General features: G+C 47.2%; 1 protein-coding gene across 1 annotated transcript; it reads left to right on the top strand.

The window, feature by feature from the left end:
• The first annotated feature begins 51,095 nt into the window (after positions 1–51,095).
• Positions 51,096–98,204, top strand: LOC123426165 (probable polyribonucleotide nucleotidyltransferase 1, chloroplastic). The gene is made up of 24 exons (XM_045109938.1): positions 51,096–51,506; positions 61,668–61,736; positions 62,405–62,511; positions 62,613–62,655; positions 62,735–62,818; positions 62,971–63,035; positions 63,139–63,295; positions 70,000–70,056; positions 70,670–70,783; positions 78,792–79,052; positions 79,244–79,318; positions 80,237–80,350; positions 80,937–81,029; positions 91,309–91,487; positions 91,828–92,011; positions 92,121–92,168; positions 92,277–92,349; positions 93,071–93,144; positions 93,235–93,342; positions 93,406–93,500; positions 93,655–93,718; positions 93,904–93,957; positions 94,040–94,081; positions 97,507–98,204. Exons 1-24 carry the CDS (start codon positions 51,210–51,212, stop codon positions 97,741–97,743), a joined length of 2,694 nt encoding a protein of 897 aa, XP_044965873.1. The 5' UTR covers positions 51,096–51,209; the 3' UTR covers positions 97,744–98,204.
• The last annotated feature ends 45,975 nt before the right edge of the window (positions 98,205–144,179 follow it).

Below are 144,179 nucleotides of genomic sequence, written 5' to 3'. Positions count from 1 at the left end.
TTCATACCCCATAACAAAACATCAGCCTCAGGGCTCAAGACGTAGGGTTGTTACAACTTCCAAGTGGGGTATGAACTCATACATCCGAGTGTATCCACTGTGCATAGTTAGACTTCGCCCCTTCGTTCGTACCCCTTGGTACTATTGTCAGGGTCATTCCCACGACAGTTGGTGCCCTCCTTGGGGATGCACGTCTAGCAAATCCAACGCAGTTGGAGATTGGTCACATTTTTTGTCAACATGATGACACTCGGTGGAGAGATCCTCTTCGGTTCTATTGGCTTCATCATTGACGACTCGGAGTGGCTGTCGGATGTGCCACTCGACAACGACGCCCTCCCTCGCACGAGGTACGTTACATTTCAGCACAGTCTCCAATGGAGTCCTGATCCCGGAGCCGTCGGTGCCGTAACACTCGACACCCCCGCGTTCCGCTGTTGTTCGCCACAAGCGCTCTGGGCGCTCGTGGATGCAGCGGTGGATCGAACACGCCTTGGCCAACCAGGCCATTTCTGAGAAGGTGGCCATGCTCAGTTCTGATGAGCCCACCGTCAGCCTATTCCCTTCATCAATAGAGGAGTCACTCGCCGACTCTGATTGTGAAAGCAGCAAGGGTACCGCGGAGATCCTGATGGTCGTCACCAACACGGGAGACAACATAGGTTAATCCACGGAGAATTCCCCCATACGTGACAGTGGAGAGCGTCGCCACAGCGACGACAACCACCACGTTCTGTAGCCGCTCACCGAGCAGCAGCGGGAGGAACTTCGGCAGAGGAGCGATCAAGTTCTTTGCACCACCATCACCGGGAACACTCCGGAGGAGATCACACTGGAGAACTTGCGTCTGGCCAAACTGGCCTAGCGCGAGTGCCTCGAGCGACTCCAACGATCGCTCAACGCTTGGGCCACAAGGGACCAACCGAGCTCCACCCGCAGTTGCAGGCAGTTGTTTCCAAACAACCGCCAGCGGCACATCGAGGTGACGCGGACACGTGTGCTAAACCTAGTCGCAGCCACTCGGATCGCTGATTCAATTTAGCTGAGTGACAGCGCGGCCGGAGAACACATTCGACACCGTTGAAGACTGCCATGCAGCAGAATTCCATAGTGTCGCAATCGTGGCACCACATTCACGACAATTCCGTCCAGGCAGACACCGTCTTGTCGGCTCATAGCCCACACGTGCACGGAAGGCAAAAAAAGGTCTCGTCCTCTTCCGAGAGGCTTACGTGGAGACTGGAGGCAAGATCATCGAGTCCAAAGCAGGTACCCCCTCCAGGGGAGTGGCTCACTCGATGGCCGTCCTCATTACCATAGGCGAAGCCCCAATCGGCGTCGAGGTAATGAGGGCGACGACTATCGGGCCTCCGAGTTCAACGCTCGGTCTATAATCACGCACCACGTGGTTGATCGATCACTAGCTGGCCAGGGAGTGTCCGGCCTTGAGTGCTTCAGCCGATATATCCGAGAGGCTGAAATCCCCTCCAACTACTAGCTGGCCACGGGGATCGGTAAGTTCAATGGCGAGTCAAAGCCAGAGACCTGGCTGGAACACTACTGAGTGGCCATCCAGATTGGCGGTAGCGATGACTATGTCGCCATGAAGCATCTCCCCCTCATGTTGGAGGCGTCTGCGAGGGCATGGCTCAATTAGTTGCCCTCTAGCAGCATCCATAGCTGGGGCGATCTCGCCAGAGTGTTCGTCAAGACCTTCGAGGGCACTTACAAGCACCCAGGCGGTCTGACGGAGCTGTAGCATTGTGTCCATAAAAGCAATGAGACTCTTAGGGAGTACATCCAGCAGCGGACCACACTTCACAATACCATTGAGAATGTCACTGAGCATCAGGTTGTGTACGCTTTCAAAGCGGGCACTTGGTATCGGGACCTCATTCTCAAGTTTGGCCGATTAGGGGACCTGTCCCTCAGTCGTGACATGGAGATCGCAACCGGTATGCGAATGGCAAAGAAGAAGACCGCCTCCGCAGCCGCAAAGGCCAAGCCATCGAAACCCCTCAGTCAGGCAACACTAGGAAGAAGCAGAAACGAAAAGATGACCAATCGGGCAAAGCCGAAGTAGCTGATGTCCCACGGGAGAGCCAAAATAAATCCAAGAAGAAAAAGGACTGGGCTGGCAAAAAGAAGGCTGAGTCCAAGAGGTGCCTTTTGGAACAACTGTGTCCAATTCATTCTCACAAGGATTAGGGGGGGAGACCATCCCCGCCAAGCACACATCTCGCGACTGCCACCTGCTCCATAAGGAGATGGGCAGAGAGCCCTCTAGGGACAAGGAAGATGAGGACGAACCAGCGGACACCTCGGGTACCCGAACATTCAGGCGACCCTCATGATCTTTGCGGACGTCGAGACAAAGAGCCGATTGTAAGTTATCAATCAGGAAATGAACATGGCAGCCCTGGATATCGCAAAGTACCTCAACTAGGCAAAGCCGCCCGTCACATTCGACCAGTCAGACCACCCCGCCAACATAGCCACCCTAGGGAGGTAGGCGCTGGTGGTTGATCCCGTAGTCAATGGGTTCCGACTGCGGAAAGTCCTCATGGATGGAGGTTGCGGCCTCAGCATCATCTACGTGGACACTCTCAAAGCCATGGACGTCCCGTTGTCACGACTAAGCAAGAGTAACATGCAATTCCACGGGGTCATCCCCGGTAAGATGTTGAATCACTCGGCCAGATCACTTTGAGTGTCGTATTCGGCAGCGAGAATTTTTTTCGCAAGGAGAGGTTGACCTTCAAAGTGGTTGACTTTTGCACCGCCTAGCACTCCATACTAGGTAAGCCCGCCTACGCACGTTTCATGGCCCGTCCATTTTACGTGTATCATAAGCTTAAGATGCCAGGGCTGAAAGGCGTGATCACGGTGATTGGCAATCGGAAGGTTGCCGAGGAGTGCCTCCAGCAAGGCTCTAGGATCGCCAACGAGAAATTCCTCACAATTGAGCTTGATGGGTACAAGAAGGCAGTGGAACCACACATATGCTCAAGTCGAAGCGGCCAGCTACTGAATCCGCCTTTCAGTCGGCTGGTGAGATGAAGCAGGTCCACGTCCACCCCACCGATCCAAGTGCTTCTGTGACCAACATCCCCAAATCACTCGGAGAGAAATAGGAAGCTGAGCTCATCCAGTTCCTGTGTGAGAACTGGGATATCTTCGCATGGAAGCCGTCTGACATGCGAGGGGTTCCTAGGGAGCTGGTTGTGCATCGCCTGTGAGTGGACCCAAAGGTCAAGCCCGTCAAGGAACACTTGCGCCGCTCCTCCTTGGAGAAGCGTAGGGAAATCGATGAAGATCGCTTGGCTCCTAGCTGCCGAGTTCATCAGCAAGGTCTACCACTACGAGTGGTTGGCGAACATGGTCATTGTGCCAAACAAGAACAATTCACTCCGGATGTGTATTGACTTGAAGCACCTCATTCGGGCCTGCCCGAAGGACAACTTCCATGTGCCTCGCATGGATCAAATCATAGATTCCACTTGTGGATCTGTACGGACCTGACGAAATAAAGACATCCTTCATCACCCCATTCGGGTGTTTTTGTTATACCTCGATGCCATTTGGTCTCTAATATGCTGGAGCTACATTCCAGCGTATGATTCAAAAATGTCTGCAGGAACAGATCAGTCGGAATGTCGAAGCGTACATTGACGGCATCATGGTCAAGTCGAGGAAATTATTTGACCTCCTGGCCGAACTCGCGAAAACCTTCGCAAACTTTCGACGCTTCGGGATTAAGCTCAATCCCGCCAAATGCACCTTCGGTGTACTGGCTGGCAAGCTACTCAGTTTCCTTGTTTCCAAACGATGTATCAATGCCAATCCCGACAAGATCGGAGCCATCGTCGAGATGAGAAGGCCGAAGCGTATCCACGATGTGCAGAGGCTTACGGGCTGCCTTCCATCCTCAGTAGCTTCATCTCAAGACTCGGTTAAAAGGGCCTATCGCTTTACCGAGTGATGAAGAAATCTGACAGATTTGAGTGGACTAATGAAGCGCAGGTTGCATTTGACCAACTCAAAGCTTTGCTTTCCACCCAGCCGGTGTTGGCTGCTCTGAGCAGTCAGGAGCCCTTACTCGTGTACATCGCTGCCACTAGCCAAATGGTTAGCACCGTACTCACTGTAGACAAAAAAGAAGCAGACAAAGCGTACAAGGTATAAAGGCCCATCTACTACATTTCCAAAGTGTTGACCCTTCAAAACAAAGCTTTCCACACTACCAGAAGCTGGTCTATGGGATATACGTGCCTATGAAGAAGGTGGTCCACTATTTCCAAGATCACTCGGTCACTGTCATCAGCGACGCTCCCCTAGCGGAACTTCTGCACAATCAGGATGCAACTGGCCGAGTGGGCAAATGGGCGATTGAGCTCCTACCACTTGAGATCAAGTTTGAAGCCAAGAAAGCAATCAAGTCCAGGCCTTGCCAAACTTTCTTGCCAAGTGGGTAGAGCAAGAGCAGTCGGTTCCAGTCGGCCGTGGGCATTGGACCATGATCTTTCATGAATCCAAGAGGCTCCATGGCTCAGGGGCTGGGGTGGTTCTCATTTCCCCCGGGGGAGACCGATTGAGCTACGTGCTCCAAATTCACTTCGATTCGTCTAACAATGAGGCCGAGTACGAGGCCCTCCTATATGGGCTCCGCATGACCATCTCACTCGGCATCTGTCGATTGATGGTTTATGGTGACTCAGATCTTGCTGTCAACCAACTCATGAAGCAATGGGACATCCAAAGCCCAGCAATGAAAGTCTACTGCAACGTGGTCAGAAAGCTGGAGAAAAACATCGAAGGGTTGGAGCTACACCATGTGCCACGTGCCAAGAACCAAGTGACCGATGACTTGGCAAAGATCGAGTCCACTCGGAAGATCGTTCCAAAGGGCATATTCCTCGAGAACCTACGCGACCCTCAGTCAAGGAGGACCCCTTCACTAAAGAGCCCTCACAAGCAATTGGTTCGCCTAATCCGACTGAGATCAACGTACCAGCCGTGGTTGACATTGTCCATGAGATGCTGGTCATCACTCCTGAGTGGACGCAACCTTATCTAGCTTACTTGCTTCGGCAAAAGATTCTCGAAGATGAAGAGGAAGCCCGTTCGATCATTCGGCGGTCTAAAGGTTTTGAAGTACTCGGAGACAAACTGTACAAGAAGAGCGTTACAGGAGTGAGCCCGAAGTGCATCTCTCTGGAGGAAGGACTACAAATCCTGCACGAGATCCACTCGGGAACCTCTAGACACCATGCGTCCTCTAGGACCTTCGTGGCCAAGGCCTACCGAGCATGTTTTTATTGGCCCCGAGCCAACCAGGCAGTAAGGGACTTGGTGGGCCTATATGTCGGGTGCCAGTTCTACAAGAATTAGTCGCACAAGCATGTATCCACACTAAAGACGATTCCGCTCACTTGGACATTCGTCGTATGTGGCCTTGACATGGTCGGACCTTTGCGCACCGGGTCGAGAGGATTCATCCACCTTCTAGTCGTGATGAATAAGTTCACCAAGTGGGTAGAATCTAAACCCATCAAAAACTTGGACGTGGCGACTGCCGTTAGCTTCATTCGGCAGATTATCTTCACATTCGGTGTCCCTCATGACATCATCACCGACAATGGAACCAACTTCAACTCAGATGAGTTCGTCAAGTTCTGCCACTCCTAGGGTACTTGGGTTAACTACGCCTCCGTGACACACCCATAGTTGAATGGGCAGGCGGAACGGGCGAATGGCATGACACTTCAAGGAATGAAGTCCCCGGCTGATGAGAGACCTCAAATATGTCGCAGGCGCTTGGGTCAAAGAATTACCATCCGTCCTTTGGGGTATGTGAATGGCTCTGAGTCGTTCAACCATGCGTACTCCAATCTTCATGGTGTATGGGTCGGAAGCCATTCTGCCGAGTGACTTACATCACAACTCCCCCCGAGTGGAGCAGTACAATGAAGTCGAAGCTGAAGTAGCACACCAAGATAATTTGGATCTTCTCGAGGAAGAGAGGGAGCTATCACTCATTCGATCCATGGCGTACCAGCAAGACCTTTGACTCTACCATGACAAACAAGTCAGGGGCCGAGTGTTTCAAGAGGGGGATCTAGTCCTCCGACTGGACCAACAAAAACTCAACAAGTTGGCACCCCCGTGGCAAGGTCCATTCACCATCTCCAAAGTCCTACACATTGCAGATTATCGATTTTTCAATATCGATAACAACGCAGAGGAATCCAGAACCTAGAATGTGTACCTGCTCCGCAAGTTCTAGACATAGAACTTTCCTTTTTTTCATTCTCGTAATGAATCCGAATGAATAGAAGAATAAAGTGCTTACTTTCTTCAACTATGTTCAAACACTTCACTCCGATGAAACACACCCCCAGTCGCTGGAAAATCCTTAACTGTGAACCTGTCTTCGCTTAAGCTAAAACATGCCTCGAGTGTGGACAATCTCCTCACTCAGGGGCTTAGCTGCGAACCAGTTTCCGCATAAGCCGTGTTCACAAGAAAAAAACCATCTTGGTAGCGAACCTGTTTTCTCCTAAGGAAGACCCTTCACCAAGTGAGGACAGCCTCCATGGTCGGGAGCTTAGCTGTGAACCATCTTTCGCCTAAGTTGAAGCGGCCCCGAATGGATGCAAGACTTCCATTCGGAAGCCAAGATGAACATGACAATCATTCCTTAGCAGTGAATCCATTTTTTCCTAGGATAAATCTTGGCCCAAGTAGAGATAACGTCCATGCTCGGGGGCTTAGCTGCAAACCAGCTTTCGCCTAAGTCAAAATTGTTCTGAATGAGGGCACAATCATCATTCAGATACCTTGATGGACATGACCATCAACAAGTTCGCAAGAACTATCATCTTGGTAGCGAACCTATTTCGCCTAAGGTAGACCCTTCCCCGAGTGATCATGGAAACCTCCACATTCGGGGGTTCAGCTGTGAACCAGCTTTCACCTAAGTTAAAGTGGTTCCGAATGAAGGAAAGATCTCCATTCGGGCGCCAAGATGAACAAATCAAACATCTCATGGTAGTGAACCTTTTTTGCCTAAGGTAGACACTTCCCCTAGTGATCGTGGAGACCTCCATACTAGGGGGCTTAGCTGCGAACCAGCTTTCACATAAGTTAAAGTGGTTCCGAATGAAGGCAAGATCTTCATTCGAACGCCAAGATGAACAAAACAAACATCTCTTGGTAGCAAAGCTGTTTCGCCTAAGGTCAACCCTTCCTCGAGTGAGGACAGCTTCCTCACTCGGGGGCTTAGCCGCGAACCAACCTTCGCCTAAGTTAAACTGGTCCCGAATGTAGGAAAGATCTTCATGCGGACGCCAAGATGAACAGGACAATCATCCCAAGCCACGATTCCTATTTTCCCTAGGGAGAAATGAACTAGAGTGAGGACAACCTCCACACTCGGTGGCTTAGCTGCGAACCAGCTTTCGCCTAAGTCACAAACGAACCTGAGTGAGGATAACCTTCACACTCGGGGCTTAGCTGTGAACCATCTTCCGCCTAAGTCACAAACAATCCTGAGTGAGGACAACCTCCACACTAGGGGGGCTTAGCCGCGAACCAGCTTTCGCCTAAGTCACAAACAATCCCGAGTGAGGACAACCGCCACACTCGGGGGCTTAACCGCAAACCAGCTTTCGCCTAAGTCACAAACGATCCCGAGTGAGGACAACTTCCACACTCGGGGATCGGACACGAACCAGCTTTTGGCCGAGTATAAACAACCCCAAACAAAGACGACCAAGCGAATAAGATCCAAAATCAGTTATACGTAAACAAGATCAAGTTTAACTAAAGGTACGCAAAAGAGAGGTCCCATAGCCCACATGAAGTTCGAGGTTACATAAAATCACTCGCCATCTCGAGGTAAATTAAACCTTAATGTTTTTCCTCCGAGTGCCGAAGATTCCACCGCTTCAACGAAGATGTGAAGATCGATTCCCTCTACGATCCACGTGGACGACACCATGAACATTTCCATGAAATCTTCAAACTTATCGCTTTTGCGGTTGACGACCAAAAGATTCTTCATCTTCTCTTCATCCACACCCTTGCAATGGATGTGGACGAGCGAAAGGGCAATGTCAGCTCTGGCCCTTGTTGATGACTTCTTCTACTCCATGAGTTCATTGGGAATGGCCTTCACACGTTCAAAACAGACTCAACATCCTTCACGGGTGCATCTTCAGGCACCTTCTCCTGATCAATCTCTCCAACGGCCGACTAAACCAACTTGAAGCAAGCCATTACATAATTGACGTGATCCTCCTCCAGCCTGATGAGAGTCAAGGCAGCGCTGTACTTCAGAAGCCCTCTCTTGGAATTAAGCTCCTTCTCTATTCGCGTCGTCTATTCTGCAACATCGGCAGCAAAGGCTACACTCAACAGAAAACGGAGGATGAGAAACATCAGTCAGAAGATAGTCCAAAGACCACTCGAATATCCAAAGCCAGGACTTCGAATGGATTGTAGGAAAAGCTCACGGGTTACCTTTCGATGAGCGACATCAACGTCAGCTCTACCTTTGTCAAAGGTCTTGGGATTCAGTAAAGGAGTCGAAGTGTGAGGGCTACAACAGAAAAAAGCTGGATTATCACTCGGAAGACATTATTCAAACCAGGATGAATCATTCGGTTTAAATACTTACGCCGAAGCCACAGGCACGTCGACCTTGATGCGCGGCAGAACAGCCTTACGAGGCTTGGAGCTCGAGATCTTGGGTTTCTTGGTGGCCTTCTCCTACAACGCCTCGGGCTCACTCCGACCCTGCTTGGAGCTGCGAGTTGGCATGGATGATACACTTGGCTTCACCGTCAACAAAGTCTTTGGAAGAGGTCTCAACCTGTTTCTCGACCTCGGCTTTGTCGGATGGAGAAGATTTCATCTCTTCTCCACACTCCTCCTCGATCTCCTCCGCCTCCTCATCTTCGCCTTCATCATCCTCGTCGTCCTCCGAGCCCTCCAGGAGCTCGGCGCCCTGATTTTTCGTGTCACTCTCCACGTCAATGGGAGAGTGGTCAATCGCCGGAGTGGAACTGACCAGCCCCATGGACGTCTGCTGAATGAAGGAAGCAACAATCAAAAGTGAGAGTTTAAACAATGAAGAAATTCACTCGGCACAGATGCTCTTTGAGTCACCTCATTCGGCTGATTGTCCGTCGCGAAGGGAAGCACCTGCCTAGAGCCGCTGGGGTTATCTCTCACTAGGGTAATGGCCTTGAGTTTATTCTCCTCCGCCTCTTCCCCAAGATCCTTAGGATGGAATCGAGTCGGATCATCGGGCCCTTCAAATATCCACATTGGGTGCACTCGGGCCTGAAGTGGCTGGATCCTATGCTGGAAGAAGACCTCTAGGAGATCCATCCTGTTCACGCCCTTCTGGATCAAGGAAACCACCTCTATCATCAAGATATGTGCGTCGGTCTTCTCCTCCTCGTACAAGGTCAAGGTAGGGGTCGGGTGGATCCAATAAACAGTATAGGGTGGGAGGGCTGAGTGACCCTCCCCGACTTGGATGTCTCGGCAATAAAACCAAGAGTCCTGCCAGTTCTTCACCGACTCCGGGAAACTCATATGGGGAAAGCTAGTCTTGCCCCTGAGCTGAATGTCTAAGCCACTACAAAGCTGCACTACATTGGTTCTTCCTCCTGAGGAGTAAGACTTCTTCACGGTCGTAACTCGACACGTGAACATGCACTTGAACAAACCCCAATGCGGGTAACACCCGAGGAAGTTCCCGCACAGAGACACGAATGCGGCTAGATACGAGACAACATTGGGGGTGATGGAGCTAGGCCCCAAAGAAAGGTCGAAACGCTCGGAAAAAGGGGTGCGGAGGTAGAGAAAAACCTATCTCGATGTGGGTGACTAAGACCACTCGCTGGTCGTTCTGGGGCGCCGGCTCTATCTCGCTGTCCCAGGGCAGTCACCAGCTCCCGTGTCCTTCAAGCCTTCACCCTCCTGCTCCAGTAGCCGCCTCTAAGAGACTCGGGACGGCATCCACTCACCCTGGATCCATCCTCGCGGGAGCACTCTTGCGCTCGAGGAAGATCCACGCGAACCTTTCTAGGCCCGCTCGGCCTTCGACGTCGCTTCTTTCACCATGGTGGGCAGCGGAGAGGTCGGTGTCGGGAATGTACGGAGGCAGCCAACGACTCTTCTTTTTGGTGGCAAGAGGAAGAAGCGGAGATGGAAAGAACCCGATTCTGGGGCACGGTCTTCTCCCTCTTCTGCCCCATTCCTTAAATACCCCATGACAAGATTCCCCATCGAGTACATCACCGGCCCAAGGTGCGCACTATAGCTTGACAGCGACATCGCACGCGCGGAAATCGGGGCGTCACCCCACAACTTCCAGTACGTGCGTCTCCGCCAAAACCATCGCCCGCGCGCACTCCCTTAATTCAAAAAGTTGCGAAAAAACTGTCCTGCCTCATATCCCGAATGGATTCCATATCTAGGTTGTTTGATGAGGTGAGCTGAATGTTCTTTTAGCTCGTCCCCCCCCCCCCCGCAGGACCCCGATCATTCGCGAAATCAGTGACGATGACATGATCGCCCTTGCTTCAATGCGAGTGGGGATCCATCCCTAATCGTTGATTCAACACAAAGTGTTCAGATCTCTCATTCACCCAACTCATGGAATCTATCTTCGTGAAAGATAGTCGAGCACTACTGACTGCGGACATACCCGTATGACAGGATAGTTGGAATTCAACACTCTTGAATACGTGGAGGTTTGTCTTGAGTACGAATGACGCAGCCCCGAGCTACAGCCCAAGAATCTCCAAACCACTTGAGACATACAAGGAAGTCATTCACTCGGTCTGCAAAACCTCACCTGATTCAGGAGGTACTGATGGGGTTGTACATTAGGGGTAGGCCTACGGACCTGCTTCCCTAGGCCCACCTAGGACCCCTTACATACATTAGTGTCCTTAAAGTGACCGTTGTAGCCTCGACCTCACTCGGTTCATCAACCATCACTTGGCCTAATTGGAGTCACTCGGATCACCTTGCGCTAGTCGGATGCATATTGGCACTCGGACTACACCAAGGAGAATGCACCGAAGAGGCTGCAACAGCTAAGGACTTAATCCATCACATGAAGTGCAGTGAAGGCCCGTGTTATCAGTAACACCGAGAGTTATAGCTGTCATTTCTAGTAACTTCCCTATTTATTAGCATTAATTACCTTGTAATGAAGGTTGACCGATCATGGCAGCAACTATATAAGCCACTCCCGGGCTCCAGCTCAAGGGTTCAGCACTTTGTAATCTTTCGTACCCCATAAGAAAAAAATTAGCCTCAAGGATCGAGACATAGGGTTGTTACCACTTTTGAGTGGGGCCTGAGCTCGTACATGTGAGTGTATCCACTGCGTCTAGTTAGACTTCGCCCCTTCATTCGTACCGCTAGATACTATTATCCGGGTCATTCCCACGACAGTTAGACCGAGTGATGTAGAAGCGTCTAGTTGAGCGACAGCACATGGCGCGTTCGAGCGATCAAGACGCGTCCGGTTGAGCGACGGCGCATGGGGAGGCCGAGTGATGAAGACGCGTCCGGTTGAGCGACGCCGTACGGGGCGACTGAGTGATGAAGACACATCCGGTTGAGTGACGGCGAACGGGGCGGCCAAGTGATGAAGACGCATCTGGTTGAGAGAGGGTGCACAGGGCGACCAAGTGATGAAGACGCGTACGATTGAGTGACGGCGCACGGAGCGGACGAATGATGAATACGCTTCCGATTGAGCGACGACGCACGAGGCGACCTAGTGATGAAGATGCATCTAGTTCAATGAAGGCACATGGGCGACCGAGTAATGAAGAAGCATCCGGTTGTATGGCGGTGCGCAGTGCCGCACAGTGCCTGCTCATTAGTCATCTGGATGGAAATGCCAGCAAAATAAATATGAACATTTTACTTGTCATGTGAATGTTTTTGTTGTCCGAGTGATGAGTCTTCAGCTGTCGGGATAATCTGGTTGCTAGCTAGCCGAGTGACCCTACAAGTTCGCAAGTATAGCCACCACTGTTTCTGTTGGACACAAAACGACCATACATTGATGCTAATTGGCCGAATTAAACGCTAGAGTATATGCATGCAAGCACAAAGTAATTGGCGTGAATACGGTGAAAACCAAAAGATAAGAAACTAATTTGTGGAAGGAAAGGAAGTAATTACTCCACACATTTGTCCTTAGGCTTCTCATAGTGGAGAGTAACATATAGTAGTATCATGCATATGTTACTATTGTATGATACTACCTTCATAGTGCATAGCAACATAAACTAGTATCATAGGTGATCTCATTTATTGACATGCATGACAAATAGTAGCATAGCATTTAACATGTTACGGTATCTACCTATGTTACTCTAATCCTCTCTCTCTTCTTTAATTACTTGCCACATCACCATGTTTGCTTGTCCCAAGACTATGTTACTAGCTATGATACCCCCACTATGGCCAGCCTTAGCATGACAAACGTGGGAGATTCCTCACAAATTAGCCAATTAATTAGGCGGCCAATCCACTCTTCATAGATTTATGAGTCCCACGTCCTTCCGTTACCTTTTTGCTGCGTTGTGCTCATGTGCGCTCAACGCACACGACGAGCGGCTGGCGAGGCTGGGCAGTTTCCACGCATAGGACGAGCGGCTGGCGAGGCCATTTCCATGGCCCCGAACAACGGCCGGATTTGGGGACAACGCTGGAGGAGGTGCCCTACGTGGAAGTTGCGGGCTGGCACAACCAAGGGCGAGACCGCCATGATAACCGGTAGCCGCATTTCTATTTGGGGAGCGGGAGCTCCGCATTGGTCGGAGTCGCGTCTCGTCGCCCACGAAGCTGGGCCGAGGAACCAGCTCGGGCGTTAGTGGCCGTACGTATGTGGGCGCTTGATGAGGGCGGCATAGATGAAGTCGAAGATGACGACGGACGTGCGGTGGTCCTTTTTCATCCAGGAGCTGAGCCACCAAACGTAACAAAAGGCGGCATCCTTTTTTACGAGATCGTGTGAATACAAAAGATGAACAAACCATCGTTAGCTCTTGGTCTGATTGTAAAGAAAACAAGATGATAATAACAACTTCCCGATCCTTAGTATTTTGTCCACCCATAGGTGGTGTGATGGTCGGGACTCTGATAGTCCAATATTTGGTGATGATTGTTTGATCTTTGGGAGATCACCCAAAATGGTTTGGGTTGCTGAAGATCGAAGAAAACCATTTGCATCATGGTTCGATAGACGCCAATACCCCACGGTGGGTGCCAACTGTCATGGTAACGATTGCGACAATAGAAATGGGGTAGGATAAAGGAGCATGATCTATTGAGATGCAAATGGGTGATACGGTGATTTTAGCGAGTTCGGGCCTCTCGCAGTGGAGATAACAAGCCTACGTCTCGTGCTCCGAAGAGGCTTTGCATATATGTCATGAACACAGAGTTACATGGTGTATTTGAGAAAGAGAGGGGAGAATGGATCTCCATGCCTGAGCTAAGTCCTGAGACTAATGGCCCGGAAGCCAAGGGGAAAGAATGCACCCGCCCCCAGCTATGTGGAGGGGTGGCTTATATAGAGTGCTCCGGCCCTCACCTCTTATGTTACGAGATGGGGCATTGATGCCATAATGTCAGTCCACTACAGAACCTTCTTTATGCTTTGAGTGCCTTGCCAACTGTTGGTCTTCGCATACCCGAGTGAGTCATATGGACGAGTGGTTGACTGTCATCCGAGTGGATGGAATGTACTTGTCCGAGTGGATAGTATGTATGTATTTGGATGGACCCACCTCATGTGTGGACCCCCATGCTATTATGGTATTTCGACCCCTCATGGGCCTACCGTTTTGTGTATCCTGAACATTACCCAAATTAGATACTTATGAATGAAGAACCTAGCATGGAAAAGAAGGATAGCCACTGGAGCGGGATCAAGCATGCAGAAGAAGGTCCGCTCGAGGGAAAGAAAAACAGAGTTTCTTTTGGCGATTTGCACACTTTGAAGCCACCATAAGGAGAGCATGAAGTCTTGGACGAAATATACAAGATGGCACTTCATAAATTTCGTCCATAGGCTATTATAGGTGAAAGCACAATTGCTACCTAGGGTGGTTTTAATAATTGATCACAACATATGCATCATTGGACTAATATGTTTTCCAAGTATATTTTAGAAAAAGTTCAAAAGATGCTATGGCTAAGGTTTATGTGGAGATGCCCCTCGATGCAAGAAAGGAGTTCAAGCTTCAAGCTAGAATACTCTTCATTTTATATTTGTGAGAAATCACTTTTGACTCCATAGGAAAGGCAATACTATTAAAAGGGGGTGAGGAAGTAAAATGAACTGATTGCTCAAATGCTCAAAGTTAGCCACCGAAACACCCAGTCATTTTCTGACATATCCACTCTTTCAAGATCCACATACACAAATTCGGTGTCACCAACATTTTCATATCGGACCAACCGAGTTTGACCTCCCACAGAAACCCTAGCCATTCCCACCAAATTGGTGCAACCAAAACCAAGTCGGTTCTACCCAGTTCAGTGTGAACAACATTCTGCTGCTAAGATACACAAAATAGGAATTTCTGAGTTTGAGTATCGGCGCTACCGAGTTTGGCCATCTGACCATTAGTCACCTTTTCGGTGTCACCGAGTTTTGTATATCGGTCTCACCAAGATTCAAGAGTTTACACCTTTGTGCCAATCGGTACCATCAAGTTTTCAACTTTGGTGTCACCGAGTTTGCCCTTTTGTGTGTAACGGTTGGATTTTGGCTGCTGCCTATATATACCCTTTCATCCATCTCTCATTCGTGGGAGAAGAACTCACAAGACACACACTTCATTGCCAGATCCATTTTCTGAGAGAGAACCACCTACTAATGTGTTGAGACCAAGATATTCCAATCCTATCATTTGAAACTTGATCTCTAGCCTCCCCAAACTTCTTTCCACCAAATCAACCTGTCCTACCCATGCATATTCTATGAGAGAGTGATTAGTGTTGGGGAGACTATCTTTAGAAGCACAAGAGCAAGGAGTTCATTGATCTACCACATCTATTACCTTTTGGAGGGTGGTGCCTCCTAGATTGGTTAGGTGTCTCTTGGGAGCCTCCTACTTCGTGTTGTGGAGTTGAACCAAGATGTTTGTAAGGGCAAGGAGATCGCCTACTTCGTGAAGATCTACCGTGAGTAAGGCTAGTCCTCCATGGACGTAAGCCGTGGTGGAATAGACAAGGACGCTTCTTTGTGGACGCTCCATGGCTTGAAGTCTCCACTAACATGGACGTATGATAGCGCGACCTATCGGAACCATGCCAAATATCACCGTGTCAACCTCATGCGTTTGATCTCCCTACCTTACTCCTCTCCTTTACACTTGCATGTTTTATTTTTCACTGCTATACTATTAGAATTGCATGCGTAGGGTGTACTTGACTTGTTATAACTGTCGTAGCTGCCTCTCAAGTAAAATTGGGAAAAGGAAAAAAAATTATCTTCTCAAGTCGTCCTATCACCCCCCTCTAGACATACTTTCAATCCTACAATAAGTGTTTGTCACCTTATATTTGGGACAGGCCCACGTAATTTCAAAATAGCATATTGTAGGCTCTTTTCACAGTCTGTATGTGTGGGGAAACTGAGTTTGGTCTGCTTTCGGACACCTCCTCCAAGGGGTCACAAAATTCCCCTCTATTACCCCATATATACAATCCTTAGGCAGCCGTTTAGACTTGGGTTTTGTTTAGATTACAAATTGACCATAGCTACAACTTCGCGTTCTTATTTTGTGTTCTACGATCAGACCAAGACGTCACAGAACCCCACGTTATCAATAAAGTTTTCCTCTTATATTCCCAATATCCATATTGCAATTTCATTCTCTTGCTTGTTCTTCATTTGCGTGGAGGAAATAGACCATATTGATTAGGTTTACCATGCTCTGGCATGGGAAATAACCTCTCGGAGTTGGTTCAGGGATTTTTAAGGCGCGACATTCTCGCAAGTTCGTAGTTGGATCGTCAATGTCTACTCCACCAAAACCAGGAGCCACCATCTCATCGAATGACAGGGACAACTTCGCCTCAATCAATTGGTATCATATTTAAAAATTGCTTCGCTTAGAATTTCCTATTTTAGATTGCACCTATTCTACGTCATAGCATCCGAGCCTTTGCAATTTTAAACCAATCCGAGCCTTTGCAATTTTATACCAATCCGAGCCTTTTCATATTTAAAAGCCAAAAATAATTAGGGTCAGGTCATCATATCTAAACCAATCCGAGCCTTTGCAATTTTATGTTTGTCCTAGCATCCAGTCTTTTAGAGTTTCGAGTTTTATTCACAAGTTTTTACGCCAGTGCCTCACTTGTAGGGGAACGTCGCAAGGGAAACAAAAAATTTCCTACGCACACGCAATTCCTACCATGGTGATGTTCATCTATGAGAGGAGATTCAGATCTACATACCCTTGTAGATCGGACAGCGGTAAGCGTTAAGAAACGCGGACGATGTAGTGGAACAGCTTGCGTGATTCAAATCACCGTAGTCCTACACTTCATCCCACGATCTCATCACGATCCGTCCCGTGAAATTCATCACGATCCTTCCCGCGATCTCATCATGATCCTTCCCGGTCTAGTGCCAAACGGACGGGACCTCCGCGTTCAGCACACGTACAGCGCGACGATGATCTCGGCCTTCTTGATCCAGCAAGAGATACGGAGAGGTAGATGAGTTCTATGGCAGCGTGACGGCGCTCCGGAGGTTGGTGATGATCTATTTCCGCAGGTCTCCGCCCGAGCTCCGCAGAAATACGATCTAGAGGAAAAACCGTGGAGTTATGTGGTCGGGCTGCCGTGGCAAAGTTGTCTCAAATCTGCCCTAAAACTCCACTATATATAGGAGGAAGGGGGAGGGACTTGCCTTGAGGCTCAAGGGAGCCCCAAGGGGTCAGCCGAACCAAGGTGGAGGAGTCCACCTCCAATCCTAGTCCAACTAGGATTGGAAAGTGGAATCCTTCTCCACCTTCCCACCTCCTTTTTTTTCTTTTTCTCTTTGGTTTTTCCTTGGTGGCGCCATGGGCCTCTCTTGGTTGTCCCACCAGCCCACTAAGGGCTGGTGTGTCACCCCTAAGGCCTTGGGCCACTCCCGGGTGGGTTCCCCCCTTCCCGGTAAATTCTCGGAACCCATTCGTCACTCCCCGTACGATGTCGGTAATGCCCGAAAACCTTCCGGTAACCAAATAAGACAAACCTATATATCAATCTTCGTTTCCGGACCATTCCGGAAACCCTCGTGACGTCTGTAATCCAATCCAGGACTCCGAACAACATTTGGTAACCAACCATATAACTCAAATACGCATAAAACATCACCGAACCTTAAGTGTGCACACCCTGCGGGTTCGAGAACTATGTAGACATGACCCGAGGGACTCCTCGCTCAATATCCAATAGCGGGACCTGGATGCCCATATTGGATCCTACATATTCCGAAGATCTTTATCGGTTGAACCTCAGTGCCAAGGATTCATATAATCTCGTATGTCATTCCCTTTGTCCTTCGGTATGTTACTTGCCCGAGATTCGATCGTCGGTATCCGCATACCTATTTCAATCTCGTTTACCGGCAAGTCTCTTTACTCGTTCTGAAATACAAGATCCCGTGACTTACACTAAGTCACATTGCTTGCAAGGCTTGTGTGTGATGTTGTATTACCGATTGGGCCCCGAGATACCTCTTCGTCACACGGAGTGACGCATCCCAGTCTTGATCCATACTAACTCAACAAACACCTTCGAACATACCTATAGAGCATCTTTATAGCCACCCAGTTACGTTGTGACGTTTGATAGACACAAGGCATTCCTCCGGTGCCAGTGAGTTACATGATCTCATGGTCATAGGAATAAATACTTCACACGCAGAAAACTGTAGCAATAAAATGACACGATCAACATGCTACGTTCATTAGTTTGGGTCTAGTCCATCACATGATTCTCCTAATGATGTGATCCCGTTATCAAGTAACAACACTTGCCTATGGTCAGGAAACCATGACCATCTTTAATCAACGAGCTAGTCAACTACAGGCTTACTAGGGACAGTGTTTTGTCTATGTATCCACACAACAATTGTGTTTCCAATCAATACAATTATAGCATGGATAATAAACGATTATCATGAACAAAGAAATATAATAATAAGTAATTTATTATTGCATCTAGGGCATATTTCCAATAGTCTCCCACTTGCACTAGAGTCAATAATCTAGTCCACATCACTATGTGATTCTAACGAATCCAACACCCTTACAGTTCTAGGGTTTGATCACGTCTTGCTTGTGAGAGAGGTTTTAGTCGACGGTTCTGAACCCTTTTAGATCCGAGTGAGCTTTACAAATCTTTATGTCATCTTATAGATGATGCTACTATGTGCTATTCAGAAATATTCCAAATATCTACTCTACCATATGAATTCGTTTCACTACTCATAGTTATTCAGATTAGTGTCAAAGCTTGCATCGACGTAACCCTTTACGACGAACTCTTTAATCACCTCCATAATCGAGAAAAATTCCTTAGTCCATTAGTTACTAAGGATAACTTTGACCGCTGATCAGTGATTCAATCCTGGATCACTCTGTGTACCTCTTAACAGACTTGTAGCAAGGCACACATCAGGTGCGGTACTCAGCATGGCATACTTTAGAGTCTACGGCTAAGGTATAGAAGACGACCTTCGCCTATTCTCTTTATTCTGCCGGGGTCGGGTTTTGAGTCTTAATCATATTCACACCTTACAACACAACCAAGAACTCCTTCTTTGCTGATCTATTTTGAACTCCTTCAAAAACTTGTCAAGGCATGCATCTTGTTGAAACTTCTATTAAGCGTTTCGATCTATCTCCATAGATCTTGATGCTCAACATTCAAGTAGTGCAATCCAGGTATTCCTTTAAAAAACTCCTTTCAAACAACCTTTTATGCTTTACAGAAATTCTACATTACTTCTGATCCACAATATGTCAACCACATATACTTATAAAAAATTATATAGTCCTCCCACTCACTTCTTTGGAAATACAAGTTTCTCACAAACCTTGTATAAACCCAAAAGCTTCGATCAACTCATCAAAGCATATATTCCAACACCGAGATGCTTGCACCAGTCCATAGAAGGATCGCTGGAGCTTGCATACTTGTTAGCATCCTTAGGATGACAAAACTTTCCGGTTGACATCCTATGTGCAATATTTCATAAATAATGCAACAACTACTAACATAATTCCAACAGACCTTTATCATCGCTATGAGTGAGAAAGTCTCATCATACTCAACTCTTTGAACTTGTCGGAAAACATCCTTGTGACAAGTCGAGATTTTCTTAATGGTGATGTTTCACCATCATCGTCTGTCTTCCTTATAAAGATCCATCTTTACTTAATAGTCCTACAACCATCAAGTAGTTCTTCCAAAGTCTACACTTCGTTCTCACACATGGATTCTCTCTCGGATTTCATGGGCTCCAGCCATTTGTCGGAATCCAGGCCCACCATTGCTTCTCCATAACTCGTAGGTTCATTGTTTTTCAACAACATGACCTCCAAGACAGGGTTACCGTACCACTCTGTAGTAGTATGCGACCTTGTCGACCTACGAGGTTTGTAGTAACTTGATCCAATGCTTAATGAGCACCATCATCAGCTTCCACTTCAATTGGTGTAGGCGCCATAGGAACAACTTCCTGCGCCCTGCTACACACTGGTTGAAGTGATGGTTCAATAACCTCATCAAGTTCTACCACCCTCCCATTCAATTCTTTCGAGAGAAACCTTTCCTCGAGAAAGGACCCGTTTCTAGAAACAAACACTTTGCTTCCGGATCTGAGATAGGAGATGCACCCAACTGTTTTGGATATCCTATGAAGATGCATTTATCCGCTTTGGGTTCGAGGTTATCAGACTGAAACTTTTTCACATAAGTGTCGCAGCCCCAAACTTTCAAAAACGACAGCTTAGATTTCTCTAAACCTGAGTGTGTACCGTGTCATCTCAATGGAATTACGTGGTGCCTTATTTAAAGTGAATGCGGTTGTCTCTAATGCATAACCCATAAATGATAGTGGTAATTCGATAAGAGACATCATAGTATGCACCATATCAAATAGGTCGCGGCTATGACACCATCACACGATGGTGTTCTTGGTGGCATGAATTGCAAAACAACTTCCACATTGTCTTAACTGTGTACCAAAACTCGCAACTCAGATATTCATCTCTATGATCATATCATAGACAGTTTATCCTATTGTTACGACGAACTTCACTCTGAAACAGATTTGAACTTTTTCAATATTTCAGACTTGTGATTCATTAAGTAAATACTCCTGTATCTACTCAAATCGTCATTGAAGTAAGAACATAATGATATCCACTGCGTGCCTCAGCACCCATTGGACTCCATACATCAAAATGTATTACTTCCAACAAGTTACTATCTTGTTTCATCTCAATGAAAACAAGACCTTGCTCATGTGGTATGATTTGCATGTCACAAGTGATTCAAAATCAAGTGAGTATAAAGATCCATCAGCATGGAGCCTCTTCATGCAATTCATACCAACATGACTCAAGACGCAATGCCACAAGTAAGTGGTACTATCATCATTACCTTGTACCTTTTGGCACCAATACCATGAACATGTGTAACACTACGATCGAGATTCAATAAAGCATTGAAGGTTATTATTCAAGCAAATAGAGTAACCATTATTCTTTTTAAATGAATAATCGTATTGGAATAAACACGATCCAATCATGTTCATGATTAACGCATGCACCAAATAACAATTATTTAGGTTTAACAACAATCCCGATGGTAGAGGGAGCGTGCGACGTTTGATCATATCAACCTTGGAAACACCTCCAACACGTATCGTCACCTCTCCTTTAGCTAGTCTCTGTTTATTCCGTAGCTTTAATTTCATGTTACTAATCACTTAGCAACCAAACCGGTATCCAATACCCTCGCGCTACTAGGAGTACTAGTAAAGTACACATCAACATCAAAATACACTTCTGTCGACTTTGGCAGCCTTCTTATCTACCAAGCATCTAGGGTAGCTCCGCCTCAGTGACCGTTCCCCTCATAACAGAAGCACTTTGTTTCGGGTTTCGGTTTAATCTTGGGTCTCTTCATTAGTGCAGCAACTGTTTTGCCGTTTCATGAAGTATCCCTTCTAGCCCTTGCCCTTCTTGAAACTAGTGGTTTTACTAACCATCAACAACTGATGCTCCTTCTTGATTTCTACTTTCGAAGTGTCAAACATAGCGAATCGCTCAAGGATCATTCTATCTATCCTTGATATATTATAGTTCATCACGAAGCTCTCACAGCTTGGTGGCAGTGAGTTTGGAGAACCATCACTATCTCATCTGGAAAATTAACTCCCACTTGATTCAAGCGATTGTCGTACTCAGACAATTGGAGCACACGCTCAACGATTGAGCTTTTCTCCTTTACTTCGTGGACAAAGAATCTTGTCAGAGGTCTCATACCAGTTAACAAGGGCACGAGCATGAAATCACAATTTCATCTCTTTAGAACATCGCTTATGTTCCGTGACGTTTCAAAACGTCTGCGGCGCCTTGCTTCTAAGCCATTAAGTATTTTGCACTGAACTATCGCGTAGTCATCAGAAACATGTATGTCGGATGTTCCCAACATCCACAGACGACGCTCGAGGTGCAGCACACCGAGTGGTGCATTCAGGACATAAGCCTTCTGTGCAGCAACGAGGACAATCCTCAGTTTTACAGACTCAGTCCGCAAAGTTGCTACTATCAACTTTCAACTAAATTTTCTCTAGGAACATATAAAAACTGTAGAGCTATAACGCAAGCCACATCATAATTCGTAAAGACCTTTTGACCATGTTCAAGATAATTAGAGTTTAACTAATCAAATTAATTTTAAACTCCCACTCAAAAAGTACATCTCTCTAGTCATTTGAGTGGTAGATGATCCAAATCCACTATCTCAAGTCCGATCATCACGTGGGTTGAGAGTAGCTTCAACGGTAAACATCTCTATGCTAATCATATCAACTATATGATTCATGCTCGACCTTTCAGTCTCATGTCTTCCGAGGCCATGTCTATACATGTTAGGCTCATCAAGTTTAACCCGAGTGTTCCGCGCGTGCAACTGTTTTGCACCCATTGTATGTGAACGTTGAGTCTATCACACCCGATCATCACGTGGTGTCTCGAAACGATGAACTGTCGCAACGGTGCACAGTCGGGGAGAGCACAATTTCATCTTGAAATTTTAGTGAGAGATCACCTCATAATGCTACAGTCGTTCTAAGAAAGATAAGGTGCATAAAGGATTAACATCACATGTAATTCATAAGTGACATGATATGGCCATCATCAAGTGCTCCTTGATCTCCATCACCAAAGCACCGGTATGATCTTCTTCTCACCGGCGCCACACCATGATCCTCATCATCATGATCTCCATCATCGTGCCGCCATCGAGGTTGTCGTGTATGCTATGCTATTACTACTAAAGCTACGTCCTAGCAATATAGTAAACACATCTGCAAACACAAACGTTAGTTTAAAGACAACCCTATGGCTCCTGCCGGTTGCCGTAGAATCGACATGCAAGTCGATATTAACTATTACAACATGATCATCTCATACATCCAATATATCACATCACGTCGTTGGCCATATCACATCACAAGCATACCCTGCAAAAACAAGTTAGACGTCCTCTAATTGTTGTTGCATGTTTTACGTGGTTGCCATCGGTATCTAGTAGGATCGCATCTTACTTACGCAAACACCACAACGCAGATGTATGAATTGCTATTTAACCTCTCTCCAAGGACCTCCTCGGTCAAATCCGATTCAACTAAAGTTGGAGAAACCGACACTCGCCAGTCATCTTTGAGCAACGGGGTTGCTCGTAGCGATGAAACCAGTCTCTCATAAGCGTACGAGTAATGTCGGTCCGAGCCACTTCGATCCAACAATACCACGGAATCAAGAAAATACTAAGGAGGGCAGCAAATCGCACATCACCACCCACAAAATTTTTTGTGTTCAACTTGAGATAACATCTACGCATGAACCTTGCTCATAATGCTACTTTAGGGGAACGTCGCAAGGGAAACAAAAAATTTCCTACGCACACGCAATTCCTACCATGGTGATGTTCATCTACGAGAGGAAATTCAGATCTACATACCCTTGTAGATTGCATAGCGGTAAGCGTTAAAAACACGGACGATGTAGTGGAACAGCTTGCATGATTCAAATCACCGTAGTCATACACTCCATCCCACGATCTCATCATGATCCGTCCTGCGAACTTCATCGCGATCCGTCCCGCGATCTCATCATGATCCTTCCCGATCTAGTGCCGAACGGACGGCACCTCCGCGTTCAGCACACGTACAGCGCGACGATGATCTCGGCCTTCCCGATCTAGTGCCGAACGGACGGCACCTCCGCGTTCAGCACACGTACAGCAAGAGAGACGGAGAGGTAGATGAGTTCTCCGACAGCGTGACGGCGCTCCGGAGGTTGGTGATGATCTATTACGGCAGGGATCCGCCCGAGTTCCGTAGAAATACGATCTAGAGGAAAAACCGTGGAGTTATGTGGTCGGGCTGCCGCGGTAAAGTTGTCACAAATCAGCCCTAAAACTCCACTATATATAGGAGGAAGGGGGAGGGACTTGCCTTGAGGCTCAAGGGAGCCCCAAGGGGTCGGCCGAACCAAGGTGGAGGAGTCCACCTCCAATCCTAGTCCAACTAGGATTGGAAAGTGGAATCCTTCTCCACCTTCCCACCTACTTTTTTTTTATTTTTCTCTTTGGTTTTTCCTTGGTGGCGCCATGGGCCTCTCTTGGTTGTCCCACCAGCCCACTAAGGGCTGGTGTGTCACCCCTAAGGCCTTGGGCCACTCCCGGGTGGGTTCCCCCCTTCCCGATAAATTCTCGGAACCCATTCGTCAATCCCGGTACGATGCCGGTAATGCCCGAAAACCTTTCGGTAACCAAATGAGACAAACCTATATATCAATCTTCATTTCCGGACCATTCCGGAAACCCTCGTGATGTCTGTGATCCCATCCGGGACTCCAAACAACCAACCATATAACTCAAATACGCATAAAACATCGCGGAACCATAAGTGTGCAGACCCTGCGGGTTTGAGAACTATGTAGACATGACCCGAGGGACTCCTCGGTCAATATCCAATAGCGGGACCTGGATGCCCATATTGGATCCTACATATTCCGAATATCTTTATCGGTTGAACCTCAGTGCCAAGGATTCATATAATCCCGTATGTCATTCCCTTTGTCCTTCGGTATGTTACTTGCCCGAGATTAGATCGTCGGTATCTGCATACCTATTTCAATCTCGTTTACCGGCAAGTCTCTTTACTCGTTCCATAATACAAGATCCCGTGACTTACACTAAGTCACATTGCTTGCAATGCTTGTGTGTGATGTTGTATTACCAAGTGGGCCACGAGATACCTCTCCGTCACACGGAGTTACAAATCCCAGTTTTGATCCATACTAACTCAACGGACACCTTCGGAGATACCCGTAGAGCATCTTTATAGTCACCAGTTACGTTGTGACGTTTGATACACACAAGGCATTCCTCCGGTGCCAGTGAGTTACATGATCTCATGGTCATAGGAATAAATACTCGACACGCACAAAACAGTAGCAATAAAATGACACGATCAACATGCTACGTTCATTAGTTTCGGTCTAGTCCATCACATGATTCTCCTAATGATGTGATCCCGTTATCAAGTAACAACACTTGCCTATGGTCAGGAAACCTTGACCATCTTTGATCAACAAGCTAGTCAACTAGAGGCTTACTAGGGACAGTGTTTTGTCTATGTATCCACACAACAATTGTGTTTCCAATCAATACAATTATAGCATGGATAATAAACAATTATCATGAACAAAGAAATATAATAATAACTAATTTATTATTGCCTCTAGGGCATATTTCCAACATCACTATCTTAATCACCGCTGCCAAATAGCACTACCATGCCACCATCATTACTGTTGTCGTATACCACCACCACGCCACCATCATTAGAGCTACATTATACCACCACCATGCCATCATCATTGCTGCTGCCATATACCACCACCAGACCATCGTCATCACCAATATGAGTCCACCTATCCCACCACATATATGGCACCAATCCGAGTCCATTACATATTAGGTTTGTTTTCGACTTCTATCTCTTTTTAGTTTTGCGTTTCCTTGCTTGAGTAGGTTTTAGAAAAAAAGTCTGGAGAGCACGGACAATTTTTAGGCCAAAATTTTGGTGGGTGAATTTTTTTACCTATCCTATTTTTATGCTTTGTAGAGCGTTTTGAGACACTCACCTACATAGTTATTTTTGTCACAATTTTTGGTCATCGCAGCCCCGAATCATTCCAGAAACAAATCATCATTTTTTTGTGTCATCTTCTGTTTATACGCATTAAGAAGAGGTTTGAGACACTCACCATTACAGTGCTTTTATGAAGAAAAAAAGAGGACAAAAAGAGGCACTAAAAAAATTCAGAGTGTGCTCTTCCCTTGGTTACCTATCGCGTTGTGATTTTGTTGGTGTTCTAGGCTCGCGTCCCTAGTATAGTCTATCCTAGGACCAGCACGATACCTTTGTTGTGGATTTCTTCAGCTTTGCATGTGTGATGTGATTTTTACTAACATTGTTTCAGCCATATTATAAGCCATCCTAGCTACACATATTACTACTTCGTGTCTTTGACACCACCTGTCAATCGCTTTATCTAAGCTTTGAGAGTTTTGACTACAATGGTTGCCTATCACCGTGTGCCGCTGGGTAAGAACTATTAAGAAGTTGAGATTTTCTTGATAGATTTGTGACACACCACCGCCACTATACCCTGGTAGTCTATAGGTTCATATTCTTCGTTGTTCCTATTCCTGCTCACCATGCCAGGATCAGAAGCATACAAGATCAACTAGGAGGGCATGACCAACAAGGAGCTTCATGATAAATTTCAGCAAATGATAGCTAACGAGGTACAAGACATCGTGACCAGGCTTGGAGAGGCCATGGATAAGCTACATGGTTTGTAGAATACATTCGACACCAAGATGGACACCAAATTCAATGAGGTACTTCCCGTCTGTCACCACCAACTGCAGCTATGTCCCTCTCCAACAACAACAATGCCCGAATTTTGTGGTACGCGCGGAGTCTGTGCTTGTCGACCAAGGCCAAAATTCAGGTGTCGTTCCTACTGCTGCGGCTTATGTGGTTGATGTCCCAACTTTGAGGGAGAGGTTGCTCCAAATCAGCACCACGGGTAACCACCACCACAAGCACCGGGTCTTACACGTGCATACAATCGTAATGATAGGGCTGCACCACCCCCTTAGGTACGGGATCATGACCATCTCCCCAAACTGAAATTGAATATTCCATTATTTGATGGTAGATATGTTCCTGATATATATCTTACTTGGGAATTAGAAATAGAACAATGTTGTACATGCTTACAATTTCCTGAGAATAGACGTGTTGCTATTGTTGTTTGTGCCTTCACTAATTTTGTTTGTGCTTGGTGGTGTGAACATTGTAGAATACATCATGCTAATATCCCAACTACTTGGGATTCTTCAAAAACTGCTATGTGTACTCCTTGGATTCGATCATATTATCTATGTGAATTACTTAAAAAATTTAAGTGTTTAAGACAAGTAAAAAATCCTATTGAAGAATATTATCACGAATTACAAACTGACATGATTAGATGTGGTATTGTTGAGAACAATGAAGCCATCCTTGCCCAATTTATGGGTGGATTAAATAGAGATATTTAGACTATTTTATAGTATAAGGAGTATAACACTATTTCTCATTTATTCCATCTTGCTTGCAAAACTGGACATGAAGTGTAGGATTGATAGGCATTGGCGAGAACTAATTTTTCTGCAGGTCGCACTTCATCATGGGCGCCACGTACATCATCTATGTCCACACTTACTGTTGTAGCACCACCTACTTCAATCACCAAATCCAACTGATATACCAGGAAATAGGCCCCTGCCTCACCCTCCACCTAGAGCACACCTTCTAGGCCTAGATAGAGCTCTTCTTCCCCCATGGCATCCACGTGGCAAACACATGAGGTTATATGTCATCGTTGCCAAGGTGGAGGTCACTATGCGAGAGACTGCCCATCCAAGCGTGTCATGTCCGTTACTCACGATGGCGGATATAACTCCGCTAGTGATTATGATGAGGATACTATGGCTCTTATTGCAAGTGAAGAATAGGGTGTACATGATACTTAACAAGAAACACAATACATGGCTGCTGACTACACCGACAAGTATGAAAGTTTAGTTGCCCAATGTGTTTTGAGTGTGCAGGTAACACAGGCTGAGCAAAATCAGAGGCACAATTTGTTCCATAGAAAGGGAGTTGTGAAGGAACATTCTGTTCACATCATCATCAACGGAGGGAGTTGCAACAACTTGGCTAGCATGCAGATGGTGGAAAAGTTGTCTCTCACCGCCAATACAATGGTTCCAAAAACAGTGGAAGGGTTAAGGTAACACAACCTTTTTGTGTACTTTTAGCATTGCTACATATTCTATTATGTTGATTGTGATGTGGTACCCATTACGAACATACTATGAAGGATGACATTGCTAGAGTAGTAAGGCAAAACATGAGCTAATTAAGAGTGAAAGTCAGATTGTGGCAAAGGAATTTGAGAAAACAATAATCCTAGTAAACCATCATCAACTATTGCATCTCAAACAAAATTGAAGAGTGGATGTGTACTTGCTACTAATTCCGTTATTATTGATCTTGATTTTTCTACATCTATTTGCTATGCATTTGTGTGCAAAGAGGTATTATTTTCATTCGAGGACGTGCCTCCCTATTTGCCTCCTGCCGTCACTTACTTTTTGCACGAGTTCGCTGACATGAGCTTAATGAACGAGGTTTTACGTGCTTCCATTGGATGATTTGTGGTAGTCTATTTTGATGATATAGAGATTTATAGTAGATCCTTGGAGGAACACTTGAAACATTTATGTGTTATTTTTACTGCTCTATGTGATGCACGTTTGTTTGGTACACCACAGGATTCAGCTTCTTTGTCGTCTGCCAAAGCAGACGCAAAGGGGTGTTCCACTGTCGGCCAAGGCCTTTGCCGTCAGCCTCCTGTTGGCAAAACTTCTACGACTACTGTCGTCGGTAAAGGCCCTTCTTTGTCGTCTGCCTTGACAAAGCAGACAACAAAGGAGTTTACCGTCAGCCAGAGGTGCAAGATGACGGCAAAGTCATTTAGATGGTAGCCGACAGGCAACTACTTCGTTAGGTGGCTAACGGAGTATTTGTTGTCTACTTCCTTTAAGTTCTTTGTCGTCTGCCTTCTTTAAGCTCTTTGTTGTTTGCTTTTTTTAAACCTGCATCGTCTGCCTTCTTTAAAACCTTTGTCGTCTTCCTTCTTTGAAACCTTTGTCATCTACCTTCTTTAAAACCTTTGTCGTCTACTTTCCGGGGCAGCAGACGATGAAGTACCCATATGGGAGAGCCGCCTGTTGCCCCAGTTTGCACAACTATCTCCCACGTGGCCCATTTGTCGTGTGCCAGCTGATGGCAAAGGCCTTTTCCATTAGCTGGCAGACGGCAAAGAGCCCATATTGTCACTGTTTTGTTTATTTTATGTTCTTTCACAACACTTATATATAGTTCACAACACATATATGATATATATTTTGCATCACATATATATAGTTCACAACACATATATGATATACATATAAAGTTCATCAATGCTATTGTTCATCAGTCACACCACATAGATCAAAAGAACCAACATAGAAACTTTTACACTGTTCATCCATATATACATACATATAGTTCCGCATTGTTCATCAACTCAAATGAAAACAAAAACTAAAGCACTCCATCAATGCAGCTTCCATGTAGTACATCTAATCTGCAAAATGGGAATAAGAAAGTTAGAAGAAGAAGAACAATATATGACATTTTTGAGCTTATCATGTCTTTTTGGACGAAAATAAGCAAAGTATATGACCTTTATGAGCTAACCAAGGTTATTATGTCATCTATTGACTTAACCCAGTCCCAGGAAGGAGTTGAAGAAGAGATTGACTACCGCCCCGGTATTGGCTTCCTGCCCCTACTGTCACTCGGAAACTCTTTGCTGATATCAGGAGTAGCCCAGTCCCAGGAAGGATAAGCGCTCGCAACCCGCAGTCGAATCAACGATTTGATCAATGCGGGGGAGCGGGAAGTGGTCTTTCGGACAGACCTTATTAAGGTGCTTGAAATCGATGCACATACGGAGAGACTTGTCCTTCTTGGGCACCATGACAACATTAGCGAGCCACTCGGAGTGGTGTGCCTCGCGAATGAAGTTGGCTGCCAAAAGTTTAGCCACCTCCCCTCCGATTGCTTTCCTCTTGTGCGGGGCGGACCGACGCATGCGTTCTCAGTCGGGCCGAGCAGCAGGATCCACATGCATTCGGTGCTCAGCCAACTCCCTGGGTACACCTAGCATGTCAGCAGGCTTCCATGCAAAAATGTCCCAGTTCTCACGGAGGAATTGGGTGAGCTCGGCTTCCTATTTTGGATCAAGGGTGGTGGAGATGTTTGTTGGGGCGGCAGTGGCATCCGTCGGGTGGATGCTTACTTTCTTCGTGTCTCCCGCCGACTAGAATGCGGACTCGGAAGCTGGCTTCTTCGAACGCATCAGGTCAGCGGGGTCGGCGGTCTTCTTGTAGATATAGATATAGTGATAGTTCATCCTCCATAGCCCGTTCTACCGGAAGTCATAACCCCACCATGTTCTACCGGAAGTCGTTGGTGCATACTCTATAACCTAGGCATTTATAATGGCTAACTTATGTGTCACTTAGTGATCCTGAACACCTACTTACGTCAGTCATAACCCCACCATGCACACCTACGACTTCCATCTTATGTGTCAAATAGTTATAAAAGAATAATCACTTAGTGATCCTCAACACCTACTTACGTCAATCATACGGATAGGTGCTTCACAGTTCTTCATATCGAGTTCTCATTGAGTTGTAAGTACATAAAAGTGTGATGATCATCATTATTAGAGCATTGTCCAAGTGAGGAAAGGATGATGGAGATTATGATTCCACCACAAGTTGGGACGAGACTTCGGATGAAAATAAAAATAAAAATTGGGGAGGGCAAATGAGCACACCTTAAAAAAATGAAAAAATGAATGGGAGGAAAGAGAGAAGTGACTGTGCTACTATCCTTTACCAAACTTGTGCCTGAAAGTGGCACCTTGTTCTTCATATAGATATTCTCATGATATATCATTTTCACATGCTAGTGGGAATACAATTTTCATTATTATAAATTTGACTTGTATATTCCGATGACGGGCTTCCGCAAATGCCCGAGGTCTTCATGAGCAAGCAAGTTGGATACACGTCCCAATCAGCTTGAGTTGAGCTTTTATACACTTATAGCTCTAGTGCATCATTTGCATGGCAATCCCTACTCCTTACATTCACATCTACCGATGGGCACCTCCATAGCCCGTTGGTACGCCTAGTTGATGTGAGAGTATCTACTCCACTTTTTACCCCTTTGATATCTACCACCATAAACTATTCTACCCTAATGATATGTCCATGGTTCACGCTCATGTATTGTGTGAAGAATAAAAAGTTGATTCACATTGAAAAATTACGCTCCAAGTTCCTGACTTCGACACTGTGGTGCTTGACATTTGTATTAATGTGGTGAAGACAGAGCCATGCCTTGCTAATATGATAAGATGAATGGGGGTAAACATTCTTTTAGGATCATATACTTTCAAAGATAGATGATTTTACTGCTTGTGCCTATAAATACTACTATGCTGATGTTCACTAATTCACCGTTTCTCAATGAGATAACATGCAAAAGTTTACGTATTGGGTAGCATGTTACACAAAAAATTCTATTTTTATCATTTACACTATATCTATATCTACAAGAAGACCGCCGACCCCGCCGACCCCCACCATGTTCTACCGGATGAACTATCACTATATCTATCACTAAGTGAGAGTATGTCACCATGTCACAGTATCACTATATCTATAATGACACATAAGATGGAAGTCGTAGGTGTGCATGATGTCGACGAAGAATTCAGAGAAGGGCGGGCAGAGCCCGCAATAGAAATAGTCGACAAAGAAAGGATACTTGTCTCGGACACCGCCGACCTCTCCCAGGGTCACGCGGGTGGACGGATGCGCCGTCGTCCTGGCCGCCCACATGAACTGGTAGCGCCGCTTCAGGGTGAGTGCATCAGGCCCCGGGGAGAAGTAGGCGAACTCCTTCCGCATCTTCACCAACTCCTTCTCCGCGGTAACAACCTTCCCCTTCTTGCCTTTGGTTCCCTTCGGCGCCATAGCGACGGCGGAAGCTACGGCTGCCCGAAGCGCAGCTTTGGAGCTGAGGGGGGAGGAAAGGGGGATGGAAACTCTAGCTGAAGGGAGGCGACGGCGATGGCTTCGAGATTGAAGGGAGCTGGGGGCAATGGGCTCGTGCGCCTGCGGTTCCCCCTCTTATGGGGGCGCGGGCCGACTCTTGCGTACACAACCAACAACTCTGTACACGTGTGGCCATCTCGGCCACTGTGTGCACGCCTCTCCACCTCGCGCGCTCGATGCGCGACGTGGGGAAAGACCACAACCAATGGCTCCAAACTGCAAGATGCCCTGTCACGGAAGCATGTGCACTACTTTGGGCCTGGACCAACGATGCCTCGCACTCGTGTGTGGCCCAGCCCCAAGGGCTCCTGTTGGTGCACTGAAGACTGGGGTCTCTTGTGCCCCAGACTTGTGCACGGGCGCCGACAACACCCTTCGCGACAGTGCACGAAGAGGGCTGGCGGGAAGATAAACCCAAGCTCACCAAGGCCACACCCCTCCAAGGGTGTGAAGAACAAGTCCAAGCTACAAGGCCCCGGGAAGTCCTCCTCGTCGGGAAGACACGCAAGGCCCCAACAAGCCCTCCTTGTCGGGAAGATAAACAAGGCCCCGGCAAGCCCTCCTTGCCGGGAAGATGTCCAAGACCTCGGCAAGCTCTCCTTGCCGGGAAGGCAGATTAGGCCACCAGAAAGGACACCAGGTCGGCAAGCCCCCTTCGCGCACCAGGTGTCCCTCCTGCCACAGTGCCACCGACTGCCACCACTCCAGTGCATCCCTCATGCGCCAGCACAACGCCCAGGTGCCAGAACACCTGGATACGTGTCGATACCACCTTGATGCAGGTCAGGGGGCGGACAAGGCATTTACTGCCCCTGACACTTCGGTAGATAGATAGCGGTGAACCCTGTTCACTATGCGACTCGTGAACCCACTAGAGAGCACTGTTGGTGACCCCTTTGCCTATAAAAGGAGGCCCAAAGCTCAGTTTTAGGGGTTGGACCTTTTGGGGGTTTAGACTCTTTGACCACAAGCCGAAAGGCAATCACTCTAGCAAGTAACCCTACAGTAAGCACCCAATACAACAAGCAAAGCAGGAGTAGGGTTTTACGCGCGAAGCAGCCCAAACCTGGGTAAAAAATGTTCCCGGTGCTGATCGCTAGCTCTTCTCTTGGCACCACCTCTCTCCCCGCTGAACGATCAAGGGATCCTTGGAGGTTCCCATAGGTGTCCTTTCCCCGACACTCATGTTCCTCACTTTGAGGATTTGGTAGGTGTAGGTTTGGGTTGAGCATCATGAGGAAATTCTTTTCATAGTTTTACCTTGACCCTCTTTAATCGTACGATGTTCCTATGACTCAAGAATGAAGAAAATGAAACAGAAAGATTAAATCTTCAAGCTTCATAGTCTTCAGGGTATTTTCTCCGGGACACACCGAATTACTCATCTTCAATATCTTCATGAGGAATATCATTTTCTTCGCGATTTCTTCGCGATCAAAGTCTTCAAGGAATGACCAAAGTCTTCACCTGAAGACATATATTTTTAGGGGTCGATATTCATCGAATAACTCAAACTCCTCAGCACTTATAGAGCATGTGTACACTTACAAACTTATCAGTCTCTTAACCTATAAGTCTTCAATCCACCAAAATCACTAAGGGGCACTAGATGCACTTACAGGATTTCACCGCCGATCTAGATCAGCGTTTCAAGGAGCACGGTGAGAACCTTCTCCAAGTAGTTGACAAGCTCATCCAAGCCAACAACACCACCCTCGACGGGCTGCTGACGGCTCGTGTCAACGGTGTGCGGGAGGAGCTTACGCTCGAGCTCAAGGGCGTCTACGCCGACTGGCCGAAGGAACCGCCTAGGCGCGACGAAGCTTGAGGTACTCGACTTGTTGGGGGTGGCTGCAACTCTGCCGCTCACTCCCTTGGTTTTGATGAGGATCACTGGGGGAAGGCACATGCTCCGTATGTCCCTCCTCCGGTTAGAGGTGCGCGAGATTCCATTTTCCCTGTTCTCCCTTCCTCTACTATGCGTGATTCGCCTTACCCAGATGTTGCTGATGCGGTATCGTTTGGTGTTTGAGCGGATCTCCTGCGTTTTGATGGTGCGAATCCCCGGCTATGGCAAACTAGGTGTGAGGATCAGTTTCGTCTCTCGTGTACTCGTCAGCATCGATGGGTTTCGTTAGCAACAACTCAATTTGAAGGTGCAACTTCTTGATGGCTTGAATCGGTGCAACGTCGATGTCCTCAAGCTTCCTGATCTGAATTCTCTTCCAGTTTGGAGAGCCTATTTGATCATAATCACCATCAGACTCTGCTCCGTCAACTGTTCCACATTTCACAAACCATTACTATTGTTGGTTATGTGGATAGATTTGCTGATTTATATGATCAATTATTTCCTTATGAGGAAGCTCCTAACCATCTCCATTACACTACTCGATTCTTAGACGGCCTGAAGCCTGGTGTCCGTGTGGCTATTGCTCTGTAGAAACGGCATACGATCTGGCACTGTTACATGAGGAGCTTGGTGGTGGTTTTACATCTCTGCACACTTCTACAGGCCAAAGATCAGGTGCTCTTCCACTTCCTCTTCCACCCAAAGCAAGTTTTGCTGATAGCAAACGATCAACTGAAACTGTGAAAACTGGTCCATATGATGATAAGTGGTATGCATTACGTGCTTACCGTAAGTCAAAGGGGCTCTGCTTTTTGTGTGGTGAAAGATGGTCTAAGGATCATATGTGCAAATCGTCAGTTCGGTTACGTCTGGTTCAGGAGTTGATTGATCATATTCAGGCAGAAGAAGTAACAAATACATCATCTACAACTGATCAAGAGGACATGTCTCTTTGTAGTATGAATCTGTTTGTTGTTGTGGGAAAATAGTCTAATGCACCAACTTTGCAGTTATTAATTGAGATGCAAGGCATGGAATTGATTTTTCTGGTTGATTCTGGTAGTACACATTCATTTATAGACAGTGCCCTGCAACATAGATTGACCAAGGTTCAATAGGCTTCTCCTTTGTCAGTATTTGTAGCTGGTGGAGGCCAATTGCAATGTGATGCAATGTTATCCAAGAGCTTATGAAAATGTGGATCGGTTCAGTTCACAAGTGACTTCAGACTGCTTCCATTAGCAACCTAAGATGGTATTATTGGGTTGGATTGGCTTGCTCAACATAGTCCAATGCAGGTTGATTGGGTCCACAAATGGTTGTCTTTTCCTTATGAAGGTGAAGTGGTTACTTTGTAAGGCTTGTTACCTGAAGATGTGGTTGTCACAATGTTTTCTATTTCATTGATAAGACCTATTGAGAAGCAAGTTCAACATCCAAAATTGCAAGTGTTGTTGGAGAAACATGCAGTGGTGTTTGAAATCCCAACTACTTTACCTCCTAGAAGACTCAAAGACCATACAATTCCTTTAATTCCAGGTGCAAGGCTAGTCTCTATTAGACCCTATAGAATTGCTCCTCATTTGAAGGATGAGTTGGAAAAGCAGATCAAGGAAATGCTAGCCTCAGGGATGATCAGGAATAATAGTAGTGCCTTCTCTTCTCATGTTTTGTTGGTCAAGAAGAAAGAGGAAGGGACTTGGAGAATGGTCATTGACTATAGGCAACTCAATGCTATCACAGTAAAAATCAAATACCCAGTACCCATTGTAGATGAACTTCTAGATGAGTTAGCAGGAGCCTGTTGGTTTTCCAAATTGGATCACAAAGCTGGCTATCATCAAATTAGGCTGGCATCTTGGGATGAATACAAAACAACATTCCAAACCCATAATGGACATTATGAATTCAATGTGATGGGCATGGGTTTGACAGGAGCACCAGGTACATTCCAAGGGACTATGAATTATGATCTTGCTCCTGTTCTGAGAAGATGTCTAGTAGTTTTTTTATGATATCTTGGTCTTCAGTAAAACGCTGGAAGAACATTGGGATGATCTGGATGAAGTTCTGTCTATTTTAAACAAGCAGCAATGGAAACTGAAGATGTCCAAATGTGACTTTGCTCAAACTCAAATTGCTTATCTAGGGCATGTTATCTCTACTCAACGGGTTTCCACTGATCCTGACAAATATTAGTTGTCCAGCATTGGCATGTTCCAAAGAATGTTAAGGAAGTCAGGGGATTCCTCGGATTGAGTGGATATTACAGAAAATTTATCCAGCATTATGGCATTATTGCTAGACCTTTAACTAAATTGCTTAAGAAGGGGATTCCATTTGTTTGGACCAGTATCACACACGAGGCATTTGTGACACTTAAACAAGCCTTATTATCAGCTCATGTTCTGGCTTTGCCTGATTTCACTAAGCCCTTTATGATAGAGACTGATGCTTGTGAGTATGGTATTGGTGCAATTTTCATGCAGCAGGGACATCCATTAGCTTTTGTCAGCAAGACACTGGGTCCCAAAAACAGAGGTTTGTGAGTCTATGTGTCGGTGCGCTAAAGGATGGGCCTTTAGCGCCCATGACTTGTGCACGGACGGTAGTAGCCATACCCGCAGCAAGCCCTGGTGGGGACGATGGGAAGCAAAGGTGAAGCCCTCACAAAGCTACCTAGACCAACAGGCAGAAAGAACACAAGGAAAGAGCCTCGACAAGATCGGGGCAGGGGCACGCAAAGCCCCGACAAGACCTGCAACGCCCGCCCCGGCAAGAGCAACCTTGCCGGAGAACGCGGGAGACTACCACGAAGGCACCCAAAGACATGAGCCAGAAGACTAAAGACGTAACCCCCGGCAAGCCCCTTCGCCGAGGGAAGCCAGCAAAGCCCCGACAAGGCCCTTGCGAGAGAGTCAGAAACACTCGAGTGTGGTTCGCCCCCGGCAGGATCTCGACGCGCCCATGTGCCAGCACAGCGGCCAACTACCCCTCGCCACTCGATACGTGTCGGTTCGCACGACGCGTGTCGAGCGGTATGTGGGGAGAGCCGAAGGGACGCACCCATGTCCCATCTCTGGGGCACCTGACGAAACATTAAATGTGTGTGCTAAGACGCCAGGAACACTGTAATCCACTATGCATCTCATGGGTGCACTATTTCACTATGCACCCTGTGAGAACCGTGTGCTGCCACTATTGGTGACCCCTCTGACCTATAAAAGGAGGCCCTCAACATGCACATGGGGGATAGCTAGTCAATGAGCCAAGACGCAGCTAAGAGTTCATCACCTTTCACCAGATTAATAAACACAAAGCAGGAGTAGGGTATTACGCTTGAACAACGGCCCAAACCTGGGTAAAACCGGCCCTGATCGTTTGGTCTGCTCTTGGTGTATCCATCTCCCCTCCGAACCGCAAGGGATGCCCCTAGGTCCCATAGGTGCTCGTGATCCGCCACGACATCTCTGGTGTGCCAGGTATGGGGAAGAAGGTGCGCTAACCTGACAAGGGGATCAGGGCATCAGTTCCATCATCATCACCATCGCCATGGCCTCCGAGGGAGGAGCGGTCGTGGCATCTCATTGACCCACGGCCACCGCGCCTGCGACTACCTCGGCCAGCGGCGGCTCGGACGAAGGCTAGGGAAGCAGGGGCCCTGGGCTTCCACACACTCCAGTAGACGCACCTCCCTCCAACGTGCAATGTTGCTGTCGAGCGCGCGCCGGGGGCGCCGGCAAGACCTCTGGCACCCGCTCCAGCAAGCGCACCTCCCCAGGAGTGATGCACCGTTGTCGAGGGTGTGCCAGGGGGCCCCGACGAGACCCCAAACGCTCGCTCCAGCTGGCGCGCCTCTTAGGAATGTTGCACCGATGTCGAGGGTGCGATGGGGAGCGCCCTCGGCGAGACGATACATCCTTGCCGGTGCCCGTAGCTCCCTAGGAGGCCCGACGCTGCCCTAGCCGCCTCCAGACCGGCAAGATCCTTGCCGGTAGCCCGTGAAGCTCGGTTGTCGAGGTCTCCCGGCAACCCTCCTTTGTGCAAGTTTTGCCGGCGGGGCATGTAAACCTTTGCACAAAGACCAGCACAATCATGTGCATAGCATAATAAGAGGTAAGCGTTTCGCAGTTCTTGCCGATTTTCATATACATTGGTGTGCATAGTTGTGCATTACGCTTACCTCCGGCAAGGGTCGACGAACCCCCTAATTTCCAAAACTTGCCCGCGAGGGGAACTTGGCGTGGCCAAGCGCGTCCTTACTTTACTTCGAGCCCGCTCAGCAACTTAAGCGGTAGCGCTGAAAGCGCCAAGGAAGCCTTGACGGCAACGGCACCTCCAGCCGGTAGCTAAGGATCCGCTCCTCAAAGCACCCATGGCAGGGCTAGCCGCACCGGCAAGGCCCTAGTGAATCATTTGTTTTCCTTGGCATATTTCACCCTTTTTGGTACAAGAAACCTACACGCAGACATGGCCTTGTCAAGGCCGGTCGCACCCTTACTTTGTTTCGATCCCGCTCAACGACCTAAGCGGTCGCACCGGCTGCGCCAAGACACTTTGCCGGAGGCTACACCCCCAACAGGTTGCCCACAGCTTGTTCCTTCGAGCACCCGTGGTGGGGCTGTACGCACCGGCAAGGTCGGTCGCGCCAAGGTAGCTTGTCGGCAGTGGCCACTACAGGAATTAGCTTATTTGCCGTCTGCCATCACAGACGGCAAAGAAAACTCCTGTCAGCAAAAATTCTGCGTCAGCCTACGACGGCATTGTAGCTTCTTTGCCATCTGCCTCACCGAAGCGGACGGCAAAGAGCTTTGCCGTCAGCTTTTCATAAGAGCAGTCGGCAAAGATGTCGAGACGGCAGCCGACAGGCGTTGCCTCCCGTTTGCCTCTGGCATCTTTGCCGTCAGCCAACATACGACAAAGAAGGGCGTAGTTTGACCTAAGGTTTCCCCGGCCAGATGAGCATCTTTGCCGTCTGTTGTCCCCTTCTTTGTCGTCTGCGGCAGACGACAAAGAATTGACTGCTGGCAAAGACCTTCTTTGTCATCAGCCAGTTCTTTGTCATCTGCTTTCTAGGAGCTGACGGCAAAGACACTCTTCGCCATCAGCTAGCAGACGACAAAGATTTGGCAGATGGCAAAAAATTGATTTCTGGTAGTGGGCACCCCCAACAGGCTACTCAGGACCCGTCCTCTAAACGCTCGTGGTGGGGCTGTTCGCACCGGCAGGTGCCCGATACGGCGTAGGGTTTTCGTGTACCATACAAGGAGAAAACAGACAAGGAAAATAACATATATTTTCATTCATGATAATATGATATATTACATAGATAGTGATTGCCGTACTAACTTAAGATAACTTTGTCTTATGCCACGAGGCGGCACCTACAAGAAGAAAAAAAGCAGCAAGGCCCGCGGCAAGGGCCCAGGTTAGTCCCTCTTGGACCAACACTGCGTAGAGGAGAGGGCAACCGGATGGGATCACCCACGAGCCCCCTCGAAGATTAGGCAACGTCGGATCCATCGGCGAGTCCGCCCCACCGGAGAGGGGGAGAGGCGCGAGCTGACGGTGATGGTGCAGCCGGCGGTTAGTCCGAGGACATGTCCTCGTACTCGGGCTTGACCTTTCGAGGCCCGAACCCGTCGCCGCTGCCGCTGCCAACACTGTCCTCCTCGTCGCTATCGTGCGAGGAAGGACTTTCAGTCCCGCTCGAGCTCTCTTTGCAGCAGCTGAGGCGCACACCTGAGCTCCCATATACCTTGACGGAGAGGAGGTTGGCCCCCACCATCTTAAAGAGGAGAATATGCCCATACCACAAATTGTGGGCACGGGCGAAGCTCTTCCACCAGGGCCCAAGGAGCATAACGCGAGGCTCCGGATACTCCGCGTCCACCTGCATGGCGCCATTGGAGTAGTCGTGCGCCTGCAGACACAACACAGGGCAGCTTCTCCTCCTCCATCACCCTAGCGAAGGGGCCGGGGAGGCGGCGACGGGTCCGGATGGGGCCACGCAGCTTGACGAGGAACTCCAGCGCCGTCCCCTCTGCATGGGTCTCCACGGGAGGAGGGTCTGGTGCCACGGGAGGAGCGGCGCTCCTCCTCCCACGCCCGCGGCCTCCACGACGACCGCGACCCCTAGTCCCTCTTCCGTTACGGGCGCTCAGGCCATCCTCTGCATCACGTGCTGAAGCGGTGTGCTGAAGCGGTGGCATGATTTGAGCGGGAACCCCTGGCCGTTGAGGTAGAATACGGGGGCCGCCCTCTCCTTCTCGCCATGACCGAGGGAAAACACAGCTCGAGACAAAGAAGAATGGTGGGCGTTGGGCGGGTGAGTTCTTGAGGAGGGATGAGCGTTACCCCTTGCAATCCCCCGGCTTTATAGGGGGGAATGCGTAGGTCGACGCTCCCTCACCTCCGAGAGTTGCCGCCCACTTCCACCAATCCGTTCGCCCACGGTCACGGGCAAACATACAGTCGCCCCGCTCCTCCAATCAGGGGTGCGGCGTTTGTCTGCCCCAGACAGGACTTTAAGTCCCGGGCGCCACGTGCTAGGCCCTCGCTATGCATGCTGCACGCGTGGAGGAAATGACCAATCATGGTAGGCCCGCCCACCGCGCAGGTTTCTGAGCCACCTCGCACACGACTCCCACGTCGCGCATTCAAGGGCGCGTAACGGGAACGGAGCAGCCGAAGCGAAGCCCAACAACGCCTCGAGTCCCAACCCCGTGTGCCCGTGCACTGTTTAGGCCTAGCCCAACAACGCCTCGCACGCGTGTGTGGCCTAGGCCCGGGGGCTCCTGTCGGTGTGCTAAAGTATGGGCCTTTAGCACCCATGACTTGTGCACGATGGTAGTAGCCATAACCGCGGCCAGCCCTACCGAGGACGATGGGAAGCATAGGCGAAGCCCTCAAAAATCCGCCTAGACCAACAGGCAGAAAGACCAGAAGGTAAGAGCCCCAACAAGATTGGGGTAGGGGCATGCAGAGCCCCGACAAGACCTTTAACGCCCACCCCGGCAAGAGCGGCCTTGCTGGAGCCCGCGGGAGACTACCACGAAGGCACCCAAAGCCACGAGCCAGAAGACTGAAGACGAAACCCCCGGCAAGCCCCTTCGTCGAGGGAGGCCAGCGAAGCCCTGGCAAGGCCCTTGCCGGGAGAGTCAGCAACACTCCAGTGTAGTTCGCCCCCTGCAGGATCCCGACGCGCCCATGTGCCAGCACAGCGGCCAGCTGCCCCTCTCCACTCGATACGTGTTGGTTCACACGAAGCGTGTCGAGCGGTATCTGAGGAGAACAATGCCCAAGGGATGCACCCCTGTCCCATCTCGGGGGCACGTGACGAAACATTAAATGCGTCTGCTAAGACGCCAGGAACACTATAATCCACTTTGCATCTTGTGGGTGCACTATTTCACTGTGCACCCAATGAGAACCCTGTGCTGCCACTGTTGGTGACCCATTTGACCTATAAAAGGAGGCCCTGGGCATGCACACGAGGGATAGCTAGTCACTGAGCCAAGACGCAGCTAAGAGTTCATCACCTTTCACCAGATTAATAAAACACAAAGCAGGAGTAGGGTATTATGCTTGAACAGCGGCCCGAACCTGGGTAAAATCGGCCCCGATTGTTTGGTCTGCTCTTGGTGTATCTGTCTCCCCCGCCAAACGACAAGGGACGCCCCCAGGTCCCATAGGTGCTCGTGATCCGTCACGACACTATGAGAAGGAATATCTGGCTATTCTACTGGCAGTGGATAAGTGGAGACCTTACTTGAAAGTGCAATAGTTTGTTATAAAGACAAATCAAAGAAGTTTGGCCCATCTACAGGATCAGAGGTTGCATACAATTTGGCAACAAAAGTGTCTTACTAAGCTGTTGGGGTTGAATTATCAAATTCAGTATAAACAAGGGAATGAGAATAGTGCAGGTGATGCCTTATCTAGAAGACCTCCTCATGAGTCTCAATTGTTTTCCATTTCAAGTAGTCACCCAACTTGGATGGCTGAAATTGTTGCTAGTTATGAAGATGATGAGAAAGCTTTAGCTCTTATCCAACAGTTAGCCATTGCACCAGCTTCTAAGCCACCATATATCCTGTTAATGGACCGTTGAAATATAAACAGAGTATTTGGGTTGGACCTAGGTATGCCTTACATTAGAAGATCTTTGTAGCCTTTCATTATAGCCCTGTGGGTGGTCATTCCGGGTTTCCTGTTACTTATAAGAGAATTCATGCACTTTTTTCATGGGCTGGTATGAGGAAGTTTATTTTACTTCAAGTTCAATCCTCCCTCATTTGTCAGAAAGCTAAGCCAGAAAGAGTGGCATATCCTGGATTGTTATCTCCATTGCCAGTTCCAAGTAATGCATGGGAGACTGTTTCTATGGATTTTGTCACTGGACTTCCTCACTCTTCTCAGCATAATTGCATTCTGGTAGTGATAGATAAGTTCACCAAATATGGGCATTTCATAGCTATGAAACATCCGTTTAATGCTCACAAGGTTGCTGAAGTGTTCTTGGATAATGTCTACAAATTACATGGGTTGCCCAAGGTGATTATCTCTGACAGAGATCCACTTTTCACAAGTCAATTTTGGAAAGTTGATCCATAAAACTAGGACTCGGTTGAATATGAGCACAACTAACCATCCTCAAACTGATGGTCAAACAGAAAGGGTGAATCAACAAGTTGAATGCTACTTGAGATGTTTCATAAGTGCCCATCCTCATAAGTGGAGTAAATGGTTGCCACTATGTGAATTTTGGTACAATTCCAATCAGCATTCCGCCCTGGGTAAATCTCCATTTGAAGTGTTGTATGGATATACACCTAGATACTTTGGCATCAGTGCATCAGATACTATTGCTCTAGTGGAAATGCAAGAGTCGCTGCAGGCTAGGGAACTAGTAACTAAAACAACTAGGCAACATTTGTTGAGAAGTCAACAAAGGATGAAGAGTCAAGCAGGTAAAAACATAACTGAAAGATCTTTCCAGGTTGGTGATTCAGTTTTTTCTCAAATTGCAACCATATGTTCAAACATGTGTTTATTCCAGGCAGAATCAGAAACTTGCATTCAAATTCTTTGGCCCATTTCCAATTCTGGAGAGAATTGGTGAAGTGACTTACAGGTTGGACCTTCCAGGGCAGCCGTATCCATCCAGTTTTTCATGTTTCTCAACTCAAGCATTTTCTTCCTCGTGAAACCAAGGTGCAATCAAGTTTACCATCGCACCATGTTAGCCTCCGAGTTCCTGTTCAAATTCTAAAGCGACGGATGTGACAACTGGGCAATAAAACAGTGACCCAAGGTTTGGTTCGATGGTCTAATTCATCTTGAGAGGATGATTCGTGGGAGTATTTGGAGTTCCTGCACCAGCAATTTCCTTGTGCACCGGCTTGGGGACAAGCCGCTTCTCAAGGAGGGGGGAATGTCAGCACCGCGGGTACTACTGAAGCTAGAGAGGAGGTGCTGAATCCGACGAGGACAGTAGTGATGACTGACAAAGCTAGCGACGGAGTTATCCAGAGAAAGGACGCACCAATGTTTGAACCTCTTGGCAGCCCAGGACGACGGCTCGCTCGCGAGCGACTCGACCCAAGTGGCACACCGGCCCTGAATGGGTTTGTACTTAAGACAACGGTCGCTTCTATTAGAGTTGGTGGTTTTGGATGGCGGCTTCGGCCGAAACACTATTGTAATTCGAATCTCTCTGTTACGCTGTGAGGGTGGTTGGGAGGAAATCACACACAACACCATTGCCACAAACCTAGCTAGTTCTTCGATTGAGGCCTATCTTACACTGTGTCTCCTTATTTGGTTTACACACCACGGATTAAATTGAAAATAAGGTAACTTGCATTTTGTCAAAGAGGTTTGGTTCTATTTCTTTCTACGGAAATTTTTGTTCTCGACTTCTATGACACCTTTCGTTATTACATGTTCCAGATACTAAACAAGGTAACATCCATGCCCTTTTGTGATGTTAACCATATTACGCCAGACTGACGAGGAAGAGGACCGGCAGAGTGTGGTTTGACAAGGTGACGGTGGTTACTTTGTATCTCCTGTTGGTTTGTGGTGATGTAGTTCCTATAGGTGTAATTTGCACAATCATGAGGCCTTTATAGAGTGCTAAAAGCTTGAGACCTTTCCTTCGGTACTTTTGTAGAACCGAACTTCTATAAAATGCATCAACTAGAACTTACTCGTAGTTTAAGTTAAATTTTCTATGAGTAATTAAGGATATTGGGCCTCTTACAAGAAAAGTAAGAATCTGAATTCCCAAGTAATTATAACTACTCAAGTGTGATTTTCTCGTGTTGTATAAATTTCCAGTTAAGATATCTTTTTGATATAGATTGTGAGGTTCCATTCTCACATAACACTTCACTTTTTGTGATCATCATGTACGTGTATATGATGGTTTTTCTAGAAGGTCTGCTTACTCTGATGTACATCTCTTTTTCTGAAAATGTCACTGACAATTTGTTTTGTCCAACATCTTAGGTCAACTGGATTCCATCCCAATTCCTGTAGATCTCTTTCCTAAAAAGTCACCGTCCAGGTGGTGTGGAGTGAGGAGACATAGAGATGGATGAGGATAACGGTAGGAAGTAGTAGCAACTCGATGACAGGAGGCAGTAGCTCTCCTGCTCCTAGGTCTTCAGCCTTCACCTCTGCCCTTAGTCTACCTCGAGCAGCGACCAGTCATACTCAGCTTCGTTGTTCCCACTCGTGTTGGTCCCTCCCTCTTTCTTATACATGTTTCCATCTAATTGCAGCTCTCTCTCTCTCTCTCCTCCTTTTCCATCTCTCTGTTTTATAGATAGAAGAGCAACATATCATATATATACACTAAAATTGATTTTGTTGTAAGCTTATTCAGATTTTGTTTCTTTCTTATTGATTCATCAAGGAATGGTTTTAATGAATATTTTATATGGCTACATCAAAGAGAGCAAAAACTTTTAATATTATAGCATATGCACATTTTGATGTACTTTAATGAGACCAGGATCAAACATGACAATATAATGTCGACACAAGATAAGTGCGCACAGACTTGCCTCCGAAGGCGTCACCAGGTGGCGCCCCAGCCTCTAGTATCTAAAATAGCAAGGGGTAGATAGAACGACACATACATTTGTTAGTTTAAAGTTATAGAGCACACATCTTGATGTATACTTTTATGAAACTTTAAAATGCATTTTTTAAGTGAGTTCGAAGGAGCCATTGTTTGTGTTCTCTTTCTCTCTCTCACACACACACACTTTCAAGCTATATTAGTGTCACAGAGTTTTAGATAGTGGATTTGGGAAGCATGCAAGATTGAGATTCACACCGTTAATGAAAAGCTTGTACTTTTGTGATGGAATATATGTTTATCCTTTGAGTAATTTTTGTTAACAAATAATTTATGGATCTTAATTAGTATACATATAAGGAGGAAGATATTGGTGAATATTTTCATGTTGTCATGTACGATCATTTCCTTTAATTGGTATATAGTGCAAGTTTAGAGGTACCAACCAATCACAATAATATAATAACACAATGCAATATTAGTGCAAAATATTTGGTAAACCATGATGGATGTTAATTTTCCAATCAACAATTTAATGAAAGAAAATTGTGTTGTAATTATTATTATAATTTTTGGAGAAACTCCTACCTTTAGTCGGCCGATCGCCCGCCACCTCCGCGTCCGTTGGATTGACTTTTGATTGTACTGTCGTGAGCAAGCCTCTCCGTGTCCACGTTTTTCCGTAACTGAGCATTTGTTTGAGAAAAAGAGAGCTTGCAGAGACGGAGACTCGTGCGGCTGGGAGGGCAACGGCGACGAGGATTTCTAGCCGATTTCTACAACAAGACATGTGTTGCAAAGATTTCTGCAACAAGACCTATGGTGCAAAATATTCTGCAACAACTTTGTTGCAGTGGTGAAAGACGCAACTCTGTCGCACGATTGTTGATCTTTTTTTTCCTGCAGTTGCGTTCTTGTTTCAGAAACATAGGTCTTGTTTGAAAGAAAAAACGGTTTGGCACACGAACGGGAGGAAGATCGGACGGTTGCCCAGGCCGCGATCCTACGGCCACCATTTATGCAGCAGCGTTCTTGTTTCAGAAACATAGGTCTTGTTTCGAAGAAAAAATGATTTGGCTCGCGCACGGGAAGAAGATCAGACGGTTGCCGAGCTCATGATCCTATGGCTACCATTTCTGCAGCAGCAATGTTCTTATTTCAGAAACATAGGTCTTGTTTCAAAGAAAATTGGTTTGACACGCGCACAGAAAGAAGATTGGACAGTTCTTGAGCTCGCGATCATACGACTACCATTTCTGCAGCAACGTTCTTGTTTAAGAAACATAGGTCTTGTTTCAAAGAAAAACATTTCGGCACACGCACGGGAAGAAGATCGAACGGTTGTCGAGCTAGCGATCCTATGTCTACCATTTTTGCAGCAGCGTTCTTGTTTCAAAAACATAGGTCTTGTTTCACAAAAAAATAGTTCGGCGCGCGTAGGGAAGAAGATCGAACGTTTGCCGAGCTCGCGATCCTATTCTACCAAGGTGAAGGATATTTTGTAAACATCATCCAACAAACGTGTAGCAATCCCCTAATTTTTGTCTACAAAATAGTTTTTTTAAAAGATTCACTTATATACATCTGTTTAAAATACACTAGCAAGGGTTGACGACTAGTATATACTAGTAAGCATGCATGTGCAACACACGTTTTTATTGAAGTTAATACTGGATGCCGGAACTGAAATGCATAGGAAAATAATTTGGTACTCCCTTCATTATATTTTACAAGTGTATCTTTTATTTCATTCATAAGTCAAATTTCTCTTTCTTTGACAATGCATGTAACCCATAATAATAGTTAACACTCCAAGATAACGACCTATCCTCGTCGGGAAAAATATATTTTAAACTTGTGTGAGGACAAAATGAATTTGAATCAAGGGGGTCCAAAAAAGATACAATCATCAACTTTGCTTGCACATCTTTAGACTCCAATCTTTTTAAATGGATTGATCCCTAAGAATAACAAGCTAGGCCTCTTTGACTATTATTCGACGTCGAGAAGCAAACACAAAACCATTAATCTTTAAATCTGCTATTTTTGTATAGGATGAGTGTCATCACTCACATAATGGAAGACTTGATCCCAGCAAAATGCCTATGATGCAACATCTCACCAAGACATGTTCACCAACAACCAAAGACGAAAATGCGAGAGCAATTTATTGGGTTATAAAAAGAAGTTATGTAGAACAATCATAACACACGTGCTTTCAACACTATTGCCACATAAGTGTAAATGTTCGAAAGTGTATCCAATAGAATGTACATTTATGACAAACTTACAAAATAGTTCCCAATTCTCTAGCTGGCTTAACCTTGAAGTTATGTACATAATCAAGAATCCAATGATCATAATTGCACTGTTGTCCATGATGCAAATTAAATTTTAAAACGATGATGGACACCTTGGCATTGATTTCTGGATGGCTTAACCTTTTAGTAATATACTCCATCTATTCCTAAATATTTGTGTTTTTAGAGATTTCACTATAGACTACATACGGATGTATATAGACATGATTTATAATGTAGATTCATTCATTTTGCATCATATGTAGTCCATAGTTGAATCTCTAGAAAGACAAATATTTAGGAACAGAGGGAATAGATAACAAATATGGTATTGATAAGAGCGTTTTTTACTTTTCCCTAGCAATGCATCTCCTGCTCCTTGAAAATATTACGGCATAATAAGCTAAATATATGATCACATAAACAACAAACATGTAGCATTCTTGCATATAGCTGCAACATAAAAGAGTGAACCAAAGAGACAAGAGATAATAGTAATAAAAAGAGCGCCAAATGAAAAAGATCAGTAGTCAAAGGAAATGAGAAATGACATGAACTATGAGATGCATTGTCATGAATATATACGAAACTTTTGTCATCACTCCAATTCATCTCCATGCACAACTTCTTGGTGCTTTTTCCAGTGGGGTCTTGTCCTTGTTTGGCTTGGTCAATGCAACTGGCGACAGCTCCAAATGAAGTACATCAGTTTTAACAACGTATTTATATATATGGCTTGCATGAAAGAAAAAATTAAAACAAAGAAAAAGAAGACGCTATAATGTCAATGTTGTCATAACTCAAGAAAGTCATCCCTAAGAAAGTGTGGAAGAAAAAACGTGGAGCAGCAAATGTGAGCACTTCGCAGACCAGTGAAATCGACCATCTGCTCCTTCCCTCTAGTAAGGAGTGGTTCTCGGAGGCACTTTCGATATCGCTATTTCTCTCTCACAATTTGTACTTATCCTCAAGTTTCTTTACAACTTCATACACATATTTTGTCTTCCGTAGACACACAAAAAACTAATATACTCAAAACTCACACAACAAAATAAAATATTCTCTTGAAGTTGCAATAGTTACCACAATAGTTTATTCTCCTTCATCCGCTCTAATCAAACCAAACAAATCTCTTGATGTTGCAGGTTTTGAAACAATAAGTTGTGAGGTGATGATGACCAATATCTTGCTGCTCGCTAATGAATATGGAGATCACCGGACTCCATCCAACACAAGATCCACAGGTCCAAGGTGCCCTGGATGTCGTTGATCCAGACGCGTTGGAGAAGCCCCTCGGTCCAACGTGAGGGCAGAACCTCATAACGAAAGAGGCTCGTCTTTGTGCCGCTGCTGGCGACACTCGCTTATGAGTAGTCTGCATGAGGCTTTGTACTCCACCTCCCCATGCTTAGTCACCTCATCGAGAGTTAAGAAATAATGGATGTCATAACCCGCAAAAGTTAAGAAATAATGGATGTCGTAACCAACAAGAATCAAGAAAGAATGCCATATTTCAATAGAAAGAGGACATATGTTACTGATGCCTACTTGAGACTTAAACAAACTATTATTAAGGGTCATTTTAAATTAAATATATAACTATAGCACAAAAAAGTTGGAAGAGGCACGAGAACAAGGTTAATTGCCCCTCATGTAGGTTCATCTACAATTTATACAGTTTAAGAGAATTCATCAGAATTTGTGGTGTCCATTTTGTTTGTCAAAAGTAATAAAATTAGACAAGGCATGGTAAATATTATAAGGTCAATCAAAAGCTTACACAACCATGTTTCAAGAAAATGTTGATAAATCCGAGTTGAGTAGTATGAAAAACAAAAGCTTGCAATCTAGTGATATAGATGTGGTAGATGATTGCATGTAAGTAGAACGTGGAACAAAAAGGAAAGAGTTTTCTCTTTCATACTTGTATTCTTTCCCGTCCACTTCCATCAAAATCTCATCTTACATCCAAACGTTGCACAATCCATCTGGATTGGTGCTCTACATGTTCAAAATTTTATCACTGTTAATTAACCCATAGAAGAAGAAAATTTAACGACACAAGGCAATAATTTCAACATTACATAATTTAGATCAATAGTCTCATCTTAATGGCTGACTGGGACAGTTATCACATCTAAACATGCAACAGAAATCCAGAGTAGCATGTCACCTGAAAACTCGCTCCCCTTTCGACGAACCTGCATACAACTAGATTAAAAAACAAACTGCACATCATAGGTGGGCACGAGTAGCCTCAGCAACAAAAAAGAATGGGTTTTCCATCCAAATATAAGAACTCAAACTTGGAGAAATTGAAGGTGTGCATCCACGGCCACAACAACGGTGGCTCTTGCATCCCACGACGTCCATGACGAGTTCGAGTCGATGCATTGACGGTTTGCGTGTGGCTTAGCGGCGGGGAGGCGAATACGCCAGGGCTGATTTGTGGGCTTTTTTGGAAGTGAGCCTATGTTGGAGGATAGGTGGGGGCTGTGGCTCGGCTTGCATTTGTATTTTTATTTTTTGAGAGAGGCACCTAATTCATACAAAGAACCAGATCATATATGCAAATTAGTCATTACTTGTAGGGAGATCATTTTGCCACAACCGATGAGTTGAGTTGTCTTACCATGCCATCACAACAACAACTTGGACTCCATTTGCACAAACCTTCATTGGAGGATAGTTGGTTTTCTGCTGTGTACCAACTTGCACGCAGGGAAAAATAGCAAGGTAGTTGCAGCTTGTAAGTTTCTCTAAAGTACTCCCTCACACTCTTGGTTTCACTGGTCGATAATTCAAACCTTAAATCTCCGCTAGTCTGCTTTGTCAAGTTAGCGATGCAATATTTCCTCCACACCTCTCCTCCGTGGGCGGCCTCAACTCTCACACCCCTAAGGGCCTTCTTAATGTGAAACGAAAACATACCATACCACCATCACAACAACTTGGTCGCCATATATTTGATACCAAAAATGTGCATACCTTAAGATAGTCAAGTCATGAATGCCACGAAAGAGACCTTTCTTGTCAAGAACCTCCCCAATGAAATTAGTCAGCAACACACCTCAAACCAAAGCCGTCGATGACATGTTTGCAATCCAAAATTCACAATACATTTATTGGCAAGTAAGAATATTTCCCCATCATTGCATCCTGTCATAGCATGTTGCAGGTAAGTGGAAACAGAATGCAAGGAATACATGTCACAGACCTATGTTGAGGGACAATCCACTGCAAGTAGGTGTGATGCTTTGGAAAACCCGTTCCATCCTTCGATACTCTGGCCTAACTTGATGGGTTCGTCAATGGTCCGCGAGAACAAAGGCTGGCCTACCGGAACGAACGTGCGGCGCACAGGTGACAACAAGTCACCAACAAATAAGAAAAACATGCAAAATGATCGATCACGACTAATGAAGCAAAGGGCGGAACGCGGTTGTTACCCCATGCCATTGCATTCGTTGAGCACAATGTCGCACAACACAATGTCGAGCACCTGCAAAGGTCATGAAAAAATATGGCTACATAAGGATAGGAAATGAGAGGCAGCGCCGACGGGGCCGAGAAGCGGCTACGCGAGGCGGGAGCGCGTCGAGTGGTCGATCGGCGGTTGCGTGAGGTGAGGCGAGCGGCGGCTGCGCGAGTGTGGGAGTAGTTCCCAACCTAAAGACGTGGTGTTTCTGTTCCTAGTAGAGCGTGGGGCGGCGTGGAACGACGGGGCGCGCGGGGAACGGAGGGGCAGTGGGGTATGATGGAGGGCAGGGCGAGGGGGGAGGCAACGGCCGGGGCTGAGCGGGAGGGAGGCGGCGGGCGGGGCGAGCAGGCGACAGGCGAGGCAAGCAGGCGACAGGTGAGGCGAGATGGATGGAGGCGGCGGGCGGGAATGGAAGGAGAGAGGAGTGGGGCTGGTGCAGTTTCGGGGCGCTTCACCAAAATAACGTGGGGCTTTGTGATGTTAACAAAGTGTTAACGAAGAGATTTCGTTAACGATGATTTAAAACCCTTGATTATCTACTACCACTAGATTGTAAGTTGGATCTGCTTTTTTTTTTCCTATTACCCGTCCTAAAATAAGTGTTTCAATCTCTAAAACAGTATAAAATCTAGATATTTATTTTGAAAGAGAGGGAGTATTTTTTAAGTAGATAACCACGCAAACGAAGCCGAAAGCGATAAGGTTCTTGGCGCGTCGCCACCCTCCCGTCTTCCTACCTCCCTCCAGCCCGCCCGCCTCCCTTCTCCCACTCTACAGCCCGTGCGCACCCCCCCCCCCCCCCCCCCCCGCGGCCGAGAGATGCTCGCGAGTCCCACCACGCTCCACCATCTCCTCCTCCCGGCGCCGCCACATCTCGCCTTCGTTCTCCCGCACACCGCGCCGCCGCTTCACGCGTGGCTCCCCCTTTCCCGCGTGGCGCCGCCGCGCGTCGCGGCACTCACGCATGGCTCCTCGCGCCGAATGCGACGGAGGGGTGCGAGGGATAAAGTTGTGGCTGCCGTAGGACACGAGGCGGTGCCCGCGGTGGCGGCCGAGGAGGCGAGCAGCTCCGGCCCGACCAAGTTCTCCGTGAAAATTCCCGTCGGCGACCGCCACGTAAGCCGCTAGCCTATACCCCTTCTGTTCCTCCATTTCCGCGCGCAATGCCCTGTTAAGTGTATGCGCATTGCAGTATTGGGATTTTGAACTCTGTCGCGCGACATTCGGTTGTTTCAGTGTGCACCTTTTTGTAAGGTAACCATGTATGTGCGCGTTGCCACGGGGACCAAATGTTTTTTTAACACAACAAGAGGACTATACGGGACAAAGCTTCATGCAAAACAATTAGACAAAATAATAGTATTATGTTTTGGTTGTAAATCATATTTTTTCTGTCATTTCTTAAATTGAGTAAATAGGTATTCGTCCCTGATTGATCTGCTTTATTGGGTTACCAAAGCTAATTGATTGATTGATATTTATTTGTTTATGGATCATGAATTTATTGCTATTTATCGGGTTACCAAAGATGTCTGACCGGCACTAGGTTTACCATAAGAGCAAGTATAAGGAATTCCCAAGTATAATAAGGTACAATGATTAATGTATTACTCCCTCCGTCTGAAAATACTTGTCCCAAAAATGAATATAATGGATGTATCTATAACTAAAATAAGTCTAGATACATTCATCTCTAAGACAAGTATTTTCGGACGGAGGGAGTATATTTTTGTTGAGTTGGATGAGAGAGAAGGGAAGCCGGCCGGCTGTAGCACGGGCCTCAAGAAACATTGTGAGGATGTAAAAAAACATTGTGAGGATATAAGGTGGGTCATGTATTAATAAAGTAATACTCCCTCCGTTCCTAAATACAAGACCTTTTAGAGATTGTACTATGAACTACATATGAATGTACATAGACACATTTCAGAGCATAAATTCATTCATTTTGCTCCGTATGTAGTCTCCTAGTAAAATCTCTAAAAGGTCTTATATTTTGAAACGGAGGGAGTACTTCTTAGCAACTTATTACTATATACTCCCTCCGTCCGGAATTACTTGTCGCATAAATGTATGAAAATGGATGTATCTAGAACTAAAACACATCTAGGTACTGTTAGGAATAAGCAACTTGTATTCCCATGAGGCCATAGGCCAGTATATATACATGTACAGGTGGTGGACTATATGCAGGAAACCCCTTATATATTGGGATAAATACAAAAGGGTACATGACTTATATTATAACTCTAACACCCTCCCTCAAACTCATGGTGGATGAACAACACTGAGTTTGGAGAGATAAAAGCCATGTTGTGCTCTAGTCTGGGCCTTCGTCAGGAAATCCGCCAACTGTAACTCGGAAGGCACATACTGAAGAGCAATAACCTGATCCTGCACAGCAACGCGCACATAGAAAGCATCAACGCCAATATGCTTGGTGAGCTCATGCTTCACAGGGTCGCGCGCAATGCTAATAGCACCTGTACTGTCAGATAAGAGTAGAGTCGGTGTAGTGACAGAAACACCAAAATCCTGAAGTAACCACCGTAACCAAGTCACCTCTGCCGTTAAAAGAGCCATCGCTCGCAACTCAGCCTCTGCACTCGAACGGGAAACTGCAATCTGTTTCTTCGTCTTCCAGGCAATGAGAGAACCACCAAGAAAAACACAGTAAGCAGAAAGTGAACGGCGATCTGAAGGATCACTAGCCCACGTAGCATCCGAATAGGCCTGAAGCTGTAAAGAACTGGAGCGAGGAAAGAATAGACGGTGAGAGATCGTGCCCCGAAGATATCGGAGAACACGGAGGAGATGACTATAGTGAACCGATGTGGGAGCAGAGACGAACTGACTCAGAATATGAACCGGTTAAGAGATATCCGGACGAGTGACAGCCAGGTAAACAAGACTGCCAACAAGATGACGATAACGCGTCGGGTCAGGCAGGGGATCACCATCAGTAGCGCATAGGTGAACATTGAGCTCCATAGGAGTCTCAACAATGCGCTCATCAGTAAGAGCAGCACGAGCAAGAAGATCCTGGATATACTTTTCTTGGGATATAAAGAAGCCATCAGAGGTAGAAGAAACTTCAATCCCAAGAAAGTAGCGAAGAGGTCCAAGATCAGACATAAGGAACTGCTCACTAAGACGGGCCTTGACAAAGGCAATATACTCAGGGTCATCCCCAGTGATGACCATATCATCAACATAGAGAAGAAGAAGAGTCCGACCATGAGGAGAAAGGTGAATAAATAATGCTGGATCATGAACACTGGGTGAAAAACCAGCGGCAGTCACCACAGAGGCAAAACGCTCAAACCAGGCACGGGGGGCTTGCTTAAGGCCATAGAGAGAGTGACGAAGACGACATACCATGCCATCAGGAACAGAATACCCAGGTGGTGGCTGCATGTACACCTCACGCAGCTCACCATTAAGAAAAGCATTCTTAACATCAAGCTGAGAGATAGACCAGTGGCGTGTAGAGGCCACGGCAAGAACTGTACGAACAGTGGTCATATGAGCCACAGGAGCAAAAGTCTCGTCATAATCACGACCATGCTCCTGCTGAAAACCACGAGCCACAAGACGAGCTTTGTGACGCTTAAGAGAACCATCAGAGCGAGTCTTAACCTTGTAGACCCACTTACAAGTGATGGGATGAACTCCGGGAGGAAGGGAAACAAGATCCCACGTACCAGTGCGTTCAAGAGCAGCAATCTCCTCTGCCATCGCAAACTGCCATTCAGGATGAACAACAGCCTGATGATAAGTAGTCGGCTCAAGAACAGCAGCACCAGCGGTGGAAAATCCAAAGCGATCAACAGGCGGACGAGGACGAGAACGCAAACCATAAGTAGGCTGAGATGAGGATGACGACACATCCACAGAACGTGAACGACGAGTGTAACACTGAGGAAAAGATGGAACAATGGAAGGAGGAATCGCCAAGGTAGAATCGGGGAGTGACGACGAAGAAGTCACCGGAGAGGAAGGTGTAGACTCCGGTGACATGCTAGACGAGGAGACCGTGGAAGATGGTGGCGACAAATCGATTGGAGATGGAGAAGCAGAGGGAGCGGAACGAATAGGCAAAGGCTCGACAGGTGTGATAGGTGTGTCAGGAAAAGTGAGAAAAGAGACATCCTCCACTGAAAAGGTCGAGGAAGATGGGCGTGGGTAGAAGGGACGAGACTCATCGAAAGTCACATCCCGAGAGATACGCATCCGACGACCGATAGGATCCCAACAACGATAGCCCTTATGCTCATCACTATAGCCTAAGAAGACACACTCAACAGACTGAGCGGTCAGTTTGGTGCGTTCGCGGGGGGCAAGAAGAACATAGCAAACACAACCAAACAAGCGAAGCATCGAATAATCAGGAGAACGATCAAAAAGACGCTCGGAAGGAACACCACCCTGTAGAGCAGCGGAAGGCTGGAAATTGATGAGATAGGTGGAGGTGGAGACGGCCTCAGCCCAAAAATGAGGCGGGAGAGAGGCAGCAATCATCAATGCACGAGCCGTCTCAAGAAGATGACGATGCTTGCGCTCAGCCACGCCATTCTGAGCATGAGCACCAGGACAAGAGAATTGAGAGAGAGTCCCTTGCTCAGCAAGAACACCACGCAACATCTTAGAGATATACTCGCCAGCGGAGTCAGCACGAAACACACGAATGGGAGAAGAGAACTGAGTATGAACCATGGCAGCAAAACGCTTATAAATGGACAACACCTCACTACGAGAAGTCATGAAATAAAGCCATGTGTAACGAGAGAAGTCATCTATGAAAATAATATAGTATTTATGACCCCCTTTCGAAGCGAAGGGAGTCGGACCCCATACATCGGAATGGACTAAATCAAAAGGACGCTTAGACACTGACTCACTATGTGGATATGGTAACTGAATCTGCTTGCCAAGACGACAACCCTGACACTCTAAGGAGGCATCTCCTGAGACAGACCCCAGAAGACCTCGACGAACTAACGACGACAAACGAGAACCACACAGATGACCAAGTTGATGATGCCACTGCTGGAATGAACCAGTAGCCGAGGCGACCAAAGCGGAAGAACTGGCGATAGAGTGGGCAGCGGAAGGAACATGAAGCCAGTCCAACTCCCAAAGACCCTCAGAATCACGGCGGCGAGGACCAGCCCCAACCAGAGTGTGCGTGCGACGGTCCTGGACAGAACAAGAGTCAAGGTCAAGGATGACACGACAACCAGAATCAGTAAGTTGACCAGCGGAAAACAAATTCATGGTAAGTCGAGGAACATGAGCAACATCAGGAACAGAATAAGGAGTGGTAAGAGTGCCTCTACTAACGACAGGAAGGGGAGTACCATCAGCGGTGAGGACATGAATAGGAGAATCAAGCGATCGAAGAGAGGACAGAGTGGAAGAATTAGAAATCATATGAAAGGAAGCTCCAGAGTCCAGAACCCATGGGGATGTACCTGACTGTGTAGAAGGTGGTTGCTCAGTGCGGGAAGCCTCAGTCACAGAACCAACAGTACCCGTTGAGGAAGAACCTGAAGCAGCGAGCAGACGCTTAAGTCTCAGAATATCCTGCTCAGTCAAAGCGATGGCTGAAGCTGTCGAGGTAGATGACAAAGTCGCTGTAGATGATGACCGCGCCTTGCGCAAGTGTTTCTTCTTCGCGTAGCAGTGGGACTCAATATGACCATCATTGTTGCAGTAGTTACAATGTGGACGGGGGCGACCTGAGCCGCCAGAAGGAGTGGGCAAGAGCGGCGGAGCACTCGAGCGAGAAGGGGTCGGTGCAGCAGGTGGCGTAGAAAAAGTCCGAGCAGCGAGCACCGAGGGAACCTCCAGCAAACCAGCACCACGTAAGCGAGTCTCCTCAGCACGAATCTCAGAAAGCGCCTCCATGAGAGAAATACGGCCACGAGCAAACAACTGAGCACGCCGGGGCTCAAACTCCTTACGGAGCCGAGACAGGAACTCGTAGACGCGATGAAACTCCAAGTCGGCCTGGACAGCCTGGCAACAGGGGCAAGTACGACAACCAGCACTGAGGAGAGAATCAAGCTGGCGCCAGATAGTAGAACTCTGTGCATAGAAGTCATCAACAGTAGAGTCACCCTGCTGAAGAGCATGCTCCTGACGGACCACAGAGAGGTATAAGGCATCACCCGAGGGCTCATAGCGCTGACGAAGGCGAGTCCACATCTCAAACCCAGTAGGAAGGCCCAGAAACTCAGAGGCAAACTGAGGCAGAACGCTAGCAGTGAAAACAGCTGCAGCACGAGCATCATCATCAAGCCACTGGGTGTAAGCAGACAGAGCACCATGATATGTCTGAAGAGCCTCCTCATAAGCCAAGACCTTCTCATCATAAGCACGGATAGCGTCCTCATCAGCAAGCTTAGCCGCATCCTTGGCAGCCTGAGTAGCATCTGCAGGAAAAGCCGGTGGGGTCGGCGGAGTGGGAGCCACGGGAGGAACCGGACATGGCGGACAACAGACCTCACCAGAAAGGAAACCCCATAGGCGGATGCCACGCATGTGAATGCGCATGAAGCCAATGAACTCGGTGTAATTAGTGCCATCAAAGATCACCGGACAACGAGGAACAACAACGTAACCGGATGAAGCAGACATTTTTTTTAGAACTCACGGGAGTTGCAGATTAGAGAGGGCCGGCGGGAGCAAAACAGACGACGAGGCAGCGACTTGCATCCCGATCGAAGTCAAAGCAGGAGGAGACGCTCGATCGGGATCCCGTCTGGATTTGGATCTGCAGCAGGAATCCCGTCTGGATTTGGAGCAGCAGCAGGTGGAGGCACTCGATCTGGATCCCGTCTGGATTTGGATACGAGACGGCTTCTCGCTGGAGGGTGCCTTCACGTGAGATTGATTGCTCCAACGTGAGAGAGAGATTGATGGGATCCTGGTTCCTGTGCATGCAAACAGCAACAGGAACACAACAGACAGCGGCGTAGAGCAACAGGAACTAGTACTGCTCGAGCCTGGTGGCTTCACGTGGAGATTGACACGAGACGGAGCCTTCTCACCAGAAGCTAAAAAAGAGGGGCCAGCCTTCCCAGAGAGCGATCCGAGACGGCTTCTCGCTGGATCCTGGCTGGGCGAGATCCAGGAGCGGATGGGCGCCTGAAGTCCGGGAACCGCCGCGAGAGCAGTCGGTTCTGGACGGGATCCGGCGACGAGGATGAGAGGAGGAGCGGATCAACAGCACGAGTTGCGGCGTGCAAAAGTTAACCTAGCTCTAATACCATGTTAGGAATAAGCAACTTGTATTCCCATGAGGCCATAGGCCAGTATATATACATGTACAGGTGGTGGACTATATGCAGGAAACCCCTTATATATTGGGATAAATACAAAAGGGTACATGACTTATATTATAACTCTAACAGGTACATCCATTCCTATGACATGTATTTCCGAACGGAGGGAGTACGTGTTAACTATTAGGTCGACTATATATGACATGGCAACTTCTTATGGCCGACAGTTGGCTATACTATTAACCATGATCTAAGAAACAACCTACCATAATAAATTCACGGACTAAGAGGTGGTGGGGACGAAGAATGACGTAAGATGGAGCCTTGGGCCAACTCCAACGCACGACCCCAAACAGACGTCTGTTTCGTCCGCTTTTTATCCGTTTGGGGGTGGCAATGGGGCCGCATCGGTCCGGATTTGTGGATGCACCGGCCGTGCGCCCAATGCGTGGACGTATTTTGGCCGCATCTCATCCGTTCGAGATCAACATGCAGCAAATAGTTCAAAGCAAACATAGAAAATAGTTCCACATCCGAAATAGTATTATTACAAGCCAATCAAAATAAACACAATATCAAATACTCTTACAACCCAATTGAAAATTGTTTTAGTGAAAAGAAATTAAACCGACGGATCTTCTGGTTGCCAATGTGAGTCCACATGTGCTCAACCAAGTCATCCCAAAGCTGGACATGAGTATGCCAATCACACAGTTCACGATGAAAATGGACAAACAGTTCGAAGGTTGCAGGAGTGCCTGCTCAAGCTCAACATTTTCACCCTGAAAATCAAACCCTTGGTCGTAGATGCTATCACCACGCTCATACTCCACGATCATATTGTGCATGATCACACAAGCAATCATCACCTCCCAAAGCTTCTGCGTGCTCAATGTCAATGCAGGGTTTCGGACGATACCCCATTGAGACTGAAGCACACCGAAAGCACGCTCCACATCCTTTCTAGCACTCTCCAGCATTTGGGCAAACCTCTGTCTCTTCTCTCCTTGCGGATCGGTATGGTCTTCACAAGAATGGACCACCGAGGATAGATACCATCAGCCAGGTAATAACCCTTGTTGTATTGGTGGCCATTGACCTCAAAGTTGACTTCCGGGGAGTGGCCTTCTGCAAGCCTTGCAAAAATTGGAGAACGTTGAAGAACACTGATATCATTATGAGAACCAGCCATGTCGAAGAAAGAATGCCATATCCACAGATCTTGTGAAGCCACCGCTTCACGCTTCAAGTATGACAATGGCACCTTTCGCATGCCCCTTGTACTGCCCCTTCCAAGCAAATGGACAGTTCTTCCACTTCAAGTGCATACAATCAATACTATCAAGCATGCCCGGAAAGCCCCTCTCGGCATTGATCGCCAACAACCTCTTTGTGTCAGCAGCATTTGGCTCTCTCAGGTACTCAGGGCCGAACACTGCCACCACGGCCTTGCAGAAACTATACATTGAGAGACATGTGGACTCACTCATATGCACATACTCATCCAGAAGATCACTGGGAATTCCATATGCAAGCATGCGAACAGCCGCAGTGCATTTCTGGTAAGAAGAGAAGCCAAGCTTGCCAAAGGCATCCTCCTTGCACTCAAAGTATGGGTCATATGCTACCACTCCCTCCCGAATACGATTGAACACATGTCTTGACATACGGAAGCGGCGACAAAATTTGTGTGCTTTGAAGAGTGCACTATTCTCAAAGTAATCGACATAGAGAAGGGTGTGGCCTTTCTCCCTATTGCGGTTCAAGGCCGGAGCATGGCCAGGGATTGATCCCCTGAACCAAGGCTGCATCCTACTAGTGTGGTCGAGGACGACCAATGCAGCCACCACAAGCTCTTCATCATCCGAGGACGAAAGAAAAACTCATCGCCGCTATCTAGAATACCTTGTGAGCAAATTGTTGAACACCTTGCGGTCGTGGTGGAGATGCGGCCAGAAAGAGCAAGTCCAGTACGCGAAGTTAGGTTAGTGTTGGTGGGTGTGCGCCCTGCGGCACTGCAGCAGCTGGCAGAAGTTGTTGGGGTCGAAGGTTGGCGCCGGTTGCTGTAGCTTCTCCCCCACCGACAGCAAGGAACCACGAACGCCGGCAAAAGGCTCTACCAAAATGCGGGCGTGGGCCGTGTATGAAACGGCGTGGTTGTGGGGCGGATGGCCTCGATGGAAGGCGATATGGCCGGGAATAGGGGTGGTGGCGACGATGGCTGTGGGCGGAGGGCGGAGGTGAAGGGCAGGTTTAGAGGAAAATGGCTGTGTCCCCGATGGGCTGGCTAGGGGGAGGACAAGGGCGCGCGTCCTGCCCGTCCGTCCGGCCGCAAAAGCGGCTCAAAGTTGGACCGGGAATGGGTTGAAAGCAGACCAAAAACGGACATTGGTCTGATTGCTCCTGCACGTTGGGCGGCCTGTTTTGTCCGTTTACTCCCCAACAGACGCGGCCGGACCATTTGGGTTCGTGCGTTGGAGTTGGCCTTACGCTCTTTTTAAGTACCCCCGCCGTTCACAAATATAAGATGTTTTTAGATATTTCAATATGGATTACATACGGGCTGGAATGAATGAACAAACACACTAAAATGTGTCTATATACATCCCATTCACAAAAAAAGTTAGTAGAGATGAGATACGCGTCTCATTCATATAACATAGAGTAAGATACATGCTCCGTAGGCACCGACATGATAGAGCTGAAAATACAATAGAACCCTAACTTAAACCCAAAAGACCCCAGCCAAGAAGTAGAATTACAATCATCATCATCATCAACAACAACAACAACAAAGCCTTTAGTCCCAAACGAGTTGGGCTAGGCTAGAGCTGTGGTGGTGTTGAATGATGATGTCCAAAACGCTATTAAGGAGAAGAAAGATTGTTTCAGACGCCTTTATCTAGACAGGTGTGCAGACAACATAGAGAAGTTCAAGATGGCAAAGAAGGCCGCAAAGCAAGCTGTTAGTGAAGCAAGGGTCGGGCGTATGAAGAAGTAGAATTACAATCAAGACCGAAAAATCCCTTGAGCTTGAAGTCATCGTCCTTCAACACCACCACAACGACCACCAAAAGATATGGGGACAGAACACCTCTTTACCCAAGCTCGATGTGGCTCCATCGCTGATCTATAGCAATGTGGACCTCCAAGCCAAATGCGAAGCCATTGTCGTTGAAAGAATCTGGCTGGGGCAGCACCCTCGACACGCCATCATAGTCCATCAAAGTCCAAATCTGGCACCCCCACGCAACGATGTCGGAGGAAACCTGACCTGTCAACCTTCAACCCCGATCCACCGTCTTCCAGCTGTTGCCGATGTTGATCACCGTCGGCACCCGCTCCTGAACAACCTCCCGTGCTTTGCGTTGATGCCAGAGCAAACGACGTCACAACAGCGGAGCCTGAGGACACAATTCCATCACAGGGATGTGCCACGTCAAGGATGGATTGGAGCTTCTTTATTCATTGCCTCGTCACTATCGTTGGAGCCAAGACGTCGAACGGCAAAAACCTAAGCTACTAGGCTCCTAAACCTACAATTATGCAGGTCTGCATGAGCGAGATCTGTCGACCCCTCACCACTGATGACCGAGAGATCGTCAGCAGGGAGCCGCTGCTGGAAGGCTGGTTGCAAGCAGCGAGATGAGATCGCTTTTCTTCTGCGCGAAGAAAGAAAACGAAAAGACTGATGCAGCAGAAAACTGTTCTTGCCCTCCCATTTCAATGTGCACCTCTCCAAAGTGAATTGTAGTGCATGCAGTATATGAACGTGGGTTCCATATGTATACCTAATTAACTATAATTGCAGTTCCTAAGTTGTCCTTCAATGTTCAAAGCTTATACCTATGGTAATGGTACTATGTCATTATGTGTTTATTGTTATTCGCCTGATAGTTTTTACAGTTAGTATATATATTTTTGGTTCAGTTGTTTAACGCAGCGTGAGAATGTCTTTTTAACGGGATTGGTTCTTTTGGTCTCTCAGATATTAGTGGAAACAGGACACATTGGGAGGCAAGCTAGTGGTTCTGTAATGGTCACAGATGGCGAAACAGTAAGTGGTTGAAATTTAGTATATAAATACCTCACGTTCTTCTTGGCACACGTGAGTCACATATGAAATAATATAGCTGGTCTAAGAACCGAAATTTTGAAATGCATGATTTAGACTACTCAATCCATTGACAGTGCACCAATGATTTTATGTTGTGCTAGAATGGGCTGTAATTTTCTCAGAGTTCTAGTGGGAGCATTTGACTATTCAGTTGTCCTATTATGACTATGGGTCAATTTTCCTGTAATTGGCTATAGACTTACATTTGTACTATGCCTTGTGTAGCTACCTGTCTCAAAAATCAATTATCGGTGGTAGACTAGTAGCTTCCATGCCCTGTAATGTATTCATTTCATGCCATGGGCATAGCAGGAATCTGAACACTCTTCCAACTTTTCCCACACTTTAGGCTCCCATGAACTTGTTGCTGTTCGTAATTCTGTGCTTGAGTGTGCATTGCAACCAGATAAACCTGCCTTGTTCCTTCTGTCATCATCTCGCTCTCATAATTTCTTCATGTCACTTCCAGGGCACACCAAATTTTCCTACACATACCGCCGTTTAAGCGTACTCTTTTTGAACTAAGACAGAGATCTGATGATTATCGCTGTTTTCCAGTAACGTCGAAACTTTTGCATACTTAACTAAAATTCCTATTTGCACTGCAGATTGTCTACTGTTCTGTTTGCATGGCTGATACTCCAAGCGATCCTTCTGATTTTTTCCCAATGTCGGTTCACTATCAGGAGCGCCTTTCAGCTGCTGGAAGAACTAGGTACAGAAACCCAAAGTAGTTCTTGCCATTTGTGTCATCAACTATCACCTGTGTTTTGTGTATTTTCATTCACTCTACTCTTATTTTTTTATGCAACGTAGTGGTGGTTTTTTTAAACGAGAAGGAAGGGCAAAAGACCACGAGGTTCACTATAAAAACTTTTGCTATATTGATTTGTTTTATTTGTCGGCTCATTATAGTTTCTTTCTTGCTTTAATTACAGGTTTTAGTATGTAGATTGATAGATCGGCCTCTACGCCCTACTATGCCCAAGGGGTTCTACTACGAAACTCAGATTCTATCCTGGGTAATCCAATGATTTTTGTGTGTGTACATACATATATTATAGCATCATTTTCGAGTTTGAGCACAATGTGTCATCAATTCCACCGAATACTTGTTTTTCATTTACGAGCTTTATTATTCATACGATCAACAAATAAATTCTTCTTATTGCAGGTTTTCAGTTATGATGGTCTTCATTCCCCTGATTGCGTGGCTGTTACAGCTGCTGGTATCGCCATGTAGGTTAAATGAAAATATTGGATTAATCAAGTGTTGTTCTGTGAATTTTGACCCAAAAAAGTATTTCAGCTGCTCTTATTTATCACCAAGCTATCTCTGCAGGGCACTCTCTGAAGTTCCAAATAAACAAACAATTGCTGGCGTAAGAATCGGTATGATTAATGATCAGTTTGTTGTTAACCCAACAACTGAACAAATGGAAGACTCGGAATTGGATTTGATGATGGCTGGGACCGATAGTGCTATATTGATGATAGAGGTTTGTGCTCAAGTTTTGTTTACAGTTGCACATATACTTTCCCCAGCTCATTTTGCTTAAAGAAAAGAATATTCACCTATTGGTCGGGTGTTTGCCTATCAGTCTCTTAAATCTTCTAGTTTTCTTGATAGTTAGTTGTGCATTAATTCTCTGGCTAGCAGCTATGTTAAGCCTTGTTTGGTTTGCGCCAATTGTTTTCCTTACCCAGCATTTGGTTACCGAATCAGTGGCCCATGAATTGACCAAATTTCAAATCTGGCAAGAAAATGAATAAGCAGGCCAATCAGAGTGAACCTTTCTGGAATTTTGGCAGGAAACCAGATGCGTGCTAAATGTGGTTAACTAGACCAAATGTGGCATAATGGAAGCTTCATTACTGCAATAAAAATTGCGCACACGGTCTACCCCTATTCTTCGATCCTTTTCCGTGGTTCCGCTCACAATGATCTTGAGGTTAGGGGCTAGGACCTTTATATAGTGCAGCTTCCAGTTTAATTCAAACTGTACAAAATTGCGGATAAGTGTCCAGATTTAATCCATTTAAATGAAGACTCCAGGTTAACTTAACCAAGCACGCTCATTAGTAAATATTTACATGATTTTGTCACGGGCTACTTGGATAGGAGGGGATGGAAGTGATCTGAGGTAGTAGTTGTGGGAGGTTGGAGGGCACGGCCGGTAACTGCACCGACCAATCGCAAGGAAGAGAAGATGAGGTGGGGCGCCAGGGCACAGGAGCAAGGAGATGAGAAAATAGATTGATAAGTTTCTGCTTGCTTTATTCCACGTCCAGGGGTGCTATATATATATATATCACAATACAACTTGGAGGCTAAGCCAACTTAAAAGAAATATAAGCCGACTCCTACAGATTTGAAGATAGTAGGGAAAACCTTCTAGAGGACAAAACACTCCTATCTCCAATCTTACTACCTTATTTAGACTCTCTACCTTATTTAGACTCTAACTGAACTTTGGCACACCCCTAACCAGCTGGCTAGGACTTGGGCTTGGGCCTCCCGTAGGTCGCCCCCCACATGACAGATTTTTAAAACTAAACAGTAAATGAAGACTCAGGATTTACATGGGTAGCTACCATACCCTTTATACTATTTTTGTTATGCTTCTCTGCTCTTGATTCTGAAGATATATCAATTTAGGTGAACTGACAGGAACTGAATCCCTACCAGGCCGAGGCCTCAGATTATATGGGTGGAAGAGAGGTTGGCGGGGCGAGGCGCGCGGTCGGCGGCGGCAAGGCGCCGTGATCGCGCGCGAGAGAGACTCGAGGCGGCTAGGGTTTAGGACGCCGACTCTTGTTGGGAGCCGAGCAAATATGATTGCTTCTGCTTGATTAAAACTGAGTCCTTACATGAGTATATATAATCTCCCTATGCTAATAAATATGGTAAATTGGGCTAAACCCCTAATAACGATAAGATAGTTGGGCCAGGCCTTTTAACTGCCTGCGCCAGTGGGCCACCTCCGGCTATATTGTATACCGGTCATAACATCTCTCCCCGCCTGCGCAAACAGCTCGTCCTTGCGCTGGAAGTCGGGGAAGTGCTTGCGGAACTCGTCAAGGGGCTCCCAAGTAGCGTCCTCCTCCGGAAGGCCTTGTCACTGGATCAAGTGGCGCCACACACCGCGGCTCTGTTGGGCCTTCAACACCTTTGCTGGACCAGGAAGGAGACGGCCATCGCAGGTCGGTGGGAGATCTGGCGGAACAGCCGGTGGCTCACCGCGGAAGGGCTTCAACAAGCCCACATGAAAGACGTCGTGGATGCGAGCGCCCGACGGCAGCTGTAGGCGGTAGGCGACGGTGCCGATGCATTCCAACACCGGGAACGGACCAACATAGCGAGGACCCAGCTTGCGCTTGGCGCGGGGGTCGAGTGACTGCGTAGAGCGGTGGAGAAGCCGCAACCACACCAGTTGCCCACTGCAAACTCCGCCTCGCGGTGGTGGGCGTCATAGTATTTCTTGGACAAATGTTGGGCTTGGAGAAGACGCTGGCGCACCTCGGCAAGTATCTCATCCCGGCTGCGAAGAAGGGCACCCGCCGCCTCAGTCCGAGCCGTCCCAGGTTGGAACGGCAGGATGGGAGGTGGAGGACGACCGTAGACCACCTCGAAGGGGATGACACGCAGGACGGAGTGGTAGGAGGTGTTGTAGCAGTACTCCGCCCAAGAGAGCCAGTCCACCCAAGCCCGTGGGCGATCACCTGTAACACAGCGTAAGTACATAGCAATCACCTTGTTGATCACCTCGGATTGGCCGTCGGTCCGTGGACGAAACGCCGTGCTGAGGCGTAATTTGACACCTGCCATCCGAAAAGATCACACCAAACATGGCCGGTGAACACCGGGTCACGGTCGTTGACGATCGAGGACGGAAACCTATGGAGGCGGACAATGCCATCAAAGAAGGCATGCGTGACGGAGGTGGCGGTGTAGGGGTGGCCGAGTGCGATGAAGTGCGCGTACTTAGAGAAATGGTCCACCACCGTGAGGATGACGGACTTGCCGCCAACCTTGGGAAGGCCCTCGATAAAGTCCATGGTGATGTCGGCCCAGACCTGGGATGGCAGCTCAACGGGCTGTAGCAGGCCCGTCGGCTGTAGTGTCTCCGTCTTGTTGCGCTGGCACGCCACGCAAGACCGCACCCAGTCTCGTACCAGCGCACGATCGCCTGGGATGTAGAAATCGGCGCGTAGGCCGTGGAGAGTCTTTTGCACACCCTCGTGGCCGGCCGAGTGTGCTAGCAGGATGGCCTGGTGACGGAGATCGTCGTGATCCGGCACGAAAAGGCGCCGACCATGGAGGAGTAACCCGTCGTCCAGGCGCCACGGCGCCGACAAGTCGCCCTCAACGAGGCGTTGCTGAAGGAGCTGCGCATCCGCGGCCGTCGCAGTGGCGCGACGTATGTCGTCGAAGAAGGCGAATGATGGCCCAGAGCTGATGCAGAGGGCAACGCCCGCGATGTGGATGACGTCCGTGTCGTGGTCGGTGTCGCGGCGGGACAGAGCGTCCGCCATAATGTTGAGGCGGCCCGGCAGGTACTCAATCTTGAAGTCGAACCCGAAGAGCTTGCTGATCCATTGGTGTTGCAGCACGGTGGATAAGCGTTGTTCAGCAAAAATTTAAGGCTGTAGTGATCTGTGCGAATCAGGAAGTGGCGCCTCCATAGATAAGGCCGCCAGTGGCGCACAATCTGTACCAAGCCGATGAGCTCCCGCTCGTAGGCTGCGAGCTTGTGACAACGCGCGGCGAACGGCCTGCTGAAGAACGCAAGCGGCTCGACGCCCTGGTGAAGGACGGCGCCGAACCCCATTCCCGAGGCATCGCAGTCGACCATGAACTGCTGATCGAAGTCTGGCATCTGGAGGACTGGACCTGTGGTGAGAGCCTGCATAAGGGACTGGAAAGCGTCGGCCGCCTCCCCATCCCAGGCGAAGGCGTCGCGGCGCAACAAGCGAGTGAACGGTGCGGCGATAAGGCCGAACTCCCGGATGAACTTCCTTTAGTAGCCAACAAGGCCCAGGAAACCGCGGAGGGCCCATGACGAGTGCAACATCGGCCAGGCCGACAACCGCGACCTTATCGACATCCATGGCGACTCCCTCCGCCGAGATGACGTGGCCGAGATAGGCGACGGATGACGTGCCAAAAGAGCACATCGAGCGCTTGAGGTGCAGCTGGTGCGCCTGAAGCTTGTTGAAGATGATGGCGACGTGCTGCATGTGCTCGACCCATGAGGAGCTGTAGATGAGGATGTTGTCAAAGAACACGAGCACAAACCGCCGCAAGTAGGGGCGGAGGACGTCGTTCATCAAATCCTGAAGTGTCGCCGGTGCATTGGAGAGGCCGAAAGGCATCACCAAGAACTCGAAGTGGCCGTGATGGGTGCGAAGGGCCGTCTTCGTGACGTTGTCCGGGTGCATCCGAACCTGGTGGTAGCCGGAACGAAGGTCGAGTTTAGTGAAGAAGCGTGCCCCATGTAGCTCATCCAGGAGTTCATCCACAGTAGGTATGGGAAATTTGTCCTTGGATGTCTTGGCGTTAAGAGCATGACAGTCGATGCAGAAACGCCACGAGCCGTCGGGCTTGCGAACGAGGAGCACCGGCGTCGAGAATGGGGAGGTCAAAATCCGGATGATGCCCAACGCAAGCATGAGCGCGCACTGCCGCTCCAGCTCATCCTTTTGAAGTTTTGGATAGCGGTATGGCCGCACGGCGACGGGGGCTGTGCCCGGGAGGAGATGAATGCGGTGGTCGTAGGCTCGTGCGAGCGGCAGGCCCTATGGTTCGTCGAAGAGGTCGCTGTGCTGCTGCAAAAGACGAGCCAACAGGGGCGGCTCGGGCTCAGCGGTGGCCGCCGTCAGCTGTGGTTGGGGCGCCGCTGGTGCAGCGCCACCCTCGCCCTTCCATTGAATGCGGCGACCTAGGCGCCAGAAGGTCATCGACAGGGCGTCGAAGTCCCAAAGGATGGGACCTAGGGTCCGCAAGAAGTTGACGCCGAGGATGAAGTCGAAACAGCCCAAGTCAATGCCGACGCATGTGATGGCGAAGTGCTCATCACCGATGACGATGAGGACATGTCGCGCAATCCCATGGCAGTGGAGGCGATCACCATTAGCCACGGTAACCTGGAGCTGCTGCCCCGCCCGTCGACTGAAGCGCCGAGCGACGCATGGTCGACTCGGGCATGAAGTTATGAGTGGAGCCCGTATCCAGGAGTGCTAGGAGACGCTCCTTGTTGATCGTCACCGGCAACATCATAGTCTTTTCCGCCCGTATACCCTCGAGGGCATGGAGGGAAACCACGAGGGCGGTGGCAGGAGCGGGTGTCGGCGCGACCGCCGCATCGACAGGGTCGGGCAGGTCGCCCGTCCCGGCTACGGCGGGATCCTCCTCGATGTAGTCCGCAGCTTCCAAGTAGAATAGGCGCGGGCAGACGTGACCCGACACGTAGGGCTCGTCGCAGTTGTAGCATAGCCCTTGGTGACGGCGCTCGAATTGCTCAGCCGGAGTAAGCCGGTGGAACGGGCGCGTCGCAGCCATGGCCGGAGCCGGTGCGGGAGCCAGGGGAGGCTGGCCCGGTGCGGAAGCTGCCGCCCGAGGGGGCGGTCGAGTGGCCCGGGATGGCGTCGCTTGCTGCATGGCTACCGCACGACGCTCGAACACGCGGGCGTAATACATGGCCGTCTGGAGGTCTTGTGGCCTGTGCATCTTCACGTCCACGCGGATGTGGTCCAGTAGGCCCCCCCACGCCCCACGAAGAGCTCAGCCAGCTGGCGGGCCGAGTTGTCGAGGGCGTGGCATGCCGGCGCCTGGAAGCGATCGACGAAGTCTTGCACCATGGACATGAATGGAAGGCGCCCAAGCTCTATGAGTCTGCTCCCGCGTATGGGAGGGGGCCCGAAACGCAAGAGGCGCAGATCGCGGAATCGTTCCCATGGTGGCATCCCGCCCTTGTCGTGTTCGAGGGCGTAGTACCACGTCTGCGCGGACAGTGAAGATGGTATGAAGCGATCCAGGTGCGGTCGGACGCGAGGGTGCGCTACCCCCTGAAAAATTGGTCGCATTGATTGAGCCAATTCAGGGGGTCCTCGGTGCCGTCGTAGGTGGCGAACTCCAGCTTGGAGAAGCGCAGAGGTGGCTGGCCGTAGCCCACGGTGGTGGGTGTCTCCTCTGCATGGAACAACAAAGACGACGGAGCCGGGTAGGCGGGCTGCAGGGTACCGCTGTGGAATAGGGCCCGTCCACGCTCGCGTAGAGATCCGCAGTTTCGAAGGGCCCGTCGAGCGGCCCGGCCGAGTGCACCGCGGGTGGTGGCGGGAGGGATGGTTGGCCCGGGGCCGACGTGTAGACCGGCCCAGCGAGCCCGGCGGGCATTAGAGATCGCGACGGGGGAAACGGCACCTCCTGGATGGGTACCCCCGGGAGCGGCGTCGGGCCGCCCTGCGTCGAGGTCGCCCCTAAGCCGCCGAGTGGCAGGTTCTGGTGCCGTGCGGCCGAGAGGGGCAGCGGTGGAGGCGACAACAGATGCGGTGGCGGCGCCATGGTGGGGATGAAGGCGTCGGCCTGCAGCCGCGGCGCATAGGGCCTCGCGAGGAGAGAGCGGATGCCCGCAACCGCTTGCCCTAGCTCCAGCTGCGCAACCGTCATCTCCATCGGGGTGAAGACGATGGTGGCGGAGACCGGCGGTGGCCAGGCGAGCTCGGGGGGCGGCCCGGTCAGGGCTGGCGCGGCTGCCGTGGTGGTGGTCGGCAGCGGAAGGCTGGGTTTGGGCGGAGGTGATGACATGATCGAACTCGAGCTACTTGATACCAAGTTGATAGGAACCGAATCCCTACCAGGTCGAGGCCTCAGATTATATGGGTGGAAGAGAGGTTGGCGGGGCGAGGCGCGCAGCCGGTGGCGGCGAGGCGCCGTGATCGCGTGCGAGAGAGACTCGAGGCGGCTAGGGTGTAGGACGCCGGCTCTTGTTGGGAGCCGAGCAAATACGATAACATAGTTGGGCCAGGCCTTTTAACTGCCTGCGCCAGTGGGCCCCCTCCAGCTATATTATATACCGGTCATAACATGAACCATGCTGTCTTCTGTGATAGTTCAGTTATCTTGATTATTTCACCGTCCTATTTAGTATTATTTACTGTTAATATTACGCTTGTATTTTTGAGTTCTGACTATTCTTAGTAGGGATTCTGTAACTTCCTCACTGAGGAGAAGCTGCTTCAAGCTGTTGAAACGGGACAGGTTAGATTCATATCATCTCGTTATGCTATTCTTTCGATATTTTTTTTACTACCCACAGTGTAGTTTGAGAAAGTATATGTCCATCTCATTGCAAGAAGCACACTTAGCAGTTAATAGCGTAGTCATTGCAACTGCAAGAAATCAGCAACTGCAAGAAATCAGCAAGTCATTGCTCAAATATCTGATTCCTTTTTTCCTTTTTTCTGTGCAAATTCTTGATGTTAGCTTTTCAGATTAGGGGTCTGTGGCCCCTCTAATTTCTAGTTACCTTTTAAGGGCAAGGTGCTGTTATTTTACTTGTATATAAGGTCAAGGACAGTGAACCCAAATTAGTGAAGACTTCCTCTACGGAGAGAACCAGGAGTTTATTCAGTTTGAAACATTTTCTTAGAAGATCTGCTCTCTGCTAATTATTTATATCGCATCTTTTTTGCTCTAGACACACCTGCTCAGCTGATATGATCACTGCCATCTCTTTCCCCCCACCTCTACAATAAATACTAGTTCTCCAAAATTATATTAAACTTTTACCATTATTGTCTTCTGAGGGCTCCTTTTGGTCATTTTATATTTATTTTCCTTCTTTTGTGATTCTAACCTAAGTAAAAATCAGGCGGCGATTCGAGAAATCTGCAAGGCAATTGATGTTCTTGTCCAGACTTGTGGGAAGAAGAAAATGGTCGAGGCTATCAATTTACCACCCACCGAACTCTACAGGCATGTTGAAGTATGAACATACTGTAGCCCTTTAGTAAATCAAATGTACAGTCTTTTGTCTTTTGGTAGGTATAAGCAACCTTTTCAAGTTCTTAATAATAGGCTTATAGTAGATGAAAACAGCAACCGTGCCACTTTTTTATAGTTTTGCTGGTGATTAGTGAGCAGTTGCTGAGTTGCTGTGTCTAAACAATCTCCGATACAGATCCTTTTTTTATCCTCTCTCCTGACATGTTTTATCATTTTCACATCTTAGTGGCACAATCGCTGCTCCTTGATATTAAATTGTTAGTATTGTTAGACCTTTCAGCCTGAGCATTGATAGTTGTGGATGACACTAGGAGAGTTGGGACAATTTTCGTTGGTTTATTTCTCACACAATGCCATGCCAACCTGAGGGGTTGGGGATACATATTTATAGGCTGCTAGCCAGCCAAGCATATGCTAAGATGCTAGTCTAAGATGCTGCTAAGATGCTAGTCTAAGATGCTATCCTAACTGCCAGTCCTTGATGGTCAAGGATTCTATCCTAACAGCCACAAGGACCATGTGCTGCAGCCCCACAAAGGACTATGTGCTGCAGCCCCACAAAGACCATAGTACAAAGACTTATCCATCATTCTCCCCCTAAGTCTTGTACGTTGTCTTGTGGGAGAGTCGAATCATCCCAATCTTGGAGCAGAGTTCGAGGAACTTGATCCTCCCAAGAGGCTTGGTGAGCAGGTCTGCGAGTTGGTCCGTGGTGTTGATGTAGCTCGCCTCGATGCTCCCTTCTTCCAAACAGCTGCGGATGAAGTGATACCTCAGTCGGATGTGCTTGCTCCGTTCGTGGAAAACGGGGTTCTTTGCCGGGCCAGGGTGGACTTGCTGTCCACCAGGAGCTGCACCGTTCTGGTGTCTCGGACGAGGAGATCACCAAGCAGTCGAGCGAGCCAGAGCGCCTGAGTGCAGGCGGTGGAGGCCACTATGTACTTGGCCTCACAGCTGGACAGGGCCACCACCTGCTGCTTGACCGATTGCCAGCTCACGAGACACTTGCCGAGGAAGAAGAGGATCCCGCTCGTGCTCTTGCTGGTGTCGATGTCGCCGGCGTGGTCGCTGTCGCTGTACCCGACGAAGTGTGCCGCCCCCGGACACCTAGGGTAGTGGAGGCCGTGGTCGAGTGTCCCTGCCACGTAGCGGACGATCCTCTTCACTGCCTGCTGGTGCTCCGACGTCGGTCGCTCCATGAACCGACTAACATAGCCCACGGAGAATGCCAAGTCCGGCCGTGTGTGGGCGAGGTAGCGAAGGCCCCCCACAAGGCGTCGGTACTGCGTAGCGTCCACTTTCTCCGTCGTGCTGTCGCGGCTCAGTTTCAGCCTCTCCTCCATCGGAGTGAGAGCTGGGTGGCAGTCGGTGAGCCCAGCTAGCTCAACGATGCGCTTGGCGTAGGCGGACTGTCGAAGCGCGATCCCGGAGTGATCCTGGTGCACCTCGATCCCTAGATAGAAGGAGAGGAGCCCCAGATCACTCATCTGGAAGGTGGCCTTCATGTCTTCCTTGAACGCCGCCACCTCTGCATCTTTGATGCCGGTGATCACCAAGTCGTCAACATAGACGCCCACCAGCAGGGCATTTCCTCCACTGCCCCGTCGGTAGACGGCCGCCTCATGCGGGCTTTGCTCGAAGCCCATCTTCTTTAGCGTGGAGTCTAGCTTGGCGTTCCACGCCCTAGGTGCCTGCCGTAGGCCGTAGAGAGCCTTACGCAGGCGGAGTACCTTGCCCTCCTGGCCGGGGATCGCAAATCCCGGTGGCTGATGCACATAGACTTCCTCCTTCAAGTCGCCGTTGAGGAATGCCGACTTGACATCCATGTGATGGACACGCCAGCCCTCCTGGGCAGCTAGCGCAAGGAGAAGTCGCACGGACTCCATCCGTGCCACGGGAGCAAAAGCGTCGTCGAAGTCGACTCCTTCCTGCTGCAAGAAGCCTCGGGCCACCAAGCGAGCCTTGTGCTTGATGATGGCGCCGGCTCCATCCCTCTTCAGCTTGAACACCCACTTAAGGGTGATTGCGCGGTGACCACGAGGGAGGTCAGCGAGCTCCCAGGTGCGGTTCTGCTCGACCGCATCCATCTCCAACTGCATCGCGGCGCGCCATGCCGCGTCTCTCCCAGCCTCTGCAAAGGACCGAGGTTCGCCGTCCTCACACGCGAGTTGTAGCTGCGCCTCCAGGTCGCGTGGCACCAGTCCCGGCACCGGCTGGTCGCCGAGTAGATTGTCCATCGTACGATACCGCAGCTGTTCGCCGCTATGATACGCGTCGATGCGCTCCTCGTCGTGAGTGAGCGGGGAAGCGAACTTCATCGGGTTGTGCTCTGCGTGAGCTGGTGCTGATGAAGACGAGCCCGGAGTGGTGACTGCCGGGGCTGGAGTATGCGGCGTCGCCGGTTGTGGTGCCGTCGGCGTAGCAGGTACCGAAGTCGATGTAGTTTTGGGGGCTGGGGTAGACGTGCTCGGCGGAGAGGAGCTGCTTGCTCCCCCAGCTCCCTTGAAGTGGACGTACTCGACAATGAAGTCGTCATACGTCGGCGTCGAGCCGTCGTCCACCGCCTTGTCCCATTTCCACCCTCGCCCTTCGTTGAACACGACGTCTTGCGCCGTGCGCACACGCTGTGTCTCTGGATCGAGGATGCGGTAGGCCTTTGAGCCCTCCGCATAGCCGATGAAGACTCCCGGAGTACTCCTGTCGTCGAGCTTGCCGATGTGGCCGAGCTCTTTGGCGAACGCAAGGCAGCCAAAGACCCGCAAGTGGGAGACCGCCGGCTTCCGCCCATGCCAGGCCTCGTACGGCGTCCTGCCGTCGAGTGCCTTAGTAGGCGAGCGGTTGAGGATGTAGACGGCCGTTAGCACCGCCTCTCCCCAGAAAACAGCCGGCATCCCTCTCTGCTTGAGGAGAGCCCGAGCCATCCCCACAACCGTCTGGTTGCGCCGCTCGACGACGCCGTTTTGCTGCGGGCTGTACGGCGCGGAGTAGTGGCGCTGGATGCCCTCATCAGCGCAGTACGACGCGAATTCAGCCGCCGTGAATTCGCCGCCGTTGTCAGTGCGCAACACGCGCAGTTTGCGGCCGCTCTCCGCCTCCATAGCAACCTGCGCGCGCCTGATGGCGTCCGCCGCCTCTCCCTTACTGCCGAGGACCATCACCCACATGTAGCGAGAGAGGTCATCGACGAGCAGCAGGAAGTAGCGTCGACCTCCTGGTGTGGCTGGCGTCACCGGGCCGCACAGATCTCCGTGCACGAGCTCCAGCCTCTCCTTGGCCCGAAAACTCGCTTGCTGGGGAAAGGGGAGTCGTCTCTGCTTCGTCAGCACACAGATGTCGCAGAACTGCTCCACATGGTCGAGGCATGGCAGGCCTCGCACCATCTCCTTGGCACTTAGATGCTTCAGGGCCTCAAAACGAAGGTGCCCAAAGCGCTCATGCCATTGCCACGCCTCGTCGTCCCAACGGACAGCGAGACAGACCGGTTGTGCCACCTGCACATCAAGGACGTAGAGTCGATTTTCACCTCTGGGTACCTTGGCGAGAAGGCGACGCTGGCGATCCCAGATGCGTAGGACCCCATGCTCAATCAGCACGCATGAGCCGTTCTCATCCAGCTGTCCCAAGCTGATGATGGAGTTCCTTAGCGTGGGGATGTAGTAGACACCGGTGAGCAGCCGGTGCTCTCCCGTCTTGGTGGTGAAGATGACGGAGCCGACGCCCTTAATTTCCACAGCTGAGGCATCCCCAAACTTGACGGAGCCTCGCGCGTCGGAGTCGAGCTCGGCGAAGAATTCCCTTCGACCGGTCATGTGGTGGGTGGTGCCGGTATCGAGGCACCACCCCGCAGTCTTGTCCTTTCCGGAGCCATCGCCGAGAAGAGCGTGTGCTTTTGGCTCGTCGACGTGGAGGAGAGCTTTTGCGACTGGTGTCGCTGAAGGTAGCTCGATGCTTGCATGCGCCATGAACAGAGTCGTCTCCTCCTCTGCCTGTGCGACGTGAGCCTGGCCTTGTCGTGGTTGTCGACACTCATTGGCCCAATGGCCAAGCCGGCCACAGTTGTGGCAGCTGTTGTCCTGTGCCGGCTTGGGCTTGCCAGCGACGCCGTCCTTGGCGCCTCCGCGGGCGTCACCTTCGGCACGTCCTTGTGCCTTGCCGCCCCTTCGCGCCTTACGCTGCTTGCCGCGCTTGCGGCCGCCCGTCGTGGAAGAAGGCTCCCCCTTCTTCTTGTCACCAAGGCTGGCATCCCACTGCTCCCGAGTTAGGAGCAGCTTCCCGCCGGTGGTGATGGGCCCCGAGGGCGGCTGTGGCTCGTCGGTGTCGACGACCTTGAGGCGACCTATCGCCTCCTCGATCGTCATCGTGGAGAGGTCCAGCAAAGACTCGATCGAGCGAGCCATCTGCTTGTACTTCTCGGGAATGCACCGGAAAAGCTTCTCGACAGCTCCCTCCTCGGTGTAGGTGGCATCGCCGAACTTCACCATCTTCTGCAGCAGAGTGTTGAGACGGAGAGCAAAGTCATCAACGTCCTCACCTGGCTTTTAAGCCAGGCTCTCCCACTCCTTACGAAGTGCCTGCAGTGTGGACTTGCGAGCACGATCGCTGCCGATGCGTGCCGCGGCGATGGCGTCCCAAGCCTCCTTGGCAGTCCGCTTGTTGGAAAGCGAGAACTGCATCTCGGGCGGGACTGCGGCGATGAGGGCGTCCAGCGCCCGTCGATCTTCTTGGTGGTCGACGTTGCTGTCCTGGACTGCCTCCCACAGCCGCCGCACCTGGAGCCTGATCTTCATGATGCGGCCCACTCGACGTAGTTGGTTTTAGTGAGGGTAGGCCACCCAACACTGGGACCAACATCCCTGACCACAGTCCGAACCTCGTAGAGGCCGCGGTCCTGGTCGTTGCAGCCGCCGTCGCCGTGCGCACCTCCACCTGGAGCGCGGGCGTGCTCGGCTGCCCACTGCGCCGTCCGCTCTTGCGCCACTTTGGCGTGGTCTGCGTCGGCGCCGTCGTCCGCAGGCGCGGAGCCGTTGGAGCTGCCGGAGCCGACGCGGAGTGCCTTGGCATCCGCTGTAGCCTCACGTGTTGCCTCCGCTGCTGCTGCTGCTTCTATCTCCGCCCTGGCTGCTTCTACCTCTGCTCTGGCTGCTGCTAGCTCCGCTGCAGCCAGCCTCGACACCCTTGCTGCCGCAGCAGCTGCTGCTACAGCTGCTCGCTCACGCTCCTCTGCCACGGCGCGCTCGGCCTCCTGCCGGCGCCGTATGCTCGAGGTAGCCGTGTGCTGAGAGCGACCTGCAGACATGGCTCGCTGCAGGGGGGCTGTTGCGTGAAGAGGAGGCTGTTGCTGACGAGCTGCTGCTGCTCGACAGTCCGGAGGGAGGGAGGTAACTAGGGGCAGTCGGAGCAGCTGCTGCTACCGGCTTAGGCTGCTTAGCTCCCGGTGAGAGAGGTGAGCAGGAAATGCTCAGGGTACAAGATAACGAGGCTTTGATACCACTTGTTAGACCTTTCAGCTTGAGCATTGATAGTTGTGGATGACACTAGGAGAGTTGGGACAATTTTCGTTGGTTTATTTCTCACACAATGCCATGCCAACCTGAGGGGTTGGAGATACATATTTATAGGCTGCTAGCCAGCCAAGCATATGCTAAGATGCTAGTCTAAGATGCTGCTAAGATGCTAGTCTAAGATGCTATCCTAACTGCCAGTCCTTGATGGTCAAGGATTCTATCCTAACAGCCACAAGGATAATGTGCTGCAGCCCCACAAAGGACTATGTGCTGCAGCCCCACAAAGACCATAGTACATAGACTTATCCATCAAGTATTGCTGTTGTCTCAGATTCTTCCTACAGGCTGTAAAATTGTTAGGTGGGCCGAGGTTTTTTTATGGTGTTCAGATCTTACCAATGGAAAAAATAGCGCGCTCTAGCGTCGCTAAGAGCGCACTATAGCGTTCTGAACAATTTTTTGGAAAAGGAGGTTAAGACCCCCGGCCTCTGCATCAATCGATGCATACAACCGTCTTTATTACTTATTCAACAAAGGTCTGACAAGAACATACATCAAGCCACCCGAGCCCCCACTCACACCTACAAAACGCGATAATGTGGAGTGCTCTTACTCCCCATATCTAAAACCGGTGTCGTTGTGCAGCAGACCTAAAGCGTACACCACACACACACGTTTTAGAAGCCGACATCATCATCGAACCGCTGACCCATCTTCAGGAGAGAAATCCGCATCATCCATGCTAGTCCGGCCATCCGTCGACGCTACCACGGCGCCCAACGGTGCCACCTCCCTGCGCTCATCCATTCAGACTCGAAGACTCTGTAAGATTTGTCATGCGTAGCACCTGCCGAACATGCATGACAAAGCGTAGCACCTGTCAGCCAGGCATGACCTGACATCACCACCGAAGCTCTATGCAGGACGAAGACGCTCCACCTCCTGCCTCTGTCTTCCAGCGCTTCTCCACAAACGATGCTCCCTAGAGAGGAACGACACCGCAATGCCGCCATCTTCCGATCTGGAAAACCAGATCCTAGGGTTTCCCCTGGAGCAGCACGAGTGGATCGACCTCCCTGCGCTCATCCATCAAGATGCGAAGACTCTGTAAGATCTGTCGTGCGTAGCACCTGCCAAACAGGCATGACAAAGCGTAGCACCTGTCGGCCAGGCATGACCTGACATCACCATTGAAACTCCGTGCAGGACGAAGACGCTCCACCTCCTGCCTCTGTCTTCCAGCGCTGCTCCACAAACGATGCTCCCTAGAGAGGAAGGACACCGCAATGCCGCCATCGTCCGATCTGGAAAACCAGATCCTAGGGTTTCCCCTGGAGCAGCACGAGTGGATCGACAGTAGTTACAGGACGAAGCCTTCATCAAGGTAACAGCGTAGAACGCCGCCATCGTCCGCCGTCGGCTCGGTTTTCACCGGCAACTATGTCTCCCCAACTTGCAGCCAGTACCTAATCCTGCGACGAGCCCGGTCACGGGATCCCAAGATCCGCCGTCACCGGTGCCGCCACAAAGACCCACCACCTGGGCCCGTCATCCCCAGCGGAGGGGACGCCGCCACCACAATGGTCGGATCCGGGTTAGCCGTCGCCGTCGCCATCGCCAAGACCGGACCCGGGCTGAACGCCGCCGCTGCCACCGCCACCGGCCACGTCCACCTCCACCTTCATCTTCTAGCCACGTCCAGCCGACCACACGCCACGCCCAGTCAATCTCCACCCGCGCCACCACGCGGCGCCGCCGGGAGCTGCTGCGCCGCCGTGCCTTGGATCCGCATGACGCCGTGGCCGAAGACGCCGTTCCGCGCCGCACGATATCGAACGAGGAGAAGGGAAATCCCCGCCACCGCATACGCCGACCGGATCGGCGGCGCTGTCCAGGCTTTGCCCGGCCGCGTCCTTAGGCGGCGGCGAGGAAGGAGGGAGGGAGAGGAGGCTGCTGGAGGTGGTGGCTGGGGAGCCCTCCCCGTCGCCCACGGGAGCGACGTGGGAGGGTCAGATGCGATCTCGCCTCCTAGATGGAGGGAGTACTCTCTGATCGCACTCTTTGATGTTCAGATAGCGTTCTGAACAATGCCTCGCTAAATAAATCGATGTACAATGTCTCGCGCGATATAGCACATTAATAGCATATTTTAAGGGTCATGCTATTTTTTCATAGCGCGCTATTTTATTCATTGGATTTTACATATGTCCTCTTTAATTGTATAGCTTACTTCAGGCTACGTGCGCATCTACCCTGGTCTTCTATTCTGTGCTGAATTGTATCTACTTATGCCTTCAAGATTTTTAGCCTCCCAAGGGTGCCAGTGCTAAATTAGCTGTGCTGGATAGAAATGTTTGTTCCCACGACAGTATTTTTCCATTGTCATTTAATCCGCTTTCTTTTCATATTATTTTTAAGCTAAGTGTATCATACTCTACGTCTTGTATGCACTCATTGCTGATTTCAACTGCTAATTGTTTGCAGGATCTTTCTGGAGAGGAGTTGGTGAAGGCATTGCAAATAAAAGAAAAAATTCTCCGTAGAAAAGCTCTTTCAGCATTGGAGGAGAAAGTAATAATGATTCTTTCAGAGCAGGGTTATGTGTCCAAAGATGAGTTATCTGGAACCATTGAAAATTTAGCTGATATTGTCGAGGAGGAAGATGAGGACGAAGTTATAGAGGATGGTGAAGTGGATGAAGGTGATGTTCACATCAAGCCAGTGTCGAGAAAGCCCCGCCGTCAGGTGATGGTCATTATTCTGTTCTCATTGAATATGTGCTACAGTCCCCCTCCCCTCCCTAAATATCATCTTATTGGAGCGATCTCGAAATTCTGTTTGTTGTTTTCTGTGGCACTGTTTTTAGCTTATCATCCATCTCATGCACAATTGATTATCTGTTGCTTTTACTGATCTACACTATTTCTTCTGTGTAGTTATTCTCAGAAGTTGATGTCAAGTTAGTCTTCAAGGAAGTTTCATCCAAATATCTGCGAAGGCGGATTGTAGAGGTAAATGTTATTGCTAGGATGCCTTGTTATATCTATTACAGCATTTGTTGGGTAGGAAGTTTTCACTTGCATATTGCCTTCCTGTTTGCAACTTCGCAATGCTATAGCAGATTGTAATCTGGGAATTCAGTCATGGTGAATAATCAGATACAAAGAATGATAATCTTCAAAGTCAAGGCGATGTCTAGGTAGTCAGAACTAAGAAATACATTATGGGCACAGTACTGCATAAGAATTAGAAAATCAGATAAAATCTAGTTCTACTTAAAAGGGCTGGCTTTCTTGTAGTGTGACATTTGGATCACTAAGACAATTCATAGTTTCTTTCATACTCCTTGAAAATGATTTCATGAATGTTGCATGATAGTACAGGCAGAAGTACAAATATGAAATATGATCATATTATAATCCCCTGCAGTTGACTTCCCATAAGAAATGTTGAAAATATAGTTGTGCCTGGTAGGAGGCACAGCTGTTATGGGAAAATGGGTTAGTTGCATGACAGTAGTAGAGACTGTCTATGTATAGAATAGGGCTGCTGCACCACAGCAATGCCTGTGGGGCATGGCCTCTATCCATTAATAGTTTGATTTAATAGTTACAGGTTTAGTTTTTGGAACACATTACCTTTTAAGACTTTTACTTGGACCAATAGACTGAGAACTGAGCGCTAGCTCAGTCGCTGGAGTTCAAGGTGCTGAATCCGCCCACCCGTGTTCAAGTCCGCTATGCGGATTCAGTTTGGGTGCTATCTTAATTTGCGGAGAGGTGTCACTTCTATCTAACAGCAGACAGTTAAAGGAGGGATCCTTCCCGTTTAGCCAATGTTTTTTTACGATCGACAGACTTCCTACTTAAAGCTTTCTGTGCTATATGCTATTTTTATTCTTATCTTTCCTGAATGTGCTCAAACTTCAGGGTGAAAAGCGAAGCGATGGACGGAGTGCCTGTGAGCTTCGCCCCATTAATTCTCAATGTGGAATTCTTCCACGGGCACATGGTAGTGCACTGTTCACAAGGGGAGAAACACAGGTAAGGTAATACACTTAATTTGACAGTCTAATGCAACTGATATTCCTCACAACATAACCTTTTGGTATCGTTTTCTTCTTGCATATGATGCTGTTGCTATTGTCTCACTAATCCTCAAACTAACCGGGCAACTCTCTTCTTATAATGCAATGGTGGAACTACGCTTTTGTTTCATAATCGTGTCACTAGTCTTATTTGATCCATCCTGCTGCTTTCGGGATCTTGCATGTATATTTTATTCATATAATGTGGTATTGTATGAACCACAAATTGATTTCTTATTGCAGTCAATACTTGTTGTCACTTCATGTAGATCTAATAGTTTTTGCGGAGTATTTCAATTTGTATAGCAATTTATTGCAATTTTGTGACTTATGAGTGTAGACATTTACTCAGCATACTAGTCAGAATTTCACAAGAACAAGAAATGTAGCTGCATGTGTCACTATACTGTTTTCTCTTATAACAGACAGGTTTTGCTTGAGTTGAAGTAGTGTTGAACATATAACCTCTAAAATCTGTATTTGTTAAAAATAAAAATAAATAAATGCACATGTTTTTTAACGTTTCTTATTTGAACATGCAGGCACTGGCTGTGGTCACTTTAGGTGACTATCAGATGGCACAAAGAATTGACACCCTTGTTGACACCGAGGAATCAAAGAGTTTCTATCTTCAGGTACGCGATATGAATGTTGGTTGATGATATATCATCTTGCTTGGCCAGTTACTATCCAGAGTTCAAAAATCTTCATCTATTGTTTCTCATATAGTTCCACGGAATAGAAATTAGATTTGTAATGCTTTTTTTGAATGAAAGGGGTTGCCCCCCCTGCCTCATTTTATTAAATGAAGCAGTAAGATCACAACATAGTCCACGTGGTAGAAACTAGGGTTCTACCGGCCCTCTGCCTTAGGTTATAAGGGTAGGAGGGAGGTTGGAGGAGAGAGGGCGCCGCGGCCGGCGCTACGGCGCCATCTCGGCGTAGGGAGGAGGCGGCGGCGAGTAGAGGAGGCGGTGGCTAGGGTTAGGGTTCCGGCTCCTCTGGGAGCCGGGCAATAGAATTGTCTTATTGCTTAATTCCAAAATAACTGTTTACATCTGTTTATATAATCTCAATAACTTGGACTCTAACATAACTAAGATAACTGGGACTCTAATATAACTTGGACTCTAAGATAGCTAAGATAACTTGGGCTAAGCCCGTACTAACCCTGCCCATTGGGCCTCCTCCGTTGGTACGTCGTACCGGTCATAACATCTCTCCCTGCCTGCGCAAACAACTCGTCCTCGAGCTGGAAGTCTGGATAGTGTTGAGTGAAGTCGTCACGCTGCTCCCACGTCGCATCCTCCTCAGGAAGGCCTTCCCACTGGATCAACAGGTACCACACCCCGCGACGCGACGTAGTTGGGCCTGCAACACCTTTGCTGGCCCGGAAAGAAGTCGCCCGTCGGAAGTCGGGGGTAGTGCCGGCATTGCCGCCGGTGGCTCCCCACGGAAAGGCTTCAGGAGCCCCACATGGAAGACGTCGTGGATGCGAGTACCGGCCGGAAGCTGAAGATGGTAGGCCACCTTGCCGATGCGCTCCAGCACGGAAAATGGCTCGACGTAGCGCGGGCCCAACTTGCGCTTCGCACGAGGGTCAAGGGACTGCGTGGAGCGGTGAAGGAGGCGTAGCCACACCCAGTCACCCACCGCAAACTCTATGTCGCGGTGATGATCGTCGTAGTACCGCTTGGACAGCTGCCGAGCCTAGAGAAGGTGTTGACGCACCTCTGCAAGCATCTCGTCCCGGCTGCGAAGCAGGTCGCCCGCCGCCTCAGTCCGCGCTGTCTCAGGGTCAACCGGCAGGATAGGCGGGGGCGGTCGGCCATAAACCACCTCGAACGGCGTGGCTCGCAGGGCGGAGTGATAAGAGGTGTTGTAGCAGTACTCCGCCCATGCCAGCCAATCCATCCATGCACGTGGACGGTCACCTGTAACACAACGTAAATACATGGCGATCACCTTGTTCACCACCTCGGACTGGCCGTCCGTCTGAGGATGGAAGGCCGTACTCATGCGGAGCTTCACGCCCGCCAGGCGGAAGAGATCATGCCAGACATGCCCCGTGAACACCGGGTCCCGGTCGCTGACGATCGAAGCCGGAAACCCGTGGAGACGGACAATTCCGTCGAAGAAGGCACGAGCCACAGAGGCGGCCGTGTAGGGATGGCCGAGCGCGATGAAGTGGGCGTACTTGGAGAAGCGGTCGACCACCGTGAGGATAACAGACTTGCCGCCCACCTTTGGAAGGCCCTTGATGAAGTCCATGGAGATAACGGCCCAGACTTGAGAGGGCACCTCCAAGGGCTGCAACAGCCCAGCCAGACGTAGTGTCTCCGTCTTGTTACGCTGGCAGGTAACACAAGACCGCACCTAGTCTCGGACCAAGGCCCGATCACCGGGGATGTAGAAATCAGCGCGGAGACGATGGAGGGTCTTCTGCACACCCTCGTGTCCCGCCGAGTGGGCCAGCAGCAGGACCTGGTGACGCAGATCGCCGTGATCCGGCACAAAGAGGCGACGCCCATGTAGAAGCAACCCATCCGCCAAGCGCCACGGCTCGGCCAGGTCGCCGGCTGTGAGGCGCTGCCGAAGAAGTTGAGCGTCCGGTGCGTCGGAGGTGGCCCGGCGGATGTCGCCAAGGAGGTCGAAGGAGGGCCCCGAGCGGATTCACAGAGCCACCCCGTCGGAGTCGCCGGTGTCCGAGGCGTGGTCGGCGTCGCGGCGGGATAGGGGGTCGGCCACGGTGTTAAGGTGACCCGGACGATAATCCACGGTGAAGTCAAAGCCAAAAAGCTTGCTGATCCACTTGTGCTGGGGAATGGTGGACAACCTTTGATCCAATAAGAATTTGCGGCTGTAGTGATCCGTGCGAATCCGGAACGACCTCCCCCAAAGATACGGGCGCCAGTGGCGTACGTCCTGCACCAAGCCAATGAGCTCCCTCTCATAGGCCGCGAGCTTATGATGGCGCGCGGCAAAAGGCCTGCTGAAGAATGCAATCGGTCCGTCTCCCTGATGAAGGACGGCACCGAACCCCACACCGGAGGCGTCGCAGTCCACCATGAATGGCTGGTCGAAATCGGGCATCTGAAGTACGGGACCCGTCGTGAGGGCCTTCTTGAGGGCCTCGAACGCCTCCGTGGCCTCCACATCCCAGGCGAAGGCGTCGCGTCGTAACAGACGCGTGAGCGGGGACGCGATGAGGCCAAACTCCTGGATAAATTTCCGGTAGTACCCTGCGAGGCCCAGGAAACCGCGGAGAGCCCGTGGCGAGTGGGGTGTCGGCCAGGCCGCGACCGCCGCCACCTTGTCGGCGTCCATAGCCACACCCTCGGCCGAGATGACATGGCCGAGGTAGGCGACTGAAGGTGTGCCGAACGAGCACTTCGAGCGCTTAAGATGAAGATGATGCGCTCGAAGCTCGTTGAAGACGATGGCGACGTGCTGAAGGTGCTCTGCCCAAGAAGCGCTGTAGATAAGAATGTCATCAAAGAACACGAGTACAAACCGACGCAAGTAGGGCGGAGGACGTCGTTCATCAAGGCCTGAAAGGTTGCCGGAGCGTTGGAGAGGCCAAAAGGCATCACCAAGAACTCAAAGTGGCCCTGATGAGTCCGAAACGCCGTCTTCGCGATATCGTCCGGATGCATCCGCACCTGGTGGTAGCTCGAACGGAGGTTGAACTTGGTGAAGAAGCGCGCCCCATGTAGCTCATCCAAAAGCTCATCAACGACTGGGATAGGAAATTTGTCCTTGAGCGTTAGAGTGTTCAGGGCACGGTAGTCGATGCTGAAGCGCCACGTGTCGTCCGACTTGCGGACGAGGAGGACCGATGCCGAAAATGGCGATGTGGAGATCCGGATAATGCCCAAAGCGAGCATGAGTGCGCACTGCCGCTCTAGCTCGTCCTTCTGCAACTGGGGGTAGCGGTAGGGGCGCACCGCAACCGGCGCCGATCCCGGCAGGAGATGAATGCAGTGGTCATACGCCCGGGCTGGTGGAAGGCCTTGAGGCTCGTCGAAGAGGTCGTGGTGCTGCTGGAAGAGACGATCCAACAGGGGGTGCTCAGGCCCTGTGTCAGTCGCTGCCAGCTGAAGCTGCGGTGTCGCTGGAGAGGCGCTACCCACGCCCGTCCACTGGATGCGGCGACCCAGGTGCCAGAAAGTCATCGTCATGGCGTCGAAATCCCAGAGAATGGGGCCGAGGGTCCGCAAGAAGTCGACGCCGAGGATGAAGTCGAAGCAGCCCAGGTCAATGCCCGCGCACGTGATGGTGTAGTGCTCGTCGCCGATGGTGACAGGTACGTCCCGGGCAATCCCATGGCACCGGAGGTGGTCACCGTTAGCCACGGTGACTCGGAGTTGCTCCCCGCCCGTCGGCTGGAGCGCTAGGCGGCGCATCGTCGACTCGGGTAGGAAGTTATGTGTGGACCCCGTATCCAGGAGGGCCACCAGGCGCTCGCCGTTGATCATCACCGGCAAGAGCATAGTCCGCTCGTCTCGGATGCCCGTGAGTGCGTCGAGGGATACCACGAGAGCCGTTGCCGACGCGGGCGCCGGGGCGGCGTCAACCGCAACTGGGCCGGGCATGTCGCCGGGCCCGTCGGTGGTGGTGTCCTCCTCGACGTAGTCGGCCGCCTCCAAGTAGAAGAGGCGCGGCATACATGGCCTGGGACGTACGGCTCGTCACAGTTATAACAAAGCCCCTGGCGACGGCTCTCGAGCTGCTCGGCCGGGGTGAGTCGGTGGAAGGATCGAGGCGCGACCGGAGCGGGGGCCGCCATCGGGCCCGGGGGCGGCTGCCTTGGGATGGTGCGGTCTGGGCCGGCCGGCCTGGCGGCCGGGCGCCGCGAGCCGCCTGCTGAAGGGCCTGTATGCGGCGCTCGAAAGCTCGGGCGTAATACATGGCCGTCTGGAGGTCCTGCGGGCCGCGGAGCTCGACGTCCACGCGGATGTGATCCGGCAGTCCGCCCACAAAGAGCTCGGCCCGCTGACGAGCCGACACGCCGGGCGCGTGACACGCCAGGGCCTGGAAGCGGTCAGCGAAATCCTGCACCGTGGAGGTGAAGGGAAGGCGGCTGTCTTGGATCGGGGGTCCGAAGCGCAGGAGGCAGAGCTCGCGGAAACGCTCCAAGGGAGGCATGCCGCCCTCGTCCTGTTCCAGAGCATAGTACCACGTCTGTGCGACGCCTCGAAGGTGATACGAAGCGAGCCAGGTGCGTTCCGATGCCAGTGTCCGTTGGCCCCGAAAAAACTGGTCACATTGGTTGAGCTAGTTCAGGGGGTCCTCGGTGCCGTCGTAGGTGGCGAAATCCAGTTTGGCGAAGTCCTGGTGGTATGGCTCGTCGGCGCGGAGGAGTGGAGGGGTCTGCGCCGGGTACCTGTCGGGAACGACAAAGCTGGGGGGCCCGCCGTACTGGGTGTGCGGTGGTGCCGAGGCCGTCGTGTAGACCGGCTGTGACGACTCGGTCACCCAGGCCGGTAGCGGCGACGGGGAGGGGGGAACCGAAGCTGGTTGAGCGGCACCCCTGGCGCGGCGATCGGGCCCCGACCCGGAGGTGGCCGGAGTCGGCGGCGGCAGCTGTAGGGTCGGCTGCCGTGGCCCCACCGAGGGTGGTGGAGGCAGCTATAGTGGTGGCTGCATCGGCCAGGCCAGCGCGGCGGTTGTCGCCAGCAGCGGCTGCTGCCAGACCGGCTGGAGGCGGCGCGAGAGGATTCACCAGCGGATGGAGCGGTAGCAGGAAGATTCGATCCCGTCCTGGACTGATCCGATTTGGCGATGGAGACTGGGACGAGGCAAGGCACGAGGAGAGTAGCCGGCGTGGAGAGCTGCCGCTACGAGAGGCAGAGAAAAGGAGCGGTGGCCACAAAGGACGACGACGTGGCGAGGTGGATCAATAGCACGAGTTGCGGCGTGCAAAAAAATTGACCTAGCTCTAATAAGGCCCAAGGGGCATATATATATTACACAAGACGGAAAGTAAACATAGACTAATAAGGACTCCTAGACTAATACTAATACTTCCTAACAACCACCAGCTGTACCTCGAGCAGACAACTGGTGCCAAGTAAAACTTTTATTACCCGCAATTCTGTTCAGCACACTACTATCAATATTTTCCTTCTTGGTCTCAAAGAAACCAACAAAATCCACGCAATTAACTCTCAAGAACTCTTGAAGGCGTTGAGTTTTTCCAGGTTGACCTAGACCACGTATGTTCCAAAAAGCACCTATCATGATATTCTAAAAGGGTGGGACAGGCTACAAAGCCTTCTGGCATTTATCAGGTTTGGGCAGGAACTACCAGAATCAGCAACTCAGCAACGCCATCTGATCTGGTCTGAACCATACCCTCACCACAGGGAGAACCCTTCTCATTTTTATGTGTTGGAGTGTAGAGATTATCAGGTAAAACAGTTTCAGGATTGGAATATGCAAATTCCAAGCATCTAAGGCTCTCTCTAAGGATCAGATCTTGAATAATTTCTCCCTGTTCCTCATTACTATCTCCTACACAAATATCAACTCTAACAATTTGATCAACAAGCAATTGTGTATCATTAGTAGCAAAAGATTTACCTTGGAAGGAAGCAGGAATTTCCAGATTCTTCTTTTGTAGGTAGGCAGTAGCTTTTTCCATAATCTTAATGTTGCCATGTTGCTTTGTAGTAGGTCTGGTGGAGAGTACAGGCCCCCATTTCTTCTCCTGATCTGAGTTTTCTTTCCTCCTCTTATCCACCTCCTCCATCTCCAAGGACTCCAACAGGGATCTCTTGGCTGATCCAAAGCTTGCTGTTATGTTTTCAGGGAGGCACACCATCTCAGGGAGGATGATTTCCTCTTCCCCTTCAGAATCAGTCATCTCAATCTTCCTAAGCTGGACAGATCAGTACTCCATATGAGAGCCAATGTCCATATCCTCTTGGTTCATAACCTCAAGATCATCATTAGAAACTTCCATCTGAGCAACAGGGGTTTTAGCTTCAGCTTCCACAATAAACTGTTCATGTATCACATCCTTCATCATCTCAAGATGAAAATTGGCTGCAGAGATACAAGCCATTTCCACCTTGCTTCCAGAGCCAGCACTCTTGCCTTTGGAGAAATTTGCCTTATCCAGTTCATCAATAGGTTCATCAGCATCCCCATCCATATACTCTCTAGTTTGATCAAACTCTTCCTCCCCCTTGTCATCATCTTCAACATCCAGGTCAGGGTCATCTCCATCTCCCTCAGATCCTTCTCCCTCTTGATAAAACCCTTCCACAGTAAAGAACAGGATGTACAACTTCTTTTTCATCTCCACCAATCTCTCATAAGGAATTTTGGTAGGGTCTCTACAAGCTACCTTGATTCTGACCTTTTCATAGAAACTCTTGAAAATCCCATTCCAGTCCACGTCAACCAAAATGCCAAAAATGAGGCAATTTGAGCAAACACCTTCTAAGCACACCATTTTGGTGGAATACCTTCCACTTGGATCGAGACTTCAGTCAACTCTCCATAAGGTTCGAACATCCCAGCCTATTCACAAATCTTAACAGAAACTCCATCAATAGGGAGGTCAAAGGCAGGGAATTCAATGAGATCCTCCACTTTCTTCCATGGTGGGAATTTCAGCAGGAACTACTTCTCTTCCAACTCCCTGATTTGCCAAGGCCACTCTTTTTCTTTGCAGAATATCCCATTCAGTTGCACTATCAGATCAGAACCAGAAACCTCTCCTTTGAGCACCTTCAGGACTGCACAGTTCTTGTAATTCAACCAATTGGACTCAGTTGCAACAGGGATATCAATATGGTAAAATCCCAGGCCAACTGCTGCACTACCAAAATACTCAGCAGTGGGTTGAAGACATGCCCAGGCAATACAGTTATTAACATTGTGTGTACAAGAGCAGATAAAACACCTCTTTGGTTCCACACAATTACCCACATAGTGCCCAGACCAGCTACAGTTGAAGCATATCATATCCTTATACCTTGGGTCTAGGGTTTGCACAACGGAAACTGGGATTGGAGGTGGAGCAGGGGCTGTAGTTTGAACATTGGCAACTGGAGCACCTTTAGCAATCTTACCTGATTGTTTCGGAGCTGCCACTATTCCCTTTGCTGCAGGAGCCACATGAGGTGGTGGAGGAGCTCACTGTATCCCTTTCTTAGGGGGGTTCTTCTTAGGTCTCTGCTGTCCCCGAGGATCCATGATCCCCTTCACCACAGATGCAAACGAAACCCCTCTAGTTCCACCTTCCTCACTGATCCGGAATCTTGTGGGAGTTGGATCAAATCGGCCAGGACGAGCTACATGATGGCAGTCTTCTACGGAGAAGCATCCAGATCTGAGCAGGTCTCTCTTGATCCAGAACAGGTGGCTACCAATGGCCGATCTAGGTTTTGGGGGGGAGGACGATATTTGTGGTTGGACTGACGGCGGCTGGGGGAGGGAATAACCCACAGCTGCCCATAAAACTCCTCCACCTCTTCTTCGTTTCTGCTAACTGAGCCAGAAGGCATCTTTCTTTTTACCGTCTCCCCCTCCACCACTGATCCAGAGATCAATGGTACAACGGTATCCTGGGCCCCCAAAGGAGGCCAAATTTTGTCTGTATCCTCACTATTCTCCTCTGCAAAATAGTACCGCTAACTAGCTGTGGCCTCACCAACAATTGAGCCATGGACACACATCCAACATCTATTGGGGATTGAGCATGAGAACCAACACAAGCTCCCGAAGCTGGATCACCTCTTCTATCCTTCTCAACAAAGATGATCCTAAGGTCGGATTCCTTGCTAGACTCTCCTGCATAAACAGGGACGACGACCGATTGTGGGCTCACCAGAGATGGGGCATTGGACACAAATGCATCAGCCCCCAGAGGATGAACACGAGAAACCTCCCCAATCCCTGGGGCTAAAACCTTCTCCCTAATCCCTCTAACAGAAAACCGAGGAACAATCCCCGAACTCCTAACCCCAAATCCATCAATCCCATCTTCTGCACAAGCAGGAAAAGTATACTTCAGAGAAAATTTGTGTACCTTATTCGATTCCAGAGGAATCTCACCACGAATCCCCATCCATGGGCGAGGCTCTCCAATCCGAGCCCCCACAGGACGCCTGCGGCGTGCTCCACGGCCATGCCCACGGGCATCACCCATCAGGGAAGACGAGGCGGACTGACCCCTGGAGACAGGTGCTCCAGTGGGATGCTGGCCAGTTCCACGATTGACGGCGGCCGGATATTGAGCCTGGATGGGCTTGTTGACTTGAATCGTCTCCACCTCGCCGCTTGCAGTGGATCGGACGACTCCGCCTCCTGGATGGCCCAGAAGATTAGGTCGTAATTCATCCCTCCATCGTCGCCGGCGAACCGGCAGCGTTCCGCGAACGTGCTGTTCCGGATGACCTCGACGCAGATCTCCGGCCACGCATCGCGGATCGGGAACCTCTCTCTCACCACCCGCAGGATCTCCTCCCTCGCCTCCGGCGAGCGCGAGTCGACCTGCGGACGCATCTCCACCGGTACCGGCTCCACCTCCCGTATCACCACCGGCGCCGCCACCTGCTCCTGCGGTCGAAGTCGACGAGTTCGTCTCCTCCATCGTGAATTCGCCATCTGCGCGACGAGAGGAGGGATTGGGTCGTGTGGTGAGCGGCGGAGACTGCGGAACCCCTTGCGCACTCGATGTGGTGGGTGGAGTAACTTCAGCGCGAGGGTCGGTGCGGGGTAGGTGGCCATTAATGGCGGTCGCGGTTTGCTCGGGCGTCGCCTGTTGCGGACCCATGTCGTCCATGATTAATTGTTTTCTCGCGTACCCACATACCCGATTTGTAATGCTTTGTTGGGCTTTTAGATAGTTCCATTCATGAGGGCAATTGTTCTCAACCATTCCTTATGAAATATTTCCGGATCTGGTAAATGTAGATCTATTAACTACGAAAATGCTAAATGGAGGCCAAAGTTTGAAAAATTCAAAATTCAGACTTCTACGTTTCATTTTTTTTTTGAAAAAAATACACATACAGCCAGAGACATACGTACATGTGTAAATTTTCATGATGAAATACGTTAAAATAAGAGCTACCAAAAAAATATGTGTCTTTTCAGTACATGCACTGTTCATTCTCAAAGTTAATGATTTTTGTTTTTTGTGCAGCTCGCAATTCAAGATATTTCATCGTGAAATTGTACATGCATATACATTACATCCTTGTATCCGTTTCATTTTTGAAACAGAGAAGTTTGAATTTTGATTATTTTTTTAAAATTTCGGCCTCCAAAACTCCCTATACTATATTAACTAGCTTTTCTCAAAAGGTAAACAGTGACAAAAAATTTAGTTGTATATTAGCCTTTTTTACATGTGTTGCATACAGCTACTATCATTTAAAAGAGCTCATTCATAATATATTTGAAGTAAGATGTAAGCTGTGAAGATACTGGTACCACTTTGTAGTTTAAGCAGTTATTTATTGAATATTATGTTGCTCTCATAGTTTAACAAAAACACACTGGGTCTGTTCAACTAGAGAAAACCCGGGACTGGCGCCACTGCCATGTTCTTTCTGGTTCAGCTCACGGTTCTTTCTCTAAAAGCTAATTAATTTTATTATTATTTGGGAAGACTCGCCGTAGTAAGAATTGAGTTTGGGGCGTCCCACCTATCTAAAAAAGTTCCCACTAGGCGCTTTGTAGTGATTTCTTTGGAGGGCCAGGCAATAAATATTAAACTACCATGTTTTGAGCCGCTCTAGATTGCCGTATGCATGATAGGAACTGACGAACAGATGCCTCAAGGTTTCACCGACCGGTCCAGTTATTGTGTGTTTCTGTCTTCCTGACTGCTGTATGCATGTGTTACATCCCATGATCACACTTCATTGCTAATTATTGTGTTGCATACTGCAGTACACGTTCCCTCCATCATCTGTTGGTGAAGTTGGTCGAACTGGAGCACCTAATAGGAGAGAGATCGGTCATGGTATGCTTGCAGAAAGGGCGCTGGAACCGATTTTACCTCCAGAGGTGGATTTTCCGTACACTATTCGCGTTGAGAGTACTATCACTGAAAGTAATGGCTCATCCAGGTAATGATCATTTCATGCTTTTCTTCCATTGTAGTTTGCAAGTCTTTCGATGGGAAGCTTGTACAGTGTTGATACTTGACCTTGCACTACTATGTTCTCGTTGTGTTACTATTACTATCGTATGTAGTTACTTGGCGTCTCCCTACTGGAGTTGTCATAATATGGATTATGCTACTCGTCTTTATCATCCTTGTGAGCAGGCTACAGGCTAGCCTGATTTTACTCAATGTTTTTCACGACAGTCTACCAGCTGAGCAATAATTTTGTCTCATGCAGTACAGCCTGTCCTGTATTATTTTTATTCTTAAATTGGTAATATATTTCTGTTATCTATCACCAGCATGGCTTCTGTCTGTGGAGGTTGTTTAGCACTTCAAGATGCTGGTGTTCCAATAAAGTTCCCTGTAGCTGGAATAGCAATGGGCTTAGTTCTTGACACGCATGAATTCGGTGGAGACGGCACACCACTTATTCTTTCTGATATTACTGGATCTGAAGATGCCTCTGGTGACATGGATTTTAAGGTTTAACTTCTATACTACCCCGAGTTGCCCCATATAAATGCAGTAGCAGGGTTAATGATTGATGCCGTTTGAATTATTTAATTTGCTTACCAGTCAACCCCTCTTTCAGGTTGCTGGTAATGAACATGGTATATCTGCTTTCCAGATGGACATCAAGGTTGTAGACACTAACGACTAGATGAACCAGCATTTGTTTTTTGGCTATGCTATTAGGTAGCATATCATCAACACTGAAGTTATCTGTGTGCATGTTATGCTGTGGCAGGTAGTGGGGATAACTCTACCTGTAATGGAACAAGCACTTCTACAAGCTAGAGATGGTAGAAATCATATTCTAAGTAAGTCTGCATAGCTTTTGTTTCACCTTCAAATCTTGCTTTATTATCTGTGGATACCATGCCGGGAAAATCCAGTTTCATGATACTTGTAACAGCTAACTGCAAACTTGTGATGCATTGGGCCGGTGCCGGTGCTCTAGGACTTAGAGCAATCATACCCCAAACATGGGACGTCCACTGATTCGATCATGGACTTTGTAACTGCCTCCTAGGAGGATTGTAATCAAAACTCTCTTTTTTCAATGCAATGAAACGCAAGCTCTCTTGCGTTTTCTCAGAAACTTATGATGCATTGTAAGTAAGCTGCAAGATGTAACATAAACAGAAAGAAAGAAGATGTAATTATATTAGCTCACCGAAATTCTACCATGAGCATTTTAAACCCTTAATAAGAAGTCTCCTCCTCTGCACTGTACAAAAATCATATTCTACTTATAATATGTATTAATTCCGGAAGAGACATCATGCATATCTATTTTGAATGCATCACTTAGGTGACATCATTTGTGAATGCAGCTAAAATGTGGGAGGGTTATCCCAGAAACTTCCAATAGTAAATCACACAACATGATTATGGTTAACAAACTCTCCATGGTTAACAAACTCTCCATTCTTAGATTATTAAGAATAGTAGCAACTTACTCAATAGGCCATTTGTATTTCCATTTGCAAATCTATTTCAGGTATTTCATTTGATGTAACATTTCATTGTCTTCTTCAGATGAAATGTTAAAATGTTCGCCTCCGCCAAGTAAAGCACTGTCTCCCCATGCTCCTGTTATTCATGTTATGAAGGTTGGTACATTGTTTGTGAAGCATGGTGATCTTCTATATTTTCCTGCAGTTATAATGTTTTAAACTTGTCTGCAATTGTTTTTCTTCAAGGTTAAACCTAACAAGGTGAATTTGATAATTGGTTCTGGTGGAAGGACAATAAAAAGCATACTCGAGGAGACTGGAGTATATGCCATTGATGCTCGAGATGATGGCACGGTAAGGAGAACTTGGTTATAGCCTGTTAACTTTTCAAAGTACTACCTGACATTCTTTTGGCAGGTAAAAATTACTGCAAGGGACATGAAAAGCTTAGAGAAGTCAAAAAATATAATAACTAATCTTACCATGGTTCCAAAAGTTGGAGAAATTTTCAGGTGTCAATTCGTTTTATTCCCCTGGTTTTATGTGCATATAGTTTCTTCATATTATGTTATGCTTCCTGCAGATTCAGTTAAGCACTCACTTTTCAATTGAAACATTTTCTGGGTTTGAGCTAATGAAAACACTTTTTGGAAACTCGATTGCCAGGAACTGTGAGATCAAAACAGTTGCTCCCTATGGAGCTTTTGTTGAAATTGCACCAGGGCGTGAGGTGAGTAGATACTAAAATTTGCTTTATTAATCCCAATGTTAACATATTTGTTGCATGTTCACAATGCAGAAGTGGTAATTTTACTTCTCATTGACAAATCCGCGTGGCCTCACTGGGCTTCTAAGGAGTTAATTAGTTTACATGCACAAAGTTATTTCTAATTAATATTGATTATCTAATTGCAGGGTTTATGTCATATCAGCGAGTTGAGTTCAAGTTGGTTGGCCAAGGCAGAGGATGTGAGAAAATATATCACATATTTTACTTTTGTGTTTGATTCCTTCTTGTGTTTAAGTTATCCAATTCTTTATTCCTTTTCAGGCTTATAAAGTTGGTGATCGCATTGATGTCAAGCTTATTGAGGTTTGTGAATCTCTTTAGGCCTCCTTTGGTTCATAGGATAGGAATAGTACGGGAATAGAAAACTCATAGGAAGTGAGATGACATGCATCTCAATTCCTATAGAGGAAGAGATGTCATTTGATGCATAGGATAAGAATTTTTTCATTGAGTCTAGCCTAATGTTTTTTTCCTTTGAAATGTAAAGGATAGATTTCTATCCTACATAGGGATAGGAATCCATTCCCACAAACCAAAGGGCTCCAAAGGATTTTTTCCTACAAAGTTCCTATCCTTTAAAATTCCTACAATATTCCTGTGAACCAAAGGAGTGTAAAGTGTAAAATTCAACATCACTGCCACGTAAAACCGTGAAAATTGCGCCTTTGGTATATGCTACTGGTACTTATAGATGGGCGACGGATGGTAGCCAAAGACCCACATATTGCTGGAAATTTCAACCAGTGGATGATTTCAGCTGGTTCATATTTTATCTAGTTATGGAGCATAGATCAGTGTGACTGTATAACTACTGTCCTAATTTTAGCTGTATATGTTAATCAGTGGCACAATAATATTGTATAACTACTGTCCTAATTTTTCCAGCGTCGCAGCTAATATTTATTAAGATAATTAGCAATTGCTGTAGGTCCTTAGAATGCTTAGGCTACTATTCCTAATCTTACCGCTATAAGAGCATCTCTAACAGCTGCCCTATTTTAGGAGGGCTGTTTTTGGGTGTAGGGCACCTGTTTTAGCGTTTTAGGGCACCAAAACTTTTTCTGCATTTGCACATACATATCAAACAAATAATATGATAAATGATCTAAAATAAATTCAAACAAATAAAACTTAAATAGTACTCCCTCCGTCCCAAAATAAAAATGACTCAGTTTAGTACTAACTTTAGTACAAAGTAGAGTCACTTTTGAGTCACTTATTTTGGGACGGAGGGAGTACTTAATTTATTACAACACAATACGAATAGTTCATCAAATGGTTCATCAAGCAACACACAAATTGTTCATCTCACATACACACGAATCAAGTACAAGGTCTTGATTTTTGCCTTCCATTCCATGCTCACCACTCCCCAATGAGATCCTTTTGAAGATCTTCATGCACATCGGAGTCTCGAATGTCATGGTAGGACTCAAGAAAGCGGGCAACTCGGTCTCCACCTCGCCTTCGCCGAACTGGCCCGCCCATCAACTCATACGTGCCGTAGACAATATTTTGGCCACGCTCGTTCTCTATGATCATGTTATGCATGATCACACATGCATGCATGATGTACCAAAAGAATATCTTGATTCCAAAACCTAGCCGGTCCTCTCACGGTTGCAAATTGGGCTTGTAAAATCCCAAATGCTCTCTCCACATCTTTCCTAGCCGCCGCTTGAGCATTATGAAAATCAAGTTCATTCTTACCTTTGGGGGCTTGCACCGGCTTCACAAATGTCACCCATTTGGGATAAATCCCATCCGCTAGGTAGTAGCCCATCTTGTATCTCTTGCTGTTGGCTTGGAACTCCATTGGTGGTGACTCTCCATTGGCTAACTTGGCAAATAGAGGAGACCGTTGGAGAACATTGATATCATTGCAAGAACCGGTCATGCCAAAAAATGCATGCCATATCCAAGTCTCATGGTCAGCCACAACCTCAAGAATAATGGTGGAATCCTTCTTGTGCCCTCTGAACTGTCGATGCCACGCTGCAGGACAGTTCTTCCACCTCCAGTGCGTGCAATCAATGGAACCGAGCATACCTGGAAAGCCACGGGCCTTGTTCACCTCTAGTAGCCGAGCCATGTCCTGAGCATTGGGTGCTCTCAAGTACTCGAGCCCGAACACCTCAACAATCACCACCGCAAAACACTTCACACACTTGATGCTTTGACTCTCACTCATTGCCAAGTGATCGTCAACAAGATCTGCCGGAATGCCGTAAGCCAACTGCCGCAATGCACTAGTCACCTTTTGGTAGGTGCTATGCCCAAGATCTCCGGTACAAATCCCCTTCTGCTTGAAGAAGTTGTCGTGTAGCTTGACACTCTCGGCGATGTGCTTGAACAAATCAATGCTCATGCGAAACCGGCGTCGAAAGTACCTCTCGGGAAACACGGGTCTCTCAACAAAATAGTTGGTCATGAGCTTGGCATGTGCTTCTTCCTGCTGCCTCCGAATGTATTCTAGGCCCATTGTAGAACCTCCATGCTTCGGCTTCTTGTTCATCGTACTATGCACCGTCAAAAGCATAGCAACATCCTCCTCTTACGCATCGAACTCCTCATCGGACGTGGTGTAGTCAAACAACACCATCTACAAATACACAACCTAAATTACAATCTACTTCAAATAGGCGGGTAGGACCTCGGAGGTGGCGGGCAGGGCAGGAGCTCAGCGGGGCTCGGTGTCGCGCGGGTTGAAGCTCGGCGGGCAGGGCCGGAGCTTGGCGGGGCTCGACGTCGCGCGGAGGTGAAGTGCGGCGGCGGGGAGGCCCCGGATCCGCCTATCCTACGCCTCGACGGCGACGGAGAAGCCCAAATCGACACCGGCGTCGGCGACGGCGCGTCCAAGGGCATCTCCGTCGGCGTGACGGCCGAGGCTAGGTCGCAGATGCGTGGCGCGGTGTTTTGTAGCGCGGGGCGGCCGGCTGCGGGCGAATCGAGGCCGGCGGAGGTGAAATCGGAGGCGAGGCGGGCGTGGCATGGGAGCGGGACAGCGTTTCAGCGTGCCGGTTGGTTCGTGCATGGTGAAAATGAAAGGAAAGGGCATGGGGCGCGCGGGGCCCTCTCTATTCGGGGCAGAGAGGATGAAAATTTGGGGCAGCCCTATATTAGGGCACGTGATAGGGCAGCTGAGCTTGGTGGGCGGCGTCGCGCGGAGGTGAAGTGCGGCGGCGGGGAGGCCCTGGATCCGCCTAGGTGACGGAGAAGCCCAAATCGGCGGTGACGGCGGCGACGTCTTCGATCCCGATTCACGACGGCGACGGCGCGTCCGAGGGCATCTCCGTCGGCGTGACGGCCGGGGCTAGGTCGCATATGCGCGGCGCGGTGTTTTGGTGGCGCGGGGCGGCCGGCGATGGGCGAATCGAGGCCGGCGGCGGTGAAATCGGGAGGCGAGGCGGGCGCGGCACGGGGGCGGGACAGCGTTTCAGTGTGGCGGTTGGTTCACACACGGTGAAAATGAAAGGAAAGGGCATGGGGCGCGCGGCCCTCTCTGCCCCATAGGATGAAAATTTGGGGCAGCCCTATAATAGGGCACGTGATAGGGCAGCTGTTGGAGGCTTTAGGGCATCAGGCCTAATTTAGGGCTGCTGTTAGAGATGCTCTAAATGCTATTAGGTTAAGTTTCTGGTTACATGATATGATTGAAGGGGAATGTCGTCAGTAGTTTTGACCATCTCTGTTTTCTGAATGCGTATTTTCTTGATTGCCTAAACCAGATAAATGACAAGGGTCAACTTCGACTAAGTTGCAAAGCGTTGCTCCCTGATTCAAACCAAGAACCTAGCAGCATCAAGCAGCAAACAAGCAGTTCAGTGAAAGAAAAGGTAGTGTACAAAGATGATATTATTAAGATGACAACTAGAAGATCCAGACGTAAGAAAGAAGTTGAACCGTCTGCAGCTGAGAATGCCACACCAAAGACCCTTGAAAACAGCACAGCTGACAGTGCTTAAGCATTTGGACTCACAAGACTGAAAGAAACAGGGTGACACAAGCAACATGCCGCTTCATCACACTGATTGCCTGAAAAGACTAGGATTGCAACTACAACATCCACGGACGGTACTACCGGAACTACATGACATGGCTGGCTGCCCAGATTGCCCACTTGCCCCCTCGAGATTGGACCCCTACAGAAAGGGAGAATTGTTGATCTGTTCAAGTATTTGCTCCCAAACGGAGTAGATGTGAAATCTCACCTGGCTTATGTTGCCGCTTTAGCATGCACAACGATTTTGGGTGTGTTCACATCCCGCATTTTGTCCTAGTGCGGCAAGGAGTGCCTAATGTGGCTTCATTACTTTAGCATGGACTAGCTAAATAGCTGTGTGTTGCCACGGAACACCAAGCAAATATGTGCATATCAGTTGTTCCATTTTGTCAAATGAACCGAGCAAATGTGTTGCCAAGCAAATATTGTGTGTCGGTTGTTCCATTTTGTCAAATGAATCAAGCACATGTGTTGCCACGCAACACCAAGCAAATATGTGGCGCATCAGTTGGTTCTATTTTGTCAAATAAACCGAGCACATGTGTAGCCATAGAACAAAAAAATATGTGCGCATCAGTTGTTCCATTTTGTCAGCTGAATCGGGCACATGTGTTGCCACAGAACAAGTAAATATGTGAGCATCAGTTGTTCCATTTTGTCAAATGAATCAAGCACATGTCTGGCCCCACAACAAGAAGCAAATATGTACGCATCAGTTCTATTTTGTCAAATGACCCGAGCGCACGTGTTACCACAGAACAACAAGCAAATGTGCGCATCAGTTGTTCCATTTTGCCAAATGAACCGAACACAACATGTGTTCTGTTTTCACTGTATAGCTATAAACATAAGACTACTTTTGCTTCCTCCTTCTCGGTCATCAACAGAATATCATGTGAGTTTCAATGAAAACTTTTTGAATAGCATGTTCAGAAGTTTTTTGTTGTTGTTGTAAAAATACAGTATATTGAGAGGGTAATGTTATATTTCCATGTGAAATTCCGGGTTTAATCACAAAATCATTTACGAGCTATTGACGAAAAAGAATCAACAATGAATAGTGGTGTTTCCTAGTCCATACTATTCAATGCTATTTTCTTCCTCTTTACATTGTATTTGAACATGTAATTTCACATGTTAATAGAACATCACAGTCTAAACATACTACTATGTATCTTTAGTTCTTTTTTAACTTCAAAACATAGTTTTGCATGTGGTTTTCACCTTAACTTGGTTTCCACTTATGTTCTCTCTCACCACACACCGTTTCTCCTTCACTACCCTCATCTTTCAAAAGTACCTCATTTACATTTGCACGTCCAGCATGTATTTAATACTTCCTCCGTACCTAAATATAAGTCTTTTAACATATTTCACTAGGTGTCTACATACGTAGCAAAATGAGTGAATCTATACTTTAAAGTATGTCTATATACATACGTACGTAGTCCATTAGTGAAATCTCTAGAAAGATTTATATTTAGGAACGGAGGGAGTAGCACATAGTAATGATGCGTTTGGTTGGTCGCCCCATTTTTTATTATCTCTTTTGCATACTTGTCCCAGGTTGGTTGAGCTAATGGAGGCAAAAAACTAACATCTGCATGTTAATTGGTTGCATGCATAGTGGCTCTACCTCATAGCAACAACTCTATGCATTGTGTTTGGTCACTCACATTGATTGGGCTCATACTATTGCACGTTGTTTGGTGTGCATACAGGGAGCAAGGTCCTGTTACATTGTACCCTACGTAGTGAGCTTACCGGCTACACCTTACAGGCGATTACACCAATAAAAGAACACTGAGATCATGATGAATTGGATGATGCCGATGAAGTTCTTCAGCCGAAACTATCGATTTGCCTTGCCAACTTCAACACTGCATGTCTGCTTGAGCACGACCTTGGAGTAAGCATCCTTTGCTGACTGCCTACTCTTAAACCCTTTGTGACAGCCATTCTTGTAACACGATACTTGTTCATCGCATGCTTCCATGAACTCTAACCTGACATTGTGGCAACCGTTCTTGGAACCTGACAATCTGTGGCAGCACGAACACCGACAAATACGGATGCCATTTCATGGAGTTCTCTCTAAAGAACTCTACCCTCCTTGTTTTCCTTTGTGTGTGCCTTTTGAGCAGTAACATAGTTGCAACATTGGGCTGAACTAGCACAAATGTTGTAGCCACAAATGATTGAACCTAGGAGACTCCTCGAAAACATCTGAATTTGAAGGCATCGGGTCGTCGATGGGAGGCTGGGAGTCCTCGACATAGAGTGTCGCAAACTGGCTCTCGGACATGTGTTGGACTTGGCCCATGTATCTTTCCCATTTGGGCCCCACTTGTCTCTTCTTCTTTTTAAATGAAAAGGTAGATTGTGATCTACCTCATATATTTCAAAATAAGACGGAGCTTAAAGACAAATAGGTCAATTACACGAGTCTTGTGATGTGCACCGAGGTGCAAAGGCCACAACGGCCTAAAGAAAAAAGAGAGGATAATGTAGTAGAGAAAGTGGAAGATTGAAATCGACAAAAGGCACCATACGTAGTAGTCTAATTTATGCGCTCAGACCAACAAAGCGTTCTTATCCTCTCGTCGCAACATTACTCCAAAGTCGAATCATGTCAACAACGTAGAGACTTGTGTAAGGAGTGGTCCAATGCTTGTTATCAAAAACTCTATCATTGCGGGCGTGCCAGAGCGTAACCGCACATGCCGCAAAGGTGATATTCCATTTGTGGGGAAAACCAAGGTGATCAGCAACACTCTCCAAAAAATTCATAAGACCAGTAGATCTGGATTCCAAAGCAGACAAACCAAATTTCTCCGAGAGACCTCGCGACGGGATACACCTTAGTATCATATGGCTAACATTTTTCTGTGGTCAGACAAACATCACAATCAGCACAAGGAGCACGCGAAGGCCATTTCTATTTGACCATATTTATCTCGTGTATTTAGACGTCCCCATAAGGCCGACCATAAAAAGATCACGTGCTTCGGCGGTATAATAGAATCCCAAACATAGTGCTCAACAACACATCTCATCCCTCTCAAAGTTAAAAGCTTGTAAAATTATGCTGATGAGGACACTAATACAATTGTTACACCCACAACTCCTGCTTCTATACATAGAGGACCAATTACTAGAACTCATGCACACCAAATGAATTACCACGTAGTTTCGTTTCTTGGAAATCCTTCTAATGCTCATGAACATATGATGCTGCCTAAATTAGATACTTTTTGTTTTATTATGAATGAAGGACCTGGCATGGACAAGAAGGATGGCCATTGGAGCGGTATTAAGCATGGAGAAGACAGTGCACACGCGGGAAAGAACAAAGGAGTTTCCAGTGGTGATTTTCGCAGTTTGAAGCCACCATAATGAGAGCATGAAGGCTTGGACGAAATATACAAGATGCCACCTCATAAGATCATCCATAGGCTATTATATGTGTTGCGTCACCTTATTTTTGGGCCAGGCCCATGTATTTCAAAACACCACATTATAGGCCGTTTTTAGAGTGTGTATGTGGGGAAACCGGATTAGGGTTGGTTTCAGACCCCTCCTCCAAGGGGCCACGAAATTCCCCTATATTCCCCCACATATACAACCCTTAGGGCGCAATTTAGACTTGGGTTTTGCTTAGATTAAAAGTTCGTCATAGCTACAACTTCACGTTCTTCGTTTGTGTTCCACGACCAGACCAAGACATCACAAAATCCACTTTCATAAATAAAGCTTTCCTCTCATATTCGAAATATTCAAATTGCAATTTTAGTTTCTTGCTTGTTCTTCGTTTGCGTGAAGGAAATAGTCCTTCATGGTTAGGTTGACCGTGCTCCTGCATGGTCTAGAACCTCCGGAGTTGGTTTAGCGATTGCTAAGACATGACGTCCTCGCACGTTCGTAGTCGGGTTGTGAAAGTCTACTCCATAACAAAGATCGTCAACATCTCATCAAAATACGAGACACCTTTGCCTCTATCAAGTGGTATCATATTTCCAGGTTGCTTGGTGAGATTTTTCTAGTTTTTCATATTTTAGATCGCATGTGTTCTTCGTACCCACATGTCACGCCCAAGATGCGACCCTATCCTCAATTTGGCACGAAGGCCTTGTCAGGGATAGAAGCGCATCTCGCCGTGTCGCAAGAATGGATATCGTTACAAGTACATGTACTGAAAAGATGAGATATATATAGAATTGGCTTACACTCGCCACAAGCTACATGAGAGTCACATCAGTACAATACATAATCATCATGAAGAAGAGCAGGGTCCGACTTCGGACGAAAACAAACAAGAAAAGAAGAACGACGTCCATCGTTGCTATCCCAGGCTGCCGGCCTGGAACCCATCCTAGATCGATGAAGAAGAGGAAGAAGAAGCAACTCCAAATGTACAACCAACGCGCTCGCGTCAAGTAACCCTTACCTGTACCTGCAACTGGTGTTGTAGTAATCTGTGAGACACAGGGGACTCAGCAATCTCATTTCCAAAGGTATCAAGACTAGCAAAACTTAATGGGTGAGGTATGGTTAAGTGGTGAGGTTGCAGCAGAGGTTAAGCATATATAGGGTGGCTAAACTTACGAGTACAAGAAATAAGAGGGGGAACATCTACGCATAGCGGACGTGAAATAATGTCGATCAAATAAATGATCCTGAACACCTACCTACGTCAGACATAACCCCACCGTGTCCTTGATCGGAGCAGGAGCTCACGAAAGAGACAGTCACGGTTACGCACACAGTTGGCATATTTTAATTAAGTTAACTTCAAGTTATCTAGAACCAGTGTTAAACAAAGTTTCCACGTTGCCACATAACCGCGGGCACGGCTTTCCGAAAGATTTAACCCTGCAGGGGTGCTCCAACTAGTCCATCACAAATTACCACAAGCCGCATAGAAATCCTCGATCAGGAAGCTCACGATCTCGTCGGATTCCCTAGCGGAAAACCTCAACTCTCAGATTACCCAAAGCATCACCAGAATCCCGATGCACAAGATATCTCATCAAAGGTAAAACTAATCCAGCAAGGGCGCCCGACGTGTCGACGTACCCGATAGGAGCCGCGTATCTCGTTCTCAGGACACGACGGATGGAACTAGCTACGAGTGCCAAACCTCGAGTTTCCTCATGGTGGCCCCGCAGGCAGACCGTTTGGGACCAACACCATCAACACTGCCCCCCCTGTATTATGTAGAATTACTCCTCGGGTAGCGCTAACTCCCTATGCATTTGAGTGTTAACAAAATTATTATGTTGGGCAAATGTAGAACCAATGTTGGGCCTTGCCAGATCAGCTTTAATCTAAAACGAATTATCAAGGGGGTCCCCATAAAAACCCCGGTCGTGTTAGAAGCGCTCAAATATGGAACATAACACCGGTAGCCGAAACTAAGGGGGCAAAGGTGGAACAAAACACCAGGCTAGAAAGGTCGAGCCTTCCACCTTTTACCAAGTATATAGGTGCATTAAAAATAGATAGCATTAATACGGTGATATAACAAGAAAACCCATGTTTACACATGGAAGCAACTGCACCTGCAACTAGCAACGCTAACAACATGGTCAAGCAAGCAGTAACATAGCCAATCAGTGGTTTGCTAGGTCGAACAAGTTGAAGGTTATCATGGCATTGTTGAGGGGCTGATATTTAACATGTGGTAGGCAACCAGACATAATCGATAGAAGCGATAAAACTATGATGGCAATGATAGTAATGGTATCTGGGGAAATGGTCATCTTGCGTGAGACCCCGCTTGGAAGAAGAACGCCTCCGTGAAGCAGACGAACCGACGTAGTTGAACGGGTCCTCACATCCGACACGCTTGCGGAACTCTATCGAGACGGAGGAAACCGGAAGCAAGCATCAACACACGATATTCACCACAGGATGCACAACACAAATGATGCATGAGCAGCTGAACACATGCAAGACACGGCACTACAATTCACAACAACCAAATACTACACATTAAGTGAAGTTCAATATGCAACGAGTTGCATATTGACGAAACTCCACATACGAGTTATTTAGTTCTATCCCGAGTAGATACACGGCAATATTAAATGTGGTTAAACATGAAAAGAGGTGAAGCGCAATTAATCTACCTATCTAGGCATTTTAAATGAGGTCGGAAATGTCATATAGCACCTCCGAAACGACCTCACATGTTAATTTACAATTCTGTCCAGATCTGAACTAAAACATTTAATTATTTGTTAAACTACAAAACAAATAAGTTCACGTGATTCTACACGTCGTTATAAGCAATTTACACATAGAGATCATCTCCAACGGAGCTACAGTTCAAAAGATACGGACACCGCAAGATATGATGGCATGAATGTAAAATGTGTGCAACGACGGCCACGAGCACTTCAAAACATACAACCAGCAAGAGAAATGAAACTACACGAGATTCTAAGCAAGTTTCATATAGGACACGATCAAATCGGAGCTATGGTTCAACAACTACGAGCAAAACAAGAAATCACTACAATCTGCCAAAATCAGCCACATAGCATTTTCTACACCCCACAACTACGAGCTACACAACTCCGATATACTCAACCAAGGCATGACACGAAAGAGGGCAAGAAGCACTACTACAAACAACTAACAACAACTAGCATGGCATCAAGGAACACTAGGGAAAGAAGACACAAAATGGCATCCCACACACTGTTTCAGACTTAGTGAAAATTACACTTCATGAAAATGCAGTTTTCGATCTGAAGCCATATTGACAGAAGCAAAACCATAAGCTACAGGACTCCAAATGGCATGAAAATTCACAGCACGCAAGAGAATCACAAGGTCTACAACTAACTCCATTGCACCAACCTCAAAAGAGCTACATATCCCAAGATACAAGCAAGACAAGACAACAACAAAATATAACAGATTTCGGACTTAGAAATATTTCAGCACCTCCAAATCAGCACTATTTCTAGCAACTTGAGAGCAAGCAAACCACAGCTAAACATGCATTTCTATTGCAACCAAAATTACCATGGGCTAGACTAAACACCAAAGATCAACTCTCTAGTTGACAACTTAATCAAACGAAGCACGGAATAAATCCTATGAAAAACACAAGAGGGCAACATGGCAAAATATCGCGGAAACTAACTTGCTCAAAACCTAAATCTAATTGCACAGAAAAATCACATGTATTTTTCTACCCCGAAAACATATAAAATATGTGGGGTTGCGCAACAATATTAACAAAAATATTGCCAAACGTAAATGCGAGAGAATGACCTATACACGGAAAAATAAACTAGCAGCAATCCCTATACATAAAAATACCAACGTCTACTCTAATATACATGGCAAGAGTGTTCCTAAAACATGGACATTTAACCTACGACATACGGGCAATACGGATACGCACGAGAAATAAAATACGGGACGTATCCTATTGGAATAACACGTAATTCTAGGCATTCGGCACTCCAAACAATGTCAAACAATTATGCAAGTTGGAAAATATGAATCTACGTGAAAAACTACACAAGATACATATAGAGATCATCTCGGTCCGACGCTCGTTTAAGAAACTACGGGCGTTTTAAAAACATGCAATTTTCTGGAAAAGAATAAATCGCCGAAAAATAATAAACCTACACGGGCCAAAACTGCGGGCGCACACTCGCTAAACGTGCCTAGGCGTAGGATAGACGCGGAGGAAGCTCACCTCGCGGCCACGGGCTAGCCTGGCTGGTGGGCTCGGGGAAGAGGCCGACTAGGCCGGTAAGTGCGGAGGGGAGGCGCCTGGAGGAGGCCGACGCGGGACTTGGGCCACCGGGCGAGACGCTGGGCTTGGGCGCCGGCCAACTGGGCCGCTGCGGGAGGGGCGAGCTGGGCGAGCTGATGGCCATGCGCGGGCGAGCGCCGCAGCGGGGCGCCGGCTCGGTCAACGGGGCAGCGCGGCGCAGCGTCGAACGATCTGCAGCACGGTCGCGACGGCGATGGGATTTGGAGGCGGGCGAGGTCCTGCTTCGGTGAGATCTGGCGAGGCCCACCACGACAGCCGAGCATCAGGTAAGCGGATCTGGCTCCCGATCCAGAGCTTGTGTCGGGGTGGTGGCGCCTGGCGCGAGGGCCGGCGGCTGCAGGTCAAAGATGGCGGCGGGAGGCGACGCAGGGCGATGGAGGCGGCGGGCGAGGTCCTAACGGGGTGCTCCGGTGGCTCGGGGAACTCCGGCCGGTGGTGGGCTGCTCGGGGAGAGGCTCGGGAGGAGCTCCATGGGAGGAGCTGCGGGAGACTGTGGTCGCCCGGACATGTCCGTGTTGGCCGCGGACATGTCTAGTAGGTGGGGGAAAATGGCGATTTTGGGCCCTATGATGGAGATCCAATGGTTGAAATCTGATTTGGGATGGGATTTCGGGGCGAGAGCAGGTGGAGCTAGCAGGTGGGGGTTTTCTAGGGGGGTGGCTGCAAAACTGGTTAGGGGAAACCCTAGTGGAGTGAGATGAGTCTCTCCATGGGGTGGTTCTTATATATGGTTGGTCTATGATGGGGTGGACCTCGTCCGTCCGATCGCGATCCGACGACCACCAATGGAGGAAGTGGCTAGTTGGCTCTAATGGGCTGTGTAGATGGGCTATGTAGGGATGAGAGGGAAATTGCACGGCGCGACAACACGATTTAAAACACCGAAACACGTCCGACGATAGACCGAATACGGTGCCGTTACGGTCGACCGTTCAGGTACCATACGGACTCCGATCGCGACAAAATTCGACAGGCGGCCTAGCTATAACTAATCACGACCGCATGCCAAGTTTCACCCCGATCAGAGAAATTTTTACGCGCACTTTTAAAACAGGGTTTTGACGATGCCGCGGGCGCGTGCATGTGCGGTCGGGCTTAGAACGGACAACGACGAGAACCGGCAACTAACAACGGATGCAAGTTTTGAAAACTGGCGACAACGGAGATGCCGATGCAATGCAGATGATGCGATTGATGCGACAAAAGAAAATAGACACATGACAAAAACGGAATAGAAGGGGATTCTTCTGGAACGTCGACATCGAGCTGTCACAACTCTCCTACACTACAAGAGGACCTCGCCCCGAGATCCAAGAATGAAAGGGGGGAGAGGATGAGAAAGAACAAGAGGTAAAAACTTAGTCGCTTCTTTGACAAACGAGTGAAATCAACAATCCTTGAAAGTTGCAAGGCGATGAGGAATTATAAGAGAAAGGAGTAAGAATTCACGGAAAATTTCGGCAGCACTTCGGTAGGAAAATGGGACAAAAAATTCGATAAGATGGTAGAATTAGACAATATTCACAACAAAGAAGTAAATAGAACAAGGGAACACCATGATCTTGGTAGAACAACACAATAGACCCAAAAGAGAAACTTCACAATGCCTCCAGAACAATAGAATAGGAACTAGCTCATACGGAAGAAGAGAATGAAGAAAAGAATGACAACTACTATCACAAGTGAACTTGACAAGCACCCTTGTGAGAAGAATTGAACGGAGTTGTTGGAAAACAACAACGAAAAGAACAAGACAGAAGTGGGCTTATGGAAACCTTTTCAAACTAATGAAGTGACAACCAGCCACTAACAGAACAATGATTGATTGGGAGAAACAAGATATGAACAATTCCTTACACCAAGAGGATACATTGAGAACTTGGATTAATGACAAACACCATGATCGCAACAACCCATAGGAAAATCTTTAGGTGCAATCCAAACCAAGATAGCTCAATGAAGAAATCATGGGTTGAAAATATCTCATGATCATAGAATTGGTGGGTTTAATTATCTCATACTTGAAAGGAAATCTCTTCGAGGCTCCTACACTAACAAGAAGGCTATAATACCACCTCAAAGGGTAAAGGAAGAACAAATGCACTTGGAAATGCAAGATAAGAAAACTTGAGGTTCTCCAATAAGAATCTTGAAGAACACTTTGAGAATGAATTGAAATCATGAGCCGCTCCGGAAGAAGAATTGGAATCACTTGAACAAGAATAAGAATTATGTTGTGCTTATCCTTCATCAAGTTTAATTGATGACAAGCAACGGATTTAGAAAACCACTTAATCTTCTTGAAATGATTCAGGAGAATATGAGCACAAACTAGAAGAAATCTTGAAAGAGGCACGAGTGAGAATTGAAATGAATGAGGCAACCATGAATAATGGAGATACATGAGAATGAAGAGATCATGATCCACCTAACAGAAAACTTGAACAAGGCACCAGAATAAACGAGAGACGAACGAAGAGACAACAATTGAGAAGAATTAAAGAACGAAAGCTGAAAGCTGAGACAAAGAAGTCTTCTGAAATGATGGCCTTCGGAGGATCGAGAATGAAAACAATTCAGAAAAGCACCGGATAGCAAGAAATGAATCCCTCATGATTGAAAACAAATTCAAGATGATAACACGAAGCTGAAATGACATATATCCAAGAGAATAGACCAAGATTTACGAGGAACACTCCTTCGAATCTTCAATGGAGAGAATGACGAGAAGAACATCACCAAGAATAACTAAGAGACTCTGGAATAGTGAAGAATGAAAGGTTGAGCCAAACATGAGAATTAATTCCAATATATCTTGGAGAAGGGATATGACTGATGAAATTCATACTTGCGTCATAGTTGAAAAGAATTAAAGATCTCCGGAAGGTTAAAAGAGCTATAACAGATCGTGGGAAAAACCTGTGGGTTATGGGCCCACTCAAAGAAATCACCGTTGAAAAGATTGCTAGAAAGATTGATATAGCACCGGTACGAATGAAGACTAGATGAGGTTAGCACCCCGAAATCAATGAAAGAATTGAAAACAAGAATTTCTGAGATAACTTCAGCACACCGAATAGAAAGAGAAGAATGAATAGCAAGATAGGCTGAAAAGAATTTCCAACATGGGAAAGAATTAACAAGGATGAAAAGGATATGATGAACACGGACAATTGAATTAAATTCACCGGTAAGGATGACAAGAATGAACAAATATGACACGAATCTCCTAAGAATCTTCACAATGAATCACCGGGTAAGAGAGAAAAGAACAGACATCGGAAGCTATAAAGAAATGAAATGCACTTGGATGAAATCCAATCGCTGAAGAAAAGGGAGGGAGGGCGGGGAAAAACAAAGACAACTTGTGCTAGATGAGATGAACTATGGAATAAAATGAGAGAATGATCTTCCAAAAATTGGAGAGGATTGAATCCACTTGAGGAGAAGCACACCGGTTGGAAAAGAATTAACATGACGACTCCGGTCGACAAGAATTGATAAGACAATTGATTAAGCAAAAGGATTAGCACTCTCATATGAATATGAGAACACTGCTTAGAAAAGATCTGAAATCACCACTTGACATCGAAGCAACTGAATTACCATATTCCAACAAAACAACGGGTGAGGCTTGCAATTATCCAGAACAAACTCATGAGAAAGATTTTGTCCGATATTTTCGCGGACAGGATCGCACGGGCTCGATCCTTATAGTAGCCATCAAGTGCAAGGCAGTGCACCCGACATACGAAGCGTTTCCGAGTCGTAGCAAGCTACAAGGACTCTTTAAGACACAACGTGTACCGCTGTAAGTCGACCGTCAACAAACGAATCCACTAGATGTCGAACCCCAACCTAACATCATGCATCTGTTGGAAGATTGTCCTATAAGCAACTACTTGAATTCCCACCTATGAATTCCCGAAATTTCTGGTCATGCAATCTGGTACACAGATACAAGGAGTAATAATCACACAACTCCTATACTAACCCGTCACCTGTATCACATCCGTCAACACACAACCAGAATCTCGGACCTTCATCTAAAACAGACCCTCGTGATCACAACGATACATAGTATGGAAGTACTCCCGAACAATCTGCACCAGTACTGGGGACATCGGGGTTATCTCGCCACTACTAGTATTGAAGCAATTACGAACATCCTTTGTTCTGAGATACTAAGAAATCTGAATGATAACGATGTGCTCAAGAATACCCTGGAGCTGAACTCCCCGGAAGAAAATCAAGTCAGACAGGAGGCACCAAGACAGAACTCCGTCACATCGGCATCATATAGATCCCAAAAATATCCTTGTGATCCTAATTTTTTTTGAGTGAAAAAGGGAGTAGAATTAAATTATTACGTCAATATTCCTCACCAGCGCATAGAAGAGGAGAAAAAAGAAACCTACTCTCCGATATATAACTAGACTCAAAGTAGTTTTTCACTAGACTCGACTCGGCCAAGTTCGATCAATCAAGGGGGCTCCTAGGTCGGTACTGCTCTGATACTAACTTGTCACGCCCAAGATGCGACCCTATCCTCAATTTGGCACGAAGGCCTCGTCAGGGATAGAAGAGCATCTCGTCGTGTCGCAAGAATGGATATCGTTAGAAGTACATGTACTGAAAAGATGAGATATATATAGAATTGGCTTACACTCGCCACAAGCTACATCGGAGTCACATCAGTACAATACATAATCATCATGAATAAGAGCATGGTCCGACTACGTACGAAAACAAACGAGAAAAGAAGAACGACGTCCATCCTTGCTATCCCAGGCTGCCGGCCTGGAACCCATCCTAGATCGATGAAGAGGAGGAAGAAGAAGCAACTCCAAATGTACAACCAACGCGCTCGCGTCAAGTAACCCTTACTTGTATCTGCAACTGGTGTTGTAGTAATCTGTGAGCCACAGGGGACTCAGCAATCTCATTCCCAAAGGTATCAAGACTAGCAAAGCTTAATGGGTGAGGTATGGTTAAGTGGTGAGGTTGCAGCAGCGGCTAAGCATATATATGGTGGCTAAACTTACGAGTACAAGAAATAAGAGGGGGAAGATCTACGCATAGCGGACGTGAACTAATGTCGATCAAATAAATGATCCTGAACACCTACCTACGTCAGACATAACCCCACCGTGTCCTTGATCGGAGCAGGAGCTCACGAAAGAGACAGTCACGGTTACGCACACAGTTGGCATATTTTAATTAAGTTAACTTCAAGTTATCTAGAACCAGTGTTAAACAAAGTTTCCACGTTGCCACATAACCGCGGGCACGGCTTTCCGAAAGATTTAACCCTGCAGGGGTGCTCCAACTAGTCCATCACAAATTACCACAAGCCGCATAGAAATCCTCGATCACGAAGCTCGCGATCTCATCGGATTCCCTAGTGGAAAACCTCAACTCTGAGATTACCCAAAGCATCACCGGAATCCCGATGCACAAGATATCTCGTCAAAGGTAAAACTAATCCAGCAAGGCAGCCCGACGTGTCGACGTACCCGATAGGAGCCGCGTATCTCGTTCTCAGGACACGACGGATGGAACTAGCTACGAGTGCCAAACCTCGAGTTTCCTCGTGGTGGCCCCGCAGGCAGACCGTTTGGGACCAACACCATCAACACCGGCCCCCGTGTATTATGTAGAATTACTCCTCGGGTAGCGCTAACTCCCTATGCATTTGAGTGTTAACAAAATTATTATGTTGGGCAAATGTAGAACCAATGTTGGGCCTTGCCAGATCAGCTTTAATCTAAAACGAATTATCAAGGGGGTCCCCATAAAAACCCCGGTCGTGTTAGAAGCGCTCAAATATGGAACATAACACCGGTAGCCGAAACTAAGGGGGCAAAGGTGGAACAAAACACCAGGCTAGAAAGGCTGAGCCTTCCACCTTTTACCAAGTATATAGGTGCATTAAAAATAGATAGCATTAATATGGTGATATAACAAGAAAACCCATGTTTACACATGGAAGCAACTGCACCTGCAACTAGCAACGCTAACAACATGGTCAAGCAAGCAGTAACATAGCCAATCAGTGGTTTGCTAGGTCGAACAAGTTGAAGGTTATCATGGCATTGTTGAGGGGCTGATATTTAACATGTGGTAGGCAACCAAACATAATCGATAGAAGCAATAAAACTATGATGGCAATGATAGTAATGGTATCTGGGGAAATGGTCATCTTGCGTGAGACCCCGCTTGGAAGAAGAACGCCTCCGTGAAGCAGACGAACCGACGTAGTCGAACGGGTCCTCACATCGGACACGCTTGCGGAACTCTATCGAGACGGAGGAAACCGGAAGCAAGCATCAACACACGATATTCACCACACGATGCACAACACAAATGATGCATGAGCAGCTGAATACATGCAAGACACGGCACTACAATTCACAACAACCAAATACTACACATTAAGTGAAGTTCAATATGCAACGAGTTGCATATTGACGAAACTCCACATACGAGTTATTTAGTTCTATCCCGAGTAGATACACGGCAATATTAAATGTGGTTAAACATGACAAGAGGTGAAGCTCAATTAATCTACCTATCTAGGCATTTGAAATGAGGTCGGAAATGTCATATAGCACCTCCGAAACGACCTCACATGTTAATTTACAATTCTGTCCAGATGTGAAATAAAACATTTAATTAGTTGTTAAACAGCAAAACAAATAGGTTCGCGTGATTCTACACGTCGTTATAAGCAATTTACACATAGAGATCATCTCCAACGGAGCTACAGTTCAAAAGATACGGACACCGCAAGATATGATGGCATGCATGTAAAATGTGTGCAACGACGGCCACGAGCACTTCAAAACATACAACCAGAAAGAGAAAATGAAACTACACGAGATTTTAAGCAAGTTTAATATAGGACACGATCAAATCGGAGCTATGGTTCAACAACTACGAGCAAAACAAGAAATCACTACAATCTACCAAAATCAGCCACATAGCATTTTCTACACCCCACAACTACGAGCTACACAACTCCGATATACTCAACCAAGGCATGACACGAAAGAGGGCAAGAAGCACTACTACAAACAACTAACAACAACTAGCATGGCATCAAGGAACACTAGGGAAAGAAGACACAAAATGGCATCCCACACACTGTTTCAGACTTAGTGAAAATTACACTTCATGAAAATGCAGTTTTCGATCTGAAGCCATATTGACAGAAGCAAAACCATAAGCTACAGGACTCCAAATGGCATGAAAATTCACAGCACGCAAGAGAATCACAAGGTCTACAACTAACTCCATTGCACCAACCTCAAAAGAGCTACATATCCCAAGATACAAGCAAGACAAGACAACAACAAAATATAACAGATTTCGGACTTAGAAATATTTCAGCACCTCCAAATCAGCACTATTTCTAGCAACTTGAGAGCAAGCAAACCACAGCTAAACATGCATTTCTATTGCAACCAAAATTACCATGGGCTAGACTAAACACCAAAGTTCAACTCTCTAGTTGACAACTTAATCAAACGAAGCACGGAATAAATCCTATGAAAAACACAAGAGGGCAACATGGCAAAATATCGCGCGAACTAACTTGCTCAAACGCTAAATCTAATTGCACAGAAAAATCACATGTATTTTTCTACCCCGAAAACATATAAAATATGTGGGGTTGCGCAACAAAAATATTACCACACGTAAATGCGAGAGAATGACCTATACACGGAAAAATAAACTAGCGGCAATCCCTATATGCAAAAATACCAACGTCTACTCTAAAATACATGGCAAGAAGGTTCCTAAAACATGGACATTTAACCTACGGCATACGGGCAATACGAATACGCACGAGAAATGAAATACGGGACGTATCCTATTGGAACAACACGTAATTCTAGCTATTCGGCACGCCAAACAATGTCAAACAATTATGCAAATTAGAAAATATGAATCTACGTGAAAAACTACACAAGATACATATAGAGATCATCTCGGTCCGACGCCCGGTTAAGAAACTACGGGCGTTTTAAAAACATGCAATTTTCTGGAAAAGAATAAATCGCCGAAAAATAATAAACCTACACGGGCCAAAACTACGGGCGCACACTGGCTAAACGTGCCTAGGCGCAGGATAGACGTGGAGGAAGCTCACCTCGCGGCCACGGGCTGGCCTGGTTGGTGGGCATGGGGAAGAGGCCGACTAGGCCGTTTGGTGCAGAGGGGAGGCGCCTGGAGGAGGCCGACTAGGCCGGTTGGTGCAGAGGGGAGGCGCCTGGAGGAGGCCGACGCGGGACTTGGGCCACCGGGCGAGGCGCTGGGCCTGGGCGCTGGCCAGCTGGGCTGCTGCGGGAGGGGTGAGCTGGGCCAGCTGCTGGCCACGCGCGGGCGAGCGCTGCAGCGGGGCGCCGGCTCGGTCAACGGGGCAGCGCGGCGCACCGTCGAACGATCTGCAGCACGGTCGCGACGGCGACGTGATTTGGAGGCGGGCGAACTCCTGTTTCGGCCGGATCTGGCGAGTCCCACCACGATAGCCGAGCATCAGGTAAGGGGATCTGGCTCCCGATCAAGAGCTCGTGTCGGGGTGGTGGCGCCTAGCGCGATGGCCGGCGGCTGCAGGTCAAAGATGGCGGCGGGAGGCGACGCAGCGCGATGGCGGCGGCGGACGAGGTCCTAGCGGGGTGCTCCGGTGGCTCGGGGAACTCCGGCCGGTGGTGGGCTGCTCGGGGATAGGCTCGGGAGGAGCTCCATGGGAGGACCTGCGGGAGACTGTGGTCTCCCGGACATGTCCGGGTTGGCCGCGAACATGTCCGGTAGGTGGGGGAAAATGGCGATTTTGGGCCCTTGGATGGAGATCCAACGGTCCAAAATCTGATTTGGGATGGGATTTCGGGGAGAGAGCAGGTGGAGCTAGCAGGTGGGGGTTTTCTAGGGGGGTGGCTGCAAATCTGGTTAGGGGAAACTCTAGGAGTGAGAGGAGTCTCTCCATGGGGTGGTTCTTATATATGGTTGGTCTATGGTGGGGTGGACCTTGTCCGTCCGATCGCGATCCGACGACCACGAACGGAGGAAGTGGCTAGTTGGCTCTAATGGGCTGTGTAGATGGGCTATGTAGGGATGAGAGGGAAATTGCACGGCGCGGCAACACGATTTAAAACACCAAAACACATCCGACGATAGACCGAATACGGTGCCGCTACGGTCGACCGTTCGGGTACCAGACGGACTCCGATCACGATGAAATTCGACAGGCGGCCTAGCTATAACTAATCACGACCGCATGCCAAGTTTCACCCCGAGCAGAGAAAGTTTTACACGCACTTTTAAAACAGGGTTTTGACGATGCCGCGGGCGGGTGCATGTGCGGTCGGGCTCAGAACGGACAACGACGAGAACCGGCAACTAACAACGGATGCAAGTTTTGAAAACTAGCGACAACGGAGATGCAGATGCAATGCAGATGATGCGAATGATGCGACAAAAGAAAATAGACACACGATGAAAACAGAATAGAAGGGGAATCTTCTGGAACGTCGGCATCGGGCTGTCACACCACAGTCCATGAAAAAGACAGAAAAAATTATGGTTAGGTCGTCATACCTGAACCAATCTGAGCCTTTGCAATTTTCCGTTCGGTGTTTGCTTTGTTGAATTTGTGGTTGCATCATCGTGTCAAGTTGTTGGTCATAGCGTCTAGTCCTTCAAAGTTTCGAGTTATGTTCATAAGTTGTCACGCCACCATACCCACCACCATCATCATCGCTGCCATACCCATCATCATCAGTACGACATCCATACCCACCATCATCTTGACCGCTGCCATACTTACCATAATTAACATCGCTTCCGTACCCACCATGCTCATCACCTCTACCGTACCCACCATCATCAGCACCGCTGTCATACCCATCATCATCATTACCGTTGCCATATATCAACACCACATAGCCACCACCAATCCAAGTCCATCACATATTTGGTTTGTCTTTCGGGATCCATGTGTTGTCATATTTGTCTTGCCTTGTCTCAGTAGGTTTCAGATTTCATCAATTGTTCTCTGTTCGTAGACGAGGGTGAATTCCAAAAAAAGTCTAGAAACTACCCTTCGTTTAGGCCTAAAATTTCCGAAAAACGCCCTAGTCATTTTTTGGCTATCCTATTTTTAGGTGTACTAGAGCGTTTTGAGATAGTCGGTTTTATAGAATTGTTTTTTGATCAATTTCCAACTTTTACTCTGGGTGTCTAGAAAAAGCAGTCAAATTTTTTTTGTGCCTATCCCGTTTTTAGGCCTTCGAAAGAATTTTGAGACACTCGCCATTATAGTGATTTTCGAAAGAAAAAAAGAGCGCAAAAAGGTGCCAAAAATGAGAGTGTTTTTCCGTTGATTACATGTCATGCCTTGATTTTTTTGGTGTTGTAGGCTCGCGTCTCTAGTACTGTCTAGCCTAGGACAAACAAAGTATCGTCATTGAGCGTCTTTTCAACTTTGCATCTCTGAAATGATTATTGCGACCCTTTTTCTACCATATTATAAGCCTTCCCAGCTCCACATACATCTACGTCGTGCGTTTGACAACACATGTCAATCTATCTATCCAATCTTTGAGGGTTTTCGACTATAGCAGTTGCCGATCACCACGTGCTGTGGGTAAGAACTGGTAGGAATTTGAGATTTGCTTGATGGATTTGTGACACACCACAACCACCACCACCACTTCCTATTAGTTTGTAGGTTCATATTATTTTGTGTTTCTGTTGCTGCTAACCATGACAGGATCATAAGCCGACGAGATCGACTTGGAGAGCATGACAAAAAATGAGTTCCATGATAAATTTGAACAAATGATGGGTCGACAGGTGCAAGACCTAGTGACCAGCCTTGGAGATGCCATGGACAAGCTAGATGGTTTGGAGAAGATTTTTGACACCAAGATGGACGCTAAGTTCAGTGAGGTGCTTGCACGTCTACCACTACCAGCTACATCTGCCGTACCTCGGCAACAACAACAACAACATCGCTCGAATTTCACGGGACGAGCACAACATGTGCCTGTCGACCAAGGCCAAAATTTTGGTCTCATTGCTACTGCTGCTACTAGTGCGGCTTCTGTGGCTTCTGCTGCTATTGTCGTTTAGCAGATTGAGGACTATGATGGTAATTACGATGATGAGGGAGAGGTTGCTCCAAATAAGCACCATGGGCAACAAACACCACAAGCAGCAGGTCGTCCACGTGGATACATTCATAATGGCAGGGCTGCACCACCCCCTCAGGTAGGGGATTATGACCATCTCACTAAACTTAAATTGAATATTCCAACATTTAAGGGTAGATACGTTCATGATATATATCTTACTTGGGAGTTAGAAACCGAACAATGTTTTACATGCCTATAATTTCCTCAGAATAGACGTGTTGCTGCTGCAGTTTGTGCATTCACAAGTTTTGCTTGTGTATGGTGGTCTGAACATTGTAGAATACATCATGATAATATATATGCGACTTGGGCTGCTTTGAAAACTTATATGCGTACTCATTGGGTTCCACCATATTGTCAACATGAACTACTTTAAAAAATGCAGCGTTTAAGACAAGGAAAAAAAATCTGTAGAGGAATATCATCAGGAATTACAAACTGGCATGATTATATGTGGTACCATTGAGGAAAATGAAGCTATGCTTGCATGTTTTATGGGGATTAAATGCAGATATTTAGACTATTTTACAGTATAAGGAGTATAACACTATCACTCATTTATTCCATCTTGCTTGCAAAGCTGAACGTGAGATGCAGGATCGACACGCATTGGCAAGACCTAGTTTTTTTGCAGGTCAAACTTCATCATGGATGCCACATACCTCATCTACATCCACACGTTCTGTTGTAGCACTGCCTACTTCAGCTGCCAACTCGAACCGCGATACTAGGAAACAAGCACCTCCACCACCATCCGCAAATGGCACACCTTAGGGGCCTGCACAGATCTCTTCTTCATGTATTGCATCAACATGGCAATCACATGAGGCTATATGTTGTCATTGCAAGGGTATATGTCACTATGCGAGAGAATTCCCATCCAAGCATGTGATCATTGTTACCGAGGATGGTGGATATGACTTCGCTACTGATTATGATGCGACATTGGCTTTTATTGCAAGTGAAGAACACATTGTCGATGATACTAAACAAGAGACACAATATATGGCTGTTGAATATGCTGACATGTATGAAAGTTTCGTTGCTCAATGTATTTTGAGTGTGCAGGTTACACAAGCTGAGAAAAATTAGAGGCACAACTTGTTCCATACAAAGGGAGTTGTGAAGGAACATTCTGTTCGCGTCTCATCGATGGAGGGAGTTGCAACAACTTGGCTAGTATGGACATGGTGGATAAGCTATCTCTCACTATCAAACCACATCCTCATCCTTATTACACCCAATGGTTCAACAAAAGTGGCAAGGTTCAGGTACACGCACTGTTCGTGTGCATTTTAGCATTGCTACATATTCTCATTATGTTGATTGTGTTGTTGTACCCATGCAAGCATGCTCCGTTTTACTTGGTAGACCATGGAAATTTCATAGAAGTTATGTATACCATGATAGGTCAAACCAGTGTACTCTTGTTCATAAGGATAAAAATATAACTTTACTTCCTATGTCTCCTGAACATATTATGAAAGATGACATTGCTAGAGCTAGTAAAGCAAAACAGGAGCAAAGTAAGAGTGAAAGCAAGATTGCGGCAAAGGAATTTGGTCAACACAATAAGTCTAATAAACCATCATCTAATTTTGCATCTGAAATAGAATTGAAGAATGGATGTATACTTGCCAAATCTGATATTCCTCATGTGGATTTTACTACATCTGTTCCCTATGCTTTCGTGTGCAAAGAGGTATTATTTTCATTCAAGGACATGCCTCCCTCGTTGCCTTCTACTGTGACTAACATTTTGCAGGAGTTTGCTGACTTCTTTCCATAAGACATGCCATCCATGTGTTGGAAATATGCCCTAGAGGCAATAATAAATTAGTTATTATTATATTTCTTTGTTCATGATAATCGTTTATTATCCATGCTATAATTGTATTGAATGAAGACTTATATACATGTGTGGATACATAGACAAAACACTGTCCCTAGCAAGCCTCTAGTTGGCTAGCCAGTTGATCAAAGATGGTCAGGGTCTTCTGATTATGAACAAGGTGTTGTTGCTTGATAACTGGATCACGTCATTAGGAGAATCACGTGATGGACTAGACCCAAACTAATAGACGTAGCATGTTGATTGTGTCATTTTGTTGCTATTGTTTTCTGCGTGTCAAGTATTTGTTCCTATGACCATGAGATCATATAACTCACTGACACCGGAGGAATGCTTTGTGTGTATCAAATGTCGCAACGTAACTGGGTGACTATAAAGATGCTCTACAGGTATCTCCGAAGGTGTTCGTTGAGTTAGTATGGATCGAGACTGGGATTTGTCACTCCGTGTGACGGAGAGGTATCTCGGGGCCCACTAGGTAATACAACATCACACACAAGCCTTGCAAGCAATGTGACTTAGTGTAAGTTGCGGGATCTTGTATTATGGAACGAGTAAAGAGACTTGCCGGTAAACGAGATTGAAATAGGTATGCGGATACTGACGATCGAATCTCGGGCAAGTAACATACCGAAGGACAAAGGGAATGACATACGGGATTATATGAATCCTTGGCACTGAGGTTCAAACGATAAGATCTTTGTAGAATATGTAGGATCCAATATGGGCATCCAGGTCCCGCTATTGGATATTGACCGAGGAGTCACTCGGGTCATGTCTACATAGTTCTCGAACCCGCAGGGTCTGCACACTTAAGGTTCGACGTTGTTTTATGCATATTTGAGTTATATGGTTGGTTACAGAATGTTGTTCGGAGTCCCGGATGAGATCACGGACGTCACGAGGGTTTCCGGAATGGTCCGAAAACGAAGATTGATATATAGGATGACCTCATTTGATTACCGGAAGGTTTTCAGAGTTACCGGGAATGTACCGGGAATGACGAATGGGTTCCAGGTGTTCACCGGGGGGGGGGGGGGCAACCCACCCCGGGGAAGCCCATAGGCCTTGGGGGTGGCGCATCAGCCCTTAGTGGGCTGGTGGGACATCCCAAGAAGGCCCTATGCGCCATAGGGAGAAAATCAAATAGAAAAGGAAAAAAAAGAGGAGGTGGGAAAAGGGGGAAGGACTCCTCCTTCCAAACCTAGTTGGACTCGGTTTGGAAGGGGAGGGTTGCCCCCCTTGGCTCGGCCGAATCCCTTGGGGGTCCTTGGACCCCAAGGCAAGGCTCCCCCTCTTCCCCCTATATATACGGAGGTTTTAGGGCTGATTTGAGACAACTTTGCCACGACAGCCCGACCACATATCTCCACAGTTTTACCTCTAGATCGCGTTTCTGCGGAGCTCGGGCAGAGCCCTACTGAGATTAGATCACCACCAACCTCCGGCGCACCGTCACGCTGCCGGAGAACTCATCTACCTCTCCGTCTCTCTTGCTGGATCAACAAGGCCGAGATCATCGTCGAGCTGTACGTGTGCTGAACGCGGAGGTGCCGTCCGTTCGACACTAGATCGTGGGACTGATCGCGGGACGGTTCACGGGGCGGATCGAGGGACGTGAGGACGTTCCACTACATCAACCGCGTTCACTAACGCTTCTGCTGTGCGATCTACAAGGGTACGTAGATCGAATATCCCCTCTCGTAGATGGACATCACCATGATAGGTCTTCGTGCGCGTAGGAATGTTTTTGTTTCCCATGCAACGTTCCCGAAGAGTGGCATCATGAGCTAGGTTCATGCGTAGATGTCTTCTCGAGTAGAACACAAAAGTTTTTGTGGGCGGTGATGTGCATTTTGCTGCCCTCCTTAGTCTTTTCTTGATTCCGCGGTATTGTTGGATCGAAGCGGCTCGGACCGACATTACTCGTACGCTTACGAGAGACTGGTTTCATCGCTACGAGTAACTCCGTTGCTCAAAGATGACTAGCGGGTGTTAGTTTCTCCAACTTTAGTTGAATCGGAATTGACCGAGGAGGTCCTTGGATGAGGTTAAATAGCAATTCATATATCTTCGTTTGGTGTTTGCATAAGTAAGATGCGATCCTACTAGATACCCATGGTCACCACATAAAACATGCAACAACAATTAGAGGACGTCTAACTTGTTTTTGCAGGGTATGCTTGTGATGTGATATGGCCAACGATGGGATGTGATATATTGGATGTATGAGATGATCATGTTGTAATAGTTAATATCGACTTGCACGTCGATGGTACGGCAACCGGCAGGAGCCATAGGGTTGTCTTTAAACTAACATTTGTGCTTGCAGATGCGTTTACTATATTGCTAGGTCGTAGCTTTAGTAGTAATAGCATGAGTAGCACGACAACCCCGATGGCGACACGTTGATGGAGATCATGGTGTGATGCCGGTAACAAGAAGATCGTGCCGGTGCTTTGGTGATGGAGATCAAGAAGCACATGATGATGCCATATCATGTCACTTATGAATTGCATGTGATGTTAATCCTTTATGCACCTTATATTGCTTAGAATGACGGTAGCATTATGAGGTGATCTCTCACTAAAATTTCAAGACGAAATTGTGTTCTCCCCGACTGTGCACCGTTGCGACAGTTCTTCGTTTCAAGACACCACGCGATGATCGGGTGTGATAGACTCAACGTTCACATACAACGGGTGCAAAACAGTTGCACACGCGGAACACTCGGGTTAAGCTTGACGAGCCTAGCATGTGCAGACATGGCCTCGGAACACAGGAGACCGAAAGGTCGAGCATGAATAGTATAGTTGATATGATTAGCATAGAGATGCTTACCACTGAAACTATTCTCGACTCACGTGATGATCGGACTTGAGATAGTGGATATGGATCATGTACCACTCAAATGACTAGAGAGATGCACTTTTTGAGTGGGAGTTCTTAAGTAATATGACTAATTGAACTAATTGTCATGAACATAGTCTAATGGTCTTTGCGAATTACGATGTAGCTTGCGCTATAGCTCTACTATTTTTATATGTTCCTAGAGAAAATTTAGTTGAAAGTTGATAGTAGAAAACTTCGCAGAGGATTGTCCTCGTTGCTGCGCATAAGGCTTATGTCCTTAATGCACCACTCGGTGTGCTGCACCTCGAGCGTCGTCTGTGGATGCTGTGAACATCCGACATACACGTTTCTGATGACTACACCATAGTTCAGTACAAAATACTTAATGGCTTAGAAGCAAGGCGCCGAAGACGTTTTGAAACGTCACGGAACATAAGAGATGTTCTAAAGAGATGAAATTGTGATTTCATGCTTGTGCCCTTGTTAAGAGGTACGAGACCTCTGACAAGATTCTTTGTCCACAAAGTAAGGGAGAAAAGCTCAATCGTTGAGCGTGTGCTCAGATTATCTGAGTACGACAATCGCTTGAATCAAATGGGAGTTAATCTTCCAGATGAGATAGTGATGGTTCTCCAAAGTCACTGCCACCAAGCTGTGAGAGCTTCATGATGAACTATAACATATCAAGGATAGATACAATGATCCTTGAGCAATTCGCGATGTTTGACACTGCGAAAGTAGAAATCAAGAAGGAGCATCAATAATTGATGGTTAGTAAAACCACTAAGTTTCAAGAAAGGCAAGGGCTAGAAGGGATACTTCGTGAAACGGCAAAACAAGTGCTGCACTAATGAAGAGACCCAAGATTAAACCCAAACCCAAGACTAAGTGCTTCTGTAATGAGGGGAACAGTCACTAAGGCGGAGCAACTCTAGATACTTGGTAGATAAGAAGGCTGGCAAAAGTCGAAAGAAGTATATTTGATATACATGATGTTGATGTGTACTTTACTAGTACTCCTAGTAGCACAAGGGTATTGGATACCAGTTTGGTTGCTAAGTCATTAGTAACACGAAATGAAAGCTACGACATAAACGGAGACTAGCTAAAGGCGAGGTGACGATACGTGTTGGAAGTGTTTTCAAGGTTGATATGATCAAACGTCGCACGCTACCTCTACCATCGGGATTGGTGTTAAACCTAAATAATTGTTATTTGGTGCTTGCCTTAAGCATGAACATGATTGGATCGTGTTTATTGCAATACGATTATTCATTTAAAGAGAATAATGGTTACTCTATTTGCTTGAATAATCACCTTCAATGGTTTATTGAATCTCGATTGTAGTGTTACACATGTTCATGATATTGGTGCCAAAAGATACGAGGTAATGATGATAGTACCACTTACTTGTGGCACTGCCGCTTGAGTCATGTTGGTATAAATTGCATGAAGAGGCTCCATGCTGATGGATCTTTATACTCACTTGATTTTGAATCACTAGTGACATGCAAATCACACCACATGAGCAAGGCCTTGTTTTCATTGAGATGAAACAAGATAGTAACTTGTTGGAAGTGATACATTTTGCTGTATGCAGTCCAATGGGTGCTGAGGCACGCAGTGGATGTCATTATGTTCTTACTTCAATGACGATTTGAGTAGATACAAGAGTATTTACTTAATGAATCACAAGTCTGAAATATTGAAAAGTTCAATTCTGTTTCGGAGTGAAGTTCGTCGTAACAAGAGGATAAACTGTCTACGATATGATCACAGAAATGAATATCTGAGTTACAAGTTTTGGTACGCAGTTAAGACAATGTGGAAATTGTTTTGCAGTTCATGCCACCTGGAACATCATAGTGTGATGATGTGTTTGAACGTCATAGCCACGCACTATTTGGTATGGTGCATGCTATGATGTCTCTTATCGAATTACCACTATCGTTTATGGGTTATGCATTAGAGACAACCGCATTCACTTTAAATAGGGCACCGCGTATTTCCGTTGAGATGACACAGTATAGACTGAGGTTTAGAGAAATCTAAACTGTCGTTTCTTGAAAGTTTGGGGCTTCGACACTTATGTGAAAAAGTTTCAGTCTGATAAGCTCGAACCCAAAGCGGATAAATGCATCTTCATAGGATATCCAAAATAGTTGGGTACATCTCCTATCTCAGATCCGAAAGCAAAGTGTTTGTTTCTAGAAACGGATCCTTTCTCGAGGAAAGGTTTCTCTCGAAAGAATTGAGTGGGAGGGTGGTAGAACTTGATAAGGTTACTGAACCATCACTTCAACCAGTGTGTAGCAGGGCGCAGGAAGTTGTTCCTGTGGCGCCTACACCAATTGAAGTGAAAGCTGATGATGGTGATCATCGAGCATCGAATCAAGTTACTACAAATCTCGTAGGTTGACAAGGTCGCGTACTACTGCAGAGTGGTACGGTAACCCTGTCTTGAGGTCATGTTGTTGAGCAACAGTGAACCTACGAGTTATGGAGAAAGCAATGGTGGGCCCGGATTCCGACAAATGGCTGGAAGCCATGAAATCCGAGAGAGGATCCATGTATGAAAACAAAGTGTAGACTTTGGAAGAACTACTTGATGGTCATAGGACTATTGAGTAAAGATGGATCTTTAAAAGGAAGACAGACGATGATGGTGATAAGTCACTATTAAGAAAAGCTCGACTTGTCGCAAAGATGTTTCCGACAAGATCAAACAGTTGACTATGATGAGACTTTCTCACTCGTAGCGATGCTGAAAGTCTGTTAGAATTATGTTAGTAGTTGCTGCATTATTTATGAAATATTGCACATAGGATGTCAAAACATTGTTTCCTCGACGGTTTCCTTGAGCAAACATTGTATGTTATACAACCAGGAGGTTTTGTCGATCCTAAAGATACTAACAAGTATGCAAGCTCCAGCGATCCTTCAATGGACCGGTGCAAGCATCTCGGAGTTGGAATATACACTTTGATGAGATGATCAAAGATTTTGGGTTTGTACAAGGTTTATGAGAAACTTGTATTTCCAAAGAAGTGAGTGGGAGCACTATAGAATTTCTGATAAGTATATGTGGTTGACATATTGTTGATCAGAAGTAATGTAGAATTTCTGTGAAGCATAAAAGGTTGTTTGAAAGGAGTTTTTCAAAGGAATACCTGGATTGAGCTACTTGAACGTTGAGCATCAAATATCTATGGAGATAGATCGAAAGCGCTTAATGGAAGTTTCAACAAGATCCATGCCTTGACAAGTTTTTGAAGGAGTTCAAAATAGATCAGCAAAGATGGAGTTCTTGGTTGCGTTGTGAGGTGTGAATTTGAGTAAGACTCAAAACCCGACCCCGGCAGAATAAAGAGAATAGACGAAGGTCGTCTTCTATGCCTTGGCCGTAGAATCTGAAGTATGCCATGCTGGGTACCACACCTGATGTGTGCCTTGACTCAAAGTCTGTTGAGAGGTACAGAGAGTAATCCATGATTGAATCACTAGCAGCGGTCAAAATTTATCCTTAGTAACTGATGGACTAAGGAATTTTTCTCGATTATGGAGGTGGTTAAAGAGTTCGTCGTAAAGGGTTACGTCGATGCAAGCTTTGACACTAATCCGAATAACTATGAGTAGTGAAACGGATTCGTATAGTAGAGTAGATATTTGGAGTATTTCCGAATAGCACATAGTAGCAGCATCTATAAGATGACATAAAGATTTGTAAAGAACACATGGGTCTGAAATTTTCAGAACCGTTGACTAAAACCTCTCTCATGAGCAAGACGTGATCACACCCCTTAACTATATGGGTGTTGGATTCGTTGGAATCACATGGTGATGTGAACTAGATTACCGACTCTAGTGCAAGTGGGAGACTGTTGGAAATGTTCCCTAGAGGCAATAATAAATTAGTTATTATTATATTTCTTTGTTCATGATAATCGTTTATTATCCATGCTATAATTGTATTGAATGAAGACTTATATACATGTGTGGATACATAGACAAAACACTGTCCCTAGCAAGCCTCTAGTTGGCTAGCTAGTTGATCAAAGATGGTTAGGGTCTTCTGATTATGAACAAGGTGTTGTTGCTTGATACCTGGATCACGTCATTAGGAGAATCACGTGATGGACTAGACCCAAACTAATAGACGTAGCATGTTGATCGTGTCATTTTGTTGCTACTGTTTTCTGCGTGTCAAGTATTTGTTCCTATGACCATGAGATCATATAACTCACTGACACCGGAGGAATGCTTTGTGTGTATCAAACGTCGCAACGTAACTGGGTGACTATAAAGATGCTCTATAGGTATCTCCGAAGGTGTTCGTTGAGTTAGTATGGATCGAGACTAGGATTTGTCACTCCGTGTGACGGAGAGGTATCTCGGGGCCCACTAGGTAATACAACATCACACACAAGCCTTGAAAGCAATGTGACTTAGTGTAAGTTGCGGGATCTTGTATTATGGAACGAGTAAAGAGACTTGCCGGTAAACGAGATTGAAATAGGTATGCGGATACTGACGATCGAATCTCGGGCAAGTAACATACCGAAGGACAAAGGGAATGACATACGGGATTATATGAATCCTTGGCACCGAGGTTCAAACGATAAGATCTTCGTAGAATATGTAGGATCCAATATGGGCATCCAGGTCCCGCTATTGGATATTGACCGAGGAGTCACTCGGGTCATGTCTACATAGTTCTCGAACCCGCAGGGTCTGCACACTTAAGGTTCGACGTTGTTTTATGCGTATTTGAGTTATGTGGTTGGTTACAGAATGTTGTTCGGAGTCCCGGATGAGATCACGGACGTCACGAGGGTTTCCGGAATGGTCCGGAAACGAAGATTGATATATAGGATGACCTCATTTCATTACCGGAAGGTTTTCGGAGTTACCGGGAATGTACCGGGAATGACGAATGGGTTCCGGGTGTTCACCGGGGGGGGGGGGGGGGGCAACCCACCCCGGGGAAGCCCATAGGCCTTGGGGTGGCGCACCAGACCTTAGTGGGCTGGTGGGACATCCCAAGAAGGCGCTATGCGCCATAGGAAGAAAATCAAAGAGAAAAGGAAAAAAAAGAGGAGGTGGGAAAAGGGGGAAGGACTCCTCCTTCCAAACCTAGTTGGACTCGGTTTGGAAGGGGAGGGTTGCCCCCCTTGGCTCGGCCGAACCCCTTGGGGGTCCTTGGACCCTAAGGCAAGGCTCCCCTCTCCCCCCTATATATACGGAGGTTTTAGGGCTGATTTGAGACAACTTTGCCACGGCAGCCCAACCACATATCTCCACAGTTTTACCTCTAGATCACGTTTCTGCGGAGCTCGGGCGGAGCCCTGCTGAGATTAGATCACCACCAACCTCCGGAGCGCCGTCACGCTGCCGGAGAACTAATCTACCTCTCCGTCTCTCTTGCTGGATCAACAAGGCCGAGATCATCGTCGAGCTGTACGTGTGCTGAACGCGGAGGTGCTGTCCGTTCGGCACTAGATCGTGGGACTGATCGTCGGACGGTTCACAGGGCGGATCGAGGGACGTGAGGATGTTCCAATACATCAACCGCGTTCACTAACGCTTCTGCTGTGCGATCTACAAGGGTACGTAGATCGAATATCCCCTCTCGTAGATGGACATCACCATGATAGGTCTTCGTGCGCGTAGGAAAATTTTTGTTTCCCATGCGACGTTCCCCAACACCATGTTACCACCTATTAGAGGGATTGAGCATTAGATTGACTTAATTCCCGATGCATCACTACCCAACCGTGCGCCATACCACACTGTGTTGGAAATATGTCGTAGAGGCAATAATAAATTAGTTATCATTATATTCCCTTGTTCATAATAATCGTTTATTATCCATGCTAGAATTGTACTGATTGGAAACTCAAATACATGTGTGGATACATAGACACCACATTGTCCCTAGTGAGCCTCTAGTTGACTAGTTTGTTGATCAGAGATGGTCAAGGTCTCCTGGCCATAGGCAAGTGTTGTCACTTGATAACGGGATCACATCATTAGGAGAATCATGTGATGGACAAGACCCAAATTATGAACGTAGCATGTGATCGTGTCCTTTTGTTGCTATTGTTTTCTGCGTGTCAAGGATTCATTCCTATGACCATGAGATCATGTAACTCACTGACACCAGATGAATACCTTGTGTGTATCAAACGTCACAACATAACTGGGTGACTATAAAGGTGCTCTACAGGTATCTCCGAAGGTGTCCGTTGAGTTAGCATGGATCAAGACTGAGATTTATCACTCCGTGTGATGGAGGGGTATCTCGGGGCCCACTCGGTAATACAACATCACACACAAGCCTTGCAAGCAATGTGAATCAAGTATGAGTCACGGGATCTTGTATTACGGAATGAGTAAAGAGACTTGCCGGTAACGAGATCAAAATAGGTATAGGGATACCGATGATCAAATCTCGGACAAGTAACATACCGAAGGACAAAGGGAATGTTATACGGGATTATAGAATCCTTGGCACAGTGGTTCAACCGATAAGATCTTCGTAGAATATGTAGGATCCAACATGGGCATCCAGGTCCCGCTATTGGATATTGACCGAGGAGTGTCTCGGGTCATGTCTACATAGTTCTCGAACCCGCAGGGTCTGCACACTTAAGGTTCGATGATGTTTTAGTATTGGTGAGTTATATGTGTTGGTGACCGAATGTTGTTTGGAGTCCCGGATGAGATCACAAATGTCATGAGGGTTTCCGGAATGGTTCGGAAACGAAGATTGATATATAGGAAGTTGGTGTTTGGATTCTGGAAAGTTTTCGGGCATTGCCGACACTGTACCGGGAGTGATGAATGGGTTCCGGGGGCCCACTGGGTGGGCCCACCACGACCCGAGGGGTCCACGTGGGTTTATTGGAAGTACGATAAGGTATAATGGGCTGACAAAGTCATCCAAGGAAAGCCCATGAGGAAAAAGTGGAAAATCCAAAAGAGGTGGGAAAATAAGGAAGGAGTCCTAATCCAAGTGGGATTGGAGAAGGACTCCTCCCTTCCCCAAGTCGGACAACCCAAGGAGGCCTTCTTGGCCGGCGCCCTAAGGGCTTGCCCCACCCCTTGGCTCCTCCTATATATACTTGAGTTTTAGGGCTATTTGAGACACAACTTTGCCACATGCAACTCAAACCTACACCTCATAGTTGTTCCTCTAGATTAGATTCATGCGGAGCTCGGGCGGAGCCCTGCAGGAATAGATCATCACCAACACCGGTGCGCCGTCACGCTGCCGGAGAACTCATCTACTTCTTCATCTCTCTTCCTGGATCAAGAAGGCCGAGATCTTCATCGAGCTGTACGTGTGCTGAACGCGGAGGTGCCGTCCGTTCGGCGCTAGATCAGAACGGATCGTGGGACGGATCGCGAGACGGTTCGTCGGACGGATCATGGGACGGTTTGAGAGATGGATTGTGAAGACGTACCACTACATCAACCGCATTTATTAACGCTTCCGCTTAGCGATCTACAAGGGTATGTGGATTCGATCTCCCTCTCGTAGATGAACATCACCATGATAGGTCTTCGTGTGCGTAGGAATTTTTTTGTTTCCCATGCAACATTCCCCAACAATGGTATGAGAGCTAGGTTCATGCGTAGATGTTATCTCGAGTAGAACACAAAAGTTTTTGTGGGCGTTGATGTTCGATTTTCTGCCCTCCTTAGTCTTTTCTCGATTCAACGGTATTGTTGGATTGAAGCGGCCCGGACCGACATTACTCGTACGCTTACGAGAGACTGGTTTCGTCGACTAACATGCAACTCGTTGTATAAAGATGACTGGCGGGTGCCTGTTTCTTCAACTTTAGTTGAATTGGATTTGACCGAGGCGGTCCTTGGAGAGAGGTAAAATAGCAATTGCACATCACCGTTGCAAGTAAGTAAGATGCGATCGTACTAGATACCCATAGCAGCCACGTAAAACATGCAACAACAAATTAGATGATGTCTAACTTGTTTTTGCAGTGTATGCTTGTGATGTGATATGGCCAAAGACATGATGTGATATATTGGATGTATGAGGTGATCATGTTTTAATAGTTAATATCGACTTGCACGTCGATGCTACGGCAACCGACAGGAGCCACAGGGTTATCTTTAAACTAACGTTTGTGTTTGCAGATGCGTTTACTATATTGCTAGGTCGTAGCTTTAGTAGTAATAGCATAGATAGCATGACAACCTTGATGGTGGCACGATGATGTACATCATGATGATGGATATCATGGTGTGGTGCCGGTGACAAGAAGATCATGCCGGTGCTTTGGTGATGGAGATCAAGAAGCACAAGATGATGGCCATATCATGTCACTTATGAATTGCATATGATGTTAATCCTTTTATGCACCTTATTTTGCTTAGAACGACGGTAGCATTATAAGGTGATCTCTCACTAAAATTTCAAGATGAAATTGTGTTCTCCCCGACTGTGCACTGTTAAGACAGTTCGTCGTTTCGAGACACCACATGATGATCGGGTGTGATAGACTCAATGTTCACATACAACGGGTGCAAAAGAGTTGCACACGTGGAACACTCGGGTTAAACTTGACGAGCCTAGCATGTGCAGACATGGCCTCGGAACGCAAGAGACCGAAAGGTCGAGCATGAATCGTATAATTGATATGATTAGCATAGAGATGCTTACCACTGAAGCTATACTCAACTCACGTGATGATCGGGACTTGAGTTAGTGGATTTGGATCATTTACCACTCAAATGACTAGAGGGATGTTCTTTTTGAGTGGGAGTTTATTAAGTAATTTGATTAGTTAAACTCTAATTATCATGAACATAGTCAAAAGGTCTTTTCCAATTATGATGTAGCTTACACTATAGCTCTACTGTTTTATATATGTTCCTAGAGAAAAATTAGTTGAAAGATGATAGTAGCAACTTTGCGGACTGAGTTCGTAAAACTGAGGATTGTCCTCATTGTTGCGCAAAAGGCTTATGTCCTTAATGCACCACTCGGTGTGATGCACCTCGAGCGTCATCTGTGGATGTTGCGAACATCTAGCATGCACGTTTTTGATGACTACGTGATAGTTCAGTGCGTAATACTTAATGGCTTAGAAGCAAGGCGCTGAAGATGTTTTGTAACGTCACAGAACATAAGAGATGTTCTAAGAGATGAAATTGAGATTTCATGCTCGTGCCCTTGTTGAGAGGTATGAGACCTCCGACAAGATTTTTTGTCTACAAAGTAAAGGAGAAAAGCTCAATCGTTGAGCATGTTCTCAGATTGTCTGAGTACAACAATCACTTGAATCAAGTGGGAGTTAATCTTCCAGATGAGATAGTGATGGTTCTCCAAAGTCACTGCCACTAAGCTACTAGAGCTTCGTGATGAACTAGAACATATCAAGGATAGATATGATGATCCTTGAGCGATTCGCAATGTTTGACACTGCAAAAGTAGAAATCAAGAAGGAGCATCAATTGCTGATGGTTAGTAAAACCACAAGTTTCAAGAAGGGCAAGGGCTAGAAGGAATACTTCATGAAACGGCAAACCAGTTGCTGCTCTAATGAAAAAACCCAAGATTGAACCCAAACCCGATACTAAGTGCTTATGTTATGAGGGGAACGGTCACTGAGGAGGAGCTACCCTAGATACTTGGTAGATGAGAAGGCTGGCGAAGTCAACAGAAGTATATTTGATATACATAATATTGATGTGTAATTTACTAGTACTCCTAGTAGAACGAGGGTATTAGATACCGGTTCAATTGCTAAGTGATTAGTAACTCGAAATAAAAGCTATGGAATAAACGGAGACTATCTAAAGGCGAGGTGACGATAAGTGTTGGAAGTGTTTCCAAGGTTGATGTGATCAAACATCGCACACTCCCTCTACCATCGGGATTGTTGTTAAACCTAAATAATTCTTATTTGGTGTTTGCGTTGAGCATGAACATGATTGGATCGTGTTTATTGCAATACGATTATTCATTTAAAGAGAATAATGCTTATTCTATTTACTTGAATAATTACCTTCAATGGTTTATTGAATCTCGATCGTAGTGTTACACATGTTCATAATATTGGTGCCAAAAGATACAAAGTAATAATGATAGTACCACTTACTTGTGGCACTGCCGCTTGAGTTATGTTGGTGTAAAATGCATGAAGAATCTCCATGCTGATGGATCTTTGTGTTCACTCATTTTTGAAACGTTTGAGACATGCAAACCATACCTGTTGGTATAAACGCATGAAGAAACTCCATGCGGATGGATCGTTTGGATTCACTTGATTTTGAATCACTTGAGACATGCAAAATCATACCACATGGAACAAGAAAGTAACTTGTTGGAAGCAATGCATTTTTGATGTGTGCAGTCCAATGAGTGCTGAGGCACACAGTGGATATCATTATGTTCTTAGCTCACTGACGATTTGAGTAGATACAGGAGTATTTACTTGATGAATCACAAGTCTGAGACATTGAAAAGTTCAAAGCTATTTCCGAGTGAATATCATCGTGACAAGAGGATAAACTGTCTACGATATGACCATAGAAATGAATATCTGAGTTGCGAGTTTTGGTACATAGTTAAGACAATGTGGAAATTGTTTCGCAATTCATGCCACCTAGAACACCATAGTGTGATGGTGTGTCCGAACGTCATAGCCACGCCCTATTTGATATGGTGCATACTATGATGTCTCTTATCAAATTACCACTATCGTTTATGGGTTATGCATTAGAGACAACCACATTCACTTTAAATAGGGCACCGCGTATTTTCGTTGAGATGACACAGTATAGACTATGGTTTGGAGAAACCTAAGCTGTCGTTTCTTGAAAAGTTTGGGGCTGCGACGCTTATGTGAAAAAGTTTCAGTCCGATAAGCTCGAACCCAAAGCGGATAAATGCATCTTCATAGGATATCCAAAATAGTTGGATACATCTCCTGTCTTAGATCCGGAAGCGAAGTGTTTGTTTCTAAAACGGGTGCTTTTTTGAGGAAAGGTTTCTCTCGAAAGAATTGAGTGGGAGGGTGGTGGAACTTGATGAGGTTAGTGAACCGTCACTTCAACCAGTGTGTAGCAGGGCGCATGAAGTTGTTCCCGTGGCGCCTACACCAATTGAAGTGGAAACTGATGATGGTGATCATTGAGCTTCAGATCAAGTTACTACAAACCTCGTAGGTCGACAAATGTTGTGTACTACTACAAAGTGGTACGGTAACCCTGTCTTGAAGGTCATGTTGTTGAACAACAATGAACCTACGAGCTATGGAGAAGCGATGGTGGGCCCGGATTTCGGCAAATGGCTGGAGGCCATGAAATCGGAGAGAGGATCCATGTATGAAAACAAAGTGTAGACTTTGGAAGAACTACTTGATGGTCGTAAGACTATTAAGTAAAGGTGGATCTTCAAAAGAAGACAACCGATGATGGTGAAAAATCACCATTAAGAAAAGCTCGACTTATTGCAAAAGATGTTTCCAACAAGTTCAAAGAGTTGACTATGATGAGACTTTCTCACTCGTAGCGATGCTAAAAATCTGTTGGAATTATGTTAGGAACTGCTGCATTGTTTGTAAAATATCGCACACAGGATGTCAAAACATTGCTTCCTCGACGGTTTCCTTGAGGAAAGGTTGTATGTGATAGAACCAGAAGGTTTTGTCAATCCTAAGGATGCTAACAAGTATGCAAGCTCCAGCGATCCTTCTATGGACTGGTGCAAGCATCTCGGAGTTGGAATATACGCTTTGACGTGATGATCAAAGCTTTTGGGTTTGTACAAGGTTTATGAGAAACTTGTATTTCCAAAGAAGTGAGTGGGAGCACTATAGAATTTCTTATAAGTATATGTGGTTGACATATTGTTGATCGGAAGTAATGTAGAATTTCTGTAAAGCATAAAGGGTTGTTTGAAAGGAGTTTTTCAAAGGAAAACCTGGATAGAGCTACTTGAAACATTGAGCATCAAGATCTGTAGAGATAGATCAAAACACTTAATAGAACTTCCGATGAAATGCATGCCTTGACGAGTTTTTCAAGGAGTTCAAAATAGATCAGCGAAGAAGGAGTTCTTGGCTGTGTTGTAAGGTGTGAATTCGAGTAAGACTCAAAAGCCCGACCACGACAGAAGAAAGAGAAAAGGACGAAGGTCGTCCCCTATGCCTTAGCCGTAGACTCTAAAAGTATGCCAAGCTGTGTACCGCACCTGATGTGTGCCTTGCCATGAGTTTGTCAAGGGGTACAAAGAGTGATCCAGGATTGAATCACTAAACAATGGTCAAAGTTATCCTTAGTAACAAGTGGACTAAGGAATCTTTTCTCGATTATGGAGGTGATTAAAGAGTTCGTCGTAAAGGGTTACGTCGATGCGAGCTTTGACACTAATCCTAATAACTGTGAGTAGTAAACCGGATTCGTATAGTAGAGTAGTCATTTGGAATATTTCCAAATAGCACATAGTAGCAGCATCTATACGATGACATAAAGATTTGTAAAGCACACATGGATCTAAAAGGTTCAGAACCGTTGACTAAAACCTCTCTCACAAGCAAGACGTGATCAAACCCCAGAACTGTATGGGTGTTGGATTCGTTAAAATCACATAGTGATGTGAACTAGATTATTGACTCTAGTGCAAGTGGGAGACCGTTGGAAATAAGCCCTAGAGTCAATAATAAATTAGTTTTTATTATATTTCTTGTTCATAATAATCGTTTATTATCCATGCTAGAATTGTTTTGATTGGAAACTCAAATACATAGACAACACCCTGTCCCTAGTGAGCCTCTAGTTGACTAGTTCGTTGATCAAAGATGGTCAAGGTTTCCTGAACATAGGCAAGTGTTGTCACTTGATAACGGGATCACATCATTAGGAGAATCATGTGATGGACAAGACCCAAATTATGAACGTAGCATGTGATCGTGTCATTTTGTTGCTATTGTGTTCTGCGTGTCAAGTATTCATTCCTATGACCATGAGATCATGTAACTCACTGACACCGGACGAATACCTTGTGTGTATCAAACGTCAAAACGTAACTGGGTGACTATAGAGGTGCTCTATAGGTATCTTCGAAGGTGTCCATTGAGTTAGCATGGATCAAGACTCGAATTTGTCACTCCGTGTGACGGAGAGGTATCTCGGGGCCCACTCGGTAATACAACATCACACACAAGCCTTGCAAGAAATGTGACTCAAGTATGAGTCACAGGATCTTGTATCACGGAACGAGTAAAGAGACTTGCCAGTAACGAGATTAAAATAAGTATAGGGATACCGACGATTAAATCTCGGGCAAGTAACATACCAGAGGACAAAGGGAATGTTATACGGGATTGTAGAATCCTTGGCACAGTGGTTCAACCGATAAGATCTTCGTAGAATATGTAGGATCCAACATGGGCATCCAGGTCCCGCTATTGGATATTGACCGAGGAGTGTCTCAGGTCATGTCTACATAGTTCTCGAACCCGCAGGGTCTGCACACTTAAGGTTCGATGATGTTTTAGTATTGGTGAGTTATATGTGTTGGTGACCGAATGTTGTTTGGAGTCCCGGATGAGATCACAAATGTCATGAGGGTTTCCGGAATGGTTCGGAAACGAAGATTGATATATAGGAAGTTGGTGTTTGGATTCTGGAAAGTTTTCGGGCATTGCCGACACTGTACCGGGAGTGATGAATGGGTTCCGGGGGCCCACTGGGTGGGCCCACCACGACCCGAGGGGTCCATGTGGGTTTATTGGAAGTACGATAAGGTATAATGGGCTGACAAAGTCATCCAAGGAAAGCCCATGAGGAAAAAGTGGAAAATCCAAAAGAGGTGGGAAAATAAGGAAGGAGTCCTAATCCAAGTGGGATTGGAGAAGGACTCCTCCCTTCCCCAAGTCAGTCGACCCAAGGAGGCCTTCTTGGCCGGAGCCCTAAGGGATTGCCCCACCCCTTGGCTCCTCCTATATATACTTGAGGTTTAGGGTTGTTTGAGACACAACTTTGCCACGTGCAACTCAAACCTACACCTCATAGTTCTTCCTCTAGATTAGATTTCCACGGAGCTCGGGCGGAGCCCTACAGGAATAGATCATCACCAACACCGTCACGCCGTCACCTTGTCGGAGAACTCATCTACTATTCCGTCTCTCTTTCTGGATCAAGAAGGCCGAGATCGTCATCGAGCTGTACGTGTGCTGAATGCGGAGGTGTCGTCCGTTCGGCACTAGATCGAAACGGATCATGGGATGGATCGCGAGATGGTTTGTGGGACGAGTCGTGGGACGGTTCGAGGGACGGATTGTGAAGACGTACCACTACATCATCTGCGTTTATTGACACTGTCGCTTAGTGATCTACAAGGGTATATGGATCCGATCTCCCTCTCGTAGATGAACATCACCATGATAGGTCTTCGTGTTTGTAGGAAATTTTTTGTTTCACATGCAACGTTCCCCAACACACTAATCCAGAGGAGATGAAGGAGATTGTGAGTCAAGTACAAGAGCTGCTCGACAAAGGTTATATATGCGAACACCTTAGTCCTTGTGTTGTTCCTATTATTCTAGTGTCGAAAAAGGATGGTACATCGCGTATGTGTGTTGATCGTAGATGCATTATTAATATTACTATTCGTTATCTGCATCCTATTCCTAGGCTAGATGATATGCTTGATCAATTAAGTGGCTCGACCATTTTCTCCAAAGTTTATTTGCGTAGTAGATACCATCAAATCCGTATGAAATTGGGAGATGAATGGAAAACAACATTTAAAACTAAGTTTGGATTATATGAGTGGTTAGTCATGCCTTTTGGATTAACTAATACAGATAGCACTTTCCTGATATTATTGAACAAGGTTCTACGTGCTTCCATTGGACGATTTGTGGTAGTTTATTTTGATGATATACTGATTTATAGCAGATCTTTGGAGGAACACTTGGAACATTTACGTGATGTTTTTATAGCTTTATCCGATGCACGTTTGTTTGTTACCTTGGGAAGTGCACTTTTTGCATTGATTGAGTATCTTTTCTTGGCTATGTTGTTACTCCACAGGAATTGAAGTTGATGAAGTCAAGATTGAAGCTATTGAGAGTTGACCACATCCCAAAATGTTCACACAAGTGAGGCGGCTTATTGGCCTTGCTGGTTTCTATATGCATTTTGTGAGAGATTTCCACACCATTGCTGCACCTCACAATGAGCTTACAAAGAAGGATGTGCCTTTTGTTAGGGGTACCCGAGAGGAAGAATCCTTTATGGTATTGAAAGATAAGTTAACACATGATCCCTTACTCCAACTTCCTGATTTTAGTAAGACTTTCGAGGTTGAATGTGTTGCTAGTGGAATTGGATTAAGAGGTGTGTTATTACAAGATGGTAAACCTATTTCATACTTTTATGAAAAATTGAGTGGGCCTACTCTGAATTATTCTACTTATGATAGTGAATTATATGCTCTTGTTCGAACTTTGGAAACATGTCAACATTATTTATGTCCCAAAGAATTTATTATACATTCTGATCATGAATCTTTGAAACATACTAGAAGTCAAGAAAACTAAACCGTAGACATTCTAAATGGTTTGAATTCATTGTGACTTTCCCTTATGTAATTAAGCACAAGAAGGGTAAAGAAAATGTTATTCCTGATGCATTGTCTCGGCATTATAATATGCTTTCACAAGTTGACTTTAAAATATTTGGTTTGGAGACCATCAAACATGAATATGTGCATGATGCTGAATTTAAAGATGTGATGCAGAATTGTAAAGAAGGAAGAGCATTGAACATGTTCATCATTAATGATGGATTTGTGTTCCCTACTAACAAGCTATGCATTCCAGCTAGCTGCGTTCGTCTTTTGTTGTTGCAGGAGGCGCATGGAGGAGGATTAATGGGACGCTTTGGCGTGAAGAAGACAGAGGACATGCTTGGTACCCATTTCTCTTGGCCAAAGATGAGACGAGATGTTGAGCGTTTTGTTGCTCGCTGCATTACATGTCAAAAAGCTAAGTCACGACTCAATCCTCTTGGTTTATATATGCCTTTGTCTATACCTAGTGTTCCATGAGAAGATATATCTATGGAATTTGTTTTACGTTTACCTCGAACAAAGAAGGGGAGGGGTAGCATATTTGTTGTCGTTGATTGATTTTTGAAAATGGCACACTTTATACCATGTCATAAAAGTGATGATGCTACTAGTGCTGCTAATTTGTTCTTTCGTGAAATTATTCACTTGCATGGTGTGCCAAATACTATTGTTTCATATCGTAATACTAAATTTCTTAGCCACTTTTGGAGATGTATATGGGCTAAGTTGGGACTAAACTGCTTTTTAGTACTACATGTCGCCCCCAAACTGATGGACAAAACAGAAGTAGTCTATAGAACTTTATCTACTATGCTTAGGACTGTTTTGAAGAATAACCAAAAAATGTGGGAAGAATGCTTGCCTCATACTGAATTCGGTTATAATTTTTCATTTAATTTGGTTATAATCGTTCACTCAAAACTACTAAGATGCGCCCTTTTCGAAATTGTGTGCCGTTTCCTACCTCATGCACCTATTGGTACTAAACAACATGCTGAATTGATCTTAAAAATGCATGCGTTAACTAAGGAAAACACTGGGTGTATGAATTCTAAATATAAATGATGAGGACATCAATACCATTGTTACACCCACAACCCCTGGTGCTATACATAGTGGACCGGTTACTAGAGCTCGCGCACGCCAATTGAATTACCACGTACTTTTGTTTCTTGGAAATCCTGCTAATGTTCATGAACATATGATGCTGCCTAAATTAAATACTTTTTTTTAGTTATGAATGAAGGACCTATCATGGATAAGAAGGATGACCATTGGAGTGGGATCAAGCATGGAGGGGAAGGTGCGCATGCGGGAAAGAATAATGGAGCTTCAAGTGGTGATTTTCGGACGTCGAAGCCACCATAAGGAGAGCATTAATGCTTGGACGAAATATACAAGATGCCACTTCATAAATTTCGTCCATAGGCTATTATAGGTGCTGTGTCACCTTATTTGCGGGCCAGGCCCATGTAATTTCGAAATACTACGTTATAGGCTATTTTTAGAGTCCGTATGTGTGGAGAAAGCAAGTTAGGGTCATTTTCGGACCCCTCCTCCAAGGGGTCACAAAAACCGCTCTATATTCCTCCATATATAAAGCCCTCAGGGCACCATTTAGAGTTGGGTTTTGTTTAGATTACAATTTCTCCATAACTGAAACTTCGCGTTCTTTGTTTGTGTTCTACGACCAGACCAAGAAGTCAGAGAACCCCACTTTCATCAATAAAGCTTTCCTCTTTATATTTGCAATATCCAGATGGCAATTTCAGTTTCTTGCTTGTTCTTCATCTGCGTGCAGGAAACAGACCCTCGTGGTCAGGTTGATTGAGCTCTGGCATGGTCAATAACCTCTCGGAGTTGTATTAGCGATTACTAAGGCGCGACGTCCTCACACGTTCATAGTCGGATCGTCAAAGTCTACTCCACCAAGAACGATAGCCACCATCTCATTGAATGAAAAGGACAACTTTGCCTCTATCAAGTGGTATTAAATTTCCCGGTTGCTCAACGAGAATATCTAGTTTTACAAAGTTTAGATCGCATGTGTTCTTCATAGCTATAGTCCACGAAAAAATCCACCAAAAAATTATGGTTAGATCCTCATATCCGACCCAATCCGAGCCGTTGCAATTTTTTGTTCGGTGTTTGCTTTGTTGAATTTGTGGTTACATCATCGTGTCAACTTGCTGATCTTAGGGTCTAGTCCTTTAGAGTTTCAAGTTATGTTTATTAGTTTCCACGCCGCCATACCCACCACCATCATCAGCACTGCTCCCATACCCACCATCATCAGCACTGCTGCCATATCCACCATCATCATCACCGCTGTCATACCTACCATCACCATCATCACATATGCCATACCCAGCATCATCATTACCCTGCCATATATCACCAGCACATATCTGCCACCAATCTGATTCCATAACATATTATGTTTGTTTTCGAGTTCTATCTCTTTTCGATTTTGTGTTTCCTTGCGTGCATACGTTTAAAAAAAGAGTCCGGTAGCACGGTCAAACATTTTTTGGCTATCCTATTTTTAGGCGTAGTAGAGCGTTTTGAGATAGTCGGTTTTATAGAATATTTTTGGGTAGTTACCCATTTTTGCTCACGACGTCCAAAAAAAATAGTCAAATTATTTTTTGTGCCTATCCTATTTGTAGACCTTGAGAAGAGTTTTTAGACACTCGCCATTATAGCGATTTTCTGAAAAAACAAAAAGAGCACAAAAAGAGGCGCTAAAAAGAAAAAAAAACAATTAAGAGTGTGCTCTTCCCTTGATTATGTGTAGCGTCGTGATTTTGTTGGTGTTCTAGACTCGTGTTTCTAGTACGGTCTAGCCTAGGACCAGCATGATAATGTCGTTGAGCGTCTTTTCAACTTTGCATCTCTGAACTCATTATTGCTGACCCTATTTGCTACCATATTATAAGCCTTCCCAACCCCACATACATCTACGTCGAGTGTTTGACACCACCCGACAATCGTTCTATCCAAGATTTGACAGTTTTGACTACAACGGTTGCCGATCACCACCTGCTGCTGGGTAAGAATTGGTAATAATTTGAGATTTGCTTGACGAATTTGCGACACACACACCACCACCACCACTTCCTAGTAGTGTGTAGGTTCATATTATTGTGTATTCCTATTCCTGCTAACCATGTGAGGATCACAAGCCGACGAGATCAACTGGGAGAGCCTGGCCAACAAGGAGCTCCATGATAAATTTCAGAAAATGATGGCTGACTAGGTACAAGACTTCGTGACGAGCCTTCGAGAGGCCATGGAGAAGCTAGATGGTTTGGAGAAGACATTTGACACCAAGATGGATGCCAAGTTCAATGAGGTGCTTGCCTGTCTACCACCACCAGGTGCAGCTATCGCCCCTCTCCAACACCACCACCACCACCATCACCACCACCACCAAGAAGGCCCGAATTTTTGGGGACGAGCGCAACGTGTGCCTATCGACCAAGGCGAGAGTTCTGGTGTTGTTGCTACTGATGCTACTTGTGCAGCTTCTATGGCTGCTGCTGCCATCGTTGAGCAGAATGAGGATTATGATGGTGATTACGATGATGAGGGAGAGGTTGCTCCAAATCAGCACCAGGGACAACGACCACCACCACAAGCACCGGGTCGTCCACATGGATACAATCGCAATGGTAGGGCTGCACCACCCCCTCAGGTACGACATCATGACCATCTCCCTAAACTTGAATTGAATATTTCTAAATTTGATGGTAGATATGTTCCTGATATTTATCTTACTTGGGAGTTAGAAACAAAACAACATTTTACATGATTTCAATTTCCTGAGGATAGACGTGTTGCTGCTCCTGTTTGTTCATTCACTAGTTTTGCTTGTGTTTGGCGGTCTGAGCATTGTAGAATACATCATGCTAATATTCCAACTACTTGGGCCGGTTTGAAAATTGCTATGCGTACTTGTTGGGTTCCACTATATTATCAACGTGAATTACTTCAAAATTTGCAGCGTTTAAGACAAGGAAAAAATTACGTAGAAGAATATTACCAGGAATTACAAACTAGCATGATTAGGTGTTGTATTATTGAGGACAATGAAGCTATTCTAGCATGTCTTATGGGTGGATTAAATAGAGAGATTAAGAATATTTTAGAGTATAAGGAGTATAACACTATCACTCATTTATTCCATCTTGCTTTCAAAGCTGAACGTGAAGTGCAAGATCGACATGCATTGGGCAGAACAATTTTTTTTGGTGATCGCGCTTTATCCTGGACGCCATCTACCTCATCTATTTCCACATGCCCTGCTGCAGCACCGCCTAATTCAACCACCAACTCCAACCGACATACCAGGAAACAAACCCTGCCCCACCATCTGGCAAGAGCACACCTTCTGGGCCTCCACAGAGCTCTTATTCACCCATTACATCCACAGGGCGAACACATGAGGTTATATGTCGTCGTTGCCAGGGTGGAGGTCACTATGTGAGAGACCGCCCATCCAAGCATGTGATAATTATTACCGAGGATGGTGGATATGACTCTGCTAGTGATTATGATGAGGCGACTCTGTCTCTTATTGCAAGTGAAGAATAGGGTATCAATGATATTGAACAAGAAACACAATACATGGCTGCTGACTACGCCGACATGTATGAAAGTTTAGTCGCTCAATGTGTTTTGAGTCTGCATGTAACACACATGGAGCAAAATCAGAGGCTCAATTTGTTCCATACAAAGGGAGTTGTGAAGGAATGTTCTATTCACGTCATTATCGATGGAGGGAGTTGCAACAACTTGACTAGCATGGAGATGGTGGAGAAACTGTCTCTCACCACCACATCACATCCTCATCCTTATTACATCCAATGGTTCAACAACAATGGCAAGATTAAGGATACACATACTGTTCTTGTGCAGTTTTAGCATTGCTACGTATTTTGGTTATGTTGATTGTGATGTGGTACCGATGCAAGCATGCTCTGTTTTACTTGGTAGACAATGGCAATTTGATAAAAAAATTGTACGCCATGGTAGGACAAATTAGTATACTCTTGTTCATAAGGATCAAAATATAACTTTGCTTCCCATGTCTCCTGAACATATTATGAAAGATGACATTGCTAGAGCTAGTAAAGCAAAGCAGGAGCTAAATAAGCGTAAAAATTAGATTGTGGCAAAGGAATTTGAGCAACCCCAATAGGCATAATAAACCATCATCTAGTGTTGCATGTGAAATAAAATTGGAGAGTGGATGTTTACGTGACAACCTCGAACCGACGCTCGAGAAGTTTCCCTTTTTATTTCATTGTCACCGTGTGATTCGTTTGGTTGCCGCATTCATCTTCACATCATGCGCATCATCCGCATTGCATTGGCTCTCGGTGAGGTCAATTTTTTCAAAACTTGCATTAGTTATTAGTTGTCGGTTCTCTTCGTTTTTGTCATCGACCGTTCTGGGACCAACCACACACGCACGCACCTGCGATATCATTAAATATTTGTTTTTAAAAGTATGTATAAAACTTTCTCGGAATGGGTCAAAATATGGTGGGCGGTCTTAATTTATTATAGGTGGACCGCGTGCCAAAGTTCATCGTGTTCAAAGGTCGTTTGATACCCCATCCATTAAATATATAGTGACACTATAGCCAGTCATATCGTAGACATTTTGCGATTTTAAAAACCTATTACCGGGCTGCTCGTTTTCCTCTTTGCTATGCCTAGCCCGTGTGCATAGTGCACAAACCCCTCGCACATGCCCGATATCTTTCGTGAACCCGAAATGTCCGGTCGTAACCATTGGGTACGGATCAACCACGTAATACCCCAAACCATCATCGGTTTGTCAATTGGACTCCCTAACCTAGTTATTCTCAACCATCCAATCTAATCGGAGGGTCCAGATGACCCTAAAACCCACTTGCTATATATAGTCCACCCCGAGTCCATTTTGGACAAACCCTAGACCTAGGCAGACCAACTCCCTCCATTTCTGTGGAGCACCTCCAACTCCCTGCCTTCCTCGGGATCACAGCGGCACCAACCGCACACACACAACAACCATCAGATCTAGGCAGACCAGCCACCCATGTGAGCCGTGTGATCTGATATCAAACGGATAGGAGAGCCTTCCAGGCCCCGCTCGCAACCCTGCACACGCCTCCCGTCATGGATCGGGAGGGCCACCCAGCACCGCCCGATGAACCCGAGGCAGTGCCTCCTCGACCCTGTTGCCCGTGCCATAAGGAGCCACCAAAGCACCGCGTCACCGACGTCCAGCAGGCCGACCCCGTGACCTTCTCCTCTCTCTTTCTCTCCTCTATGTATCGGTCTCACTTTCCTCTTTCTCTCATGGCCGCCCGCAGGTCGCCCAATCCGCCGAGCCACCATGGTAGCCTGAGGTGGAAGCTCCGCCTGCAGCCGCTGACCGTCACCGTCACTGTTCTTGCCCCGGGAATGGGACCCCCGCCCGGATCCGACGACCCTGCAACGCCCTCCGGCCACCTTCGCTCGCCTGTGCCTCGCCGGAGTCTACCAGTGTGCCTCCCTGTCCGGCCTGTTAGGCCATGGGTGATAACCCCCCACCAACATTTTTCTAAGTCCCTGAAAATGTGCACTATTTTCACCATCATTGCATTTTGTGGCCCTCGTAACTCGCAAACCGTGCATCTGTTTGAATTGAATGATATATGGAATTTCATCTACTCTTCATGATCTACAACATGGTAGTATTTGTATGCATATTAGAATTCATCAGATGTTGTAAATTGCATTGCAAAAGTGCATTCTGTCGTAGTCGGTAAATCTGTTATTTTCTTCAAAGTCTCGCGGATGATTGCAACCAAACCATAGGCCTTTTGTATGTGGTTTCTTCATGAGATGTGCTCTATAATGTGTCTACTATGATTCCATGCCTCTGGTTTCCATGTAAATTACCATTAACATGCTCATTTGTTGTTCCCAAGGTGCTATCATGTTAAAAATTGCAATCTATTTTCGTAAAGTTCCATTTTACGAAGCTCGAATTAAGCAAACCATGACTCTTTTGATTGTTTGAAATGGAGTGTCTAGTATG

The sequence above is a fragment of the Hordeum vulgare genome, chromosome 2H, assembly GCF_904849725.1.
Source record: "Hordeum vulgare subsp. vulgare chromosome 2H, MorexV3_pseudomolecules_assembly, whole genome shotgun sequence".
Taxonomy (NCBI): domain Eukaryota; kingdom Viridiplantae; phylum Streptophyta; class Magnoliopsida; order Poales; family Poaceae; genus Hordeum; species Hordeum vulgare.
This window is presented reverse-complemented; position numbering and strand designations above follow the sequence as displayed.

What these genes read in the sequence shown, in the direction of transcription:
- LOC123426165 (XM_045109938.1), top strand. Translation starts at nt 51,210, where the DNA reads ATGCTCGCGAGTCCCACCACGCTCCACCATCTCCTCCTCCCGGCGCCG. An exon ending in TGGTAGAAATCATATTCTAA is followed by an intron (nt 92,350 to 93,070) that starts GTAAGTCTGCAT and finishes TGTCTTCTTCAG; the next exon opens with ATGAAATGTTAAAATGTTCG. An exon ending in AAAGTTGGAGAAATTTTCAG is followed by an intron (nt 93,501 to 93,654) that starts GTGTCAATTCGT and finishes CTCGATTGCCAG; the next exon opens with GAACTGTGAGATCAAAACAG.